The 143,374-nt window shown below is 49.4% G+C and overlaps 2 protein-coding genes across 2 annotated transcripts; one reads left to right on the top strand and one right to left on the bottom strand.

Moving 5' to 3' along the window:
* Nucleotides 1–48,195: 48,195 nt before the first annotated feature.
* Nucleotides 48,196–104,763, top strand: PAX8 (paired box 8; the record flags this gene model as incomplete). Its single annotated transcript, XM_084234811.1, has 12 exons — nucleotides 48,196–48,292; nucleotides 48,632–48,739; nucleotides 80,067–80,232; nucleotides 82,206–82,406; nucleotides 83,954–84,042; nucleotides 84,353–84,478; nucleotides 84,755–84,930; nucleotides 89,191–89,311; nucleotides 89,846–90,052; nucleotides 96,725–96,826; nucleotides 103,212–103,298; nucleotides 104,687–104,763. 12 exons carry the CDS (start codon nucleotides 48,196–48,198, stop codon nucleotides 104,761–104,763), a joined length of 1,557 nt encoding a protein of 518 aa, XP_084090937.1.
* Nucleotides 104,764–119,626: 14,863 nt separating this feature from the next.
* PSD4 (pleckstrin and Sec7 domain containing 4) lies at nucleotides 119,627–133,124 on the bottom strand (the record flags this gene model as incomplete). The annotated part of the gene is made up of 15 exons (XM_084235121.1): nucleotides 119,627–119,884; nucleotides 121,519–121,662; nucleotides 121,980–122,124; nucleotides 122,610–122,773; nucleotides 122,893–122,963; nucleotides 123,870–124,030; nucleotides 124,394–124,437; nucleotides 125,495–125,584; nucleotides 125,799–125,857; nucleotides 126,088–126,200; nucleotides 126,347–126,427; nucleotides 126,870–127,046; nucleotides 129,501–129,964; nucleotides 130,678–130,824; nucleotides 132,213–133,124. The coding sequence occupies 15 exons, from the start codon at nucleotides 133,122–133,124 to the stop codon at nucleotides 119,627–119,629; spliced, it is 3,030 nt and encodes a 1,009-aa protein (XP_084091247.1).
* Nucleotides 133,125–143,374: the final 10,250 nt, after the last annotated feature.

Raw genomic sequence — 143,374 nt, 5'->3', positions numbered from 1 at the left:
AAAGCAAAGAAAGTTGGCATTTTATGAGCCCAAGATACTTCATTGTCGAGTTATCCAAATATTTTCCATATATTGAAAATTATTCATGGACTCCTCACCCCCTCTCCCTATTACTGCCTCAGAAAGCCACTGAGAACAAAAAAGTTTATAGCAAGTGAAATAAGATGTCCTCAAAGGCCCCAAGAAATATATTGATGGGAAGGGTCACATCTGTAAGCATCTCAGTATAACACACACATTTTCATTTGTTTACAATAAAAGTACAGGTGGCAGCACAAACTCGAGAGAAAATAATAAAATCTTTTTGGCGTTATTTTCCATCCTCAAGACCTACACACTCCAGACTGATAGACACCAGTTGGCACTCCCAACAGAAAATATGTCATATCTCATGAGTCCAGAAAGGATGGGAAATCATTGGTAAAAATGCAATGATTTGAATTAGTATACAAAATATACTAAAGTTAACACCTCTTATAACAGCAAGCCTTTAGAAATAACCAAAGTGAGCAAAACATGTGCCTTGTTTAAAAAAAATCACATACAATACGCATAAAATAAGTGTCCATTTAAAATAATCTTTTGGAAAGATGTTTAGTATCATAAAAGCTAAGCACAATTGAGTGGATAATAGTATATGGAAAAACAGGTCTAAAATATGTATATTACCCTGTTTTTTTAACTCTTATGGAGAGAAAATTAGGATAAGTTCCAAACTATAGCATAATATAGTTGATTTTTTATTTTGTGTTTCTATTTTTCAATGCTTAACAAAAAAAGTGTATTGCTTTTAAAATAAGGGAAAAAATAGTTTGAAAAACTGTCTTCAATGCATATCCCACTGGATCTGGAAAGGGAGTTTGCAAGATTTCTTGTATTTAGGCCATCACTCCCTCCACTAATAATCCTCAGGGCCTGTGGTGAGACAGCCCTCAGAAACTGCAGGGAAACCAAGAGACCCACCACCTGCCCTCAGGGAGTTTATAGTCTGCTTACTCAGACAAACTTATACTCCAGGAGATAAACCCCTGTCCTACAGATGAGGCCTGAGGCCTTTCCTCTGTCAAGGACTTCCACTGGCTCCTGAATGATGCCAATGGGGCCAGGTATGGCTGCAGCAAAGCAGCCTGAACTCAGAAGATTGGGGCTGCTCCCCCAAGTGCACCCAAAAAGGCTGCCCTCAGAGGCTCTCTAGTCTCCTCCTCTTCCCCTTCACCCCTTGAGGCCCCTTCCTGGCCATCTCCAGAGCATCCTGGTGCAGCTCCACCCCAAATCTGTTGCTCCAGCCTGGCTAGAAATCTTCCAGGCCTTTTCGGTGCCACATCCAGGGAGGGGGAAAACGCACCCCGGGGCTACAAGTTCTTCTCCGGGGGAAGGGAGTTCCCTGGAGTCTGCAGCAGATGGGGGAGGCCCCAGTGGGGCGCACGTGGATGAATCTCTGGGAGGAAACCATGTACCATCCGCTCTCGCTTACTGCCATCCAGTGTTTTCTTCCCCCAGTGAGTCTCTTAATTTTGCTCATTTATCTTAAAGAGCTCCGTAAGCGCCGTGGGCTCTGGTGGGGGGGCCGCACGGGGGCTCCGACACCCGACCCCCACGCCTGCCTCCCAGAGGAGCCATCCAGCGCGGACCAAATCTCATTTTCCTACAAATAGTTTGTCAGAAGCAGCAGGGCAAGTAATAAATCACGGAGAGCGAGAGCCGAGAGGGAAGGAGGGGAGCGGGGAGCGGGTAGGGCGGGGCGCAGGGCGGAGGGAGGCTGGAGGCGCAGATGGAGGGAGCCGGGCAGGGAGCGCGCGGGAGGGAGGGGTGCAGAGGGCAGCGGGAAGAAAAACAAATAGAAAAGGAGGGAAGAAGATGAAGAGACAAAGAGGAAAACTGGAGGTTAAGGAGAAAGCACCGGGAGAGGGAGGGAGGGAGGGAAGGAAAAAGGAGAAACTGAGTGAAGAGAGGAAAGGAAAATGAGGGAAAACAAAGCAAGGTTTGAATCAGGGAGCAGAGGAAAGGAATCCAAGGGAGGTAACAGAAGAAAATAGAGAGGGGGCACCAAGACCTCCTTGGCCACCTTCTGAGCCCTAGGCTATTGGGGAACCTGGTCTTGCTCCTTGTTCTCCGCAGCTGCAGGGGGCGGACTGATGGAGGATGGAGGGCGTGTGTGTGTGTGTGTGTGTGTGTGTGTGTGTGTGTGTGTGTGTGTGTGTGTTCATCTGGTCTACTGCAGGTCGTCAGCCTGGAGAGAAAGTGTGCATGGCACTGCATCTCCTGGGGAGGAGTGGGCGAGGTTGCCACCCAGCTCTCACAGTGAAGCTGTGTGACCTTAAGCAAGTCACTTCCTTCCTGTGTGCCTCAGTTTCCTAATCTAGAACATGGGAACTATGATCCTCCTTCCAAAACTAGTAGGATTTTGAAAAGGTGCCCACGGGAAACAGAAAAAAGCATCTAGCACACAGTGCAGGCTGCTGATTAGAAAAAGGAGCCTCCCTTGAGCATCTGTGCTCAGTGAACTCGGCCTGGGGCCTGGGGCAGGGGTGCTGGGCAAGCTGCTCTGTGAGCCTTCAAAATCTATGCACCACCTCGCCACCCCCGCAGCCTGTGTTCCCCAGCCAGACACTATGATCCTTCAGCTGTCAACACAAGCACACTCCAGTGCTTTCTGCTTTGCCTTTGCTCTCCCCCAGGAAGCTTTGAACACTAGTGAGATCATCATTGTCAAGTTCTCTGTGCTTCTGGTGCTGGGGCAGCCTGATAAGGAAGACCACAGAGGTGCCCAGCCTCCCCTTCATCCCCCCAGCCCCAGTTCCACCCTCCCAACAACCTCTGGCTCCTGCTTGGCTCAGGAACTATGGGCTCAGAACAAGATTGAATTTCTTCTCTCCCACCCCTCCACCCCCTCCTCCTCCAGCTGCTGGGATGGAACCCAGTCTTGGGGAAAACTCTGGCACCCTTACTGGATTGGGGAGGGAAGTGGTACTGTGGAGCCCGAGTTGCAAAGGCTGAGATTTTGTGTGTAGGGGTCACAGAGCTACCCCCAACACCTAGTACGGCCCTGCATATAGTGGGCTGGAAAAATGAATGAAATTCATTTAATAGCATGAATATGTATTTACTTCTTCAAACTTTATGGCTAAAAGGAAACTTGTTATTCCATGATAGGGAAAGGGCCACTGAAACACAAACTCCCCAAGCCAAGAAGAGATGAGGCTAGGTGTGCACCAAGAGCACTCTGTCTCTAAAGCACAAGTTCTCACCACTGCAGCCCAGGATGGGACACTGCCCATCAGCGTTACTCTCCCCGTCTGTGCTTATCCAGAGTCCCCTGAGTCCCTGGCCACAGAGGTGATAGAGAGACCCAAACCTGCAGTGTCCATCCCGCCTTCTCCTTACCTCCAGATTCTGGAGAAGGGACCCCATGGGTGTTTATATATGGGGTAACTAATTCATTTCTGGGGTCCATGCCATTTCCCTTGTCCTCTAGTTCTCAGTATCAAGATATGCTGCTCTCAGACCCTTAGACCCAGGCCACTGCCCTGTTGGGGCTTTGAGGATGATTTCACACAGCTCACTACCTCTCTCACCTGGGCTCTTAGGATCCAGGGCATACCTGTAAGGTGGGCATCCTCTGGGACCCCATGTGCAACAGCGACAAGGAACTAATCCCAAGGAAAAGAGAACCAGGCTCTGTTCTCCTGCTGTCTGCTGGCTGGATGACCCTGGGTAATTCTTTTCACCCCTCTAGGCCTCAGATTCCTCAACTGGAAAATGGGAATATTAAAAAATCTATTTCTAACCCCCAGGCTGTTATGAGAATCAATTAAGGCAAAAGCTGTGAAAGCATTTTACAAATGAGAAGGCCCCTTATTCTCCAGCTCCTTCTCATGGCAGGTCCCCAGTCTCCTTGCTGAGGTACCTGCTCTGCCAGTCTACTGTGCACAAGATTTTTTTTTTTAAAGATTTATTTATTTATACAAGCACTGGGTATGGTCAGAAGTGGGGGAAGGTGAGAGAATTCACCAGAGCCAGAGGGAGGAACAGAACAGGCAGACTGATGAAATACACTGCTGAGGGGAGCAGCGGGTGTCAAGAGAGGTCTGTGCGCCATGTGGGACCCTCGCCAGGCATCTGGGGATTAAACCAGCGCTGTGGAGGCTGCGGGCAGCTTCGCAACCCAGCGTTCAACCGCTGTGCCACCAGGGAGGCCCCTGTGCACATGATTTTTTGATTTTTTTTTTTTTTTGCTTATAATTTGTTTTATTTATTTATTTTTTTAAATAAATTTTATTTTTATATTCTCCATACAATTGCAACCCCCTTATTTTGAACCCAATCCCTCCCCTCCCCTCCTCCCACCTCCCATAGAGTGTCTCTGGTTCATAGTTTTTTGTTGATTTTGATTTTCACTTTCTTATAGTTATTCATTTTCCTGGTCCCTTATTTAAGTTTTCTAGATTCCTGCTATGAGTGAGACCATCCGGTATTTTTCTTTTTCTTTCTGGCTTATTTCGCTGAGCATGATCCCTTCCAGCACCATCCATGTTGCTGCAAATTGCATGTGTTTATCCTTTTTGAATGCTGAGTAATATCCCATGGTGTATATGTACCACATCTTCTTGATCCAGTCATCTATTTTTGGGCATTTGGGTTGTTTCCAAAGCTTAGCTCTGTGCACATGATTTTGACTGCAAGTTTGGACCCTGAGAATTGCCGATGCCTCCTGGCCTGTCCTTGCGCAGAGCCATGGCACAACACCATTTAAAAACCCAGATTAGGGGGCCTCCCCGGTGGCGCAGCAGTTGAGCACTGGGTTGCGAAGCTGCCCGCAGCCTCTGCAGTGCTGGTTCGATTCCCGGCTGCTCCCTGGCCACCGGAGGAGGGTCCCACATGGCGCACTTCTGACTGTACCCAGTGCTTGTATAAATAAATAAAAATAAATCTTAAAAAAAAAAAAACCCAGATTAGGGCCTCCATGGTGTTACAAGGGGTTAAGACACAAACTATGAAACTGTCTGTAGCCACTGCGGCACGAGTTTGATCCCCAGCAAGGGAGCAACCCACATGGCTCAGCAGACCTCTCCTGACTCCCTGCTGCTCCCCTCAGCAGTGTATTTCAGTCAATCTGCCTGTTCTGTTCCCCACTCTGTCTCTGGTGAATCCTCTCACCCCCCACACCTCTGACCTGTACCCCAGTTCTTGTATGCATAAATAAATAAATGTTTAAAAAAAAATAAACAAACAGGGCTTCCCCGGTGGCGCCGCGGGTTGAACACGGCACTGTGAAGCTGTCTGCAGCCTCTGCAGCACGGGTTTGATTCCCGGCCGTCCAGGGAGATTCCCACATGGCGTGGCAGACCTCTCCTGCCTTGCCCACTGTTCCCCTCAGCAGTATATTTTGGTCCGTCTACCTTTTCTGCTCTCTGCTCTGTCTCTGGTGACTCCTCTCACCCTCCTGTGCCTCCACCTCTGGCCTGTACCCTAGCTCTTGTATAAAAATAAATAAACCTTAAAAAAAAAAAAAAACCCAGATTAAGCCTCATGAGGGAATCATCTAAAGGGAAGAAGGAAAAACAGTGACTAAGAGTTCTGGCAGGAGTGAAAAACCCAGTTTTCAAATTCCAGTTCTCCACATACTAACAGTGTTTACCTTGCAAACCTCAACTCCTCTGTCTATAAAATGGGGTAATAATAATGCCCATCTTAGAAGGTGGGTATGAGTATGTAGCAATAGGCTATATTAACCATTCAATAAATGGCTATTATTGTTATTTCCCTTATTTTTGTCTAGACACCTAAATAAATCAACAGCTAAACTTTATGTGCTTCTCACTTCTTTTTCATTTGTCCCAGTACCAGTCCTTAGGCTCACATCTTTGTCCTCTCCTCCCTGAGCTATGGCTACAGACTCTCCTCCCAACCACCAAACCATCAGTTTAACTCTGGCCTGGCCTCATGACCAAAGGGAAAAGCCAGCTTGGGTTTCTTTTATGGAGAGTGAGGTGAAGAGCAGCAAGGTGGCCTGCTCAAGGTCACAGGGATGCGACTGCAGAGTCACTTGGAGTCCTGGGCCCGTGGGGCTGATCAGGGGCCCTGGTGGGATGCTAAATTCCTCATAGCCAGAACTGGCTTCCCGATGTGCAGCACCCCACACCTCAAAACCTTTAGCAAGGTGCTCCAGGGACCCCCTCGCTGGTTCCAACCCATGTTGACCTCTTTCAGTAACCCTCGCCTTCCTCTGCCTTCTCACCCAGCCTTTTGGCTTTCTGCCACGCAGCTTGTTCATGGCTCATTCATGCATTGCCGGCCTCAGACTGGCTGCCCAGGACTCAAGAGTATCTCCCTCGCAGTCTCCGTCTTGAAGGAGCCCCTGTGTCATGGGCCTACTGGCCAGTCATCCTCCCATACCAGCCTTCCAGTCCAGGTTACCTCCTTCAGGTCCTGAAGCCCACCTTCCTCCACAAACCTCCCCCAGGTTGGCTGACTGCTGAACACTGCTTCCTTCCTAACCAACCCCCTCCGCTCCCCCACCCCCCGCCCCCATACATCGTCCCTCTCTGGAAACTGTTTGTGTGAGGTATTTTTATCTCTTTTTAAAAATTGGCCTTCTCTCTGTGTTGGTATAATATATATATATATAGTTAACATTTTTAAAACATATACTATTTTGACTGCTTCCTGAGTATTGAAGTCCACGTTGCTGTCCGATTGCCTTTTAAACCCCTGGAGGCAGGGACTCCAGTTCCCTGTGACTCTCGGGAAATCAATTCCCAGAGGCCACCCATGGAAAGGAGGCAGCCAGGCCTGTCTTGAGGAGGAGAGAAAAAGCACCCACAGAGCCAAGTCCTGAGTTTTACAGATGCCAGCAGAGAGAGCAGATAAGCACTGGGGATGCCAGGGAAGGCAAAGACCATTTCTGGATATGGAGAACCCAGGAGAAATCTGCTCACCCTCAACACCCCATCCTCTGAGTGTCAATTTAAATGCCTGTACAATGGCTTCTCTCATTCCCAACTGCATTCAAGCTCCTTCTTCTAAGGAAGTATCACGTTCTGCATGAAGCCTGCCTGATGACCGTGCATTTGATGTGGGAGTTTGGGACCCTGTGCACTACTTTGCTTTCTCTCTGCAGTTCAGTTGTGCAAATTCTAACCCCCAAAAGGCCAGAGTCTATCAGCTTCTGTATTCCCTCCCTTCACAACATCTCCTGACGTGGGGCCTGAGATTTATTTTTTTTTTAAAGATTTACTTATTTATGCAAGAAGTGGGGTACAGGCCAGATGTGCAGGAGGGTGAGAGGATTCACCAGAGACAGAGCAGGGAACAGAACAGGCAGATTGACGAAATACACTGCTGAGGGGAGCAGCGGGCGAGGCAGGAGAGGTCTGCCTGGCCATGTGGGTTTGTCCCTGGCCGGCCAGGATCAAACCCACGCTGCAGAGGCTGTGGACAGCTTCACAGTGCAGCACTCAACCGCCTGCGCCACCAGGGAGGCCCGGGGCCTGACACTTAGTAGGTGTTCAATAAATGTCTGTCACAGAGAAGACAGGAAGAAGGGAAAGAGGGGAGGGAGAGAGGAATGGAAGAGAAAGAAGGGATGAAGGAGGCAAGCACAGGAGGGAGAGGGAAGAAAGGAGGGACTGCCAGGAATGCTATCAGCTGGCACCGACTCTATAACCACGCAAGCAAGCGGGCAGGCAGCTTCCTCAGCGCTGCTCCAGGATGCCCCCCACCCATCCCAGCCTGGCAAGGGAGCCTGGGGAGCAGATTTAATTTTCTATTGTCGCCCTGGGCATGGAGCCCCTGTATCCTCAGCGCCCTGTGTGGAAATCAGCACTTTATGGATAACACTGAATATGTGCTTCTGATGAGCAGGAACAGCTGCAAACTCATTTGGATGATTAAGATTGCTCAGATCAACAACCTTGAGCAGGATCCAGTAAGAGATAAGAAATCCATCAGCACTGCCACTCCCTTCAGGAACAGGAGGTTGAGGAACAGAGGGGGAGTGCGGGCAGCCAGGGTCTTCTGGCTGAGAAGCAAGTGGGGCTCCCAGGTGAGAACCCAGCCGCCAGATGGCAGACACGTGATGGTGTCTGGGAGGTCGGTCTGGGCTGTGATCCTTGCACATCAATAGTTAACATGGAATCCACTGACATTTGCGCCAAATAGAAATGTATCCACACATTGCTCTTCCTTTTTCTGAGAAGTGAGGGGCCTTAGGTTTCCATGCTCATCTCTTTCTAGTAGAGTAGGAATTTACACAGATGCAGAGGTGAGTCAGGGCCAGGACAGGGCACCAGGTTAGTCTAGAGCTTGAATTCTTGCAGAGAAGCTTTGAACTGGTAGCTCCTTGGAGCATTAGTTTGTCCAGCCTTGTCCTCATTTGCAAAACCTTCAATTCCACTCACTTTAAATGCCCCCTCCTTGGAAGGTGAGCTTACATGCCCACAAAATAGCTAGCCTTTCCAATCCCTAATCTTCCCAGTTAAGGTGGCCTGTGTCACATCTTCCCTCTTTGTAGGTGTCTCTTCTTGAACAAGGAATCTTCAATGGGATTCAGACTTTTTTTTCCAGAAAAATCTTCAGTTGCAGTTTTCCTTATTTCAGTTCAGAACAAATCCCTCTCCCATTCCATAAGCTTCTGAAGTATGGTCAACCAGGTGAGTTTACTCTGCTCTAAAATTCACTTAAGACCCTGGTTACTTTTTCTCACATACTTTCAAAGCATCTTCACTCATTCATTCCTTAATTATTTTATTCATATAGTAAATGTCTTATTGAGAACATACCGTTAGCAAGACTATAAGAGAAAGAAAAAAAGAATAAAACAACCCTATCCTTAAGAAACTTTATTACAGGAGCTGCACTGCTGGTGGGAGTGCAAACTGGTCCAACCACTATGGAGAGCTGTGTGGAGATTTCTGGACCTACTAACCATAGAGCTTCCATAGGATCCAGCAATTCCACTCCTAGGTCTTTACCCAAAGGACACAGAAACATCAATTCCAAAGAGCACCTGCACCCCTATGTTTATAGCAGCACTGTTTACAATAGCTAAGCTTTGGAAACAGCCCAAATGCCCAAAAATAGATGACTGGATCAAGAAGATGTGGTCCATATACACCATGGAATATTACTCAGCATTCAAAAAAGATAAACACATGCAATTTGCAGCAACATGGATGGTGCTGGAAGGGATCATGCTCAGAGAAATAAGCCAGAAAGAAAAGGAAAAATACCGGATGATCTCACTCATAGCAGGAATCTAGAGAACTTAATAAGGGACCAGGAAAATGAATAACTATAAGAAAGTGAAAATCAAAATCAACAAAAAACTATGAACCAGAGACACTTTTTGGGGAGTGGGGGACGGGAGGGGAGGGATTGGGGTCAAAATGGGGGGGTTGCAATTGTAAGTGGAATATAAAAATAAAATTTATTATTCAAAAAAAAAGAAACTATTACAGGAGAAATAATTTCAGCAAATAAGTAAATTATTACATGTATACTTTTGTGCATGCCATACAAAATAATGCTAGAGTTGATCAAGATCGTAAAGGTCATCTAGCCTTTAAAATATCCAGTTCCTCACATACTGGCCTTAGAATCCTGATCACAGTACCATTTTTGGATCTGGCATTTGGTAGGACTAAGTTTCATGGTTATAAGAAAGAGAACAGAGTTCATGGACTCCTCTAAAACCTGCCCTTCTTGGGGCTTCCACACTTCTCTCCAGCCCACTGACCTTTTTAATCCAGAGTTTAACTTCTCCAGGCCTCTGTCCATGCCTCTGTAAAATGAGAGGGTTGGACTACAGGACTTCTGAGACCCTTCCAGCTCTAACATTTTATGATCTACGATTAAGACTGAGATGACATTGCTCAACCCACTGTCTAGAGGGTGACCCGCCAACTTTCATAAAAACAATCATCATTAACCTATGTTAATTGGTCAATAAAACCATCACTGTTTTATAGCATGAAACTTGGGACCTGCCGAGACCAACGTTACTGATGAGCCCCAGTGGAAGTTCAGCCTTAGAAATGACAAGAGCTAACTGGTAATCGCCAGTCATTATTAGTCAAAGTGACATAGACTCAAACTTTGACTGAAATAAGAATAGATTGAAGGAGAAATGAAGTGACATAAAAAAACCATCTCAGTGTTGGAAGAAAGGGCAAAATAGATTGGGGGTAGTGGGCTTTCTGGGCTAGAGATTGATGGGTACTTCAAAAGGAATCTAGAAGTTTTGCTTAATCACAGATGCATGTCCCTGTCTCCCTACTCCTGGGTGTTTAAAAGACCACCGCCACCAGGACCAGGCCATATGGGATCAGTGATAGAGGAGCTGGCGTTTGCCTTCCAGCCTCCCCTGACAACTGCCTCCCACCCTTCATCGAGCGGCTGACCCCACTCCGCATCTGCCCACTTCTCACATTCAGGATGATCTCCCATTCCTGACGCTTCACTCACACCTTGGACTTGACATAATTCAGATCTCTTAGGCTCTCCCTCAAGCTTTTTCTTTTGTGCCCCTCCCTGTTTATGAGTTACCAAGTATGAACACCTACTGCGCCTGATGACTAACGTAGTCTCTCTCACTAACTCCTCACTACAATTCCGGGACTGGATTTTTCTCACCATTTTATAGTGAAGGAAAATGCAGTTTGGAGAGTCTGAGGTCATGTATCGGTAACCAGTAGACGCAGACTTGCTTGCTTCCAAAGTTCTTTCTCTATCATCAGAACCCCATCCTACCAAGCACCCTGACCAGGTCTCCCTGGGCCACCCTCCAGGAAGAATGAGATTACATTGCAAATGACCCATGGCTCTACCTTGTCCAAGGGGAGAGGAAATGGCAACAAGAAGCACCATGACATGAAAGTGCGAGATTCCTTTGAGTACTGAGCCACGGCCCAGATAAAGCCGGAAAGGGGACTGTGTGGGGTTTGTAGTTTCCAGATGTGAGAAGCCAGAGGCAGTGCAGGTGAGGACAGGCAGCTCAGGAAACCAAGTGGAGGACCTCTGGGCCTGCGGGGAGGGGTGGCTTTAGCACAGGGCATCCACCAGGGAGAGGGAAGCTCATTACAGATGCTTCATATGGCTGAACAGGAGACCTTGAAGGTCAGCCGGCCAGCTTTCATCATCTTGTGTCATCGCTCCAAGAAATCTTCCAGAGTCATTTATATACAACATCAGATAAAGACCCTATGTGGTAACTACCAGGTTGGAAAAAACACAATGGGTTCACATAGGCCTTCACTCTATACACTTACCATCTTATCACATGAAGACATAAAAGTGTCCTTACAACACTCAAAAGCCATCCCTCAAACATGAATTTAAAATGATCATATATGACTGGTGGGCCCAGCTTTAGGAAAACTGGTTTTACAAATGCATAAAGGTATCAAACTGGGTTCTGGGAGAAAGGATTCTTTAGATTATTTTCAGGTTTTGAATTACCAAACGTTACCTTATGAGTTTTCCAGAAGCCTAGGTTATCTATTGTGTAAAGTGATAATGACTCACAAATATATAACCCGACAAAGCCTTGCAGACAGCCACACTGTGACAACCCACCTATGGCCCTGGAGATATGCTTTTTGATTTGACAAAGCTCCCCTGATTCCTGCTATAGTGTTGTCACTAACCAGAAAGATTCTAGAAACCTTTCTTTAGAAGTTAAAGATGTGACTGGTTATTATAAACACGTTTTATTAATGCTCACGTTACTATGAGACACAGTAACATGGTATTATATGTGCATTCTAAATGCTTGAGCAGTATAGTTAATGTTGAGTGAGAGTTAATAAGATGCTATTTCCCAAGGACTCACAATGAACAAAGTACCTAATACGTGAAAAACATTCATGGGCCCCAGGATCCCCAGGCCATGAGGACTGACCCCAGGTCTGGCCCTTTTGAGTTAAGGGATATTTTTCATACTTCCCTTCTCCAAGCCTCAGTTTCCTCATTGGTAGCTCCTCCACCAGGTTCACCTCCAGGTTCCCACCCCATGTTCCCCCTCCTGCCTCACTCTAACAGTGTTCTCTTCGGGAGCCCTGTCCCCACCTCCTCACCCACCACGTGGCCCCTGTCCCTGCTGCCCAGTCTGTCCTCTGCTTTCTCTCACTTCACAGCCTCTTTGGTTCTTGTCATCCGTGAGATCTCAGTTCAAGCATCATTTCCTTAGAAAAACCTAGTTGTAGAAACAACCGAGTCAGATTCTTCCCTAACATACTACATTCTGCTGCATTTACCACCAAGGCAGATTAACGTGCATTTGTGCCCTTTTTTTCTTTTTTTTTTTGACTTTTTATTTTTTTTAATTTTTTTTATAATTCCTTTCTATAACATTCTTTTTTTTAATTAATAAATTTTATTTTTATATTCCCCATACAATTGCAATCCCCCCATTCTGACCCCAATCCCTCCCCTCCCGCCCCCCACCCCCCAAAAAGTGTCTCTGGTTCATAGTTTTTGTTGATTTTGATTTTCACCTTCTTATAGTTATTCATTTTCCTGGTCCCTTATTTAAGTTTTCTAGATTCCTGCTATGAGTGAGACCATCCGGTATTTTTCTTTTTCTTTTTGGCTTATTTCACTGAGCATGATCCCTTCCAGCGCCATCCATGTTGCTGCAAATTTGTGCCCTTTTTTTCTATTCATGTTTGTCTCCACCCCTGGACAAGAAGCTCCAAAGACAAGAGACTGTGCTTAAACCCATCACTGAGCCCCAGTGAGAGCATAGAGCATAGTGAGAGCTTAATTACTAGGTATTGGTGAAGAATTAAAATTAATCAATAAATTGAAATAAAATTGCCAGCACATGCCCTGTACCTAGGGAAAATATCTCAAATTATAAGCATCTGACCTTATACATACTTCATTCCTTCTGCCAGTTGCCTACCACCCCCCTACAACCCGCCACTGATCTAGCCAGCCAGGGAGTCTGGAGTAAACATATAGCACCCTAATGTCAAGTACAGATGGCTGTCTACCTCCACGTGTTTTCTCACTGCTTTTTTTTTTTCTGGGTGCACATGTGTCCTCCCTCCCAATTTGCCCCTCTCTTTTAGGCCTCAGTCCAGAAGACGCAAACCACGATGTTTATCCAAATCACCTATTGTTTGGAGTCTTCAAAGAAATTTGTGTTTCCCCCCTCCCTTCTCATGTCTGCCTCTCAGCCAATCTTTCTCCCATTCTTTTCCCTCCAGTCATTCTATTCATGAGCCAAAAATTGACCTTAATCATGACTGATAAATGCAAGAGCAGTGCTCAGGCGATCCATCTGAAGCAGTGAGAGTGGAATTAGATGTCATAAAGAAACAGTGCCACCAACCTCGAAAGTCCTTGAACATTCCCACATCTTCTCCAGAGTCCCCTATAGAGTCCATTTCTGCAAGGCGTCAGCACTCAGGGAAAATGTATACAGTCTTCAGCCTTCAGATGTACAGTTTCACCACTAGCATGGCAACAATCCCGGCTGATGATTTGTTTTTACTGCACATGTGCCACGTCTTAGCAACACTGTGAGTAGATGTTGTGGGAAATTCTGTGAATTTATAATATTTTTATAACAAAAGGTCCAGACTCTTGAACGCTTTTGTAACTTTCATCCTTCCTTCTGAAAAGTTGGAAGCAATCTGATAGATATTCATGGAGATGTTCTCTGGAGACCACCCATGAGGCCAGGTCTTTGGTCTGCATCTCCGTGGAACTTGGAGCAAGCTCCTCACCTGTAGCACAGGCCCTGAGGTCCATTAAGATGAAGCTCATGCAGTAGTCTTAGCAGTGAGACCTCCAGGAGTCTATCTCAACCCCACGAGGGCATCCTCCATGCCTGTGTCCTCCATCTACCTGTTTGTCCTTGGTAAAGCTGGCTTCCCCTCTCTCAGCACCTCTCCTTAGCATCCAGCTCTCAAGGAAACCTGCAGTCATAGGAAAATAAAAGTCACCAGGCAATGCAAGAAGGCAGCCATTTTCCATGATAGAGCTTCTATCTCCAAAGTGTATACCCTTTGCAAATGACCCATCAGGTAGAAGTGACTCCCCACTTTATAGATGAGGAGATGCAAGTTAAATGACAGAGGCTGGGTGGAGGAGCTGAGGCCCAAATGCAGCTGACAGCCCTGTTCCCTTGAAGTCCCTGCACCTCCCATCCAGAGTCCACGCATGGAAGTTCTCCATCCAAGGGGGTTAATTTTCCAGGGATCAAAGTGGACAATGCCCAAAGGGCAACACAGATGCATATAGAAGGGAACCCAAGGTGAGCCTGAGAGAAAAACTATCAAGGATCCAGTTGGAAGGATACCAGGCTACTGCCAGGTAGCAGAGAATGAATCTGGATACAGAAGTCAGGGAAAAATGAATAGGCATCTCCAGATAAAACAATTTGGGTGGGGGCTGAGAAGCTAGGAGCTGCACAGCAGGGGTGCATACCTATGCAGTCATGTCACTCATTTCATGACAACTGGGACACAAAGGAGCCAGGCCACACAACCCCTGGCAGAAAAGGATTAGCCACTTCCTGTGTGCATAGGTACATATACCTTTATACAGGTGGGTTTCTGGGATGCTCTGTAAATGACCCAGATTGTAAATTTTAATGCACCAGGGAGATTCACTTGTTAAAGGTCCCTAGAGGAATGCAGGAATTGAAGATGACTAGGTAACCAGCCATCCCCGGCCACCCTGGTTTGAAAGTCTGTGTTCTGGCAAAGCAGGCCTTCCAGAAGTGGGACAGCTGGGCTGACCCTGGCCCATATTTATTCAGCCCACCCTGGTTTCTGATGAGCAGCGAACCACTGATTATTACCACTGCTGGCTGCTGTGGCCTATTTGTAGTGGTCTCCAGGGAAGAAGAACCACAACCTCCTTCACAAACTCATTTCAGTTCCTAAACTTCTTCCAGTCTGAGATTTCTCCTCTGCCCCCAATCCCACAACCCCCTTTAGGAGGGGGTGACTATCCCCCTTAGTCCTTTTGCAAACTGGCAAGCCATTTTAACTTTCCATAATCCTTTTTCTTTTCTCATACGTTGCCTGACTACATCTCCCCCACTCCACCCCTATGCCTCCCACTCAGCTACCAAAACAAGGAATTTCTGGCTAAAAGGCAAAGCATTGGAGCCTGGTGATGGCCTGAGACAGCCTCCTGAGTGGGAGTCACAGCTCTGCCTCCTCTGAGCTGGGTCAGCTTGGTCTTGTGAGCCCCAGGTTCTAGTCTGTATGAGGCAGAAATAATACCCAGCTCATGGAGTTCTCAGGATTAAAGAAAATCAAGTATATGATTCCTGACATAAGAGGGCTGTGAGGACTCCTATGTCAGCCTCAGTCCCCTGTCACACTCACTATGTCTTCCAATTGTCTGAGGACTTCAGGAATCCATTCGTGGGGACTCCATTCAGCTCCCCAGTGTGCATGGCGCTAATGTATGGTGGGTCTCATTGAGGTCTCATGGTGATTATGTGTGGCTTGTTATTATCCCCCTCATTCTACCATTTTTATTTTTTTAAATATGCATGCTGTATAGCATGTTTGAAGCAAATAAATAAGTAAATTTAGATTGTGTAACAAATATCCCACTACACTAACTAAACAAACTATTTGGAAATGAGAATGAAATAATAGACATGGTGTTATCTTGGGGAACTTACAGGTGATTTGGCAGAAATATCTGGACACACACACAGAGGTATGTGCGCACACACATACACATACACAAGCACCCATGCACTTACATGTTCCCTGCAGCAAGCTGGTCAGGCTAGTTTGTTGAATGCAAGCAGGTACTCTAAGGAAATTCCTGCCCTCTGGTCCCCTGAGCTCTCTGTGAGGTTTGTGGGTGCTGCCCCCTTATAGACCTACCTGAAAGACTGGCAGAGTTTCTGTCACCAAGAGCGAGAGAGGAAGGAGGAGGAAGAGGAGAGAGGACTTGATGTCAACTGGACATGTTCTCTGTTCTAGTACCTGTACTATGTGCCCATTGCAATCATTAACTTAATTCCAGAGCAACAGTGCAAAGTATCATAGCAGATGGTGTCCGGCATCACCCCCGTCCCCCTTCAACATTGAAGGACTCATTTCCCTGTTCTCAGACCTCTCTGAACCTGAGCCTGGTAAAAGAGAACCATCTCAGCCAAGGTCAAACCTACATCCAATGAGTAGTCGATAATAGGACTTTAAAGGTTTAGTGCCTTCATCCCAAAACTACAGACTCTCTCAACTTCAGAAGTCTGCATGTAATACACCTTCTCCCTGTGGCCAATCCTGCTTCTTTCCTTTCCTCCACAGGTGTACTCCCAGAAGCACTCCACAATAAACTTCCTGCATGTTAAACTCAGTATAAAGAAATAGAATGTCAGAGAGGTGAAGTAACTTTCCCTAGGTCACACAGCTTTAAAGTGAGAGGACTGGCCTCAAGCTCAAGTTAGTTTTGCTATAAGACTGTTATTCTCAGTCAGGCCTTGAAATCTAAAACTCCCTGAAAGAAGCAAGATGTGTGCTTCAGGTCATGAAAAGTCCAAATGCAATCAGCACTGAAGGTTTAAAATAGATTCTAGTCCTTGGTTCCTGTCCTCTTTTGAAAAGCTGTTCCTGATCATCAATACAAGAAGTCTTGTGTAACTGACAAGTTCAAAAAGACCAAGCCAGATGTCCTGCAGAAGTGTGAGGACCCAAAATGCTGGTACTGATCCACTTACTATTTGTGTGACTTTCAACAAGATACATGCCATCATTGAGCTTCAGTTTTCTCATCTAGAAAAGGAAAATAAAAGTTCTGTTCTAAAATTGTTTTTAGGATTAAATGGCATGATAAATCTCTTCAAACTATTTTTGGAATGCGAAACATTTTAGTTCAATATGAAACCAGTGCCTAGAAAAGATGAGAATAAAAGGGTGTTTACCCAAAAGGCAAGGTAGATTCCATCAACTTCCATGCGGCTAGCCCACACTGAGACTCCAGGGCTTTTTAAGAGACTGTTGATGCTTTCGGGAGAACCTCAAACTAAAGCTCACTGTCACCCCAGAGCAGATGGGGGTCCTGGGACAAGCAGGGTATAGGGTGCAGGAGACCAGGACTACAGTCCTAAATTTCTCAAAAATGAATTCTGTTAATTCCCACACCATTGCCCCTTTCTGGCTCTGTTTTTTTTTTTTTTTTCCTTTTTGAAATGAAGGTGTTGGCCTAGATGCACCTTAGCACCTCTTCCATCTCAAGCATATAGAATTCTTTAACTAGTGCCAGCTAGAGGAAGTGTTCTTCCTCTTCCACCCCACCCATCGTGTCTATCAATATGCTACCCCCACACCTCCACCCTGGGGCATAATGTCCTTGCAACTCAGGTCAGAGCCATGAAGGATTGGAAAGGAGAGAAGCAGCCTGCCAGCAAGTCCAGGTACCCTTGAGTCCCTGGTACCCTTGAGCAATAACGAGTCATTGCTGGTGGCTCTCTGCAAGGGTGTGTATGAATGCCATTACCTAAATGCCAAACCCTCACCAAGCAGGTCTGAGTGTGCTCCAGTGTAGGTGGCTGGTGTGTGCTGACTGGTGGTTCATTTATAGCAAGCCTCAAAACACACCCAATTGTTCCACTCTGCAGAGCATCTCAGGAGCTGCACCCAGATCTTAGAATGAGCCAAAGAAAATACAGTTGGGAAAGAAAATGTACTGGGGAAAAGTTGAGTGAATGCACACCAATGCTAAATAGCCCACGGTTGTTCAGAAAGTCAGTTTACAAAGTTAATGACCAACGCGTTCTTCCCAGAATCAGATTCTCATCTCTGTGCACTTTGGCACGTAAGGCAACAGGCAGGGGGAGCAGCTGCCTCTCTCATCTTGTGGGGGTTCAGTGGGCCTTTTTTACAAGCCTCTCTCTGAAATATATGCTTCCCAGGATAAAAAAAAGGGGGTGTGTGACGTGGTTTGCAGGGATCAAAACTATTTCCATGGCAAAAATATTTCCACCACCCCCAACAAGTTGCAGTTTTAGAGAGATAGTTTCAGAAAGAAATAGGGTGAAAAACTGGGAGAGCTCTAATTTCATTCTCTCTTCATTCATTCACTCACTGAAAAGTACTTGAGAAGTACCTGCTACATGCAATTTACTTGACTATCAACCCAGATTGTATGAATCCCCATGTGATTTCAAATTGCCCTTTTAGAAAATTAAGTAGAAAAGCGATAATGAGTAACTTTTGTAATCAATTTCTATAGAACCATTGGTGGATTTACTTTTGTGCACGATTCTGACAATGGAGCCATGTGATATTTGTGTTATCCATGCTGCTCTGTCCATAAGCAGAGGTGGTATTTATAGGTAACATTTACCTATAAATGTGTGCAGGTGGAAGAGGAATCATGTCCTATAGAATAAACCTAAAGGCACTTGCTATTGTTGGGCTTAACCTTCTAGTCCAGAGATGGTCTAGAACTTGTTGTCTGGGGCCAGTGTGGATCAGCAGGAAAAGGTGCCTTGGGACCCATACCCCTTGGGGGTTTGGAGGGCTGGGCAGGAGGGGAGGCATTTGGCCTTCTGGCATTTCTACTTGAAGGCTATAGCCCAGCACCCTTCAGTTCTACTGACCAGAATGTTAGAGTTCTTCAGCTTTCCTTGTCTCTGAATATTATGTTCATGCTGATGCCTGGGCTCTTTTACCAGGATGAAGATCTCAGCTAGATAGATGAACTGAATGGCCAGAACAAAGTACCAGACTGTCTGCTGCTTCCCTCCTTGTTCAACAGAGCCAGCCAAGGGGCAAGCTCCCACTCCTGGTAAAGGCCGAGTGTCAGGCATGGCGTAGGTGCCCTGTGGAGTCACTTGCCTGGGCTCAAAAGCCAGTTCCCCCCTCTTGGCTAGGAGCCTACTGCAGAAGTTGCAGTTCCTTATGAGTTTGCTCCAAAGACAGCTGCGCTCTTCACCTCATGTCTGCGTAATTAACCAGCAGTTGTTCCCGCTTTGTGGAACACAGACTAGGCAACCCCTGTGAGTCCTATGGGGATGTTCCAAGTCTGATTGGCAGACGCTTGGCAGGCAGGCAAAGTTTCTGCAATGCTTGACTGAAGAGATTGAGGACAATCCAATTTTTTCTTCTCCATCTCAAAGCCTCCATATCCACCTCTCCCATATCCCTCAGGACCCTCTGGTGTAACCGCAGCTGTCCTGCTGGACACGGACTAATCCCCTCCCCCCCACTTCCCTGAGGTGGTCCAGATCAAGCTTGATTTCCACTGTTGGGTGGGAATTTAGGTTGAATCCCTAAATCCATTGAATTCTACTGTTCAGTCAGAAAGAAATCTAAACTATCACGGGGTCAATTTCACCATTTTGCAGAAGAGCAAAATTGCCCTTGATATACCCAATGACAAACAGCTGGCCAGGGCAGGCCTGAACCCACTCCCAGAGCAGGTCATGGCCAAACTCCACTCATTTGATCCTTCCCAAAACCTTGTGAGACTTTCAGTCCATTATAATCCGGAACCTCAGGATTTTCCATGCTAAGCCTCACTGTATTCTGCTTTTAAGCCTCTAGTGCTAATCTCTTAGCTCAATTCCAAGTCTACCTTAAGATCCCTTGGTCACAACTTCGTAGAACCCTGTTACCTTCCTCATTCTTTAATGTAGACTGTCACCTGTGTTCCTGCTTGTGGATGTTGCATTCTAGGTATGGTTCTGTCCTGGGAGGCAAACAGGTGCCTCCTCCTCTGGGAAGAAAGAAACATGCCCCTTAGCCAGGTAGCCGCAGGGCCATTGCAACGGGACTCGTACCTCAGGCAGGAAGATCAGCACGAGTCTTCTGGATGACTGGTTTCCCCAGTGGACTCTCAGGAAGTGGTCAGGGAAATAGCAGCTGGCCTCTCTGACCTCTTCCAACATCAGCTGCATATTTAGGGACTGAAAATCCCTCTTCCTCTGGTGGCTCAATCTGTCTCGGGGGAGGAGTTGTTAGAACCTAGTTCTGCCCAAAAGGAAAGTGGAGCCCCCTCTCCATAAATTCCACAGTGAGAGCCTTTCTAGTGTGTAGGGTAGACCCAGGTCCTCCTAAACAAACATCTCTTCTTCTCTAGTCCAAACATCTCCAGCATTACGGAACCTAGTCCCCAGAGTGCCCCCAACATGCTCTTGGTTATGCCCCCAGAGGTCCAAGTCCACGAACAGTGCTAGGAAGGGGCCTGTGTGGAGAAGAACCAAACCTCCCTCCCCAGCAGTGATGTCTGAGGTTATGACAACTGTCTGAGCAGTGTGCTCCCCAGGACCTCATCTCAGTCCTCCAAGACTCAGGACCCAGTTTTCATCAGCATTGTCTCCTTCTTACATTTGGTCAGGATGCCCTTCCTTATATTTTCAAGGCCTCTCCTATGCTTTTTGTTCAAAGTCATTCTCAAATCCCTCTTTTTCTGCCTGGCCTACTCGGTATACTCTTAGGTGCTGGGATTGGGGGTGGATAGCTTCTACTAAACATTAAAGTAAGGGGGTGAGCTTGGCTCATCACTAAGGTTATTGCTTATATTATGTTATTCGATTGCCTTCTTCCTTAATTTAATCACAGCTTCTGGCTTATCTCCCTCCTCAAGGACACGATCAGGCTGGCCCAGCCCTATTGCTTAATAAACACTTGCTCATTCAATTGGATTGATGCATATGGAAGAATAGAATGGACCAGGGAAGAGAAGTGTTGGTAAGCAATGGGCAAAACATTCAGAAATGCAGAGGGGGAGGCCCATTCCCAGGAAAGTGACTCAGCTGGGGACAGGACAGCTGGGAGTGGGCTGGAAAGAATGCATGCAACTCAGGGAAACAGGAGGGAGATGGCAGCATGAGTGTGCCTCTTGTGTGGGATTAAGGGTTTGAGTACAGACCTAAGAGAGAAAAACTGGAGGACAAATAGGTGTGATTGGCACTAGATCTGGAGCATCAAAATCAGGGTGCGCAAGTCACCCGCTTCATGCTCTGAGCCTCACCAGCAAAATGAGACTTGGAGCAAAGCCTCCGTATGTGGTCTGGGGTAGTTGGGACTACAATCTCAGGTCCGTTCCAGGACTTACTCACCTTTAAAGAGATCCCCCAGGCGATTCCATGCACCTGAAGCCTGGGGCACACTGTCCTGGACAATCTCTGCGATTCCAAAGCAGAGATTTTCAAAACATGAGCTTCAGACCTCCTTAGTACGCCAACGCTCCTACACAGCAAAATCACCAGGGAAGCTTTTAAAATCTCAAGTCCACAAGGGACCTCTTTGGGAAGACAGCTTATTTGTGTCTTGATTGGGGCAGTGGTTATATAGACGTACGTATTTGTCAAAATCCATGAACTGTATCTTTTCAATGGGTGCATTTTAGTGTATTTAAATTAAATCTTAGTAAAGGTGATTTCAAAGAAAACTATCCCTAAACCTAAATCATTTACTTGAGTACAGTTGTAATAAAGAGCATTGTATTCAAGTAGAGCAAGAAGGACTTAAAATCCAGTTCATCTCTCCCCCTAGAGAGGACAGTGCTCAAGCGTGAATGTGAGGTGGCAGCTTTTCTAAGGATACAAGTCAGTGTTACCTCACCTGTATGTTAAAATATTACCATCTGTCACACACACACACACACACACACACACACACACACACACACAGTCCCAATGCCACAACTCATACCAGTTAGGTCAAAATGCCGGGATATTTTTAAACTTGTCCATGTGATTCAGGTAGGCAGCAGGGCTGACAACCACTTGAGAACCTCTCGCCAGACAAACTAAGTAGATTCCCCTGAGTCACACAGCTAGTACAGGAGAGTGGAGGCCTTGAACTCACACCTGCTGGCTCCAGGGTATATACTGTTTCCTGAGTGCCACATGCTTCCCAGGAGACAGGCTGAGCTCTCCCCTCCTTTACTGATTCACCAAAACCTATGAATTGCTAAACTGTGTGGTGCTCCAACTTGAGACATGCGAGTAGAAAAACGAGCCAGAGCAGAGGTGTGTACCTGTGTTTGTGTGTGTGCGCGTGCAAGCGCATGTGCACGCATGCGTGGTGCGGAGCCTCTGGGTGACATCCACCTAGCAAGCAATTATGGGGAAATGGTGCCTGATTGGAAGGTACAGGTGCCTGGTTCCTCTTTCCTCCTCAGAAAGAAGAGCCACCATGTGCGAGGAGAATAATTCAACTCCAGGAGGCGAGAGCATGGCGAGCCCCACCGCCCCTCCTCCTTTGCCAGGGCAACGTAGGATGGCAGACAACACTGTGGCTGCCTCATTATTGGGCTGCTCGGCCATTGTCCCCAGCACAATGGTTTCCGGCCCTGGCTTTGTGTGAGGCTGCCAGCCGAAGTTATTAACCACAGGATCTGCCTTTGAGGGACATCCAAGGGAGGGGTGAAAGGTCACCAGGAGTAGTGAGGGGAGCGGAAGTGGGAGGGAGAGGCAGCACAAAAGAGAGGGATGAGCCCCTGTCCCCCTGCTCCTCCTCCCCAAGGAACCCCAAACAGAGCTGGGCCCAGAGGGAGGTTTGGGGGGGGGCGGTGTCAAGAGGAAGTTCCTGCTGCTGCTGCAGAACAGAGAAGGCCTGGAATGGCTAGCCATTCTGATGGGCCTCAGGAGTGTGAGCACAGATGGGGAGATGGACTGCAGGTGGAGAGGACAGTATTTGATGGGACAGAGGCTAGGCATGAGGTGTCTCCACTTGCTCTTAAAATAGGTATCTGTTAACCAAAATGTGTTATATCCTGTCCTCTGACCCTCGAGAATGGACCAGAATGCACTGGCCTGGTAGGAAGGACTGACCCCTCCCCAGCATTGCCAATGTTCATCCATAGGTCTGGATAATAGAGATGAGAACATCATAATTTTCGACTGTCAGTGGCTACAGACAGGTCTTACTGGTCGTCTGGTGACAACCTGCCTTTAATTGCACCGGACAGCTAGTGCTCGGAGAGGACAAGGATCCTGTGGAGGGCACAGACCCAGGACAAGCCGCACTGGACATCGTGTATGTCTACTCCCTGCCCTTGCAGGAAGTGGGCTTCTAGCATTCATCTGCAGCTTTATTCTCACCCCAGACTTTCCCATCCCCTGGGTGGGAGAGGGAAGAAAAGTCGCAAGCTCTTTATGATGCCAGGCCCCAGGGAAGACAGCCCAGTCCTGCCTCTTGGAGGGCAAAAGACAGAAGCTGCCACCCCATCAGGCTCCCCTCTGGCTCTGCCAGGCAAGCAGATATCCAGACCAGGATCTGCCACCCAAAGTAGGACAAGAGACCCAAATATGTGGTCAAGAGCAAAAGAGGTTCATGGCTTATCCAAGGGGAGAGGGGTCAGGGCCAGAACAGATCCTTCATCACATCAGCTCTAGCCAACACCAGGCAGGGGGATCAGCTGGGAAAAGAAGTGAGTATAGTTATCTCATGTTGAATATGGAGACTTGTCGGGAAAGTATAAATTACTCCACTTAAATTTACCTTTAAAGTTATATATTTTTAAAACTAAAAAGAATGTTTTAGTTCCATGACATGGTTGCTTAGAGGTGAGAACATCAGAAAACAGAGTGTGAAGTTTCCATGTAGAACCAAGAGAAAGAGCAGATGGTTGGGGCTGTAGGGAAGAAGGCCCTGGGGAACGTGGCCCCTATCCTTCATGCCCTTTCTCATCCCAGAGAATGTCCCTTCCCCTGCTCACACTTATATCCTATTCTCCCCCCCACACTGTATACCCACCCCCTAGCCCCACCTAGTCCTGCCCTACTGGGCAGCAACTCTGTCTCCCTCCTCCCCAGCTCTAGCTCCCCACGTGGCACAGTCTATTCCAGATGTCTCTGTGACGCCCTCCCTCCATGGGACCAACTCCCAGCCCACCAGGCCATCATTCCCACGCCTTCCCCCGGGAAGTCCAGCTCAGATCATCCGAGCCCCCCTCATCTTCACCTCTCTGCCAAGATGCATCTCCAGAAGCCCTCCTGAACTATGCTGACCTCATCGCTATCTCTCCCTGCCCTGTTCTTGGGGCTTCCTCTGGCCAGGTGATGGCTGCCCTATATAGCCTGTAAAACTACCCTTTCAGCACCCAGCATGATGGGTAAACAGCCAGCAGAGGGGCTTCCTTTTAACAAATTCATAGGAAGCAGCTCGAACTAAGTAAAACCAGCTCCATCTCTCTCTCTCTTTTACTCACACAGCCTCTTATAGATATACATTCACACACTAATAAGTACACATGTTCACACACACTCACACAGAGCTGTACAACAATCACGTGACCACAGATTTCCACAGTGTCCAAAGCCAAGGACACTATTGCCCTGTCCTATAGTCCCCAAATACTGTAAGTGTGACCCAAAGCATTCAGCGCCCTCAAACTGCAGCAGAGAATATAAGAACTCAAGCCCCCTCAATGTGCTGCATCCTCTTGGCACCACAACTCCTTGGGCACCGAAGCTATTGTAGGGACATCAGAGCAAGGCTCAGCTTGGAGGGTTTGGTTCAAGTACTACCCCAGGTCCTCTGGGGCACTCTCCTCACCGAAGCCCAAACTTTCCAGGGTTTGGCAACAGATTAACATCCAAGCCAAAAAACAACAGGAGGAGATGGGGGGGAATGGAAAGCAAATGGAATGTTAAAAAAAAAATTAAGCAATACTTGCATTCTCATTAGTAGGAACATGTGAGATGAAGCACGTTATGTTATTAGGCATTCTCTCGATTCAGTAAACACAAGCTGAATAAATTTATAAATATCAGCATTAAGTGAGATTTAACGGGGAGCTGTTTATCTTCTGCCTGTCAGGCAGAAGGCGACGCTCTCCATGTATCACCCGCCAGCCGTGCAGTCTCTCCGCCTGCCCAGGTGAGCTGGGGCAGAACCCACTGCACGAGCTACCCAGGCGCGGGCACAGAGGGGCTCCACCATGCGGCAGCTGAGGTGGCCTGTGCAGCGCTGGGGCTACCCCTCTGGGTGCCACACCCCAGCTCCTCCAGCTGCACAGTTAGTATCTAGTGACTGGGGGACACTCTTTAACAACTCTGAATTAAAGCTACTTAACTGCAGCATTAAGAAATCAGGGCCTGGGCCTCCCTGATGGCACAGGTGGTTGAGCACTGTGCTTTGAAACTGTCCGCAGCCTCTGCAGTGCCAGTTCGATCCCTGCAGGCCATCGAGAATCCCACATGGCACGGCACACCTCTCCTGTCTCGCCCGCTGCTCCCCTCAGCAGTATATTTCAGTCAGTCTGCCTGTTCTGTTCCCCGCTCTGTCTCTGGTGAATCCTCTACCCTCCTGTGCATCCGGCTTATACCCTGGCTCTTGTATAAGTAAATAAACTTTAAAATAAAAAAAAAGAAAGAAATCAAAGCCTAGCTCATAAGGCTTGTAAGAGGATCAGCGAGTTACTGTTCAGCAAGGGCTGGCGAGAACTACAGCTTCAGTGCTTACTTCATCTCCAGCACAGAGGAAATGGAGAATCCATGCAGTCACTGGGCACTGCCAACTTAGACAGGTTGCAGACAGGGAGCAGGCGAGGGTGGCCAGGCAGCCACAAGGAAGGACGTGGACTTGGGAGGTCTGGGTTATTATCCTGGACTTTGTGTAGGTGACTCCATTTTTCTCAACTTCCATTTCCTCTGTGTTATTCTTAAAACTCTCAGAATCTGTGTAACAATTGCCCACTGAGGCCATATGCCATGAGCTTCAAGTCACTGAGAACCAAGACTTTGTATAACAGGGGAGACTTGAATATTGGGGACCTGTATGCACTGTGATCTGTGATGCCTACAGCCTGCCTCCCCCTAGCCTGGACCTGATCCACAGTCTCCACCCCAGTTTGTGGGCTCCATGAACCAGCAGCCCAGATTCCAAAGCCCAGACCAAGTGGCATCTCCTGGAGCTGGCAGCTCCCTGGTCATGTCTGGGTTGCCGTTACGCTCTAAGCACACACACACACACACACACACACACACACTTATGAATAAAATTAATTAAATAAAAGATTAAATAAAGCCTGCTCTCTGGATTTGTCTTGCTGTGTACAAACTCCTAAGTCAAAATAAGGCAGAGTACAGGCCTCCAATAAAGGGCATAAAGAAGTGACTGACACCAGTTTTCAGTTACCCATTAAGGCTTCTTTGTTGAAAGGTGTCATGAGCCCCAGCAGAGCCCTTGAGAAGGGAACACATGCAACAGGCCTTGGGTGACAGATGAACATAAGAGATCCCCAAAGGTTTATGTCCCTAACATGTGCCACCCCTAACCACTCTATCTCTTCCCTCCATCCTCTGCTGAGCTCTCCGGACCCCAAGGATCCACCCCAGGACAATATCCCTAAAGGTGTCATGAGATGTTTTGCTGCAGGCAGCATTTCCATGGTGTTATGGGAGATGTCACAGGATGAAAGTGTGCAAGGGAATGGCACTCCCCTAATATACTCAGGCAGGTGAGCTCATAGACGCCCCCCTCTGCTGGTCCTGGGAACGGCCATCTGAGTCCCAGGTGGTTATCCTTTCAAAAGAGGAAATAAATAAAAGCAAATAACACATAGGGGACCCCAGGGGCCAGGGGACGGCCCTCAGTGTCTCAGCATGTTTGCCTCCACGCCAGTGGAATGAGGGGATTGAAGCAGGTCATCTCCGCAGGTCACTCCAACCCTGAATCCTAAACATCACCATTAAGATGCTATCTGTCTGCAATGGGGGGGGAGGCAGGATATGGTGTTGCAGAGAAGCAGCTGCTTATCACCAATCCTTGAGTGCAAGTGCATTGGGGTTTGGGGCTGAGATAAGCACCCAGGCAAATCCCATTATTCAACCATATTTACAGGAAGCTAGCTTGGCGTGAGCTCTTTGCCACGGGTTCTGAAGGAAAGCTGGAGTGTGTGTGAAACAGCAAGCGGCATGTAAGAGAGAGGGTACCCTGGAGTCTCTCTGGGTCTGCACCCAGGCCTAGAGTTAGCTCCTATCCCCAAGTCACCTGCTACATATGCTTTTGCTAGAGTTTCTGGGAGAGTCGCAGTCCACAGCACGGGGTGTAGTCAGAATTCCTCAGGACCCCAGCGCCCAAGTCTATCGCTGGAGTCATAATAATGGCAGTCGGCACAGCCCAGTAGGTTGGTCGCACTCACTCTTATGAAAGTCTGACAAGTTCAAAGTGCCACAAGTTTTCCTGGGAATCCCAGAGCAATTTCACAATTGTTCACATGGGTGCATGAAAAGAAAAAACGGGAAGACAGTGGTGTTATCACTAGTAGTAGGGACACCAAGTAAAGAAACTAGTTTTCTTTGTTTGGGTGATGTATATTTGTATGTATGTATGTGTATGTGTGTGTGTGTGTGTAAATATGTGTCTGATTAGTGTGTCTCTGTGTGTGTGATAAGAGGATGTGTTGTTCCTGAGATATATAACCTTTGAGCCTCTTCAGCGATTTCCAAGTGGCAATGCTTTCCTTGAGCTGGGAGACAGTCGGGCCAAAGAGATATATTTGTTATTTGCTTAGAAGAGAGCACTGAAGCATGAAGGTTGGGAGTAGGCCAGAGGAGAGAGTGTGTTGAAAGAAGAGAATATGGCCAAGGCCCCAACATTAAAATGCACCTTGAATTCGAGATAGGGGGAGAAGGGAAAGTCTGAGAGGAGGCATGTGTGGGACAACATTGAAGGTAGAAAGAGCCACAGGTGTGCACAGTGACTACGATATCAAGTGAGCAGAGTCTTCAGGAAGGAGGTAAAAAGGAATCATGACAAAAGTACTCAGGGCAATCACAAGGATAGGGACTGAAAAACAGCCCTGAACTGGCACTAGTGTCCTTCAGCAAAACCATGAAAGTAGCAAGTTATGGAAGAAAATGGGGTTACAAGAAGCAAAGAAATGAGTTGAGAGTAAGAACATTTAGACAGTGTTGTGGGTTAAATTGTGTTCCCCAAATGAGATATGTTTAAGTCTTAATCCTTGGCATCCGGCAGTGTGTCCTTATTTGGAAACAGGATATTTGCAAATGTAATCAAGTGAAGATGGGGTTATCGAGATGGGCCTTTAATCCAATATTCAGTCTTTGCCCCTCCAAACACCAAAATTCATGGTATGATCAGGTCTGGAAGTGGGGGATGACTCTTGTTTGGAAAGGGCACCAAACAAGAGAGAGTAATGAGGCTATAAAAGGAATCCAAGAAAGTAACATGGGAAAAAAGAGAATGGATGGGTGGAGAAATAGAGACATATTTTAAATAGAAGTTCAGGAGATCAACGTTGAATGGTTATTGATGCTAACAGAGATGGAATTCAACAAGTGATGGGAAAGAAAGGGTTGAAGAATATAGCTGATACCCCAAAATCTTAAGGACTTAGGAGAAATAAAAGATAAGTAAACTCAACCTGTTTTAAATGCTATAATATAGATTCCTATAATTTCAGAACTGGACATTAGAAATCATTATGCTCCACAGTTTCACTTTAAAAACAAAACAACAGCCTAGAAAGAATTCGTGAAAAGTAATTTGTGGGGATTTTTTGGTGTGTTTTCTAGGAACAATTTTAAACATGAAGGTTAAACCCTACCCTCTGTCACCCACATCCATGAGCAAGCCTGTCATGAGTTGGAATTGGATACTTCTCCACCTGGTGGCCCCTACCTGAATTACAGGCAGGGCTCAGCCAATGGAAAGAAGCAGCACTTTGTCTGGGGGTCCCAGAGGAACATTTCAAGCATTCAGATCTCCTTCAAAGACCCAAACCAACTTCTCATGGACTTGTTCTCCCTTTGCCTTAGTCCTCAGGAACTCTAGCCACCTCCCACCCCCATGGGTAAGTAACTCCCTTTCCTGCAAAAAAGAAATAGAATAGGATCTAGGAGGAAATGTAGAAGCACATGTGAAGTCTGACCAGTCCTGGAGCAGGCCTTGAATGTTTTGAAGACTTCCAAGATGTGAATGGAAAGAACACCACACAGAGACATGAAATACAGGGCTGTGACTCTATATCTTATGTGTCTTCCCTTTTTCTCTTTGACTCTTATAGGTGAATCGCACCAACCTCAATTGCTGCCCCTGCACCCCCAGGATGACCCCTTGTCTCAGTCGGGATGTCAAAGCAAAACAAGGCATCTACTGAGCTCAGAAAGTGTCCCTGCTGTCTCTGGCATCACTGCTGAGAAAATCCTCTCTGGGAATGTGATGGCAGTAATATCCATAATGCTAAGAATAGAGTGATGTGTGCATTCACCAAATCTCATATCAGTGGTAGAGGCAGGTTTAAAGCTCCAAGAAACTCTACTTTTTCTTTAGCAGTGAAAATGTTCTCTGAGCATCTGCTGACGGCATACTCTCATGGCCAAAAGTCAAATTTCTCAGAGCAGACAGGAAGATGAGAGTATAGTATTAGTTATCTGGTGCTGTGTAACAAAATACCACAAACTTGGCAGCTAAGAACAACAGACATTTACTTCTCATCCATTTGCTGAGGTCAAAAATCCAGGAGCTCCATAGTTGGGTGATTCTGGCTCAGGAGTTTTTCATGAAGTTATAGTCAAGTCAGCCAGGCCTGGAGTTATCTGAAGGCCTGACTTAGGCTGGAGGACCTATAGCCAAGATGTCTCCTTCACATAGTTGTTGACTAGAGACCTCAGTTTTCCACTGACAGGAGGTATCAGCCTCATGAGCTTATCTATCAGGATGTCTGAGTGTCCTCAGTAATCCAAGAGAGAACAAGATAGAAATCTTTTCTTATAATCTAGATTTGGAAATGTCATATCTCTTCTTCTATACTCCTGTGATCATTTAAACCAACCCTGATATAATGTGGGAGAGAACTACATGCCTGTGAATGTCAGGAGGCAGGGATCACTTGGGGACCATCTTTAAGACAACTTATAACATCTTCTATGGTAAACCATTGCAATGGAGCTCATCATTCCAACAGAGAGACCATAGAGACTAAAACGAAATCTAAAATTACTAACACTGTTGGCCAGTGGTTCTCAGATTTGAGAGGGCATCAGAATTCTCTGGAAGGCTTATAAAACACAGTTTGCTAAAACCTACCTCCAAAGTTTCTCATGTAGTAGGTTTTGAGTGGAGCCCAAGAATTTGTATTTCAAACAAGTTTCCAGATGATAGTGATACAGTTGGTCTAGGGATCACACTTGGTATAAATAATTCATCAAAATTCAGATTTTTAAGTTACTTTTAAATTCTCCTATTCATTGGTTCTTGAATACAACTGATCATCAGAATAATCTGAGGAAGAGTCTAGAAACTGTGGCAGTTTCCTCCCTCAAACTTTGGATTCTGCTTCAGCAGATCTTACATAGAATCTGTGATTTTTTTTTTAATTCTTCCAGGTGATCAATCATGTTTGGGAACCCCTAATACTAAATGTGTCCTCTGGCCAGCATACCCAGTGGCCAGATTCTCCTTGAAGAGACTCTGAGATGTAGGAACTTAACTTTCAGGCCCCTTCCTTACTAAACTAACCAACTATTTCAAAATTGTCACTTAGATTTATTCAAAATTGACTTGTCCACAATATCAACATATTGCTTGTCAAGCTCATGGATTCTCTCTCCCCATGGACACATTTTTTATTTAAAGATTTATTTATTTATTTTGTACAAGCACTGGGTACAGTCAGAAGCACGGGAGGGTGAGAGAATCCACCAGAGCCAGAGCGGGGAGCTGAACAGGCAGACTGACAAAATACACTGCTGAGGGGAGCAGCGGGCACGGCAGGAGAGGTCTGTGCACCCTGTGGGACCCTCGCCCGGCCGACCAGGGATCAAACGGGCACTGCAGAAGCTGCAGACAGCTTCGCAGCCCAGCGCTCAGCCGCTGTGCTACAGCTATGCTACCAGGGAGGCCCCCCATGGACACATTTTAATTACTAAAGACAACTTCACTTTCACCTAGGTCTTCTCTTCTCAGGCAAAATATCCACTTCTGTTCTTTCAACTTATCTTCAGTGGGAAAGGATTAGAGTGCTTTTTTGGTTCTCTGGTTACCACTGTTTTTGTTTCTCTGTCTCAGTCTCTATAATCCAAGTGTGGAGTGACTCAAAAGGAATATGGGGGGAATATCACCTCCTTTATCTTAGATTGCTATTACTATTAATACCACCTAAAAATTTGTAACCACCTTTCTTTGAATCCTGCATCTCCTTAAAATGTTATCCGCTGAGGATCATGCTCCCTGATTTTTGGATGACAGCAAACTGATCAAATGATCATTTGCTAGTAAGTCAGATGGGACTTCGGACAGATAGTTCACCCCCCTCCAGGGTGCATGGCTGAGAAAAAGCTAATGAAGGACTTTCATCTTCCATGTGCTTCCCCATCTGACATAGAAGGGAAATGAGTACCAGAAATCCTCTGAACTCACTAGAATAGTGAGTTCTACTGGTGCAGTCCCACTGCACCTAGAATAGAGTTAACTGTCTACCTGTCTGTCTGTTTGGGCTGACTCCAAAGGATAAAGGAACCCTCAGGCTCCCAGTTGCATAGGCCTCACATAATAGTGAATGAGGATGTTATCTGTCTATATTCCTCTGGAGTATTGCAGGAGGATCTGAGGGCCTGCTGCCCTAGTGTCTACAGTCAGGAAGACTACAGGATTATGGGGACATAGGCCAGTTAACAAGGGCTTCTGAACCCCTTCTATATTTAGGGCCACATCTCTTTCTTCCTCATATTTAGCATAGAAGACTGATCTAATTCTGCATCCATTCATTCATTCATCATCATTCATTATTGGTTGTCTGGTCTGTATCAAATGCTCTGTATGAAGAAAATCATAGTAACTCCCAGTACCCAAAATGAAGAACTAAACTAGTTCATAAAATCAAGGAGGGTGGATCAATTGGGGAATCAATCTAGAAAGGGTTATCAAAAATGTAAGCAGAGATAAAGCACTCACTGCCTCTCATCTTCTTAACTGCAACAATTGGGTCTGCCATTTAGGAGGATGAACTCTGCTCTTGTCCATGAACTTGAGACACTGGAGCAGCTTGAGGGGGTGGATATTGGTCAGATGATGGAGGGGACTCTAGTAGGTGAGGCACTAGTAGACTCGAGGAGTGTGGTGGGAGTGGGGCAGCGTGCTGGTTATAGAAAAAACTTAAGGTCTACTAAGGAAGCCGGACTTTGCCTTGAATTTGGGGTCAGAAGCAGGAGTTTCCTGGGTCTATGTCTTATGGTCTCTGTAGAGCAAAAGCCTGGAAGGAAAGGAAACGGTGTCCCCAAGTTAGACACTTCCTGTCCTTTGGTCTGGGAAAAGGTGAGCCTGGGAGACCAGCCACTCTGGGCTTAAACCACCTATATGACCTTCATGAAGTCATCCAATTTTTCTAAGCACCACATTCTTCTTTAAAATGCTAATAAGGGTCGGACATTGACAATTCATGTCCTGCTTTCCCCTGAGGCTTCCTACAGTGTTTTTAACTTTCTACCTAACATTACAGTTCTTTATGTTATCTCCACACAAATTTGTCAAGATCAATTCTTTGTTCCTTTCGAGCAGGAGTTGTGACTTTGCCTGAAATGCCACAGGAACTCAGTCCAATGCCTGGCAAATGCAAGTGACTGGAAAACACCTGCCTTCCTGGTGGATGCAGATGTGTGCAGAGGACCAGGCCTGAAGGCTACAGATGTGCTGAGGGCCCACCCTGGTTTTGAGGACCACAGGAAATTTAGTCGTAAACAACCTTCAGAGTGGGGCCTGGGGGCCTTGCTCAGTGCAGTTCCTGGAAGTTACCGTGCCTGTGCCCCCTGCCCGGATTGCCCAGCCAGGCAGGGAGATGGAGGCACTGTAAACCTGGCAGCTTCCACCCACTAAGCCCAAGCAGAGGTGGGGGTGGGGAAAACCCACAGGGAACTGGGGCAAGCTAGGCATGCAGCTGGGCTGTCCAGGGACACAACGAGAAAATGCTCTGTTAGCCTCCTGGCTCCCTCCAATACTGAGACTGTGGGGAAGGATCCCATGCAAATGAAGGCCAGTGTAGCGGAAGGCGAAATACTTTTAATTAAAGGAAGACACCTGGAGATGAAGCCGGTGAGAGGAGGGAACTAGAGCAAGTCAGTGAGCCCCTGGGCAAGGAGGGGAATTGAGGGGGAGGAAAGGGGTGAGGCAGTCAGCTTGCCTTTTCCTAGTCACCCCTTCTCCATAACCAGCTATCTCCTCCCCAGGCAGAGGAGAGGGTGAGGTCCAGGGCCTGGGTGCTCTGTCCTTTGGAATAGCTTTTGCGTGGCTGACCTGGCATGGAGGGGATTGCATTTGGTTCCAAGTGACAGGCAAGGGAGAGCAAGTCAGGCTCCCAAGACTGCCAGTCAGCGCCTTTTGCTTGGGATGGAAATTCCCAGTAGCAGCGAGGCCACGGATAAACCATAAGGAGGTTTTTAGAGCCGAGGGTATGTCATCATCCCTAATATTTGCAGAGCTTTCACACGTGCTGTGAGAAGTGCTTTACTTATCTCCTCTCAGTTGATCTTCACACGAAAATGGAAAGGCAGGCCTTCTGATTGCCCCATCTCACAGGTGAGACTACTGAGGCTCAGGGCCTTTGAAAGTGCAGAGCAGCACCGCTAAGACTATCCAAGTCCCAAGGTCAAGGTCTCAGGGGCCTTTTCATTACGGGTGAGGGCACAGGCTGGTGGGAATGGCATTCACACAGCACTTTGGACTGCACCTCAGACATAGGAGGTGCTCACAAAGGAAGTGCTCAGGAACTGCAGAGCTCCTCCTGCTTGCCCAGATGGCAGCAGTGTGGTTGTTGCCCTGGAGGATGAGTCTAGAGAGTCAAAGGTGGGACAGACATCACCTGAGGTTCCCAAGAATAGGGTGAGGGGCAAGGCCATCTTGTGCCTGTGTCCCCACCTCTAGACCCACATGGTTCCTGCAAGGTCAGATGGAGACAGGTGGGTGCTGTTACTACCTCGCCCTTTTTTTTTTAAAAAAAAATATTTATTTATTTATTTATTTATTTATTTATACAAGCACTGGGTACAGTCAGAAGTGCAGGGGGGTGAGAGAATTCACCAGAGCCAGAGCAGGGAGCAGAGCAGGCAGGACTGAAGTACACTGCTGAGGGGAGCAGCGGGTGGCAGGAGAGGTCTGCACTCCATGTGAGACCCTCCTTCGGTGGCCAGGGAGCAGCCGGGGATCGAACCGGCGCTGCAGAGGCCTCAGGCAGCTTCACAACCCAGTGCTCAACCACTGCGCCACCGGGGAGGCCCTACCTCGTCCTTTCTTTTGGGGGAAAGGTGAGCTGAGGATTGAGGCAAAGCAGGACGGGGATGTCTCTACCCGGGACCCAAGATGGTCCTGGTTGACCTCAAGCTCCTTGATTCAGATTCATCTCTTTTCACTCACTACATACCAGGCACTCAAGAGTCTTGCAGTATACCAAAGGAATGCTCTCTATTCACCATTCACCTGCCTGGTAAAATCTATGGCCACCAAACTGAATGCTCTCTTATCGTGCCATCTCCCTTGCAGTCACCTATAATGAAAATAATAAACAACCCAGGAAAGGCTTATACTCAGTGGCCTGTGAAGCGAAACCTAATAGTGAGCTTTACTTGAGTGTGTACAGCGTGCAAACCCCTACAAACCTCCTCACTCCTAAAAGGACAAAACACATTCTTGTTGTACAAGCCAGTACTCCACAGACCTCGCTGCATTTAAGATCATGTATAACAATGGGTGATCAGTGTCGTCATCATCATCCCCATCTTATAGGTGAGGAAACTAACGCTCAGAGAGGCTCAGAGTGGCTTGCTCAAGGTCACGCTGCTTTAAAGTGGTAAAACTCACATCTATTCCCTCACAGCTCACTGAGTTTGGCAGGGCTCACCCCAAATCCCCTGTCTAGTGGTTCTGTGAAAAAGTTCTCCCTCCAAGGATGGACTCCATGGAAATTTCTGGACCCCATGATGATAGGAGCAAAACCTTTGGGTTCCTAAGAAAATCAAGGTTAGTGATCAACAGGCTTCACCACCCAAAGCAAGTGTTAGAAGACAATAGTTAGTGCCCAATGACACCAAAAAGTCAAATAGTAATGGTCTTGTGAGTGCCTGCCCCTCCTCTTGGTGAGGCAAGCCAATATATTGCTTCCTTCCCCCACATAGCTCTCCCTGGATCTCAGAGCAGGCCAGAGTAAGTGTGTTTCACATAAGAGACTCCTCTTTCCCTAGGGCCAACATTCTCCCCAGTTTAGGGCCCCTGTAATTTAGGGCCCCAAAAAGACCTGGCAGTGATGGAATGGGGTGTGGCTTAGCCAGGGGACCTGTCTATTTAGCACAATGACCTGATTCTGTGGTTTGTTCCAACTCAGCAGCATTCAAATAGTCACATGGCCCCTGGGCAGCAGGTGCTGTGATCTTTGCCCAGTGATTTGGAGCCCTCTGTGGGGCAGGACTGAGTGCCAACAAAGAGGAAGGTGTTTGGCTGTGTCCCACTACCCCTGAGATGGGGGGAGGCCACTCCCTGTACACCTCTCAGTGACCCTGTCCAGGACCTGAGCACACCATCCAGATTCTACCCAGAGGTGCGTCAGCTGTCCGAACACAGAGAGAGGCAGGCAACCCAGGTAAAGGTTAAGGGCTTCTGCGTTTCTGCTCTCACCACCACTGCCAAGAAGCAAAGAGGTTGGTGCATGCCTGAGACTTATGAAGTATTTGTTACGTTAACTGTTGTGTGCCCAATGCCTAGGGCCATGCTGTCACGATGAGCTCATTATGTGATCCTTGCTGCCTACATTCATTCCATCAAACAGTCATGCAAGCACAGATGTTTAGAGTTCTTCCTGTGCACTAGGCACTGTTTTAGGCTCAAGGGACACAGCAGTGAGCAGAACTGAATAGAACCCCCTGCCCTCATGCCACTCACCTGCTCCTAGGGGAGATAGGCGTAATATAATGTGTCAGATAGTGACAAGAAATAAAGCAATTTTAGGGACATGCCTCCTCCTTATCCCAATAATCTGTTCATTGTATTCTGGGTCCTGGGCCAACATCTCCTTTCTCTCTTGCTCAACCTGACTGCCACTAGACAGGACCTTCTCCTGGACCATTAGGAATTTTCTAGGTGAGAAGAGCCAGATCTGCCTACAGTGGCTATGAACTTCAGGGAACCCAAGCTCTGAGCTCTCTAGATGCTATAGGAAGATAGGCCAGGGCTAGCATTTCCATCCAGTCTGGTCTTCATAGCACTACAGCCTATCACCAGGCCAAGGATGAAACTGAGTCAACGACTAACTAAGACAATATTTCTACCACCACCCACTGCTTCCCAGTCTTCACTTTTCTCCACCCCCAATGCTCCCATTATCTCTCAAGGAATTATGATGATACAGTTTCCGCCAGATACAGTTGATCAAGAAGCATTGTTTACAGACCTTGGGGGTGGTGTCATTATCACCAGACTGGGATGGCAGAGACTTGAGACTCAAGAGGTTCACAGGTGGCAGTGAGGTGAGGGGACTAAGGACAACCTGACCTCCTCCAATTCATTCTCCATACTGTAGCCAGGAAGAATTTTCCAAAACATAAGTCTGGCCATTCCTTTTCCCTTTAGAAATCCCCCTTTGCTCTTTAGGGTAACGTATAAATTCCTTCACACCTAGGACTCTTGTGATCTAAGCCTGCACTCTTCCTAGTCTCCACTCTCACCCTTCACCTTTCTCTCATTGCACATCATTTCCCAGCGCAACAATGAATTCAGTTCCCAAATTTTGCCCTGCACCCCATGGCCTCTGAATTTTCACATTTGGTATTTTTTTTCTAACCATACCAGACTAGTCTATCTTCACTTCCTCCCTTTGCTCTATTTCCCCGGTTGGTTCCATTCCTTCCTTCCCATCACAGTTTAGAGGCCCCTTCTATCCCCTGCTCCACTCAACCCATCACAGCACCAGCATACCTCCCTGCAAGAACCTAGCCACGTGCTTCACGAGAACAGGATTCTTGTTCCTGAGTCCTAACAGAGTAGGGTCAGCCCTTAGCAGATGCTCAACAAATATTTGCACAACTAAATACACAGGGAAAAAAGGGTGGGGGAGAGAGGGAGGGAGTAAGAGAAGAAAGAAGAAAGTGAGCAAAAGAAAGAGGAAGGGCTCTCTTGATGAAGTAACTCTGACATTATATTCATCTTCATAATTGCGTCAAATTCATCATCCCTCACATTTCTCCATCTCTTCACAGTTTATAAATCACTTTCACACCAGAATCCTGATAGGATGTGAATATTATATGCATTTTTTATGAAGTATGAGGAACTTAAAAATCAGAGTGGGTGAGTGACTTTCCCAAGGTTACACAGTACGGGGCATCACAGGCCCAAGCAAGACTCTCTGTCTTTGAAGTCATAACTCTTCAGACTCTGGAATGGAGAGGTCAAGTCTCAAGCATGAGGGTCCAACTGTCTCTTTTTTTTTTTTTTTTATAAATTTTATTGTTATATTCCCCATACAATTGCAGCCCCCCCATTCTGACCCCAATCCCTCCCCTCCCGCCCCCGCCCCCCTAAAAGTGTCTCTGGTTCATAGTTTTTTGTTGATTTTGATTTTCACTTTCTTATAGTTATTCATTTTCCTGGTCCCTTATTTAAGTTTTCTAGATTCCTGCTATGAGTGAGACCATCCGGTATTTTTCTTTTTCTTTTTGGCTTATTTCGCTGAGCATGATCCCTTCCAGCGCCATCCATGTTGCAGCAAATTGCATGTGTTTATCTTTTTTGAATGCTGAGTAATATTCCATGGTATATATGTACCACATCTTCTTGATCCAGTCATCTATTTTTGGGCATTTGGGTTGTTTCCAAAGCTTAGCTATTGTAAACAGTGCTGCTATAAACATAGGGGTGCAGGTGTTCTTTGGAATTGATGTTTCTGTGTCCTTTGGGTAAATACCTAGGAGTGGAATTGCTGGATCCTATGGAAGCTCTATGTTTAGTAGGTCCAGAAATCTCCACACAGCTCTCCACAGTGGTTGGACCAGTTTGCACTCCCACCAACAGTGCAGGAGAGTTCCTTTTTCTCCACACCCTCGCCAACATTTGTTGTTGCTAGTTTTTTTAATATGTGCCATTCTCACTGGTGTAAGATGGTATCTCATGGTAGTTTTGATTTGCATTTCCCTGATGACAAGTGATGTTGAACATTTTTTCATATGTCTGTTGGCCATTTGCATTTCCTCTTCAGAGAAGTTTCTTTTAAGCTCTTCTGCCCATTTTTTGACTGGATTATTTTCTTTGTTGTTGTTGAGTCTCATCAGCTCTTTGCAGATTTTTGTGATCAGTCCTTTATCATTAGTGTTGGGTGCAAAAATGTTCTCCCAGTTGGTGGGGTTTCTCTTTGTTTTTGTTATTGTCTCTTTTGCTGTGCAAAAGCTCTTTAATTTGATGTAGTCCCAGCTGTTTATCTTTGCCTTCACTATCACTGCTTTGGGTGATGTGTCTGTAAAGATGTCTTTGATGTGCAAATCACGTAGTGTTTCGCCTATATTTCCTTCTATATATTTTATGGTTTCAGGTCTTATGTCTAGTTCTTTAATCCATTTTGAGTTGATTTTTGTGTATGGTGTGAGGTGGTGGTCAAGCTTCATTCTTTTGCATGTAGCGACCCAGTTTTCCCAGCACCATTTATTGAACAAACTTTCTTTGCTCCAATGCATATTCTTTGCTCCTTTGTCAAAGATTAGTTGACCATAAATCTGTGGGTTTATTTCTGGATTTTCTATTTGATTCCATTGGTCTGTATGTCTGTTCTTGTTCCAATACCATGCAGTTTTGATGATTATGGCTTTGTAGTATAGTTTGAAGTCTGCGAGTCTGATGCCTCCATTCCCTTCTTTTTTTTTCAGGAGAGCTTTGGCTATTCGGGGTTTTTTGTGATTCCATATGAATTTCATCAATAATTGTTCTATTTCTTTGAAGAATGACATTGAAATTTTGATTGGAATAGCATTGAATCTGTATATTGCTTTTGGAAGGATGGCCATTTTAATAATGTTTATTCTTCCAATCCATGAGCAGGGGATGTCTCTCCATTTCTTTGTGTCTTCTTCTATTTCTTTTAACAGTGTTTTATAGTTTTCTTTGTATAGGTCCTTTACCTCTTTTGTTAGATTTATTCCCAAATATTTGATTTTTTTTGTTTCAATAACAAAAGGGATGGTCTTTTTGATTTCTTCTTCTTCAGATTTATTGTTTGTGTATAGGAAGGCTACTGACTTTTGCGTCCAACTGTCTCTTAAATAGCAAAAGAAGGCAGCACTGAATTCAGTCACCTAATTTGAACTGTAAAGATAGCCTTGTATCTCAGGAACAGAGGTGTGCACGCTCTTTATTCCCTGGTGGTTCTAGGCAGTCAAGAGAGCTCTAGGGATGAAGGGAATTTCCCTTGGACAGAATTTCCCTTGATCACTGCCTGTATGGTGGCAAAGACTCTGGACTGGGAAACCTCACAGGCACCACCTTCTGACTCTGCCCAAACTACTTGCCTTCGCTCTTTAAGAGATATTTGAGAGCAACCAAAAGAGAGCAGACTAGGCTGTGGAAAACCAGTGAGTCCCTGCCTCTCTTAAAGCTGCCCAGCTTGTACTTACACAATTCCATTTCTCATTTTTAATTTCTGCAGGAAAATATTCACATGTAACAATATTTCATTGCAGAACAATGAGATACCATCTTACACCAGTGAGAATGGCACATATTAAAAAAACTAGCAACAACAAATGTTGGCGAGGGTGTGGAGAAAAAGGAACTCTCCTGCACTGTTGGTGGGAGTGCAAACTGGTCCAACCACTATGGAGAGCTGTGTGGAGATTTCTGGACCTACTAAACATAGAGCTTCCATAGGATCCAGCAATTCCACTCCTAGGTATTTACCCAAAGGACACAGAAACATCAATTCCAAAGAACACCTGCACCCCTATGTTTATAGCAGCACTGTTTACAATAGCTAAGCTTTGGAAACAACCCAAATGCCCAAAAATAGATGACTGGATCAAGAAGATGTGGTACATATATACCATGGAATATTACTCAGCATTCAAAAAAGATAAACACATGCAATTTGCAGCAACATGGATGGCGCTGGAAGGGATCATGCTCAGCGAAATAAGCCAAAAAGAAAAAGAAAAATACCGGATGGTCTCGCTCATAGCAGGAATCTAGAAAACTTAAATAAGGGACCAGGAAAATGAATAACTATAAGAAAGTGAAAATCAAAATCAACAAAAAACTATGAACCAGAGACACTTTTAGGGGGGCAGGGGCGGGAGGGGAGGGATTGGGGTCAGAATGGGGGGGCTGCAATTGTATGGGGAATATAAAAATAAAATTTATTATTTAAAAAAAAAGCACAAAAAAAAAAAAAGATGAGCTATGCATAACCATCTAAAGGGTAATAGTTACTTAGACGACACTACATCCACATCTGGGGCTAGGGTGAAGGTAGTGCTCTAAGTTTCAAAAGGAAAAGATATTCAAGACATTGGTAAGTGAATAAAAGCCACCTGCAGAGCAAGCCTTACGCTGAGCAAGCAAGTGCTACTGTGCTCGGGAAGGCACACTCCTAAATACAAAGGCAAGAGTTCCCACTCACTGACAGAGGTATGGCTAGAAAAGATCTGAAAGGATGAATATCAAATAGCACAGTGCTACCTCGGGCTAAGAACCAGAGGAAGAGAGTCATTTATCTTGACTGTTTGAATTATTTATAATCTATTATATGTATAAGCTAGAAATTAATTAATTGAAAGGAAAACTAAAGACTCTGGCTTCTCTATGAATCAGAAAGTGATTGTTAGTCAGACATAGCCCGCTGTACAGCTGGGGCTGGAGCATCATGGACCTGGAGCCAAATGCCTTTCCAGGAACAGTGGTTTTCTATAGCCTGGACTTCATCCTCTGGAGCCCCGCGAAGTCTCTGAGAGGAGTTCTCAGATCAGAGAACCCACAGCCCCTTCAAGTGGCAGAGCAGGTTCATCCATGAGGGGGTGCCCTAGAGGAGTGAGTGCCCATCCAGAGATGGCTTGTAGGGGAGCAAGCAGATTACACTTGCCTGGGTACCTCCGGCTCCCTGGCTCTCAGGAACCATAAGTTCAGCCCTTCTGGTCCTCAGTCCCCTCAACCCACTGCCATCTTTGAACTTCTCAAGTCTCCACCAACCCAGTCAACTGATACTGACAACACCCCCAAGTCCTATTGTAACAGGGTGGTCCCCAAGAAAGGGGGAAGTGTCAGGTTCCCTACCCCACCCAAAGGAGGGTGGCACTAAAGAGAAGAGAAGAAGCTGGAGAGGAGACTAAGAAGGAAAGAAACAGGATGGAGAGCCAGAAGGAGCCCTGGAGGAGGCACATGGAGCAGAGAGACACGTGAAGAAACTACACTTGCCTTTTGGTCGTGGACTGGGTGACACAGATGTGGGTGAGAAATCCGTGGGGAGGTGACAATGGTGGTTTTTGTCTTGATTTTGATTTTTCTCTTTTCCCTCTAGACTTCTGTGGTTGTTTCTGATCCTTTTCTGTGGGTCCCCACTGGAAGATGCTTTAGACTTGTTCAGGCTTTTGGGCCTTGCTCTGGGCCAATCCTGCTTGGGTGGATTTTGTCCCACGAGGGACGGGTAACTTTGGGTACCTGATTTAGAAACTAGATTCTTTGCCTTTCTTGTATTGTTTCCTAATTGTATTAAAGTTCCTTTTCATTAAAGTCTCATATGTTTTGTGTTGATGTGGCGGATGGCAGAACCTATTTAGAGGAGGCAGGTTTGCAGGGTGTGGGGTGCCCCTTTCCCCACCCTGTAACACTATGAGTAATGCTTCTTGATGATCTGTATTGCTGGTTTTACTGACATTCACTGAGCGCCCACTGTGCCACAAGCACTTTGACTTAATCATCACATGTAATACATGAGCAGTGCCACTACTTGCCTGACTTCTAGGGCTCAGAAACTTTGTCTCAGAGAAGCTGGGTGATTGGCACAAGATCACACAGCCAGTCCAGGAGCATGCCAGATTCCCAGGCCCACAGCTCGCAACTCCTTCCACATGTCTGCATGACAGATGGGCAGGAGCCAGCATACAAGTGGGAAAAGATTCTTCTCTGGGTCTCTGGACTCTCTCCACCAGAGTGAATCTGAGAGAGGTGATTCTGCTTGGAAAAGTGAAGTCACAGAGCAAACAGGACCCCAGTCTGAAAAGTGATAGCGAAGTGAATGAAGCAAACAGAAATCAGCAGGGGCCCAGCACACTTCATGAGGTTTGAAGGGGAAGCATTTAGGACAAATAAAAGGAAATGCTCCCTGACACAAAGTTGATAGGCCTAAAAACAGAACTTTGAAACCAAGTTTGGAGAAAATATAAAGGCTGAAAGCCTGAGGAGCTAATGTAAAATGTGGTAACTATAGCTGATAGCACTACTTTATGTAACTGAAAAATGTTGACTAACTAGAGGGAATCCTTGCACAATATATCAAGTCACCATGGTGTATACCTTAAATATCTTAACAATTTTGTTTATCACTTACATCTCAATAAGCTGAGAAGACAAAGAAAAATATATAGATGGATGATTCACTGATTCTTGTCACAAATGGGTGCTTTGCCAAGCACTCAGGGAATTCAGTTAGGGGGAGGTGGGCCTTGTTGTGACCCCCAACCTTTGACTTTCTTTTCATTTACCTGAACTTGCCCAGGGTCTAGGAAACATAAGTCTCATTACTCAGGGTCAAGCTTACTCCCAATAGGCCACTGGAGGCCCCTGAAACTGATAGTGAGTGTTTTTCTACTTTACTTTCCAATTTATTCCAATAGTTTTCTCACAGCTATTAGCACTGCCTCTGCTCTGATAACATACTGGAGGGATGGAGAGAATGCTGGCTCAGCTCAGGTAGCAGAGAGCCTGAGTTCAGATCCTGGCTCCACTGCTAAGCACCATGGCAATCCCAGAGACACCTCCAGGCCTCACTGCCCCCAAACCCCACTTCACTGGGTGTAGTGTTGCATACCTGGGGTTGTAGGTGAGAGTCTCAACAGCTCCTGGCATTTATAGTACTGGTAGCTCTGATTGAAAGGAAATGTCATACTTGGCACACCTCATGGCATGTCTATCCTCATAGAGGGTTATGGGACAACAAAGATGGCCACATTGCTGGGGTATTAGAAAATGGGGAGCCAAATGGGAATAAGGCCCTAATCCCTCAGGGTTGCCCTGCTGAGTGCAGGGAAGTAGAGTGGGACATGAAGATCTTGAGGTGTCTTGAGGGTCTTGAAGCAAATGAGACCCACACTTTTGTTGCAAAGCACCCAGGATCACTTGACCCAGAAGGCCAGAAGCTTTCCAGTGGACAGGCAGAGTAGATTGGGGCAAAAGGCAAGTAAGCTGCCTTGACTCTTTATCCCTCTGTCTCTCCCCCTCCCCACAGCCAGCAATGTCTCTGGTCCTTTCAGCAGAGTGCCGGGCACTGACAGGCTTAGAGGGGAGCCTGTTCTGTTCCAAGGTTTATGAGAGCAGAAGGAACCTCTGGTGTTCTGAAGCCACAGAGAACAAAGCCAGCCCTGAGTCTGACCCTGGGCCTGGGTTTTTTCCTTGGCGCCTCCCCAAGAACAGCTGTCAGGAAGATAGCCCTCTCCAGTGCCCTGGAGTTGGCCTGAGAGGATTCTTGCCCTGACTCCTGACACAGGGGCTTGGCTGAGGGAAGGGCATTCCTTCTGCGTGAGCTGCTCTCCTCTCTGGTAGCAGGAAAGTTTCCTGGCCTTGGAGGCCTGACCTCACCCTGGCCACTCCCTGGGTTCCAGAACTTTCCCTGCTGACAGTAGGAGGTTGGTGCTGGGGAGTGGGAGGAACTGGGCTGGGTTGAGTAGAATTTTCAACACTTAAGGCAAGACCTGGGTCACTAGTGTTTATTTGGACATTGAGTCAGCCACCTACCAGCTGAGAAAGTTAGGACATGTTACCTTCCCAGAGGCTTGGTGTTCTCACCTACAAAATGGGTTGCGAAAGGGCCTGCCTTATTACTGTAACTTTTTAGAAACTATTAAAACTGAGGGGGAAATTACCTGTTATTTTCTAGATATCGCTCCTTTCCTCTCCTATCCCCTTCCTTTCTGCTTTCCCAGTGAGGCCCTCCCCTACTCAGCCCTAAACATACTAGGTCTCTTCTCAACAGCCCAGGAAGCAGCCGCTAAGGGGCTGGGAGGCGGGCAAAGAGTTCAAGAGATATGTGCCTAGGGCACATCTCCAACCCAAAACCAACTGGAAAAATGCCACCAGTGGCTTTTTCCAAACTACTTTTCACAATCTGTGTCTCTTTTCCTTTCACCTGCCAGGACCTGTATTTCTATTCCTGTGTTTTGAAAGCCTGGGGGTAGAGGTGGAGCTGGGATAATTAATGATTGATTCCCTGGCACAGCCTCCAGGAGGCCTCAGGGTAAGCTGTTGGCCATTTCCTGAGGTGTGGACACAGGGTAGCATTCCCACCCACCCTCCCTTGTTGGCTGTGTCCTTATTGGGCAAGTATGTTAGGGGGGAAAGTAGAGCAAAAAACCACCAGTCCCTTCAGGAACAGGTGAAATCTGGCAGGCTGGAAGCTCTGCCCTGGTACTAGTCCACCCCTTCTGTCATTGGTTCCGCTCCCCTCTTTCTGGGTGAAGCACAATTAATTTCTCCCCTCATAGACTCCCCTGCCCCCACAGCAACCCCCACACCTACCCTATAGCCATAGCATGTGCTCCCTGGCCTTTTTCTGTCCAACAGCTCACCTGTCCGTCATCCAAGGCTCAGATGGCTGTTTGAAAAACTCACAGGGCTTTTGGGAAAGGATTAAAGGAACCGACTTCTACAGCAAAATTTTAGAGGAGTTTTAACTCTGCCCTCTTGGAAGTATTTCTCCTGCCTTTGTTGTCTAATAATAATTAACTTTTGTACTGAGCTGTAGTTTTCAAAGGGCTTTCACATTCATAATTCCATTCATCCTCTCAACAAAGCAAGGAGGTAGGTCTTACCCTCCCCCTCCCCACCTGCACCCACCTCCCACAGAAGAGGAAACTGAGGCTCAGAGAAATGAAATGTCTCCTTTTCACATCACCAGCCTGAAACACTCACCTTCTAACTTAAAGTAGAGAGCTGCTGTTTTCTTCCCAAAGGGCACATTTTAGTCCTAGGAATTGTTTACCATGTAGGGGAGTTGGCATGGCAAGTAAGCAGAGAGGATTTGGGAATGGTGGGGGGTGGGGAGGGGCAGGGATTTTCCCCCAAGGCTGGCTTCTGGGTAATTTTCACAGAAAACCTTCTGAGGCTTCATGTCAAAGTGGAGGAAGTGATCCCAGATTTCCTCTCCTGGGGTCCCAGGGGTGAGAGGGAGAGGTCCTTGGACCATGCTGGAGTTTAGGGGGTCAATTAGCCTTAACTTAAGGTGATAGTATCCCACCTACACAGTGAAACACCCGCCCCAGTGGTCAGTTTACAAAAGACCACAAACCTTCCTTTCTGACTATCAGCAAAGATGACGAACTCACCCTGGTTTGCCCAGGACAGTTTAGTTTTAGCTCTGAAAATCCCATGTCTAACAAATGCTCTAGGTCTCATCCCTGACACACTCAGCTCAGCCCACTGGATTTCAGCTAAGTCCTGGAAAGACCGGCCATCTTTTGAAGGCTCAGCAGATCAACTTATAATTAAAACATCACAGAATACTCACAAGAGCTGGCAACTACCTGAAATGTATATTAAATTCCTTCCATGTTAAACCTGAAAAAAATACTGATTTCCACAAAGAAACACTCCAATCTATGGCCAGATTGCTCACATTTTTAAGGACAAACCAGAGTTATGTGCCTAGTCTATTTTCATTATGACATCTAATTAAGTTTTCTAAGAGAAATGCTGAGTTTTTTTTTTTTTTTTTAATGTAATGGGTTTAAGCCCCAGGTTACTAGTTGACCATCTCAGCATTACATCTGAGAAGAACTGGCAAAGGAACTGTCATTTAGGGAAGTGTATACTAAATTTCTCTTTGATCTGGGTCTTTTTGCTGTGATGTTAAATTTATTTTGAAATGGTAAGTAACATCCAAGGGAGACTTGAGATTTTCATGCTTAACAGATGGATATATTTTTTCTTAGTTTAGTGTAAGAAAAGGTTGTGATAAAAGACATTATTTCAACCTCTTCATTTTGCAGAGGGGAAGACTGAATAGAAAAAGAACGAGTTGGGGTATCGGTTAGTAACTAATTAGAAAGTGGCAAGGAACCTAGGCCTGATTTCTGGTGTGACTAGACAGCAGGGCCAGACCTGAAGGCCTATGTTTATCTCTGAATGGGGTTAACTGCCTTCTCACTGTGCATTGCCTCTAGAACTTCTGCTCCTGGTCACTGGATTATGTCTCGTATAGTCTGGGGAAGAGGTGAAATCAAGATATGAGAGTGTGGTTTTGCACATTCAGTTTTCATATTAAGATGAATTTCTTGAATGACCTCACAAATAGAATGGGCATGTTTTGACAACTTGCTGGGTTTTTTTGTTTTGTTTTTCATTGTTTTTTGTTTTGTTTTGTTTTGCCCTATGAGCACTTTTGTCAAAAAAGAAGAGGGAGAAGGTTTTTTTTTTTTTTTTTTTTTCCTGAGCTGAGCGGGAGAAATGGGCAAGAATGGGTGCAGTGAGTTTCCATGGTTACTGCTACTTATCAGCACCTCAGCTTGGGTAAACCCTCTAAGGTGTTCAGAACTGCTTGGACCACGGTTCACCAGGCTAACTCAGGGCAGAGTGGGGTGGACAGAGTCTCTGCCATGCCCTTCTCACTCCAGGGCTGCCCAACAGCAGCAGGGCTTGAACTGCTCAGGATTGGTGGGGGATATTCCAGGTTGAATTTCTTCCACCACCTGTTCTTCTTCTCCTTCCAGGGGGTTTGACAAGAGAAGTGAAATATCTGGATATTTGAAAACCACAGAGCAATCTTAAATAAAAATTTTGGAGAAACTTTGAAAGCCATAAAGCACCTATTGTTTTAGTTTCGAGACATTTATAAATGTGGAGGATCCACTTAGGGATACGCATGTTCTCTTTCTTTTCACAAAATGATTAATTTCTGCTATTGAGAAATGAGAAAGTCTGGATGGGAGGAGTAAGTGAATTTACATGAAAGAGTAAACTTTTTTAATTAAGAAAAATTGTGTTTTCACACACAGATGTGCACACATGTGTGCTCACACACCCTCCTGCATAGCCCGTTTCCTCTGCCCCTTTGCCTGCCTCTCACCCAGCACCGTACTTGCTCAGGAACAACCCCTACAGCTGGCACAGCCCCTCAGGGTCAGGGGCATGGCTGTCCTCTCAGGCATGATCCTGAATCTAGACAGATTGGGGGAGCATCCAGGCCACGGCCGAAGGACCTGCAGGTGCTTCAGGACATTGGTTCCATTTCCTCTTTGCCAACAGAAAAGCTGCCCAGTGAGGAAGGACAGCTTTTACTACCACTAAGGTCTTCTCAGTCCCCTTCCTATCCATAACCAAGGCTCAACCCTGTCTCTTTCTAAGGCCCTCCCTCACTGAGGTGAAATCTAGGCCCTGGCTGCCAGTCCTCTGAACTCATCTCCCAAGTTCAGAACCTTCAAGGAGCAGGAAAGAAGTCTGATGGCCATGTGTGTTTGTGTGTGTGTGTGTAAATGGGAGGAGAGAGGGGTCCTCTTGGTTATGTGATCATTTACATTAACTTACAGGTATGAGGGTGTGGATCCTGTCTGGGCTGTAAGGAGAAAATGGTTTAAACAGATTGTTCAGACCAGTGCTGAGAGATTAGGACCACCTTGCCTCTAGTCCTGGGAGCAGGCTTCTACCATCCTGCATGAGGAATATAAAAACAAGTTCTCGTCTATGAGAGAAAAAGCGGCTACCCTAACCCCAGAGCAGTGCAAAGGTTAGAGAAGGAAGGGTGTCACAGAGCCACCCTATCTCTCACTTCTGGAGGTCAGTGATCCCAGGAGAACCCAGACACCCTCATCCTCAGGCCTTGAGGCCTCTATCCCCCACTCCTCCAATATTTCCAGGCCTGCTGAGTTAGGGCTCAGCTGCCTTCCTCGCTGCTCTCCGCTGGAAACAGAAGCTCTAGCGAATGTTTCTAACTCCTGAGTCCACTCAGCCATGTCCCCCTCGCAAAATCCTCCCCTTCCCGCACCCCCCTGCACCCAGCCAGCCAATCCGCGGCCTGCGAGCCTCTCCAGACCCATCTCTCAGGGCCCTGGCGGGATAAAACCAGTCGGCGATGCCGGGTGGATGGGAACAAACTTCAGAACCAGGAGAGACACTGTGCCCAGGGCACCCTCTCAGGCGGACCCAGGCAGTGAGGGCCAACCGGCCAGGTATGCTGCCCAGGGGTTGACTGAAAGCTGACATGGGGAGTGGGGTGATTCCGAAAAGGCAGAAGGTCCCAGGCAGCCTGGCAGCTTTTTCCCTCCCAAGTGAAACTGGATAGGGCTGAAAGAGGGTCTAGGGCTGGAGTTTGGGGCTTCCTCAGTGGCCCCCCATTCCCGGATCCCCCAGACAGTCATATTTTAGTTAGTCCAGGCTGAGGTTAGGTACATTTCTCCTAAAAATCTTCCTACTCTTGCCAGTCTATGAGAACCCATAGGCTAGGGCCCGGGGAAGAGGTCTAAGGCAGCAGACTGGAATCTCATGCCCCTTCCCCTGGGTCCGTGCAGGGCAGTGGCTTGGCGAAGGGCGCGGCGGGGACCTGCGTGAGGAAGCCCTGAGTCCTCAGCGGGCTGCGTGCGACTCCCTGGCGATGCCTCACAACTCCATCAGATCCGGTAAGGACGCGGCGTGGCCAAGACCCCCGAGCCCCCGCGTCGCCGTGCGTCCGTGCGCGCGCTCGGGCCGGTGGGGCTGGGGAGCCTCCGCTCCGGGCTCGCGGGACCCACCTGCGTGGGGAAGAAGCTGGGGGCGCCTCGGGCCTGGCACTCGGCTGCGGCCGGCCGCCTAGCTGCTCTCGGGCACTGAGGTCCCACGGTCCGGAGGAGCCGCCCTCCCCAGACCTCGATTTCTACGGACTACACAGGGCGGTGAGGAGCTTTCCGTGGGGGTCAGAAGGGTGTCCCTCGCTCTCCACCCGCGTCCTGCATGGCCTAGCGGAGTGGGCACCCTGCGCGCTCGCAGGCCGTAGGCCGCTCGGGTGCTGGACTTGTGGTTCCCCGGCCGCCACCTCTTAACCCTGGTTCCTGGGGGCGCGCAGTCAGTCCTAGCCAGCGGGCTGCGTGCTGAGCCCCGAGCACTCTCAAGTCAAAGGGAAGAGAGCCCGTGGCCTGGGGCCTGGGAGCCTTGGGTGCACTCGGGAGCTCTCGGACCCTCCTCGCTGAGCACGGGACAGATGGGAGCTTCGCGCGGGACGCCTGGCCAGGGAGGAAGGTGCTGCCCCCGAGGCCAAATCCCTCTCCCCACCCGGGCCCGGGCCCCAGGGCCTTCAAAGCGCTTGGGGTCTTTCGCGGCGGCACCGGATTTCCTCAAGCTAAGGAGGTCTGTGCGGGGAAGGAGTCGCCGGGTCGGGGCCGAGCGGCGTGAATGGCACGGCCGCCCTGGCGCGCAGCAAGTGTGGACAGCGGGTTAGGCGCGGCCCGACCCGCAGTGATGGATGGAGGCGGGCCGGCTGCGGGGAAGGCGATTTATGGGGCTAGGGCGCAGCACTATCGATTGGGCCTGCGAAGTGAGAGGAAATCAATATTTCAGATGAATTCTCCGCGAATATGAAGTCCCGCTCGGCAAACGGGACATTTGTTATAATAAAGAGGGTCGGATGGCGCGCGGCGCGAGGCTGAGATCTCTATTTAGCTGCGAGTGCTCGAGTCTGAGCTTAGCTGCGTCTCTGGTCCTGTGGCGATCGCTCCGAAGGGTGCGGGAACCCCCTGGGGCGCCGGAAGATTTCTCATTCCGGTTTGCTCAGGAGCTGCATATCCAGTCCCCAATAAGCTCCCTCCCCACCCCGTTCCCCAGCTCCCCCGTGGGAGTGGGACCACAGCCGTCCCGCTGCCCTTGGCTGGCGCTGCAAGGGACTCGGAGTAGAGACTTGGCGGCCCTTCCAGGGAACCGCGGGGTTGGAGAGCCTGGGGACAGAGAGGAGCTGCCTGACACCCCTTTCGTAGCAGCTCCCGGGTGCCACCCTTGCTCCTTGGTCACATTCTGAGGCTAGAGCCAGATTTTAGCGCCTTAGTCGTTAGCCAGATCGGAGTTCAACATTAGACTTCGCCCGGCCTCCAAATCAGGACCGGCTCGCAGGCTGAGAGCGCACAACCCGATCCCACACCGCGCTGGCTCCGGCCGCTTCTGCTCTGTTCTGGGTTTTGATGTCTCCCCAGCTCTCGACCTCCCCCTGACCTTTCTGTTGGTGGTATGAGTGGGTGCTCTTGTACCTCGAATTTACCGTGGTGGACTAGACACTTTCCCTCTGTCGCTGCTCCAGAGATAATATGATGGTACGGTCCCGGGGTTGGTTTGATTCTGTTTTGGCTACGAATTTTCAATCTAGAAGCACTCATTAGGATTAATGGGAATAAAAGAGGAAAAGATGCAATTTACTATTTACTTTATTTTTAATCAAGAACAAGCTGCTTACCCCATTACCTTAGGCGCAAATCGCCCTTGGGTTTGGGGAGGGAGTCCTTTACCACCACGCAGCCTGGTCAGGGGCAGAGGTATTTTATTTTATTTTATTTTATTTTTTCTGTTTAGGGAAAGCAAAGGATCTTCTTCTACGCCTCCCCTAAAATAAAGAAATAATGCTAGAAGGAAGGGAGAATGAGACTTGCTCTTTTAGTTTAATGTTGAAAACAGAAAAAAAAAAAATTGCCCAAAACACAGCTCAGAAGGCTAAAGACTGTCCCGGTTTCTTTTTCCAATCTTCTGTCCGCAAAACCTGAGCAAGAGACCTTCTATCTTTCTGATCCATTTACCTGACATTGCTATGTATGTTTAGAGTTGAATTCATAAACTGATCCTGTTTTTTATAAGCACTTTCCTCTCTTAGGGTTTGGCAGCTTCCCTTTTCTCCCCAGACACATCCACTCCTGGGTTCTGCTTTGCCTGGGGAGTTTCCCCCTTTAAGTTTTCTCTGAAGCAGAACCCCGGGGCTCAGCCTGCCACTGGTTTTTTGTGAGAGCGAGGCTAGCACACCATTTCCAATAATCAGAGATGCTAGACAAAAGTTTAGTGTGCAGCCTCTGAGTCTCACCCTTAGCTCATTCTGGGCTAATCTTGCTTTGCAGAGAGATCTTAATATTTTTGTCTTACAACTTTATTATTAGGAAGGGACCTTGAGAGCAAATATTGAATTATTCAGATATGCACTGGTCAGCCACAGACTGAACTCTCTGTGAAAACCACCAGGAATTTTGTAGTATCAGGGAACAAAGATTGTCTAAAGCAAAAACATTTTTTTTAACTATTCAAAGATGCACGAGAAAGGAACACGGAGTAAATATAAAAATGCAAAGGCTACTGTATCAATGAGGAAGAGAGTTTAGTAAAAGCAAGCAGGTTGTCATTAAAACTCCTGTACAATAACTTCCTGCTCGCTCCTGAAAATAGGTTATTCCAAGTGGTAGAATGAGATCACAGATCACAGAGGAAGGAACTTACTTCTTACTTTCCAGATCTGTCTGAGATGTAAAACCCTCCCCCTTCTCTTGGTCTTAGAAAGAGCAAAGGGTGGCAGATGCATTTGGGAGGATCTATTTTGGCCCCTGGTTTCTTGCCTAGGTTGAAAACAAGGTCTTCTGGGAATGGGAAACAGTCTTGAAGAACATAAAGAGGTATTGGGGTCCCTCAATTCATCTTTGTTTCAGGATGGTTCATCCTCCCACCCTCCTCAATGCAAGTTAATTAGGAGATAATTTAGCTACCTTGTGAATTAGTTTTAAGATAAGTATCTTTTCAAGCTTTGTCACTTTAATTGCCCCACTGATTGATAAGAAGTAATTATTTCTAATTGACACTTTTTTGATGTCTATTGGAAGCATTTATTTGGGACTTTTTGGGGTGGAAGGAAAGTTAATTAATTTTATCAGACTATACCCCAAAGGACTCTGCCTAATTTTTCTGAGGAGGACAAAGGAATTGAGGGAAAATCACATGAAAATCAATCTCATGGAGTTTTACTTATCAAGAGAGATTTTCGTTCAAAGGAAAATGTCTACTAATGCAAAAATATGTCAGAATTTTCTTCTTAAGGGGGCAAATCTCTAATTTTAATGAACTACATGTTTTATGGACATATATTTTCCCAAGGATATACTCACAATCCTTTTATATGCGGAGTTCAATTGGAGTAGGTTGCTCTACTTCGTAATTAATTGTTTGTAAAGAGTGAAATCAATAGAATTCAGTATGTTCAGAAAAAAATGGCACCTTTTTGTAAGAGCTAATTGTAAGAAAGATTTACAAATCGTCATTTTGTTCTGTAATTATTGATAGAGTTGGGTATAAAGGTGAAACTTTACTTACAGTGACATGCCTTTTCATACCTAAACCTAGGAGTCAACAGTTTAATCATTCACATCCTCCAGAATAATTTACTGTGAAAGAGAAAGAGGGAAAGAATAGAGAGGGGAAAAGGAAGACACTGGAAGCAGGCAATGGGGGAGGGGTGGGGTGGGGGAAGAAGGTGGTTAGAGAGAATAAAAATGAAAGAACTTTTCTCAGAAGGAAGGTAACCAGGTGCGGGGAATGTTTGCCTTTCGAGTATAAGAAAATCATAATTCTACTTCCAAACACATCCTTTCAGACACAATCCTTACCACAGCTACTAAACAGTCCCTAAACACTACTGGAAAACACGTATTTTTCTGTTCATAAAAAGAGGCTGGATCTTCAGAACCAGCTGGTTTGGATTGTGAGTAAGTGTTAAAGTCTTGATCTGGTGTCCATGAAAAGGAAGGAAGGACTATGCTTTGTGTGTGTGTGTGTGTGGAGGGGGAATGTCCCTAAAGAGATTTGATGTTTATTTTTATTACTAAAACCCCTGTGATCTGTACCCATGGTTGTGTACTCACGACGTGTTCATAGATAGACTTGTGACTCGCTGACATTGGAAAACATTCCCACATTAACCTAAAGCGGGGAAACACTGGCTCACATGCCTGCACGCCTGAAATGAGAGTAACCCAATCAAAGAAGACGCGCTCCTGTCAGATTAATTTCAGCCAATGCTTTTTTCAATCATTTATGTATAAAATTGTGTCTGCTTTTAATGATGTTTCTTCCAGATTACGTGGAGCTGCAAGAATGAGGAAACATTTTAAATGAAAAAGGAATTTAAGACATACAAACAGCAGATAATATCGCATACCAACCTCACTATTAGTAAAACTGAAAAAAATATATAAATAATGCAAAAAAAATCAGCAAGGGAGAGTTTAGTAATGGAAAATTCCCCTGCAATTAAATGAAACAGTAATTTAGTGGAGATATGCCTGAATTAATTAGCATTTATTAATTGGTTCACATAAAAACAATTTGTGTGTGTGTCTCTTTCTGTGTATGTGTGTGTGTGTGTGTTTGGAAAACAGTATTTAAAAGATATATTTTCCTAGGAAAAGTTTCTCAAATGATCAAATCAAATGATATAGTTATTAATTCTGTCCTGTTAAAAATTCCAGTTCTCTCACTGGTGAATTTCACCTACACGCAAAGAGGGTGGGGGTAAGGGAGAGGCAAAAGAATGATGTGGTTCCCCGTTTTCTTGGGACATTTCTAAGCTTGAAACCAATTGGAGACAAGCAGGCAGAGTCCGCTGTGCGTAGGAACGTTCAAACGTGATCCAGAGTGGACTCTCAGATGACCCCCCTCCTCTGGGACACAACTTAGGGTGGCAGAGGACGCTGCTCTGTGGCTCTGCTCCACCCCCCTTCACCTGCTCCACCCCCCTTCACCTGCTCCCCCCAGAACCTGCTGGAGCATTTTCGCCAGCTCAGGCAGGAACTCAGTTTGTAATCTCAGCGAGGAGCTTGCTAGGGTTGACTGGTGCATGGATGTGTTTACTTTCTCTCGCCACAGTTGGTCTGTCTTCAGTTCTAAGCATTTTAAAGTTGCTCTATTTATCAGCCCAAGAGGTGCTGGGTTCTCAGTTGTACTGAGAAAGCTCTGAGTTCTGTGGGTCTGAGTACACAAGAAACCAAAAGATAAACGAAACAATTTTGTTTAAAATAATTTTCAAAGAAGGAGCCAGGGGAATGCACCCTCATTTAGGGTTGCAGTTTGCTTTTGTTTGAGTGGAGACTTGGGGAAAGATTGAGTCACAGTCCCCACTGGCCCCCCAGTCCCTTCTAATATAGAACTCACAGGTACAAAACACATTTGAAAAAAGAGAATGCCCCCACATTGGGGATTCTGCTATGCTTAGGAACATCCTCAGTATAGTTCCCTGGGAAAGTGATTCTTTCTGGTTTTAGATTGAGCCACCTTAGCCAAAGTTCTTTAGAGAGGGAAGTAAAATATATATGAGCAATGATGGCTTCCAGCAGAAGTGTCAGATTTTTCTCTTGGAGGAAAGAATACTGAAAACAACAATCCAGGTGATTCCTGGCTCTTGAAAACTCTACTCTCCCGGCCAACCCCAGTTCATCCAGCCCTGATCAGTCACCTGGGAGGGGGCCTCTGGATGAGGGTAGGTTGGTCAGAGGCATCCAGTATTCCTTATTTATCTATAGTCATGGCACTTTTAACTAGATCTTTAAGGGTCTGTAATCATTTCTCCAGTGTTAGAACTGACAAGTCCTTGGGTCCCTGAAGAAACTTCCAGATACCTCTCTTGCCCAGGCGGGGACATGATGAACTAATATCTCATAAGATTCATAGGCCAGAAAAATCTCCAGGGGAAGGTTTCTATTTCAAACTTTCATCCATGTCACTGAAACTGGGCTTTATGTGGACTGGTTTCTCAGTTCAGGAGCCCCCTGGGATATCTGGGTCCTGCTTCTGTGTTTATTCCTGAGGACCCTCCCATAGTCCTGGATGCCAGATAAGGTAACAAGTATCACCAAAGCTCAGCTCAGCCAGCCCACAGCCTCTCCGGCTCTAACACTTTTATATCCACAAAAAGAGAACTAATATCTATGGACTGAGCATGCCCTGGCATTCAGTGAGCCCCCAGGACATGGAAGCTGTAATCGTTGCCTCTGAGAACAGTCATACGAATGGTTTTCTGCTGCCCATGTCTCACTTAACTCTAGGACTCTAAAGGGAGATCTTGTTATTAACATTTTTTTACAGATGAGAAAGAAACGGATGCTCAGAAGCTAATCTGTCTCCAGCTCCCCTTTCCACTACCCCACCCTGATGTCCAGCTCATCAAGACTCCTATAGCACTAGAAGGCTCATACCTGCAACTCCTTTGGGAACCTGGTCCAGAACCTTCCATAGAAGGGTCTGTATCAATGGTGACAGGATGAGCCTTCAGTCTTCATAACCTTGTTTTTCTCAAAAGTGGCCCTAACACTCCAGCTCCATTAAAATAGTTCAGGTTTCACCTTCTCATCTGTGAAATTAGAGAAGTTGTCCATATCTGGAGGCCCCTCCTCAGGATCACTGTGAGGAGGAAAGTGGCACGGCAAAGGCAAAAAGAGGGGGCTCTCTTTAACACTTTCCCCAAACCTGACACACCTCTACTTACAGTCACCCAAAGCAACTATTTGTGCACGTCAACAAATCATAGGCCAATGGGAAACTTACTTCCTTGGTACCCCCAAACCACATGTGGCCTCCCTGCCTGGGTCTATTCCAGTGACTGAGTCAGTGTGTATGTGATAGAAACAGTTAGGGTTACTGGGAAGACCCACCTACAAAGTCAGGGGCCCCACGTCCCTAGGCACTTGATGTGCTAGATGTCATTCCCCCAAGTTTAGGTTCTTTCTTGGGGTCCCCCACTGACATTTGAAGCCAAGTGGTCTGCTCCTCCAGAACCTCTGCCCAGGTTTGGTTTTTAACAGTAGCAGGAAAGGGGCTTAATTATTTTCAGTTTTTGCTATGGGGATTAGCCAGAGATGGTTGCGTTTTTCTGATGAAAACCAGTTTTTGGTTCAAGGTTGAGTGGCTCCCTTCTTTCAACTTTTTTTCTCCCTTCCCCTATCTTTAGCCACAATGTTCATCAGTTTTGTCGTTTGCATTTGTTCTCGTAAGTGGCCTTGGAGTGACCTGGGTGGTTAGTGCTAATTAGCCCACCGGGACATATTGTCGCTGTCAGACCCACACACAGAGAGGTCCAGGGAGCTAGTTGGGTGACACATCTAAGAGAGAAACAGCTTAATCTGCTGCTATCATGTGAGTTTGCACACACTGTCTGCATATTGCATTTTTGATTCTTCAGATTTTCTAGGAAGATGACAGAATTATTATCTCTCCAGTAAACGCAGGGAAAGGGAGTCCCTCAAAGGGTGAGGGACTCTTGAAGGGACAAGGAAGCCAGGGCTACGTGACAAGCTTCCCATCGCCACAGGCAGCAAGAGGGGGCTCATGGTGGAGGCTTCACCCTTGACCCAGACCTTGGTGCTCTCTCCTTGTGTGACCGCCGGCAAGTGAATTGTCTCCCTGGGCTTGAATTTCCTCATCTGTATAAAGTGAAGATGTCGCAGGGCTTTTAGAAAGTACTGAAGGCAAAACCAGTACCCTCACCTGGCTCATAACAGATACTCCAGAAATTTTTTTTGTGCTACTTATAGTGGTCAGCTAGGAGAGTCTCCAAAAATTCTCCAGAGCAGATTCCAGACAATTATACTGTCTTAATATTGCCTGTAAAACTCTCCATAACTCACTTGAAACCCAGCATTGAAACTTTGTTCCAGTTAAAATTGAAGACAGATCTTTTAATATTCTGTGTAGACAAAATAAAAGTCTACTGCCTGAGGATGTTGTGTTAATTGAAAGACTTGTGGGTAGTGTGGCTCAGACCCCTGTGGTCACAATCAGCATTACCCCAGCCCACTCTAGAAAAGGATACTTTATTTAATTTTACCAAAAAACCCAAGCCTAGGGGAAGCATTTGGCTCATGATAGAACAAGTTGTCCATGGACTTTATCCTGGAATCCAGAACATTCTAAGGTTTTAGTAGAATTGGTACTAGGGGAAAGATGACTAAAGCAAGTGTGTAGCTAAGACAGGAAGATTTGTCTTGGGTACTTGTTCTTAATTAACACAGAAACATACGTATATTAAAAGATAATAAAAGCCACCAACCTTCTGTCTTTTTCACACTTCTCTCTCCTTCTACCCACACCCCATCCTATACGTTCTTACTTTATGCAGCAATATTCCAGTTTGGGCATGCTAACAAACTGTGGTTGACATTAAAAATCTGTGATTAGCTAAATCAAATCACCAACTCCAGTTCTGTTTTGCTCTTTCACTTTGACAAGGAAATCCTTGGTTACTAATGAAATGGAAGCGGCAAGAATGGGGTGACCTCTTGACAAGTCCTGGGGCATCAGGCTATGACCTCAGGAAGGGAACAAGGAGGAGGGGTGAATTTGGTGGTGAGTGTCAGGCCAGTAGAGATACTGCCATCAAGCTGAGAGCTGCTGCAAACAAGGGTTCGCTGTTGAATTCAATTTCATCAGCCCTGGGGGAAAGCCATCCTCCACTTGCGGGCACTGCCCATAGGGGCATTCGCTGCCAGAGGAGTCAAGGAAATGACAAAGGTGCACTTTCTCAGGACAGGAAGCTGGAACCTTATAATTTCTTTACAAGGGTGAATCTCTTGAACCAAGAGGGGAAACAATCAGATAAAACAATTTGGTGGCAGGACAAGAATTAACCGGCCCAGCTGATGGGAGCATCAAAGATCATTTATCTCCCAAATCCACCCCAGCACAACCACATTGTCACCTACTGCACATAAGCCTCAGCTGGCATTCTTGAGTCTGGTCTATCACTGGAGTACTCATTGTTCCAGAAAGGCAGCATGTGAGCCTGTGTGGGATCAGCCAGCCTGTGTTGTGCTGGGACTCCCAGTCAGCGCAGGGCACAGTTGCAGAGCTGTGGTGCAAACACCATGCAGACAGGCCCACTTCTGCCAAATCAGCATGTCTATTGAATACTTCCGATGCTTAACCCCCACGCCTTGCAGGTGTGCAGATGTTGTGAGGCAACCCCCTTTATGTGTCTCATCTCCGACAGTCTGACAAGGCTTGGGTCTTCTGATCTCAGTATTGTGTGATGATATGACAGTGTCCCAAGCCAAGAACACCCTTATGTCCAAGTCCCCCTCTCCTACTGGCCACAAAGCTGTCAACACAGGAGTCCCTAAGCTGGACGGGCCTGCTCCAGACCTCGGGGCTCAGGCTCCTACGGTAGGACTTGCCCTGGAGGCTTCTGCCGCAGTGACACAGTGACTTTCCTGATTGCTTTCTCAGAGCTGCTTTCCTTGGGGCCTGATGGGGTCCTGTTAGCTGGTACGTGTCCATCTCCCCGAGAGATCTGAGGTCAGGCATGCATCGTGCCCCGCCCTGCCCACACTGCTCTGTCCAAGCTCCCTGGAAGTCACTCTCTGTACTCCAGTATAGACACAATTGTGCACAGTCTTCTATTGTTTGCAGGCCATTTTGTGTGTGTTCTTCAGTCTGCCCCGTGCAGATGGTGCCTGTTGAGAGGTCAGGGAGCCTGTGTTTTCCCCAGATAGAAGGCAAAAGGGGTTGCTAAAGAAGCTGGGCCTTAAGGGTCAGACATAACTGGTTTTGAATCCTCATTCAACCACTTAACACCTGCATGACTTCAGGAGCCCTTTCCATGGTCAGTAAAATGGCCCATGGTTCCTGCCTTTGCAGGTCTTGTGAGGACTAACTGCCCCCATGTTTGTGAAGTACATCCCAGCCCAGCTCAAACACCACCTCCTCCTGAAGACTTCCAAGACTCCATTCTCCTCCCCAACCCCGCCAAGGGTCCCAGCACATTATTTTTACAGCACATTTTGTATAGAAGGCTTATCTCTGTGACTTTCATCTTCTAGATTTGAGCTACTTGAGTGCCTGGGGAGATGAGCACCACGCATCCCACGAACTCCTAGGTCTTTGTTACACCACAAAGTCTACCTGGTCCCTTGTTTGAGGCTGTCACCACATTTTACCAGTGAGGAAACAGAGACCCTGTTTTCCAAGAGTTGTGCCTTGCCCTTGACTCTTGGGGCTTGGTGGCAGGCCAGGGGCTGGTGCTTAAAGCCAGGGACACCCTGCTGTCTTTCAGAGCATCAGGTAGGAGAGTGAGAGCCCAGCTGAGGCAGCACTGGATATGGCTTGTCCTGAGTCAGAACTCTCCCAGGGGAATGAGAAGAAGGCGTCTCCCACACCTTCTGGTGACACCCAGAGAGAGCTGCCAAGACACAAACACGCAATTGCACACACATGCATGTGTACACACACACTCACACATCTACACAACACACATTTGCAGACAAACATGTGTACAGAGGCACGCCCATACAACCAGGGCCAAGACTAGGATAAGGAACAAAAGACTCCACAATGCAAATTTTAAGGAGGTTCTCACTCTCAGACACATGCAAATGCAGGGTAGGCCTTGAAATTAAAGCAAAGTGAGCGCCTCCTTAAATTTTGTGTCAGATGCCTGGCTATCCTCTCCCTGTTCCCTGTACACAATACACACATCTACACATTCATTTCCACCCACACTCATACACGTTGGTGACATCTTCATGCACATAGACATAAACCTACAGTACTTCACCCTCTTGCACGTATAAATGCGTTAAGAAGCCTTGTGTGGAGAACCCCTTCCTAGGTCTGTGGGTGATAGAAAAGGCCAGAGAAGGCCCTGCTCTCAGAAAACCTGAGCCCCCCAATAGTGAAATTAATTACAGATGTAACTGGCCAGTCCCATTGAGTCCAAGGCTGCTGAGAAGGCGTTGCTGATGAATATGATGGGATATATGGGGAATCCACTCTGTGTTGTGGATAACTCCGGTCAGTTTAGGCATGAGGACACGGGCCTGTGACCTCCCTGTTTTTGCATTTTGAGGTCTGAGCAGATGAACTCTAGGATCCAGCCATGTTCCCCTCTGCAGCCCTCCACTTAAGTTATGGGACTTGGGTGGGTGGTGCAGGCCCTGCAGAGCGCTTGTTTTCAGATGAGAGCCTAGGTTGGCTTGCATGGGTTGTTCATCTGGCCAGTGTCAGACTGGACTTCTGGGGTTCATTCATGTGGCTCTTCCCAGATGGGGGTAGAGTGACCAAGTGGGCATGTGCAGCAGCAGGACTTGCCATTCTAGAATCTGGTCTCTTGGACCCCACTGAAGGCAGGTGGCTGGGGCTGTCACAGGGGGGCACCTGTGCTCAGACCACGAGAATATCCACTCTAACTTCCCCTTGCTCGGGGTGCAGGAGCAGAGCTCTAGGGAGCTCTCTGTCCTTTCCCTGCAGCCATCTGAACTCCGTGTTTGTGTTCATCCAAGCAAACTGATTATTACAAACAATGTGGTGTCAGCAGGAATATTTCGTATATTCGATCAACAAATATTTGTGTAACTTTCATATATCAGTGATTCTCAAATAATGTTTCCCTGTAAAGTAGGCAGAGGTGCTTGTTAATATAAGGAAATTGAATAATAGTGACAGGAAAAAATATATCTGTGGATAAAATAACTTAGAATTTCAGGTATAATTTTTTTCTATTAAAGGGTCACTGTCTCCTGTTTTCATTAGTATGTCGGGTCTGACTTAGCAGCACATTGTAATTCTCTCTGTGCCAGGCTTATTGTTTTGTGATGTTGCTGTGTGTCATCTTCCAGGTACAGGGCTTCTGGCAAGTGTCAGAGCAGCTGGGCTGATGAAGCTGGAGATTGTCAGATGTCCACCTAGCAGCCCTAGTGCCCGGTTTCTGTGATGTGATGACCCATATGCCTCAGAAGGTGTCCAAGCGTTTCTATTACAGAGGATTTACCTTGTCATCATCCAAAGGAAGGAACTTTGTCCCTGATGCCCTCCTGCCCTGCTGTCCCCCACCCCTGCCCCCACCGCCACCACCGACACCCACACACAGCTACTGCCTTTACTTTTCCTGATAAGACCCCTCTTTTCCAGGCACATGGCAAGCATATGTGTGCCTGTCATTGAAGGATCCCAGTCAATCTGTGGCAGAGAAAGAACTTATGCAGAAAAGCTGAATCAGCCTCCCTGAACATACACCCACCCACCTATCACCCCTGGAACACATCGCTTCTCCGATTCAGCTTCTCTGGACACACCTAGAACTATGCCACCTCTTTTTGACATTTCTCTGAAGATCTTGTCACTCCAAATTGTCCATCCTAGTCAGGATGACCATTATAACAGAATTCCAAAGACTGTGTGACGTAAATAACAGACACGCATTGCTTCCAGTTCTGGAGTCCAGAAGTCTGAAAGCAGAGGGCCAGCATGACTGGCTCTGATGAGGGCTCTCTTCCCAACTTGCAGATGCCACCTTCCCACTCATCCTCACGCACCTTCCTCAGAGCTTGTGCATGGGAAGAGAAAGAGAGATCTGTTGTCTTCCTCTTCTTATAAGAGCACTAAGTCCCACCAAGACAGCCCACTCCCCCACCATGAGCTCCTCCAACCCTAATTATCTCCCAAAGGCCCCATGTCCACATACAGGGCTGATGCTTCAGCATATGGGTGTTCAGTCCATAACACACACCCCCAATGTGATTTCTTTTTCTCCTACTCAGTGCATAGACTGTTTGGTCCTCTATCCAGAGATGCTCCTATTCCCAACTCTCTGCTGTCCTCTCATGAATCTGTCTACTCCCTCTTGGTCTATTTCTCTTCTAAATCTGCCCATTCTGAACCCTGTGCTTTCCTTTCTTCAGGTGACTCCATCTCCTGAAGAAGCACTGGCATCTCATTGCTCTCTGACCCTGATCCCCAGCACACATGCAAGTTTCCCTGCACTGCCCCCCTCCCAGTGCCTGTTACCCCAGGCCTTATGAGGTGTTCTCACCCAGTCATGCATCCCCTGGTCACTGTATTCAGTTTTCCCTCCAAATTGTTCCAAAGAGCATTATCACTCTAGTAGTTGGTGCAATACGTAAACCCACTGTCCTTCTGTATGGCAAAACAGAGTTAGGCTTTGGCGTTCCAGAGCTCCAGAGCCTGTGCCTCTGCCTTCACGCTGATGTTCTAGAGAGAGGAAAGCAAACTGAACTTTTAGCTATGACAACAGTCTTTAGTCCAGATAGACACAAAATGATGCATTGGTAGAAATAGGTTCACTGAGCTGGGAGTCTCTGATTGGGGTGGGAGCATGTGACTCCCAGGAAAGACCAGCAGCAGAAGAGAAGTCAGCTGCAGGTGAAGGGGATAGCAATGGAAAGACAGCTGGAGTTCAGATAAACTGTGGGGGTTTTGGCAAGAGAAGCCAGGCTAAGGTTTTCATTCTAATCCTGCTAACAGGAAACCTGGGTCAAGTTCACTCAATGCACATGTTTGGGGGGAATTTTACTCACTGTACATGAAACTTCCATCCTCACCTGGCTGGACGTCACACTTCTATTGCTGGTTTTCACCTTCTTTTTAGCTCTCTTGCCAGGGTCACATACCTATACACTCAGTTTGGACTTTGTGGTATTTTTATTAAGCAGAACAGCCCTGACAATAATCAGTGCTAACTAGATTATTCCATTATCAAAATGTTCTGCTTTCTCTCTTTTCCAGCCCTGCTCCAGAGAATCTTAGCCGGTGATTTTCCAAAATTATCTTAGTGCCCTGCTTGCACTTCCTTTTAATCCAATCATTAACTGGCATTTGTGGGCAAATCACCTGTGTACAATCCGAGAAGATTCCATCCCACCCTCCCTGGCCCTATGTCTCACTATTTCTGTATGCAGACCCATGTTCCAGCCAACTAGTCTTTGTTTCCAAAACATACCATGTACATTCCCACCTCCTAGCAGCTGCAGGGAACACCCTCCCCATTCCCACCTCCTGGACAAAGTTCTGCACAAGTTTCACCTCCTGAACCAGACTCCCTCTGTACCCTCACCTTCAGTGACCCTCTGTGTCTGATTCCTGCTGCGTCTGCTCTGTTCCCCTCACTTGGTTCTTGGTATCACTTACCAGCAAATGCCACGGTCTTACACTGAAGTCCTGCCTTTGAGCTAAGCAAGAGCAGGAGCTCTTTTAGTTGTCTCCCCAGCACTTAACAAAACCCCTATATGCCACGAGGGCTCCACAAATGCGAGCCACAGTAGCTTTACATAATTCTCCAAGAGCATGCTTTATTGTCGTGCAACTTGACCTGATTTGTACATTTGAGTTTTGTAAATGAAGTTTTCCTGACATGAAGTATACTTGATCCTTTCATATGTTATTGCTGTAAATACTCTTCTATTTTCTTTATAGTAAGTGGCCATTATGGGAATGAGGCAGCAAAGATTGTGGCCTTTGGGGGACTTGGTGCAGTCTGAGCCTCCCTCTGGGATATATCCTGTCCCCGGGGGCATCTTGTTGGCCTGGCCTCAGATACTACGAGTAAGGTTTGGCAGCAGTGACCACTATAAATAGCACAGGCCTCAGCAAAATACCCAAAAGGGCACCTTCCTATACACACTGGTGTCAGCTCAGCATGGTGGTTATAAGATGTAGCATCTGGGGGACCAGCAGTTATAAGATGCTGTAGGCTAGGATTAAAACTCCCTAAGTAACATCTGGCACATAGTAGATGTATAGTAAGTTCTTAATAACTATTTGTTAAATGAAAGAACCTTTTTAACAATTTGCTTTAGTCTAACATCACAAGTTCCTGGCCTCTGTTAGAAAATGTGGGGTCCCCAACTCTGTATCCATCACAAGTACCCAGTGATTCTGCTGTAGATCCACATTTAAGAAACACAGATCTAAAAATCAAACTGAAAGGGGCCTCCCTGGTGGCGCAAAGGGTTAAGTCGCAGCATTTTGAAGCTATCAGAAGCCACTGCAGCATGGGTTGGATCCCCCACCAGGGAGGTGACCCACATGGTGCAGCAGACCTCTCCTGACTCACCCGAGGCTCCCCTCAGCAGTGTATTTCAGTCAGTCTGCCTGTTCTGTTACCCGGTCTGTCTCCGGTGAATCCTCTTACCCCTGCCCCCATCCCTGCGCCTCTGGTCTGTACTCCAGTTCTCGTATGCATAAATAAATAAATCTTTAAAAAACAAACTCATGGATACAGAGAACAGATTAGTTGTTGCCAGAGGGGTAGGGAGATGGAGGGAGGGTAAAATGGGTGAAGAGAGTCAAGAAGCACAGACTTCTATTAAGAAAATATATAAGTCATGGGCCTCCCCAGTGGGGCAGTGGTTGAGCGCTGGGTTGCGAAGCTGCCCGCAGCGTCTGCAGCGCCGGTTCCATCCCCAGCTGCTCCCCGGCCAACGGAGGAGGGTCCCACATGGCGCGCAGACCTCTCCTGCCGCCCACTGCTCCCCTCAGCAGTGTACTTTGGTCCTTCTGCCTGCTCTGCTCCCTGCTCTGGCTCTGGTGAATTCTCTCACCCTCCCACGCTTCTGACTGTACCCAGTGCTTGTATAAATAAATAAATAAACAAGTAAATAAACAAGTAAATAAATAAATAAAAAGAAAATATATAAGTCACCATATGTAATGAATAGCATGGGGACTATAGTCAATAATATTATGATTTTGAAAATTGCTAAGGAAATATAGTACATATACATATCATGATCATCTCGCACTGTATACAAATTTCAAATCACTGTGCTGTAGGTCTGAAACAAATATGTTACATATTGTCATGAAACCTCAATTTTATAAATACATAAATAAAAATAAAAGTGACCACACATCTGGAGTCAGTCTACTTCAAGGCCCAACCAGTGGTCTTTCGGGTGTAGAGTCTCCTGACATCCAGGTTCCCTAGACAGCAACTCCTCCTCCCAGAGATTTCCTGAATTAGGGCAGAAGTGAATGAGACTGGTGTGCAGCCCCAGGCCTGCTCCTCACTGGCTGTGCACACACTGCTTAACCCTCCAACATGGCGTCTTCATCTGTAAAATGGACTTAAATCACCAGCCTTAAATCACAGGGTTTTTGACAAAGCCCATCCCTGATGCAACAGAAGCCTAATTGATATTTAATTAAATTAAGTTTAAGAATCACTTGCCTGACAGCACGTTGAAAGGGCCCTGCTAATGTTAGGTGAGTTCTCAACCGAATTTAAACTGGATTCAGAAAGTCCTTGAAAGGAGAAGCCTGGAAGTGCTGGCAGACTGGGAGGAGCCCAGCCTGGCTGGGCAACTGTGACTATATGGGCAACAAGGCTTTGCTGTGCTGCTGTGTTCTCACTCTTACCTTAAGGAGAATTGGTCACATGGGGGAAGGATCTGGATGGACCGACCAGGATGGTGGTCCTGTAGGAAAGACAGTGACGTCAAGAGAAGCAGATGCATGGAGAGAGGGGTCATGCGTTAGAAAACTTTTGCTCTCTGCCTACCTGACTGAGTCTGCTGTTTCATGAAAAGTCACTGGAAGGAGACCCCAGAGCTGTAGCCCAATATCCCAGAAGGATAGCCCAAGGGGAAATAGCTCTATTTCCCCAAACCTGCTGTGTCCAATTCAGAAGAACAACCCTGTCATCTGTGTACTAGTTTGCTTGGGTGACAGAAACTGAAATTTATTGTCTTGCAGTTGAGATCTGGTGTGGGTAGGGTTGGTTTCTTTTGAGGGCTGTCAGGGAAGACTGTTCCAGGCTGCTCTCCTGGCTTCTGATGGTTTCCTGGCCTCTTTGGTGTTTCTTGGCTTCTAGCACTGTAACTCCAGTTTTCCCACAGCGTTCTTCTTATGTGTCTCTCTGTCCAAATCCTCCCGCCCGTCTTAAAAAGATTTATTTATTTATGCATACAAGGACTGGGGTATAAGCCAGAGGTGCAGGGGGCGGGGTGAGAGAATTCACCAGAGACAGAGTGGGGAACAGAAGAGGCAGATTGACTGAAATACACTGCTGAGGGGAGCAGCGGGTGATACAGGAGAGGTCTGCTGCACCGTGTGGCTAGCTCCCTGGGCAGGGATCCAACTCAGGTTGCAGTGGCTGCAGATAGCTTCATAGATTGCGTCTTAACCCCTTGCACCACCAAGGAGGCTCCCAAATTTTCCCCCTTATATACGGACAGTCACATGGGATTTGGGTCCATGCCAATCACCTTAATTTAATCATCTACAAAGACCCTATTTCCAAATAAGGTTCATTCTGAGATATTGGGGGTTAAGATTTCAACATGTGAGATTTGGGGGTGACAAAAGTCAGTCCCTAACAATCTGAATGCTCGATTTTCTTAGTCTAGCGGGGCCTCTGACCATCAGCTGCTTTGAGTCCAACTGACACCAACTGTGGAAGTCCTGGCTTGGGACTGACAGGGGCGAGAAGAGACTGACTCACCTTCTCTACAGCCTTTCCTGTGGCGGCCAACCAGTGCTTCCACCAAGAGCAGACTCTGCTGCCCATACTCAGAACCCAAAACACAGCACCTCAAGTCTGAGTTTACCATGTAGGAAAGTAAAGATGACAAGCAAACAAGCTGATACAAGGGCCAAAAATCATCTCACACTGTATATAAATTTCAAATCACTGTGCTGTAGGTCTGAAAAAAATATGTTACATATTGTCAGCCAAAAATCCTTCAGGGCATGTCGTCATTCAGAACTCACTCTACCCAACCCGCTACCGCCTTCCTCCCCTGTCTGCTAAGATGGTGCAGCCAATATGGCCCTAATGTCCCAAAGGGCCTGAGGGTCTTGGCATGAGGAACAAACAAGGACTTGCCCACAAAATGTGACTTTTGTCCTGGCTCTGCCATGAAGTGAGTCTGTGACTTTACACAGGTAGCTCCCCTCCTGGCCAGGTATATTGTTGCTGGCAGCTCTGCTCTCTGCAGGATACGATGCAAGTCCACCTCAATGGTCTGTTAGAGTGACTCACTGGACCATCATGCAAGTCATGTGGCAGCCCATGGAGTGGCCACCTTCCTTCCTTTCTCATGGTGCCCTCAAGACCATGCCAAGGGGCTTCTTACATGGGAAAGTTCCAGAGCTATCCCCACACAGCCTTCTGCATTCCCCTCTGGGAGTTCTAGCCTTTGTTTCCTTGCCTGAGTAGTCCCAGAGCTGCAGATATCAGGGACTGGGAGAAGAGTAAATATCCTTTCCTTCAAGCCAGAGGAGGGAAACTGAGGCACTGACAGGCAAGGCCACAGAGCGGGACTTCCAGGTCTTCTAGGACTCTGCACCCTGTGTTTCCTCCCTTGAAACCCCAACCTGCTGCAGGCTGCATCTGTCACTCTCTGTCCTCCATCCCGTTTCCTTGCGCAGTCATGAGTGTGGCTTTCACAGTGTTTAATCACTTTGCAATGGTGCCAGGTTCCGGGAAACCAGTCGACAGGTGTGGAAACCACAGATACGCAGTTTTGTCACAGACTCTGCTCAAGTGTTCAGCTTAAAAAAGTGGTTCTTCTTCATTTGTTCTACTTATTTCACTCCTCAGGCTGGTTAGGTCCCTCAGTGCCTCCCCAACACATACACTCACATACACACACAAGCACAACATATAGATGCATATTCACACATAGAGACACACAGGTACATACATGCACTTGTGCACCTCACACACACGCACATATACCATCTTTCTGTTTCTCAGATATAGGCCAAAGCCCACCCTTTCCAGCTACCTCCTTGCTGAGCTAATAAATCACCTCTTATTTCAGTCAAGACCTCAGAAATAAGGAGCCCCGGAATTAGAATGTTAATGGTCATGTATTTCAGTACTACGGCTGATGTGGGAGCCCCCTCTTCTCTCAGTCATGTGATTTCACTTGTATTGAAGATGCCCTCATTCCTCTGGTTTCCTAGCACTGCTGTGACCCCACCTCACTGCTGTTTCTTACCCCCTTCCTCTCTCTTTTCCAATCATGAGTCCCCCTCTCTACATGGATCCTTCTACCTACCTCTATTTCTTCCCCTACACAGCTCTTGATGACTTATAAGTCAGTGTCCAAAACCCCGACATTTATGGAAGTGTATCTTTGAGCTAAAGAACTCAGCAGTCTAACATGTCATCGGGATGTGGATTATTTATGAGCCACCCTCATTCCCACCATGCACACGCACACACGCACACACGCACACACGCACACATGCACACAGAGATGTGCGCAGACAGAAATTCACATGGCCACAGACACATACACACACATATGCACACACACAGCTATAGGTATTCCACAGGGTGGTAGAAAGTATGGAAGGAGATGGGGCATGTGCATGGATTTAGAAACTTTATGATTCTATAACATATCAGGGGTTATTAACCAGTAACTTTCTCAAGGGCAAGGACTGTATCTTCTCAGAAACCATCTCCCCACATACACACAGCCTGGAATATTATTAGACATGGAGTGGGTGTTCATTAAATTGAAATCTAATGAACTGAAAATTGCTTTAATATAGGCTCATTTTTTAAAACACAGCATTAATATCCACAGGCCTCTGACCCCAGGGAGAGTGGAAGGAGCAGCACGGTGATCTGTGTGGGCTCTGGGCTCCTAGTCCGTGTTCAGCAGTGCAGGCCTTCCTGCTCCAGTCTCCCAAATGCAGAGGTCCTGCCCTTTCTAATGCAGCCTCGGCTGGGGGGGTCCGGGTCTGGAGGGAGCTAGGAAGCAAAGGAGAAACAGTGGAGAAGAATGACCTTCCCAGGCAGGGGTTCTTTTTTTTTTTTTTAATCTTATTTATGCACACAAGAACTGGGGTGCAGGCCAGAGATGTGGGGGTGAGAGATCCACCAGAGACAGAGTGGGGAGCAGAACAGGCAGATGTGCTGAAATACACTGCTGAGGGGAGCAGTGGGCAAGACAGGAGAGGTCTGCTGTGCCATGTGGGTCCCCACCCTGGCCAGGGATTGAACTCGTGCTGCAGTGACTATGGATAGTTTCATAGTGCTGTCTTAACCCCTTGCACCACCAGGGTGGACCCACCAGGGGTCCTTAGGGGAAGTTCGTGTTTAATCTATTAGTGAATTCAATCAATAAATATTTATTGAGCACCTTCCAAGTGGATTTAAACTCTAGGCAAGCATTAGAGGAGTTTCAAAAAATACAGATTTGGGGCACCATGCCAAAAGACTCTGGTTGAATGGACCTTAAGATGAAAGCTGCTGACTGCCCCAGGGGGCTAGGGTGCAGCCAGGGCAAAGCACAGCTCTCCTCCCAACCCCTGCTGGCCAGTTTCTCTTATCAGCAGGGACATGGCACCTGCCCTTAGAGAGCTAGGCGTCTGGGGGAAAGCTGCACTCTTGTCCAAGAAGGCTTTATGACTGGGGATCGGAGGGAACAGTTAGCCACCCCAAAAACCACATCCACAGGAGCAAAGCTGCTCATCTTCAGGAAGGGCAGGGCATGTGCCTCCAGATAGGGGGTGGCAGAGAAACAGTGTCCAATATTAGCCACAGGGAGAAAGTGGCCAATCCACTGCTGGCCCACTGACACAACTTACAGGATCTGCGAAAGCTTGCAGAGACCTCCAAAAAGCTTGGAGACAACCTCAAAGGGAGATCTAGCCAGGGGAACTGTCAGGCTTGGCAGCCCTTCAGGATTCAATGCAGCCCACGTATGCCCACTGGCTCCCAGCTCTTAGCTCCAGTCCCCATGCCCCTTCTTATGCATTCAAACTGGCTTTAGGACCAAGAAGGGTCTCCCTTCAAACAGGAATTTTTTTTTTTTTTTAGGGAAGCTTCTAGGTCTGTTGACATTTGCAGCAGCTCCATTCCTGGAAATCCACACACTGGGGCCCTTCCTGGGAGGGAGGTGACAGGGTTAATCTAAGGGCTGGGGGAGGCGGAGAAAGGCCTTGAAACCACACAGTGAAGCCAACCAGATTAATAGAGGAAGAGAGGGGGGTAGACCATTAGGAAGACAAAGAGAAAATCATGCTGGAGCAATAGAAAGGGAAATCTAATATCAACTAGGGAAAAATAAATGGAGATTAGGGCAAACAAATTAGCTTTAATGGGTTCAATGCTAATACAAGAATAACAGCCGAGCTGCGAATGCCTTTGAGGGGAAGATGGGATAAAGAACCTGAGCAGTCATGCAGGCAATAAAGACGATGCAGGAGGGGGTGGCCAAAGGCACAGAGGGAGGAGAAAGCAGAAAACTCCGGGTGAGCAGTGAGGAGAGGTGGCACTGGAGGGTTCTCCCACCTTTGACAGGGACAGACCAGACCAAGCAAGGGTCTGAGAGGAAACGGGAGAGCAGGGGCAATCAGCACAATACGGAGATAAAAGCAAGCAAGACAGTGGGAAGACACTGAGGACACAGGAACACAGAGGAGTGTAGGCGAGACTGGGCAGAAAGGGCACAGGGATGGACAAAAACAGAGTGGAGGAAAATGAACCAACATAGAGGAATGGGGGGGGGTAATGAGAAAGGAATTAGGATTGTTCTTTGACTACAGAAAAGTACAAAAAAAGAAATAATGAAACCTGGAGATTTTGAAGTTTTTTTTTTTTTAAAGATTTATTTATTTATGCATACAAGAACTGGGGTACAGGCCAGAGGTGTGGGGATGAGAGGATTCACCAGAGACAGAGTGGGGAACAGAACAGGCAGATCGGCTAAAATACACTGCTGAGGAGAGCTGCGGGCGAGACAGGAGAGGTCTGCTGTGCCATGTGGGTAGCTCCCTGGACGGGGATCAAACTCGTGCTGCAGTGGCTGCGGACAGCTTCATGGGTTGCATCTTAACCCCCTGCACCACCAGGGAGGCCCCTGAAGAGGGTTTTGGAAAGTACCCCCATTTGATAGGGGAAGCACAGATACATTTGCTCTTAGGGAAAGTTGTGACTGGCCTGGGACAGGGGCTGTGTAGGCTGCTGGTAGGGCTGAGCAGCGCAGTTTAATACTGCACCTTTGCATTGATGCAGCCTTGGTCAAGTTCTACGTGGCCTCTGTGCCCTCATCTCATCACCTGTAAAACGGGGATAATGTGCTACTTACCTCAAAGAACTGTTCTGATGACTTAATGAAAAGATGCATTCAGAGTGCTTACTCTTACTCAAAAAGTGCATCTGCCTTGCTGGTTCAAAGACTTCTTTCCCAGCATAGACTAATGGGGGCAGGGGGCTAGATACTGAAAACAGCCCTTGTTCCCCTCCCCTTTCCCAGCTTTCCTCTTCTTTTGAGCTCAACATTGGAAAAATACCAACCAAGTTTGGTTCTTTCCCAGCTAATGACTGATGCCGAAGGACCCTTTTTATCCACCCTTTGTCTCCAACCCTCCACCCTCACCAGCCTTCTCTCCCTGTTGGAGATGAAAGAATAATGCTGAGCTTTCCTACCCTCTGTGCTGATCTCAGGCAAGAGCATCCAAAGAAGCCACGCGACTTAGCCTATTGTTGCAAGGGCCTCTGGGAAGCCCTTCCATTTGCTGAAACTTCAGATTGAAGGATGCAGGGAGCTGCAGTTGGTCCTCATGTCTTCATCTGGGGCTACTTGGGCTGCAGTAAATGGCATGGAGACCCCACCAGAGGGGTCAGACCCAACAAAGCAGGAGAAGGCCTGACAAGGACAAGCTCAGGAATCAATAGCCACCTGGACAGGGGCTCCTAGAGGTGAACGACAGAGCAGGGATTATTTTCTGCCCCCCACCCCCATCCCCAGCGCATTCCAGAACCTTGTCCTTTTCTCATCACTAGGATTTTGGAAGAGCAAGAGCAGTTAAATGATCCAGGCGAGAAGGTCAGATGGGATGAGAGAGTTCTGTCATTTACTGAGTAATAAGTTAATTAAATTGAAACCATTCCCATAAAACTATAACCTCCAAGAGGACAGAGATCCAACTGTCTTCATCCCATATATCCTCGGAGCCTGGAGCAGTGCCTGGTATGGAAACAGAGAATGTTTGTGGAGGCCCATGCATTGCCCATCGGTGTTATTGAGAACATAAGACACACCTAGGAGGAGAGATGGGGAAAGGTGCAGTTCACACTGAGGTTGTAAGTTAAGAGATGGAGCAAAGGTTTGAAGACAGGCAGTTGTCTCCAGAGCCTACTTTCCTAACCTCTACCCTGTACAGCTTCGGTGGATGAAAATAAAATATTAAATGAACCTCCCTTATGCATCATCCTAAGAGGACAAATAGCAGCAACAGCAGCAGTTGTCCAGATTCCAGCTCCCCGGGAACCAGACTCAGGTGCTCCTCAGATGTAGAGGCAGGCAGGAGGTGCTGTCACTTGGGTGGCCTCAGTCCCAGCTCCCTGGTTCATCCTCCAAAGCCTCAAGGTTCTGGTAATTCCAGCTTCTTCTTCCCTTTGCTTCTCCCAGCCTGTGAGCAGCGATCTCTTCCTGTAAACTACCATCTCAGGGTTATCGTAGTGCTTCCTTTGTGCTCACACCGCCTCCAGCACCCAGATAATCCCCTCTGTTAAACCCCTCCACTGAAACAGCTAGGAGCAGGTCTCTCTATTCTGCCTGACCCTAGCTGATCTGCTACTTGATGCCAGAGAAGATCTGAGAGAACAGGCTCACAGGTCAGTCTGCTCAAGTCCTTGGGCTTTATCACACAACATAGCCTGGGCTCCTTGGCAATAAGAACTGGAGGACCAGTTTCTTTTTTACTGTACAGACCTTTGCAGACATAAAGGGGCAGCACTACCCAGGCAGCCCTGAGTCAGAACCTTCTTCTCCAGTGAGTCTCTGCATCCGGAATGGCCAAGGTTCCAGTAAGTTTTTTTTTTAAAGATTTATTTATTTATACAAGCACTGGGTACAGTCAGAAGCGCGGGAGGGAGAGAGAATTCACCAGAGCCGGAACAGGGAGCAGAGCAGGCAGACTGACAAAGTACACTGCTGAGGGGAGTAGAGGGCGGCAGGAGAGGTCTGCACGCCATGTGGGGCCCTCACCTGGTGGCCGGGGATCAAACCGTCATTGCAGAGGCTGCAGGCAGCTTCGCAACCCAGCGCTCAACCGCTGCGCCACTGGGGAGGCCAGGTTCCAGTAAGTTTTGCTGCTAAACCTCTTGGCTTGATCTGTCTTGGGGTTCTTTCCTTCAATGCATGTTGATGTCTCCCCACCAGAGCTGTGAATGAACCCCAAGAGAGTCAAGACTCTAGATCACATCTCATCGTGCTCCATAGAGCCTCTACTGCCAGTTCTTAACTCAGACTCCCAAGGCCCACATTGGTAACAATCTCCTCATCCCTGGAAACTGGCGACAACATTGCCCAGTTCACAGAGTGCTCCTGTAAACCCGGCTAAGGCTGCTAAGAAAGGTGTGAGCCTGACAAGTGCGCACACTTGACATTGATATTGAAGGTTTGATGTAAAAGCCAACAGGAAGGCCCTGCATGCATCTGTTGGCTCCTGCAGGAGGGAAAACTGCTCCTCCTAGTGTGTGTGTGTGTATATGTGTGTGTGTGTATGTGCGCATCATATATATGTATCTTCTGTCATATATAAATATATATATATAGCATATTATGTATGTAGTGTGTGTGTTTCCAACAGTTCTGCTTGGGAAAAGAATATTCAGGCTTCACTGAGCTTGTTGTGAACATGGCATCTTTCTTTTCTCCCTCCCTTCTTTCCTACTTCTTCCCTTCCCTCCTTCTATAGTTAAAGCAATAGCACTTATTTGGTACCCATTGTGCACCAAGTCATATACCAGATATTAACATTTCACAGATGAAGAGGCCACACATCACCCCTCAAGTCTATGCAAGTGGACAGAGGCAGTATAAAAATAGACATTTATATTCTATGAAGTGCAGCAGCAGAGATTATGCCCTGAAGTGTTTAAAAGAAAGGACCAGAGGGAGCAGGCAGGAAAGTCAAGGAAGACTTTCTGTAAGAGGTATCTTCCTGAACTGAAGCAAGGCATGAGTATGAATCAATGAGACCCAGTAAGGAAAGGGTGCTCCAAGCAGAGAGGAGTGAGAGCAAGAACAAGGACACTGGGAGGATTACATACTGTGAAAGAAGAGCAGCCAGCAGTTCTGATGCCAAGACATAAGATTCCAGCTCAGCCAGATAGGAAATGAGGCTGGCGAGGTAAACCGGGGCCAGCTCATGGTGGGCACTGCCTGCAGATTGAGTAGCTTCGGCTGCCCCATGCAGGAGATGGTGCATGCCCTGGAAGCCTTCAGCAACTTGGCAGCATCAAGGTCAAATTGGGTTATAGATGTATTGCTCCCCAGCCAAGGGTCACCTGTGTAAGGTGAACCCCTACTCGCCTTTGTCTCAGATGATGCCACTTTGGTCATCTGGAATTAATTGTCTCTCACTCTCCCCCCATTATTCAGGAAGACCACCTCGTGTTGTGTCCTTCTTAGCACCATCAAGGCAATTATTATACATTTATTTGTAGGTACATTTTGCAGTTTATCGATGCAATGTATTCCTGGACTGGAAGCGCTGAGCGAGCAGGGATCAGCTCTGTGTAAAGTTCTGGAAAAGTGTTTCACAAGTGATAGGAGCTCAATAAATTTCCACTAAATGGATAAATGAATGCATGGATGTATGCACTCCAGGGATGATTAGGAAGATACTTTTTAAGTAAATGTTTAGGAGGTAAAAATGTATGGTTTGGGGAATACTCCATACGGGGAGAATGAAAGAAGTTAATGGCTGTGAGTTCATTCATGTAGGATATATTTTTTGAACCCTTAATATCATTTAATAATGAACAGAATAGACATAGTCCTGCCTTGTGTAGTTTTCAGTCTCGTGTGAGAAGACCTCATTTCTCATACCTATCATTGTGGCTGTAAAATTAAAATTGAATGGATGTCAAGGTAGAATGGTGAAGGCTGCTATGACAGCATCTAAACAGAGGTTCCAACCTCTAGGACAAAGCAAAGTGCCAGAGGAGGTGACTTTGTATGGGCTAAATCTTACAGATTGGGTAAGTGTTAATTAGATAAGAGGAGAGGACAGGAGTTAGCTGGAGGGAAGAGCATGTACGAGAAGGCCACAATGTGTGGTGGAAGGTAGCATGAAATGAAGCTGCAGAGGCAAGCTGTACACTTGTGTGGCACCTGCTGTCGTTACCAAGACAAAGCTCAAAGAGGAATCTCTATACCACCTAAGAGGGGTAAAGATCTCTGCTGCAGACACCTGGGATGCCCACAATGCCTTCAGTACACCAGTCGTAGACGCACCATGGTTGGGGAGGGGGTGACCAAGGATGACCCAGTACAGTGAGCAGAGCACTAGGAATTGAAAAAATCTGGAAGAAAATAAATACAATGGAACAAATGATGGAGGAGAACCTCAGTAAAGAGAAAAAGCATGCCTGAAGGTATAAGGTGTAAGAAGATAGTGCTGCCATAGAAAAATCCACTGGAGAGGGAGATTATGGCACCTCCACCCTCTATCAGTTAATAAGCGCTCCCACGTGGTAAGCCTGAGGCATGTCTCAAGGTGATCTGCATAGCAGGGGAGGAAATGAAGGCAAGGGGAACAGCATGCACATCTACTTTCTGAAAAACAACTTGGATGAAAATGATAGGAAAAGATTTCATAGTCAAGGAGACTTTTGTGGGGGGGATGGCGATTAGGGATGGATGAGTTTAATTGCATTTACAGATCCAGGGGAAGAAGCTAGTAGAAAGAGAAAGGTAAATAATTTAAAAGAAATGGGAAGAGATTCCAGAACAATGGAAGATGAGGGATCATGGAGAAGTAACAGCAGCAGCTTTATCTTGCTACTTTCTCTCTACTCCAGTTACCCTTTGGAGGAGGTAGTGCAAGGCACAGAGATACCAAGGGTCATGCAGAAGTTTGGGGAAACCTGATGCAGAATGCTGCATCTCAGCATTTAGCCCTTTTTATCCTAGTCCAAGGATCTAAAGTGCCCAGATAACCCATAACCTCATGGATGCTGGAGCAACCTGTGCGGACTTGGGGTGAAAGGTAGAACAAGAGGTTTCCAGGGGCCTAGAACATGTTTTTTGAGTCAGAGGTTCTGGTGTTTATTCCATAAGGCATCAAGCCATGGGGAGCTGCTGGGAGGTTACAGTGGGAGATCACAGGCCTGCAAGTGAGACACCACCAGGCTGAGAATGTCAGACACTGGCCAGCACTGGCAAGACCATGCCACTATGCAAGGGCAGTGGACAAGCATAATTCAAAGGACATCCCAGAGCAGTCACTGCTTCCCACTACGGACAGCGCTTCCAAGTCTCCAACCCCACTGTCCTTGGCACTAAAGCAAAAATTCCCAGAGGTGTGAGGTGTCAGACAGAAGGTAAAAGAAGAAAATAACAGTGTATAGCACTTAGGGGTCCTGTGGGAGATTCCTCTCAACATCCAGTAGAGCTCTTCGCATTTGTAAAGAGTTTTTCTGTCACATGTATATCCTGAAGCATTAATTAAACCTTTGTGACAGGTAGACTGCGCCTCTGCCCTGGAGAATAACGCATAAAGGAATCCAAACAAGAAGTTCAATTTAGACAGGACCACGGGAGTAAAATACCCCAACACCTTAAGGGTGTGAGTACTGGGCATGTAATGAGTGTCAGGCTGTGAACCTCTTTATTCCTTCAACCATCCCTACTTTTCAGAGTCTTATAAGGGGTGAAGAGATTACCAAAGAAAGCCCTAAGATTTCCCCAAATAGTATCTTTTCTTATGTTTATAGTCCCTAAATTTACAGGACTTCATTGCAGAAGTCCTCTCCAGCCCCTGGAAAGTTAGCTTTCTCTTGCCTCAGAACCTGCTATATCAGCCAGACAGTTCCACCTTCTCCACACCCATCACTCCGCATCCATGATCCTCTAGCAAAGGGCCTTTGTTGAGGAAACTCCAAACTCAAACCTCCAAACTTCAAACCTCTTTCTGGTTCAGATCTTCCCCAGGGGCCCCACAAGGGTACCCACTCATTTCTGGCTTCCGGCCTCAGAGTGCACCCATCCACCACCACATGGAAAGGTGGTCAGCACAGTGGGTGGGCCTGGCCCACCGCAGTTCAGGAAGGAAGGCCCCACCGCAGTTCAGGAAGGAAGGCTGCACCCACCTCTGGGCACTGGGTGGTGACTCACCCAGAGGACTCCACTCCCCCACACCGGACACAGGAAGGACAAAAGTCCTTCCATTACAGGGACTCTGCTCAAAACCTCAAGCCAGAAGAGTGGCCTCCATCTACAGCCAGCAGGTCTTTCCAAGCTCATCTTCCTGCCCAGCCTACAGATACATAGATGCTTTTCAACTTCTTAAACTTGTGCATGAATTTTTTGTCTTTGGAAACTTCTTCATCTGGTTACGTCCTCCCTGAAACTTCCCTGTGACTGGCTACAGGCTTCCCTAGCACCTGGAATTACCTCTCAGAAAAAATTTCCTCCTTAATATAGCGATTTCTAACTTATTTTCATTGCATCCCCCCAAAGATCTTAAGCTCCTTGAGGGACACGTTTCTTATCTTGCTCAAGATGGTATCATCAAAACCTGATCATGGGGGCCTCCCCGGTGGCGCAGTGGTTGAGCGCTGGGTTGCGAAGCTGCCCGCGGCCTCTGCAGTGCCGGTTCGATCCCTGGCTGCTCCCCGGCCACTGGAGGAGGGTCCCACATGGCGCGCAGACCTCTCCTGCTGCCCGCTGCTCCCCTCAGCAGTGTGCTTCAGTCCTTCTGCCTGCTCTGCTCCCTGCTCTGGCTCTGGTGAATTCTCTCACCCTCCCGCGCTTCTGACTGTACCCAGTGCATGTATAAACAAACAAATAAAATAATAAATAAATAAAACATGCCTCTATTAAAAAAAAAAAAAAAAAACCTGATCATGGGAGACACTGTGAATGTGTGTTGTGATGAAAGGTGAAATATCCCGGTGTGGAGATGGGTGGGGGAAGGGTGGTGTGAGTAGTAGTTACCTTAAATTTTCTTTATCAGTTGCTGCTCAGCCTAAAACAATGGTCCTCAGAGTGTGACTTCAGGCTGTGTCAGCACCAGCTGGAATCTCCTTAGAAATACAAATTCTTGGTTCCATCCCAGGCCTCAGGGTATCGGGCTCAGCCTTCTATTTCCACAAGTACCCTAAGTGATTCTGAGGCCCACTCAAGTTTGAGAGCCACTGCCCTTGGCTAGGGCAATTTGCACCATGGCATCAATCATGTGGATACCAAAAATTAGAAAAGCTTTGCATTTATAGAAGACTTCCAGCTACCCAAACATGCCTCCATCCTCACTCTCTATCTTCTCCCAGCAGTGGTTAAAGGTCAGCAGCAGACACAAGAGTAACAGTTAGCTCCAGTCAATGGATGAAAACATCCTAGTTAAGTTGGGGAAATCCAACTTTCCACATGAAAAATTAAAACAGGGCAGAGTCAAGGTAGGAATCTGGTTCAAGGCTCTTTGCACAATAACTCAGAGTCACTCAGCTGCCGTAAAATAAAAGCATCGCCCTTCATAGTATGAATGCATTTTTCCCTTCTGCCGATGGGAACTTTTCTGGAGGGTTTGGGTTTCCAAGGATCCACCTCTTCAAGGAGATTTTGGACAAAAGTCTACAGTTAGAAAGAAACAGTAAAAGAATTTAAATGCACAATACCTAATTTATGTCACTCAAAAATAGCGTGGGTTTTTTTTTTTTCTCAACCTACTCTTTAGGGCTGAGACCACCACCACCTGTAGGAAACTTTGCTTCCAAATGTTAAGATCCTAGCACAAACACCTAAGCCTGGGGCGGGGAGGGGGGGGTCACTGTCGGGGGGTGGGGGGGAGAGGTGGCAGCCTAAGTTCTGGAAAATGGGGACAAAGTCAGGGAACTCGAGAGCGTCTCTGTTTGGGTGGCTTCTGGCGCCCCCTCGTGTTCAGTGGACCCAAAAGAATCGAAAGGCAGCAAGGATGGAGTGAGGGGTCAAATGGCTGGAGACATCCTCCAAGTCATTCTCCTCAGAGCACCTTGGCCACTGAGAAGCCTGTCTCTACCCCTGAGCCCACTCTGGGAGCCCATTCTGGGGCTTTCAGGCATCACTGAAAGCCCCACTAGATGTCTTCCCAGCTCTGGTGGAGATGTTCCGGGGGACAGCTGCCTGGAGCAGGACAGATGAAGGTGTGCCCAAGCTCACCCAGCTGACTCTTCCAGGAAGATGGATCATCCTGTCCCTCCTGCTAGGCATCTGGCCAGCAGGCTTCTCCTGACTTACCGCCCTGGCCAGAGGCTTTTAACCTTCTTTTAAGGCAAATTGACTGTTGTGCTGAAGACAGCTTCGGCCCCTGAGGAACCAATTGCAAAGCAGTTCTGAATGTGCTAAGTCAGTGGGCTGTAATAGGTACTGTGTGCCCAGCAGAGGCACTTCCAGCCCTGGGCCATAAATAGCCCTTAATGGGCACCCACAGAAGACTTGGCATTGGTTCTTCCTTTCACCTGCCTGTACCCCTGGATTTCCACCCCCAGGGTCTCTACCATCACAGCCAGATCACCAAATCATGCCCCTAGTGTGAAAACATGACCTTCCTGCCTGGACCGTGCCACCTTCGGCTGGGATTGCGGGTCAGTGCCAGCTTCCAGGTCCAGTCCGACCCACAGAATGGGGCTCACCCGAGGAAGCAGTACTGATGGGAGCCTTAAACCTCGGGTCGCATAAGTCATACACATCAGGCCACTAAACTCTCCCAGCCCCAGTCTTCTCATGGGCAAAATGGAGATCTCAACCTTGAAATTCCTGTGGCCTGCGTCTAGAGATTTTAGACCTGAGATGTTGATAACTCTAACAGCAAAGACCTTCTTGCCTCTAAAGCTTCACACATGCTATTCCAACTGTCTGGAACAATTTTCTCCCTTCTCTTCTTCACTCAGCTAACAAGTCTTTATCCTCAGTCTCAACTTCGCCTTCTTCAGAAACAATTCTGTGGTCCCGAGTGGTCTCCTCCAGTGATCCCCACCCCCGCCCCCTGCAGGGTCTCCAGCACAGCAGTGGTCACGTGGTATGCTAATTGGCTATTGCTGAAATGGGGCCTCATTCTAATAAACCTGATAGGGCAAGGGCAGGAATCACATCTGCCTTATTCACCTCAGCATCCCCAGTGCCTGGAACAGCATCTGACACATGATGAGCGGTCAGTAAACATGTGAATAGGTGAATGGGCTGTCCTGCCTGGCACTGATTAACTGTCCCTGAACTATTTTCTTAGGCCATGGAGGGCTGAACCAGCTGGGAGGGGCTTTCGTGAATGGCAGACCCCTGCCTGAAGTGGTGCGCCAACGCATCGTGGACCTGGCCCACCAGGGCGTGAGGCCCTGCGACATCTCCCGCCAACTCCGTGTCAGCCATGGCTGCGTCAGCAAGATCCTTGGCAGGTAAGCACGAAATTCACCACGTGCCACCTTCCCTGCAGGGCTTGCCTTCTGCAGCCCACCTTGCAGCCACCTTCCCTCACTGGACTTGGAGTCCATTCCCAATAGCCAGCATAGGTCCCCGGACCTGAACAGGGTGTGCAGATGCCCCAGGGCCCCTCCCATCTGCTGACTTCTGTGTCCATTTCTCCATCCTTTCCCTTCTCCCTCTCCCTCTTTCTCCTCTGCCCCTATGTCTCATTTTCTATAGGTGTCTTTGCTCCCCAAACAGGAAAACCTTCCCCCAAAGTCCTCCCTACCCTCACCCTCATCCCACCCCCCCTCACCCCACTGAGACGAAGGGAAATGGAGTCATGAGGAAAGCACCCCGGCTCCAGGGGTGTCTGAGTTTGCACTTCAAACTGTAACCCCCAGAGCACTTGCCACATAAGCACAGGCTGCTTGATGAAATGCGGAGCCTGAGGCACAGTGTCTGCTTGTGTGGGAGCCGGGGCTGGACACAGATTACAGATGTCCAGGTGGCACTAAGACCCTCCATAAGGCTGCTGAGCAATGGCTCACCACCCTGCTGGCTGCCTGTTAGTCACCCAGGAACCTTAATTAAAACAAAGTCTGTGCTCAAGTCCCAGCCCACACCAAGTAAAGCAGGATTTCAGGGGAATGGGCCCAGTATAGTGGTAAGACCCCCTCAAGTAACTCTAATTTACTTCAGCCAGAGTTGAGAATTATGGACCCAAGTTTAGCAGGACCAGCGGCAGCAGAGCCCGGCTTCTGGGCTGAGAGAGTCACATGAGCTAGTCTGGGGAATGACTTCTGTCAGAAATACCCCTGCCACTGCGGATTCTAGGATTTCCATCAGCACAGAGTCCCTATCTCCCTCCCCTACCCCATAGGTGGATTCAGAGGTGTTCTGGCTCCAAGGGGCGAGGGGCCTAACCTGTAGCTGAAAGTGAAAGGCCCTGGTATCCTGGCTGAAGAGTCAGGGAAAGGTGTGCTTGGTGGCTGGGGTCCAGAGTGATTCCCCAGCTGGGCTACAGCATCCCAGGGAGGAGATGAGCCCTGCACGGTAGAGACAGACAGGGAGTTTTAAAGAGCTGGAAGAGATGGGCCTCCCCTGGTGGCGCAGCGGTTGAGCGCTGGGTTGCGGCGCAGCCTTTGCAGCGCCAGTTCAATCCCCGTCCACCGGCGAGGGTCCCCCCCCCCCAACCTCCGCCCCACACACACACACAAAGAGCTGGAAGAGTCATTTCATTGAAGAGACCCAAGAGTTTCCACCACAAAAGGGAAGGTTTCCTGATCTAGGTCATTCTGCCAAAGCAGCTAGTTGGGGGTAGAAGTAGAGAAGGAGACCCTGGGAGAGCAGGCTTGGCTTCAGGCACGGGACGTGGCCGGGGATCCAGAGTCCACGAGGAGAGGCTTCAGCCTGAACCGAGTAACCTGGTAGAAAACCAGTGATTGGGGGAGGCTCAGACAGGGTGGGGAGCAAAGGTGAGCCAGCGAGACAGGGTAGAAGCCCCAATGACCCCAGCTGGCTGCCTGGGGAGGGCTTGAACCAGAATGGCCAAGGAGAACAGTGAGTCACGCTGCCCAGAGAAAACCCTACGGTGAACCTGTAATCCACACCAAGTCCAGAAGTCAGCATTTCCTTTCCTTTCTTAGAAGGAACATCTTTTGTGCCCCCTGACAGTGGACGCTGCAGGTGTTCAGACACTATACTGGCCGGGGAGAAAGGAAGAAGGAAAGCCAGGCGTCCCAGGGAAGGTCTCTAGTAGCAGTTCTGGCCTGGCAGCAGCATAAACCTACCAAGCAAGCCCAGACAGAGCTGGGAATATCAAGTGTTAGAGGTGGCCTGGGGACATATTTTACCTCCACACCCCACCCCAGAAGCCCCAGTGGGGAGCAAGTATCTCTGCCTAAGTCCCTGCCCAAAGACCCCACCTGCTTATTGGGTAATTCTTTGGGATTCTCAATTGGAGTAGGTACTACGAGACTGGCAGCATCCGTCCTGGAGTGATAGGGGGCTCCAAGCCCAAGGTGGCCACCCCGAAGGTGGTGGAGAAGATTGGCGACTACAAGCGACAGAATCCTACCATGTTTGCTTGGGAGATCCGAGACCGGCTCCTGGCTGAGGGTGTCTGTGATGGTGACACTGTGCCCAGTGTTAGCTCCATCAACAGGTAAGAGAGAGAAAGCAGTGAGGGGCTGGGGTTCCTGGGCTTTGGGTGAATCAGATGAGAGATACTGTAAGAAGGACCTGGGGAGGAGTCCCATGCTAAAGAATCAAGCAGGAAGCACTCGTGGTCCAGGGCAGGTAACACACCTCCTTGCTGCTGTGGGGTGCCTGCAGTTTCCATCCTCACATAGCATATCCTCTTTCTAATAAAATAATCTTCTTGAGTTGACCCTTTCCTGAGTCACAAGACTCCTAACCCGATTATTATTGTAGCATTCACTCATTTGTTTAATCATCCATGGGCCTCCCTGGTGGCGCAGCAGGTTGAACGCAGTGCTGTGGAGCTGTCTGTGGCCTCTGCAGCACTGGTTCAATTCCCGGCCAGCCAGGGAGAAACCCACATGGCAGGACAGACCTCTCCTGTCTGCTGCTCCCCTCAGCAGTGAACTTCGGTCCGTCTGCCTGTTCTGTTCCCCACTCTGTCTCTGGTGAGTCCTCTCACCCTCCCGCGCCTCTGGTCTGTACCCCATATATATATATATATATATATATATATATATATATATATATATATATATATATATAAAAATCCAATTATTCATTCCCTACCTCAATATAATTATTTATCCAGCCATTCATTTACATACACATATGCAATTTGCTCATTATGAGGTAGATGCTGGAGACACAATCCCTGTTCCTTCAGATCTTACAGTGTAGTGGTAAGACAGACCCTAATCAAGCACCCACACAAACAATTGTAAAATGCAGCTCAATGTCCTGCTAAAGACAGGATCATGAGGGTATGTGATCTAGCAAAGGCCACTGGGTTTAGAAAGATAATAAAACACTGCCCCTGAGTAAGAAAAAATAAGAGCTAACTAGGTGAAAAGAGGAGCAAAAAGAGCTGAGATAGAGAAGAAAGAGTTGGGACAGCACATGCAAAGGCCCTGGGACTATAGGATCTTATACAAGAAGTGGAAAGAAAACTAGTGGGTAGAGGGGAGCATGAAGTAGGCCAAGATGGAGATGTCAGCAAAGCTTGCCCTTTAGGGTTTGATGACTGGGTTACATGTTCTTGCCTATGACCTATGAGCAATGGGAAGCCACTGGCAGATTTTAAGCAGGAGGCTGACTTCCATTTCAAGAAGTCTTACTCTGTGTGCAACAGAATGGATGAGAAAGAGTCAAGAGTGGACAGGGATGGCAGCAAATGACCCCAGAAGGAGAGAGTCAGTGGTGGCATACACCGAGGTGTGGGCAACGACGGGCAGAGAGGGACTGATGTAGGGAGATCTTACAAGGTCAAATGCACAGAACCTGGTGACTGGTTTGAAAGCAGAAGGAGAGGGATGTTTAACTGCCCTTCCCACCACCGTGTTTCTGCCTTGAGTGAATGATGGTCCCAGTTATGAAATGAGAAGGACCAGGTGTGAGAGGTCATGGGTTTGAAACTGAAGTGCCTCTAAAATACTCAAGTGGATCTCCAGAAGGCAAGTGCACCCAGTTCTGTTGCCTCCTCTCTGATGGGCCTTTCTTGTCTCCTTGTAGAATCATCCGGACCAAAGTGCAGCAGCCATTTAACCTCCCCATGGACAGCTGCGTGGCCACCAAGGCCCTGAGCCCAGGACACTCGCTGAGTGAGTGTGGAGGGGTCGGCAGGCACACTCAGCCCCTTGCACACGCCCCCATCTGCGTGCATACACAACCACACACAAACACGTCCACAGACACATCCATCTGTGGGGGCTGAGCCATTCCACTGGGACAAAGCTTTGCTGGGTTCCCGGGGAAAAGTCACAGAAATATTTACAGGTAGAAACACTTCAGTAGGTCAGTGCTGACTCGAAGAACCCCTCCCACAGTGGCCCCTCCCTCCTCATGGTGGCAGAGAGGGTGATGAGGCGTGTTGGCCCATATCCTGACTCTTTCCCTCTTATCCCACTGCAGTCCCCAGCTCAGCTGTAACACCCCCAGAGTCACCCCAGTCGGATTCTCTGGGCTCCACCTACTCCATCAACGGGCTCCTAGGGATTGCTCAGCCTGGCAATGACAGCAAGAGGAAAATGGATGACAGTGAGTGTTGGGGGACCAGAGGGCACGTTGTGGGGGGTGTAGGAAGGCAGTTTTCTCGGGCTGGCTGTGATGGGGACAGAGCCCCCGATGGCCCAGAATGTTGTAGGTGCTCTAGAACGCCCCTCCTGCAGCACCTGGCCTGTCCCTGAGTCAGCCACGGCCCCAAGGCCCAAGCATGGTGCTGTCCCTCCTCCCCTGCTGGAGTCAGCACTTCTCTGGCTTGGAGGATAAGTAGAGAGGCCCTCTGAAAGCTCTCTCCCTGCCTGGGGACACCAGGTGACCAGGACAGCTGCCGGCTGAGCATTGACTCCCAGAGCAGCAGCAGCGGGCCCCGCAAGCACCTTCGGACGGATGCCTTCAGCCAGCACCCTCTTGAGCAGCTCGAGTGCCCATTCGAGCGGCAGCACTACCCGGAGGCCTACGCCTCCCCCAGTCACACCAAAGGCGAGCAGGTGAGCACTGGGCGTGGGAGGTGAGCGGGGGTGGGCAACGCATGGTCTCTGAAAGCTCCCTAATGAGGCTGCAGGGCTGTCACCAAAGCAACTGGAAGCTGCTTCCATGGGCCGAGGGCCCTGCTCCAAGCCGCTGCAAGCCCAACACATGCTTTGTTCCACCAGATGCTGCCATCTTCCTCTTCTTCCTCCCAGGTTTCTTGCCTTCTCTCACCTCTGTGCCTAGTCCTTTCAGGGAGGGCAACTCAACCAGGCCATGCCATCCCCTCGCCTTCGATGGCTGTGATGGACTGCAGGGTCAGGACCCACAACTCTATAAAGCTGCAGTGCTCCAGGCCTTCGTGCCATGACCACAGGCCACCTCCAGCCATTCACATCAGCACCCCCATGAGTTCGCGTTACTCACGCCACCCGCATTCACACCTCTCTGCCCTGGCACAACATGTGCCCTCCTGCAGAATGCCTTTCCTCCCACTTCTCTGCCTGGAAAAATGCCCCCTGGCCATTATGACTCAGCTCAAACCTCACCTTGTCCATGAATCTTTCCTTGCTCTCAGACACGCTCCATTTCTCCCTTGTCTGTGCTTCTGAGTATCCAACATACCACTTCTGATCACTTCCCAAGGAGTAGCCTAAGAATATAGTGGACAAAAGTAGAAAGAGAGTGAATTTCCTAAGGACAGGCAACATTTGGAAACATAATTTTTATCTTCAGCCCCTACCATCCAGTCCCTCTGACTCTAGATACTCAATAAGGTATACTGAATGAATGCACAAGAAAGTTGAGAAATCCAGCACAATCAATCACAAGAAATCTAGGGAAACTTTTCTTTTCCATGATGAGGACAAGTGACATGGTTTGTAACAGTTAGGCTTCTGTGAAAAGCTGGCAGGGTCTTCCCCCCGCTCACCCCACCAAGTCTACCAGCTGAAGAGCTTCTCTAGGCTGCATCTGTTCGTCCTGCCCTAGGCTCACACTGTATCTGATCCAGAGTGAAGCAAGCCCATTTGCCTTTAAGATCTAGTAGGACAATGGCAACGATGCCAATAATCAGCTGAACCTCTGCCAGTGACCGTCTGGGCTGCTGGGCCCGCGCCAGCACCCGCAGCTGGGCAGGCAATCTGCGTCAGCGATTTTATCAGCCTGGGCTGTGGCAGCAACGAGGGGAGCAGAGAAAGCTGGCTGTCAGCAGACTTGGCGAGAGGGCTGGGGTGCTCATTGCCCGTCAGCACATGGCTCCCAGAGGGAAACACGGGCCGCAGGGGTGGGCCTGAGGGAAGCCCACTCCAGGAGAAAGGAGCCTGCATAACCCAGTGGGCAAACACCAGTGGTCCAGTAAAGAAACCTGACAGCTGAGACCCTGGGCACCCGCTAGCCACGGAAGCATTTCTGGCTCCATTCCTGAGCCCCTCAAGGGAACCTGCCTGATTACAAAGAGACCCCGACTATATCCCATTGGCATTTGTACAGGGAGAGCCTTAGAGCTGGAAAAACCAAGTCAAATTTTTCCATTTGTGTGGAGGTCGCTCAGGCCAGGGAGGGTAGGGACAGCTCAGGGAAGCAAAGCATCATGTTGCTCAGGCCTTCCAACCCTGCTTTCACTGAGCCTAACCTACTGCTACCTGTTTAGACATGGCACCTCTGTGTAAGTTGTTAATTGAAGCCTGACAAAAAAAGTTTGAGAACCATGGAATTACTCCAACCCTCATCTCACAACGCGGAGGCTAAGGCCAGCATGGCGTTCATCAGTGACTCACTCCCGCCCTCAGTCACTCAGTCAGTCATCCCCCTGACTTGGTGGTGAGGGGCAGGGAGAGCCCAGACTGTGCAAGGGCACCTCACGTCCCAGCTTTTGCCTCTTCCACCTTTGGCGACTCTGACAGGGCCACCCAAGGAGTACCCCTTGTCCTCTCACCTGGGCAGGGAAGGGACACTGGCCTGAGGAGTGCACAGCCTCACCTCACTTCAGGATGGGGACAGTCATTGTCATCTTTTCTCTAAAGTCAACAAGGGGGAAAGCAATCAACAGAAATGTCATGGCGTCTTATTTCTATTTGCTGTTTCACTCTTAGGCATAGTTAGTCTCTGCAGCTCTTGTTTTATGTAACAAGTGTACCCGGAAGCAGATCAACAGAATGTGACGATCATGATGATAAAGACCAAGAACTTGGCAGCTCTGACTTCATAATTCTGAAATAATACTACTTAGTGTATGTTTCTAAGTTTCTGTTTTAAAACACATATAGGCCAGATATATGTATTCTCTTGACAGACCAGCACAGGTATTAGTTATTTAATAATGCAATTAGTTATTTAATTATTTATTTAATACTTGCTAGATGGTTTAAAAATCTGTTCTATAAGGTTTGCCAAGAGAAAAGATCTATTTGAATCAAAAAGTCAGAACACGGAGAATGAATTAAAAAATGTTGGGACTGGTATTACAGAAGATAGTAAGAAAATATGAGAAATAAACATAATTGTGAACTCTTCTCAAATTTAATTAATTGTTTCATCTTCATTTTCTTTGATATTAACTCACTTTGAAATTAAATTATCTCTTTCATCAAAAAAAAAAACCCTAATGTAAGTCTTGATGAGCGTGTGCAGTTACAAATGACGAGCGTGTGCAGGTAACAAATGTCTCTAAAAATCTCATTTGGCCTTGTGAACAGATTCTACTGTCCCCTATAATACATGAAAAAAATCTAGCAAGCCCAGGGAGATTGATCTTTGCAGAATCAGGGCTTACCTCGCTCAAGTTCTAGAGTCGCTGTGCCTCTGTGTCTCCCAATTTAAGTTCAATCCTAGCAAAAAATCCCATCATCAATAGGATGTTTAAGCTAAACACCAACATTTGACTATATAGTTAGGATTTGTTTTTTAAATAAATTGTCTAGATTTGGGGACAGTATGGGATTCTAAGTAGATATTTTGGTATGAAATCAACATAAAGCGTTTTAAAGTTTTCTTGTACTCTTTAGAAATTAGGTATTTTGTTCAATTTCATTAAACCAGCTCTAAGCAACTCCACCCTGCCTCGAAGCAGGCTCCCTGGAAAGACATGGGACCAGAGCGCCATTTAGTCAGTAATTGCAGCTTCATGGTAATGGTGCCCTAGTGGCCTCCAGAATTGACTGCAGCTTCTAGAAGTGCCCACCATACAACCGGAAAGCACTGTGGGTCCTTGGAGAACCCGGCTCCATGGAGATCATTGCAAGTGATTGCCTTCAGTGGAGCTGTTACATAACCACAAAGCATTTCTTGATTTCAGTTTTGCACACAAATTTCACACAATGGAGTTTGTGACATGGGTGACCAACACAGAGGGAACAGTGTATCCTTCCCCTGACAGGAGGGGTCAGGGAAAGGGGTGGAGCCTGCTGGCCTTTAACTGAACACATTCTTCTGGAAAGAAACACCTTAATATATAGCTCTGTTCATGTCAGGGGAGTCTGGGAGAGTGTGAAATGAGGTCTTAATGAGGAAAACCCCCAGGTACTTGAAGAGCTTTTCAAACAAAATTAACCCCAAGTACCATCTTCAGGCTGAACCTGAATGTTTATAATTTTGCTTGGATATGGAGAGAAGAAATTCACCTATTCAACCACTGGGTCACTAAAAGAAGGAGCATCCTGGTCAGGAGAGAGCAGACATCCTGGGTTGAGTCCCTGTTCTCATTATCCAGACCAGATACACTTAACCCTCTGGCTTTCCCTCCACAGACAAAACAGACATAACATTGCTCACCCCCATTCCAAGGCTATTAGAGGCAACTGATCAGGCTCACATAGGGAAAGGATTAATGACCATGTCATGCAGTTGAGGGCAGCAGCAGAGGGCACAGACGCCTGCCATCTTTCCTATCTGGAGAGGAACAAATTAATGAATAATGTTAAGCACTCAGAACAGTCCTGGGCGGGTGGCTGCCCCAGACCTGCATCCTGTTCCCTGTGGGCCAAGCAGTGTAAGGAGACAAAGAAGGGAACCAACAATCCAGTCAGAGCAGTGTCCTTGGAAGAAGCTCCATCCTGTGCCAAGCTCGCATGCTACCAGCTGACATTGTACTCAGGGATGTGCAAGGGGAAGCCATGGGCGTGGGATTGGGAGAACAGTGAGGCAGTGAGTGGGAGTCAAGAATGAGCAGGAAGGAGATAATGAGGAAGGTGCTTTTCCTGCAAGTCCACAGATGGGCTGTGGGTCTCTAGGAAGTTCACTGCAGGGGTGTCCCTGTGCACTGACTTCTCTTTGTTCCCTAGGGCCTCTACCCACTGCCCTTGCTCAACAGTGCCCTGGATGACGGGAAGGCCACCCTGACCCCGTCCAACACACCCTTGGGGCGCAACCACTCTACTCACCAGACCTATCCTGTGGTGGCAGGTAGGATGCCCAGAATCTCCGGGCCACAGGGAACCAGCTGTGAGGATGGGCTGGAGGGCAGGCCAAGGCAGAGCTGGTTGGCTGTGAGGAGGAAGGGATTAGGGCTCTGGGCCTGGCAAGGAGCGGTGGATGGTGCTGGCTGAGCCTCAAATCAGGTCAAAAGGGTGTTGCTCTACCCTGGCTCCTCCTCCTCCTCCTCTCCCGCGGCTGACGGGGGGAGAGGGCTCCTCGCAGCCCTCCACCCACACTAGTAGAGGCACACGGGGAGGCAGAGCTCCTCCCGGCTTCTCACTCAACTGAGGAACACCCCCGCAGCTCCCATGTCACCCCTGGATCAGAGGAGCCTGACCCTGCCTACCCTTCTCCCCACCCCCCTCCTAGCCCCCCACCCTTCCCCCCAGACTCAGAGGCACCCCAGCCTGCCTGCCTCTGCACCCCACCCCCCACCCCACCCCACATCTCATGGTGGTTTTTGCATGTTCCCACCCTTCATCTCACATCCCTCTCTCCTTGTTGTCTCCCTCCCTCCGGCAGATCCTCACTCACCCTTCGCCATAAAGCAGGAAACCCCCGAGGTGTCCAGTTCTAGCTCCACCCCTTCCTCTTTATCTAGCTCCGCCTTTTTGGATCTGCAGCAAGTCGGCTCCGGGGTCCCAGCCGGTGCCTCGGTCCCGCCCTTCAATGCCTTTCCCCATGCTGCCTCCGTGTACGGGCAGTTCACGGGCCAGGCCCTTCTCTCAGGTACGACAGGGAGGTCCCGCCCTGGGCCCTGAGGTGTCGCGGGGGCGCGGGAGGGGGGTCGTCAGTGCCAGCTGCCAGGCCTCGGGTTTGCTTTCAGCTGCCTCGCAGACCCCCGGCCCAGTCCACAGTGCCCCTCTCCCCTCATTGCTCCAGCAGCTTTTGAAGATGCCAATATGAGGTTGTCCATGTTGGCAGTCAGGGGTGGGGGGCAGGCGTGCAGAGGATGCCAGGAAGTAGGGTGCCTGGCTGGGCTCCAGAACCTCCTGCCAAATCCCCGTGGAAGAGCAGGGATCTTGAGGCCAGGAAGGAGGCGAGGCAACGTGTGAGCACTTGGTCTGAGTAAAAAAATGAAAAAATGACAGGAAGCTTTGAAGGAGAAAGGCTTTTGGAGCCAATTTCTGGAGCCAATTTCTGAAAATAGAGAACATCCAGTTGGGTCTCCATTCTGTAGCTCTTACTGTACCCAGCTCAGCAGTGTCACCACCCTTGGAGGACACTCAAGCTGGGTGACCCACCATTGAGACATGGGGGAGCAGGAGGACCCACCCATCAGAAATCTCATTGACCTCAAAACATTTAAGGCTAGAAGCACCTTAAGGGGTATGTAAAACAAATCTCTGATTATACTGATGGGATATGGGTCCAGGGAGACGGCCTGAACAGGATTGTGGTGTCCAGCAGGGTAAGAGCTCGGCCTGTGTGCACCCTATCATCAGGCGTGGGCAGAGGTGGGTCTTTCTGGAAAATGACTCACACCTGTCCAGCCATGGCTTAAGCAGTGGCCAAGACCAAGAGAATCGAGGTGTTCAGCTAGGGCAGGAGAAGCCTGAGATGGAGTTGAGTGTCAAGGGACAGAGACCCATAATAGTCTTCAGCTATTTACTGGACTTCCACAGACATGAGACTTTTTTAGATCTGGCCCAAGGCATTGACCCTGTACCCACAGAGGAAGCCAAAAGTGGCCTACTCTTCTGAACCAGTTGGTTTTCAAACTTGTTGGGCCTGACAACAACCTTTTGAAGGGAAGGCTTTTAAGGAAGCCAGATATTCAAACCAGACAAAATGAAGTAGGAGCCCTGCCCCTGAAAGACCTGGAACTTGAAAACCACTGCCCCAGAAGAAAAAGACCTCTATCAAGCCAGAGGAAACACAGGGTCATCTTATTCAGGTTTCATCAACCCTTTCTTATAACTGACTCAACATTTTCTGTCTGTCTGGCACCTGGGAGTGTTTTCCCTCTGTGCACCCCTTATCTAATGAGGGCGGTTCTCTTGGAAAAGGTGGACACACAAAAGTAAAGGTTTAATAAATAAAGCCCAGTGTGTAGGCAGAGAGGGAGTGTTGTAGGGTCTGAGGCAAGGAAGAAAAGGTTGAGTCGCAATTCAAAATTTCAAAACAGGATACATTCAAAGAGATGGGTCATTTGTTTTGACCAAAGTGATTAAAGGAGAAAAGTCTCTGAGCTGAGTGGAGTGTTGTCAGCCAGAGAATGTGGGATGGGGAGGGGGCGTGAAGAAGTGTCCACTGCTGGGGATGGGCCAGTGCCCTCACGCACCAGCCTGCTTGCCCCAGTGAATGAGGGCCGGGGCCAGGAGGGCTGTGATGAAGCTGGGAAGGCATGAGGGTGTGAAGGAAGCTTGTGATGGTGGGGAGCAGTCCTTCAGTTACTGTTGGAGCAATGGAAAGGCTGGGCAGGAACAGCTCAGCGGAAATGGAAGGACAAATGGCAGGGAGAACTGGTACATCAGACAGTCTAGGCGGTGGTAAAGCATAGCTGGAACAGCCCAGGGAAAGCTCCCAGTTTCAAAGCCCCTACTTGTCCCTGTACCTGTCACCCCTGTAGGGCTTAAAGCACCCACTGCCAATATCCAATCAAATCAGGAGGAGGGGTTCCTCCAACTTCTGTCAGTTCTTGGTGGGCATGCCTGCTCTGCAGGTGAGCTGCAGGACTGGGAGGGCATGTACCCCATGCCCTCCCAGGGGCAAAGCAGCTGGCAGCAGTCACCAGGGTGCAGGCAGGCAGCAGGGAGCAAATCTGCAGCATTACATATGCTGGCCCCAGTGCCATACCTGGCCAATGTTGACATGCAGGATATGATCCCATGAAGCTTGTGGCAGCCACAGGGCCTAGTTCATAGGCTGAAGACACAGGACAGAAGCAGGGACTATGAAAAGAGCAAGCAGTGCCAGGCTTGAGGGAACTGAGTCCAGGCAGGATGCCAAGAGGAGAGCGTAAGGCAGGGCTGCAGTTGACAAAGTTGCTAGCCCTGTAGCCACAGCACAAGGCCCCGCTGGCAGGTGTCTGTGGGGAGCTTGGGTTGCTGGCCTGGAGCTCCTTTACACTGTCCACCTCTAGCCTTAGGTCAGATGGCACCTAAATACCTACCATGTGGCTGAGCCATGGTGAGAGAGCTGCAGGACAGGGCAGGGAGGAAGAGGGTCACAGTTTGTGACCCTCCACAGTTTGGGGGTTTAGAAACCTGTTCAAGGAGAAATAAGTGAATATTTAAAAAGGGAAAGAAAGCCAAGACCAGATTATTCCCCGGTGATGCCGCAGAGAGGGGAGAAGCTGATGGCTCTCCTGCCTGTGTGGCTCCCTGCCGTCATCTCCTGCCTTACCTCTGCCTTCCCTGGGGGCACGTCCTCTCCTGCCTAGTGAGTGATTCTGATCCTGTGATTTCCACAGTGACTGTCTTGGGGTCTCAGCTTCTCCCTCATCAGCCAGGAAAGAATATCAGGGCTTGGGGAGCAGTGGGATTACACCCAACACTCCCACCGGCTCCCCTCATGTGCTGCAGTCTAAGGTCCCGTCCTAGTCCTGGCTCTTCCAGGCTGACCCCAGCTCTACTGATCAGAAAGCTCTGAGTCTGTTCTGTCATCAAAGAGCCCATTACCCGCCTCCAGCCTTTGTGAAAAATTGTATTTAGTCCTACCAAAAAGATTTCTGGATTGTCATAAATTCTCCTTGCTATCAGAACAAGATAAGGAATTGAAATGGGGTTCCTTGGAGGGCAGACATCAAAGGGGGCCCATCAAATTGTCTGAAATCACCTCTGCCCTCTGAATTCCTCCCAAGTAACGGTTTTCTGATGCTGGTCTCTAGTACTATTTGGAAAACTTAACAGTATTTTGGGGGTGCTAGTGTTTTCTTATAGAACCCCCACTTCACAACCAGCCAACATGAGCCTGAATCTCCTATGTCTGCTTTTTAAAATAGGACCAGGCTAGAAGTATATTTGAGTGCAGAGAAAACGATAAACTTCTGGTGACAATAAACTTATGATGAAGAAGCTTAAAAATAAATAGATTAAAGGACATGGTCAAGCCATGACGGAGGCCCACCATCTCATGGTCTCTGTACTTTTATTTCTAAGAATCTTGCAAGGTTCTTGACATGGAGGAAGAAACCATGTTATTTAAGGAATCAAAGCAAAGAGATTCTGGACTGCTAGCGTATTTGGTCCCGTGATAGGTGAAGGTCCTCCCTGAGGAAGGCAGGCCGAGTTTGATGGGAGGAAGCCTGCAGGAGTCTGCTCTTGAGTTTGAGTCAGAAACCTTTGCCCCACTGGGAGAAAATTAGGCGATTGAGGAGAGATGAAGATTTAAATCACAGAATACAGGGGAGTGAAGATGATGAATTTCTGAGAGTAACGGGGCCTAGTTCTCATGGAATAGGGCCCCATGGAGGCAACTGTGACTAAATTAAATTGTGACTTAAGGCGACGGTGCACGGTGCTCTGCCCACCACGCTGCAGCACTCAAGGAACTGCAGGTTAGGCGATAGAAAAGGACAGGGTGAGAGCAGGAGAAAGGGGAGCACGTGACCACAGGGCTCCAGGGTCAGAGGAGCCCAGACTACCTAGACCAGCACTACAGATAGGTGACCTGAGAGCCAAACTACCTCTCCACCCCAGACCCAGTCATGGTCGATGCAGATGCAGCCTCAGAATCCTTCTCAGCACAGGAAGCCCCTACCAATCAATCAGGTAATAAATTAGCTAATCCAGTCTCTAGAATAGTTCCACATGAGATAGGAGGAGAAATGTGATTCAGAAGAACAAATAATTTGTTCCTCAGCCACAATCTGGCCTGGACCTTGAGTTCTCTTCCATGAGCAAGGAGGATGAAAGAGAGAGGAGAAAAGGGCCTAAATTTGCCGCCACCCTCTTAAGGGTCACTTTCTATGACACCACCTGTCCAGCCCCTGCACCCACACCTTCAGACTTCATATCACCCCTTCCTTCTCATAAGCTCCGGCTCCTAACCAGGTGCTTCATGCAGGAGCCGAGGGACCGAGTCTGAGAGCTGGTCGTCTTATATTCTTCTTCAAAGAAAGATCACATTTTATCTTGTTGTGTTTTCTGCATATTTGTCAAGCTTCTTACATATACTAAATTTCCTTTTACCTCACCTGTGTCTACAACCCCTATTTGTTTGCCCTGTGTCAAGCGAACTGAATGACCTGTTGCATTCTAGTGGGCTCTACCTTCTTTGGTCCAGCCCCAGCCATAGCTGGATGTTGTACTAAAGGTAAAACAAATTAGTGGGTGGTGTTCATTTTTACCAAAACATTCATATGATTTTAGATAATGAACACTGATGGCTCATTTCAAATAGAATTTAATGTATAAGGGCTCCCTTGATATGTTACAGTTTGTAGAGGGTACCCATTGCACTACTCAAAGTCCACTTGAAACCCTGGCTGTGAATTACATTGACAACATCATAGTAATAATAAGGTGCACACAGCTACTCTTTTCTCTCCATTTTTCATATAAAGAAACCGAGGTTTGGTGGTATGTAGATGGCTGGTCTAATCCATGTAGAAAATTAGTGATAAAAAAGTTGGATAAGGACTTGCATCCTCTAATTCGTAGGCCCATCACTACAGAAGGGCAGAAGCCCAGTTTATATTCCCTGTTTATATTCCCTTAGGCTTGGCTCTGGATGCTTCTCTCAGCCTATGTCCATCTTGACTTAGGGTCTGGCCTGGCTAATTTAGCACTCTTGCTTACTACCCTATCCCCAAGTACTCAGAAAAGGAGATAGAGTACATCATATTCAATAAGCTTTTGTAGAATGAACAAGTTGCCTTCAAAAAATCATCAGAAAGAGAGGTAAGGAGTAGTTACTCTAGTATTGACAACATAAAAGTTCCAGGTGCTATACCTTCCCTTCCATCATTATCAGACCCCCTAAGGTGCTGAAATATTAAGGACCTCCAGGGGATTTGATGGGAGGGAAGTTGGACAAACATTGCCAAAGAGGTGATGCACCAGTAAATGGATAGGGGCCATGGGGAACCCATGTAAGTCTTAGGAGAAAAAGCAGCCCCCAGTGTGGGAGATACAGGAGGCATTTGGGTAAAATGGTCATAATTTAATATAGTAGTTCTCAACCAGCGGCAGTTTTGCCCCCTGGGAATATATGGCAAAATCTAGAGATATTTTTGATTGTCATACTAGGTGGAAGCTGCAACTGGCATCCAACAGGCAGAGACCAGGGATGTTGCTAAACATCCTACAAAGCACAGGACAGTCCCCATGACTAGGAATTATCCAGCCCCGAATGCAAATAGAGCTGAAGTTGACCCTGTAAACATCACCAAAGAACTAGGATAACCAAATAATTCATCATTCAAAATAGGCATTTTGACAATGAAATGGGCATTGTTTAAATAAACACACCTATGGGGAGAGTGGCCATACAGTGGCAGACCAGGATGCACTGGCACTTTGCAAAGAATCCCTGGGTGAGGAAGAGTCTGATCAGGGCCTTTGGAACTTGGGCACAGGGACAGGGGAAGAAGCGGGATGGGATCTCCAAAATGGGAAAGTTTGACAACCTCATGTAGGGGAGGTAGAGTCAGGGAAATCAGGACTTTCCAGAACTGCCTCAGTGTCACCAAACCTAGGATATGATCCACAAATAAAGAGAGAAATGGTTATCTATTTTGCTGAAAGTGGTTCTTTTCAGTAATGGAATTGACAGATGTGTGGTTTATGGACTTGATGCTAAGTACCTCTCAATCCACATCTCATTTGCAGTTCAGAGACAGCCAGTAGATTTCTTGTCCCTCACAACTGACAGGTTGTATCCCCTGAGAAGGCCAGGTTAAGCAGTGGGAACCTCTCTGGCTCAGTGGGAAAGACTGCGGTGATTGATTAGCAGTGTCTGCCTCAGCTTCAAAGAAGGATAGCAGTGGGCCTGGAGGCCACACCTGTGCCAACACTTCTTGGTTGAGGCCTTATTCTTGGTTCTCCTCAGAGCTGGGGCTGAAAGGAATGTGAGCTCTGAGTCAGGTGCCATGTGCTCTACTCATTCAGTCCAGCTGTACCAATATTATGCTGGATGTTGTGGGGGATAAAGAAAAACCTAGAAGACATAGCCCTCAAGCTCCCTCTAATACCATGACATTTTCATGGATAAATAAATTCTCATAAATAAAATCACTGGAGAACAAAGAACTGTAATAGTAAGTGTTCCCTGCATGGTGGAACCTGTGTCTTCTAGAAGATCAGTGCAAGGAAAGAGGAACTTGGGCTCAGAGGAGGAAGGAGGAAGTGGGTTTGGAAAATGGTCTTGGAGAGAGTGGGAAGGCTTGTGGAGCCTCAGGGGAGCAAGATGAAGCCACTATGGCCCAACTGATGATTCCTTGCTGTATTTTTCCAGGGCGAGAGATGGTGGGGCCCACGCTGCCTGGATACCCACCCCACATCCCCACCAGTGGACAGGGCAGCTATGCCTCTTCTGCCATCGCAGGCATGGTGGCAGGTAAGGGGAGGGGCTGGGCAAGAGGGGAAGTGCTGGAGATGGTGGGGCAGGAGGGGACAAGAAGTAGGTATGTCCCATGCATTGAAGGATGAGCTGAAGGGTGTATCTTCTCATAAATGCTTGAAGAAAGTGTTTCAGGGCAGTTCTGGCTCCTTAACTCTCCCTAGCTTGGCCTCCTCCTTTCCAGATGCTCCCACACTACCCATCCTGATGAAAAGAGAAGGGTAGGACAGATAGTACTCAAATCCAAGCTCTACCACTTCTTCTCTTAATGCAATGGTGGAGCATGCGCTAGAGGCCAGCCAAATACTCTGCACTTAATAGAGCCTGGTCCTTAAGCAACCCACAGGCCCCTGGTTATTGAATTAGGATGAAACTCAGCTTACCTTTCTGAAAAGCCTGAATATTAATAGCATTGGTGATGATGATGAAGACGGTTGGAATATATTCTCCTTCATATCTGCATTCACTCAAGAACGCATGGGTAAGATTCAGGTTCTAGGTTCTCCAAAGGTATGACAGAGCATGAGAGGAACTGGGAGTATTTCTCCACGATCATTTGGACTGTCTTGCCTGCTGGTCATTGGTCATTTGGGTTTCTTTGTCTACCAGCATGATCGTCACCCAACAGTGACCCAGGGTGGGGGATGAAGACAAATCTCACTCTTTTAGGAACCAAGTAGGAAGGACCCAAGGAGGGGTAGGGTGGAATAAACTATTTCCACTGCCCAGAGAGACCTGAGGGCCTGGAACTTCTACAAGGAGTTCGGAACTCATGCTATCTTGACCATCATGCTGGCCCTGGCCAGCCTCCCTGGCTCTGACCCCAGAGACTTAGCACATTCCACTTTCTCCGGCAGGCAGGCATTACTACTTGCCAGCCACCCACTCTGGGTGCCCTGTGCTGAGGCAGGTGTGCTGTGCTCTCCTGGGCGGAGGGATGGGAGAAGTGAGGGAGGGAAGGAGGCTCTGTGCTCCCTGGGAACCTGCTGAGCTGGCACTTGTTGCTGCCTGGTTACCGTGGCGATGTGCTTAATGCAGCGTTGAAAATACAGAATACTGACTCCTCTCTCCCTCCTGGCCCAGACTCCCTTCCTCCCTCCCTTCTTCTTCTGGAGCGTGAAATGAGATTGGTCAAGATAAAAAAGGAAAAGATTCGGTTATTTTTTTAAGAGTGTGGATAATGGGGCCTCTCAATCAAAATCCCAGGCTCCAGCCGACTCCCCCCATCCCCCTTCCAACCTCTCCACCTTCCCCTGCTGCCTGCTTAGAGGAGGAGGAAGAAACATAAAGCACAGGGCTTTCCTCTTAATTATGAATCATTCTCCCAGGGCAGGCCCAGGGCAAAGGGTTCCTGGGGTTCAGGATCTGACCTGTGAGGTAGCTACAAGGCTTGGCCTCCCACAAACGCCCCCAGGTTGTTTCCAGAAAGACTTACTCCTGCATGGGTGTTTGGAAAAAAACAACACAACTATGGCATCTACTGCAAATGAATTGCAAAAGGGAAGAGCCTTGCCTAGCAAGGTGGATAAGCACCTGGTAAGTTACGTGCAAATCGGTTTTCAGAAAATGCAGTGCTATTTAAATCCATCACCTGGCTCCTAAGAACTCTGTGGTGCAGATGAATTCTTAGGGAAATTTTTTTTTTTTGTAGAAAAATTGTCCATCTCTTAGTGGTGGAAGCAATCTGCTGGTTGACAAAGTGGGGATGCCTTCCATTAAAATCAATAAATCTTCTTGGAACACCTACTATGTGTTAGGTACATAATAAATGTGTAAAGCAAGGCATGGCATGACACTCTTTTTTTTTTTTTAATTTATTTATTTATGCATACAAGAGCCAGGGTACAGGCCAGAGGTGTGAGGGGTGAGAGGATTCACAGAGACAGAGTGGGGAGCAGAACAGGCAGATCTACTGAAATACACTGCTGAGGGGAGCAGCGGGTGAGTCAGGAGAGGTCTGCTCTGCCATGTGGGTTGCCTCCTGGCTGCCGGGGATCAAACTCATGCTGAAGTGGCTGTAGCTAGCTTCATAGGTTGCGTCTTAACCCCTTGCACCACAAGGGAGGCCCGGCAATGACACTCTTAACCAACCGTGGAAGGAAGGAAGAGATCATGTATTATGCACTTCTCTGTGCCTGGCCATTCATAGCTAGAACTTAATTTCTCCTTTAATACTCACCATGGGTGGCTGGTATTAACCTAGTTTTATAAAGATAAGGAAACAAGCTTAGAAAAGAAAAGTAGTGCCCTCCTGATCATCGCTGTACTAAGTGACTGAGCTGTTCAAGCACAGGTCATGAATTTCAAATCCAGGGCTCTTTCTCCTACTCCATGTCACCTCCTATCACGCAAGTCATAGGAGAATGAAGTAGGAATAGGACCAAGACACAAATTTCTCTTGTCCATTCATCTTCAGTTTTGCCCTCTAATTGTTGTTGTTGTTATTGTTGTTGTCCCTGCTCCATTAACACAGTTAATGACCCTCACATCAGCTCTGGAACTGAATTGAGAACTCCAGATACATGGATCCATCCATTAATCTTTCCATCTATTTATACGTACATGTTTCCATACATCTCCTCATTCATTCTTCTGTCCCTCTATTATCTCACCTTCTATTCATTCATCCATCCATCCATCCACCCCCCCACCCATCCACCCACCCATCCATCCACCCATCCTTTCGTCTACTCATCTTTCCATTATCCATCTGTCCATCTTGCACCCTTCCATCTGTCTTTGCATCCTGCCATGTATTCACCTCCTTTTCATTTAACAAAAATTTTGTTGAGAATCTACTTTCTGGTTGCTGTGGATACAACAGTGAATAAGACATAGAATTTGCAACCTAGTCATAGAGAAAAAGTACAGTAAATAAATCAAAGAATGAATAAATTAGATCATTTCAGATAGTGATAAGTACTGTGAAGACAATAAAGTAGGATGATATATTAAGAGCCACAGGGAGAAGAGATAACTACTTTAGATTGGGTGATCAGGGGAGGCTTCTCTGAGAAGGTGTTCAAAGTGGTCAGCCAAGTGATAAACTGGGGCAGACCATCCCCTGACCAGAAGAACAGCAAGTGCAAAGGCCCCTAGGCAGGAACCAGTTTAGCATAATCACACACAGAAAGAGGGTAAGTATATCCAAGAACAGAGAGTGAGGGAGAAGAGCACTACAAAAATGAGATGTTGGTGGTGGCTAGGTCAGATTTTAAGACTGCTCAGGCTGCTGGGGACATGGTTATAGATGGTCAAGAGAAGCACAAAGACCCATTGAGGGGCAGTAATTGCAGTAGTTCATGTAAGAGTTCACAGTGACTTGGACTAGGTGTAGCAGTGAAGGAGGAGAAAAGAGACACTGAAGATATATTTTGATGGTAGAGCCAACAAAACTTGCTGGTCAGTTGGGTTGATTAGTAGAGATTGGTAGAAGTTCAAAATCAGAGAAAACAAGGATGGCTCGTCAGTCTGGGGCTTAGGAAACTGCATGGATGGTGGTGGTAACAAGGATATATGTGAGAGATTAGCAATGAAGAGTCAAGTGTGTGAAGGTGGAAATCAAGAGCTGTAGTTGGCCATATTAGGATTGAGGTGCCTCCTGGATACCCAGTTTAATAGGTCAGTAGGCATAGGATGTATGTCTGAAGTCAGGAGATAATTCTGACTAGGGCGTAATTTTCAGCCATTGTACATAGCTGTTATTTCATGCCACAGGAGTAGACATGATCACTGGAGAGAGACTGGGAATGCAAAAGCACAGAAGGCTCACAGACTAAGCCTTGGGATTCTGCAACATTCAGACTTCCAGCAGAGAAGGAACCAGAACGGAGAGCGAGAGGGAAGCACAATGGGTTGGGAAGCAAACCATAAGATTGAATGTCACAAAATCTCAGAGGGAGTAATAGTGAAGAGGAGGTGGTGGCACAGAAGTGACCACTGGGATGAGCAGGGTCGTGGTTGCAGGAATTTGTGGAGATTTACCTTGGCCTGATCAGAGAGGGAAGGCAGAGACCTTGTAGCAGAGAAAGGGACTGGAAACTGGAGTGGGAGGTGGGGTCTGATGAGGATTTTTAAGAAAAGATAGAACAGCAAGTTCGCAGGCTGAAGGGAATGATGAATTAGAAAGGGAGAGATTGATGAAGCAGCAAAAAGAAGGGATAAATTGTAGGGGCCAAGTACTTGGGAAGGTGAGTGGGACTGGATGAAGAGACAGTGGTTGGCCTTTGTTGGGTGCTGGGACATTTCATCCACTGCTGGCAGATGACAGAGCTGGTGGTGGGAAGGTGCCGCATCCATGAGTGTGCCACCTTCATGTGACTGAAACAGATAGGTGCTCCGTAAATTAGAGGAGTGAGTAAGTGACAAAATGACATGGTGAACACCTTGTATTTTCTATCCCTCTTGCTTGTCCTTTAGGGATGGCAATGTTTCGGGGGGGTGGGTTGGGGGAGGTAATGTTAAAGCACAGAGGTCCTTGTTGTGGAGCCAGTGTAGAATCACTGAAGCCAGGGAAATCCCATCTGGGGTACACCAGCAGTAAACGGGGCACTCCGCCTTGTGGGATGCATGAAAGAACCCTGGAGTGGGGCCTAAGGATTCTACTGCAATTGCCAGTTGAACCTGCAACTTTGATGGGGGGACATCTTCCCCCTGTGAGTTGAGTTTCTTCATTTATGAAATCAGTTAGTGAATTAGATCATCTCTTAGTTCTTTTTTTCTCCTTTGTACTCTTTCCTCCTTTCTTCTATCCCTGTCCCCTCCCTCCTTCCTTCCCTTTCACACATAGATTTTCTGTTCCTGATGTGAGTTGGACCTGTCCCTGCGCCTGAGGAGCTTCCTGTTAATGCCTATCACTTACTCCCTAGACAGGGAAGGGATGCAGGCGCCTGCCTCTGCTTCAAGGGGTCCCCCCTTTTCCTCTGGCAAGGAAGTGACTCCCCTGACCCCAACCCAAACTTTGAAACTAATTTGAGCCTCCCTTGGGCTTTATTTTAGCGTCCGCTTAATGGGAAAGTAATAAAAGCTGACATTTCTTGAGTGCTTCATAGTACTCAGAATCTAATGTGTATTAGCTAATTTAATCCTCACTGAAACCCAAAGGTAGGGACAAGAATTTGCCCTGTTTACAGATGAGAAAACCAAGACTCAGAAAGGTCAAGTGATTTGTCCAAACAGCCAGGAAGTGGGGAGTTGGGATTTGTCTCCAACAAGTCAGCTGCAAAGCCAAGCAGTTTCAAGCTGCCCTTCCTGAGCCTGCAAAGGAGTGGAAGAGCCATACAAGGTGCTTGCTCAAAACAGGAGTTGAGAGTCTGAATGGTGGTGTGAACATTCATCAATTTCTGGGTTGCAGGGACCTGACTTTGTATAAGGAGTCTCAGCTCATAAATGCATGAAGGATTATCTGGAATTCGAAGTTAAGAGCCCTAAGATGCGCTCTGCCATTTACCAGCAGTGTGATTTGAGTGACTCCAGTGTCCTCTCTGTAACTTGGCCATGTTGATGGGTGCTCCCTGGGATGGCCGTGAGAGTGAGGGACTCAGCTTGTGGGCAAGTGCTTGCCCACTTCATGCTTCATACTAAGTACCATTGTGGTGCCTTGCTCGACTTTGTTGTTGTTTCAGGAAATTCTTAAGTAATTTCTTTGATAAATTTAATTCCTCTAGTACAGTCAAGAATCCACTCACAGAAAGAAGTGATTGCATCTATTTTGTATAAATTCATGCACTGAGTTTACTCCAAGTGGCAGACTTGGCATGAGACAACCAACACCTGGGAGCAAGTGTCAGAACATGGGTCCCCAAGACGTGCCCCCAAGGGCCACTCTCCTCCCACCCTTGGTCCTCAGCATCCCTTCCATACACACATCCATACCCCTTCTTCCTAGAAAATTCACACTAAGGCAATCTGAAAAGCTTAGACTTACTGCTTCCTTGACAGAGGTTCGCTTCCTCTCACCCCTGTCAGCTGCTCTTGGAAAGATCCTTCTGCAGAAGCTTCAGGCTGCCCTGGGCACAGCCTCTAAACTCCACCAGACCCTGCAGCTTTGGAAGCTTCTGCAATCCTCAGCGTCTGCTGTGCCATCTGGAAAATGGGCATGATGACAAAATCTACCTCTTGGGGCTCCTGTGAGGGTTGAGCGTGTCAGAGTGGTGACTCCAATACCTGGCAAAAAGGGTACGATCCAAAATGATGCAGACTGAGAGGCCCCCAAAGGGTTGATGGAGGGCCTTCTGAGCTCCCACTGTCTCTGCCTGGTTCTACCAGTCCCCCAGGGATTGCCCAATGCCAGCCCTGCAGATCCTTCCCCTTACCCCCACATTGGTGCGTCTGCCTCACAGGCCTCTGCCTCACAGGCCTCTCCCTTTTGTACCTCCAACAGGAAGTGAATACTCTGGCAACACCTACGGCCACACCCCCTACTCCTCCTATGGCGAGGCCTGGCGCTTCCCCAACTCCAGCTTGCTGAGTAAGTCACCTCTGGGGCTGCCCAGGCCTTCTGCTTTACAGGACAGGGTGGGGGTGCAAGACTGGTTCAAAGTTGTCTGAAAACTGGAAGGCCCAGGTTAGAGGGAGGGCTGGGAAGACAGGTGTTATTGGTAATCCACAAAGGTAGAGGGAAGGGCAGTATACCTCCTTGTTCCAAGGAAGAGGGCAGAAGCAGGAGACATCCCTTTATCACTCTTCCACCTGCTACCCAAGGCCATGTCTGTTCAACCTTTGTTTAAGATTCAGGGTTCGGGTCTTTCCAGGGAGGGCAGTGGTAGGTTCAAGAAAAGTCTAAAGGTAGGCTTTCTGCCTTCAGGGCTTACGTCAGACACTGCCCCAGGAGCTCCCCTTAGGGGTGACAGCTGCCCTCCTTCCTGGGAGCATGCTGATTACAAAGAATGCCTTCCTACCACCGACATGAATTATCTCAGGGGCTTACAATACTCATGACTCAGCTCCAGAACACTTACATGGAAATCATTTGTTCCACCATGGTCCTAATATTTGGACAACATTCAAGATCAAGGTCCAAAGAATGAAGTCTGAGGCCTCCTTTCATTCCTCTAACATTGGTACTCTAATCCCATACATGGGAACCTGGAGGAATCCCTCTGGAATCGCCCTGAGTGATGACCTTGAGTTTACAGAGCAAACCAGGCCAGAGGGAAGTAGTGGTGCAAGTCCGGCTGTCCCCACAGACATATCACAGGCCTGGCAGAACCACCATCCCCCAGGAACACCCTCTCCTTTCATTACCTCCTGGTGTTCCAGAAAAGACTGGAAAGGTGGCTCACCTGGGCTGTGATTGCCAGAGAAGTTCAACTCCAAGCTGCTTTTCTGTTCAGTTTAGCCAGAAAGATTGAGATGCATCAGGGTTCAGGGCTTTCCCTCCTGCCCTCCCGTACTGACCTTGCAAGTGGAGCAGAGCCCCCTGTGGAGTCCCTCAAATCCAATCCCCCTTGAGCAGCCAGGATTCTAGTCCCCCTGGGCCCTACACAGAAGATTCTCTGACCTCACACTGTTTGGGTAAGGCTAGGGAAGGCCCCAGTGAGCCCCCAGTGTGCTTGGTTCTTGGGGTTCCAGATGTAACTGTTCCCAGTTGTCCTTACCCTGAAACAGGGTGTTGAAGGTCAAAGCAATCGTGGGGGGGAGGAATAAGAAGCAACTATTCTCATTCTGGCCAGAAATTCAAAGGTGAGGCCAGAGGAGGAAACAGGCCTAGAGAGGAGTTAATCTTTGATGATCTGATAGGCCAGAAGGATAAATGATTAACTTGTGCTGTCTTAAAGGTTAGCAGATGCCAGGGAAGGCTATGGTGCAATTTCCCCTTCTGACCAGCAGTGTTGTTATTTTTTTTAATGTGTCCAGGTTCCCCATATTATTACAGTTCCACATCAAGGCCAAGCGCGCCACCCACCACCGCTACGGCCTTTGACCATCTGTAGTTGCCATGGGGACAGTGGGAGCCACCGAGCAACAGGAGGACTCGGCCTGGGACAGGCCCCAGAGAGTCACACAAAGGAATCTTTATTTATTACATGAAAAATAACCACAAGTCCAGCGGCTCACTCCTTGTGTGGTTGACTTAATGAACCATGAAAGACAGGATGACTTTGCAGAAGGCCAAACTGTCCTCCAAGACTCCTTCATGAGGGTGGGAGTCCTAGGCAGTGAGAACTGTCCCATTCCCAGAGAGACAAAGTTGGAGGAGAAATGTGGAGAGAAGAGGCAACAGCTGAGGCACTGGAAGGGGTGGCCAGTGGGGCCTGCAGTGGGCTTAGAGGTACATGAGGCCACCTCTGTGGCTCCATCATCAACACACTGTAGCAGTCGTGAGTGATAAGCGCTTTCAACCAACCCACAAGTCAGAGCCCATGACAAGGCTCTCCCTCAGCCACTCTGCAAGTCACCCCGCCTACCCCTGAGCCGAGCCTCTGGATCTCCACCTCTGCTCTGCCAGCTTGGTCTTCCTGCTCCTCTTTCGTGGCCACAGGCTGTGGGCTGGGTCCAGTCAACCGGAAGCTTGATCCAGTGGCCAGCACACCTACTTTTTGCCTGTTGCTGTGAACGTACAAGTGCACCCCAGATTTTCTCCCGCCAGTCATCCACAGTTTGAGACGGACTTTCCAAAGGGCCTCTGGCTCCTGGGGGGTAAGGTGCAACCTCCCAGGCAGAGCAAGGTGGAGTTGCTGGGGTCTGCTTCCCTCTCCCAACAGCCCCCGCCAAGCCAGCATTAAGCGTGCTGCCTGCAGCCCAAGCCCACAGCAACAGAAGAGCCCAGGAGGCAACCCTGGAAGCCAGCAGTGGAGGTTCCCGCTCTGCCCCCACACAGAGCTCTTGCCCCCAAGGCCTGACTGTAAATACTGTAAATGAAGCTGTTTGGGTCAAGCTTCCCTCCTTCCTACCCAGACTTTGGCCTCTCAGTGAATTGTCTCCCTGCGTGTTGGGCTTCTCTCCTTGATGCTTCTTTCTTTTCGAAAGATAACCCACCATTGCCACATGACTCAATAAACCATTGCTCTTCCTCTAAGGCTTTTTCTGCAGCGAACCCCTGGGCCCAGGGGCGAGGGAGCCCACTGTGGGGCTGAGGTTGAAAGGCCTATCTCTGCCCAAGGACTCTCGCTTAGCACCTCCCAATGCCCTTAGTAGATGTTCAACACCCAACAAACCACTCACTCCCAGCAAGCTTTGATTTCTCCAGCTCTGAGTAAATGTGAAGATAAAATGAGCACGTATATGGTGCCAGGCTAACCACACACTCCACACCAGTAGTTGCTACTACAAACAGGAGGCTAGAGCGGCAGCAGGGTTGGTGGGGCCAGAGGGGCGCTGGCAAAAAGATCCAGGAGTAGCTCAGTGCTGGAGCCCACATAAACATCTCTGCGACCCTGTGGTGGGAGGGAGGGAAGGGAGAAGATCTTTACCAGGCTCCATTATATGTCAGGTACAGTGAGGAGGGCCCACATAAATTAAGTTGATAATAGCCCCATTTTACATATAGGGAAACTAAGGCCGAGGGAAAAAAACAAAATAACTTTCTCACCATGGGAAATGGGGCACTCAATCAAGTCTTCTATCCTTAATTCCAGCACTTGAACCAAGGGATGCTAGAGAGGTCTAGACCCAGTGTAGGTTCTGGGGCTGCCACTCCAGGTCTAGTTTCTTGTGGTTTGGTCCTAAAGACTTGACAGAGAACTGGGTGGTAAGGCCAGGAAGCAGTGAGGGAGACACAGAGACTTAGGATAACTCCTTTGCAAGAAATTTTGATGAACAAGGGGGGAAATACAATAAGGGTGACTACAAGGGTTCTGCCCAGTGGGGTGCTAGGCCCACAGGGCTGTCTAGTGTCTGTGTGGACCATCCAGGTGGCACCCAAGCGGGATGAGCAGAGCCTTGGCTGGATGCCCAGGTTAGTATTGACAGTTTGAGAAAAAACAACTGGGATTGAGTCAGATGGAAGAGGGGACTCCTCACCTTTCATCAGAACTCTCCTCACCCCACATAGAGATTCCAAAGATGAGCATCCGGGCCTGAGAGATGGAGCTCTTATCTCCCTGGTCATCCCAAAGGAAAACGTGCTCACCTAGGATGGCATAAGAAGAGTGGAGCCATAGTGGGGTACTCTCCCACAAACAAAACCAGTCCCCTTCTCTTCTGAGGGGAGCTGATATGGGGCTCATTCTTCAATAGGACTTCCTGGCCACAAGCACAGTGGCAAGTCTGAATCCCATTATATCTGAGGCTGCTCATGATCATGGCCTTTGGGGCTCCTGAGTGCTTGGTTCTGGGGCTACAATGAACCCCACCCACCCAGGAATCACGTTGACATGCCAAGTGTCCTAAGAAGCCTGCAGAGCAATCCTTTGCATTGACCACCAGAATCCCCTCTGGGCACACTCTGTGCCCCGGGGGAAGACCTCTCCAACCCCCAAGTCACAGAGGGGCAGACATGTACTGTACTTTTGCTGTGGGTGACCATGTTTAGAGCTCCCTTTCTCTGAGGTGAGGTGAGCACCCCAGGTCACTGGCCAGAGCAGGTGTTGGGGAACATGGTGTGTGACCCCAGTGCAGTAAGTCCTGGCCAGGACCTATCAATGGTCCTTGGATTCCCCTTTGGGGCTCAGAAAATATAGTTATCAATAATATTGAGGAAGAGAGATGATTTGGGGTGCACCAGAATTAGGGGTGGTGTTGGGTGAAGTTAGAAAGGCACACTGGGAGGCACAGTAGAGGAAAATGAAGAGAGGAACCTGGAGCATGACAGGCGTGTGGGCAGGAGTGTGGGCTGCTGCAAGTGAAGGGGCGTGTAGCAGAGTCAGGACCTGGTTCCTTTGAAGGTGTATGGGAGTGGAGTAGTATGTTGGCAGAACTGGAGATGAGGTATGGGGCTCAGGCCTCCCCAAGGCATGGAGGGTCCCCAAGCCCCCAGGGCACACAGGGACAGTCCCCTGCTCTGCTTGTGTGAAAGGGCTCTTTAGCTTTCCAAGCTACTCTCCCTGGTCCAACATCCTCACCACCTCCTCTACTCCTCCCACCCTCCTTATACCCAGAGGCCAGTCTACGGTGCCTGGACCTCCTAGGTACCCCTGTCCAACTTTGCCCGGCCCACCAGGTTGGACAGCACCCAGAACCTATCTTTCCAAGGTGGCACTTGGAGCATCTGACCACTTCCCACAGTGAGCATGATGGGGCCTGGGGCAGCTAGGAGTTCTGCTTCCAAGGCTGGCCCCAGGCTGGTTCCAACCCTTCCCCTCACATCTTCAATATTCTTGCCATGAGCCATTACTAAAAATGTAATGTCTGCCCCTCATGTGCCAGATGCACACTCAACTCTTACCATAGCCTCAAGGAGGAGGAGTTAGTGACCACAGTCTAGAGGTCAGGAAATAGACCAGAGAAGCTGAGGAGCCTGCTGGGGTTTCCCATTGCCCCCTCTGCTGCCTTCACCCTCCTGCTTCCCTCCCCCAAACACACACACACACACACAAACACACACCCCTACACCCCTACCTGCCTGTTGATCAAAGATAAGACAATGGGGATTCCCTTGTCCTTTAGGGGTGGGTACAGGAAGAGGGATCTGGGTGCCTCGTTGCCCCTAGTCAGTGGGTCTGAGAGTGAGCTTCAAGGCAGAGGGCTTGGGGTGTCCTTCCTGCCCTCCTCACCCTGACTGACCTCTCTCCCTTCCCAGTCTTCAGAAAGTATAATAACTCTTCACAGAGACCCAGTTTCTTTCTGTTAACAAAATTCATTCACTTTCATCTTTCTCTCTGATCTTGAACATGGGCCTAGCTTTGCGTTTGGGGAAACTGAGAGGAGAGGTGACTTTTGCAAGGTCATTCAGAGTAACTGGACCCACAGTCTGCTCCCTAATCTAAGGCCTTAAATCTGGATGTGACCAGGCTTCTGCAGAGACCTCAAGCACCTGCCTTTGCTTTGAGGAGAGGGACAGAGTAAATTGCCACTCGGGGCACCGCCTCCTACTCCCAGGTTGGTCACTGGGCCTGAATGAAAGCTCAGAACTCAGCATGTAGACAAGTGAGAAAGGAGCTGGGTGGAGCTCCAGAGTACTGGGGTCCTCCCATGCACTCCATCCTTGGTCCTAAGTCTCCATATCCTCTTTTTTTTTTAAAAGAGTTATTTATTTATGCATACAAGAACTGGGGTGTAAGCCAGAGGTGCGGGGGGTGAGAGGATTCACCAGACAGAGCAGGGAGCAGAAGATGCAGATTGTCTGAAATGCACTGCTGAGGGGAGCAGCAGGCAAGACAGGAGAGGTCTGCTGTGCATGTGGGTTACTCCCTGGCTGGCTGGGAATCGAACTGATGCTACAGTAGCTGGTGATAGCTTGATAGTGCTGTCTTTAACCTCTGCACCACCAGGGAGACCCTAAGTCTCCATATTCTTTATGGTCATCGAGCATTTCCATCTGTATTTGTCCTCTGCCTCAGATTGTATATGTTAGGGCACAGAAAAAATCATCTTATACCCCTCTGGGTTCTTCCAGGCTGGCAAATAGAGAAAACCATCTAGAAGTCTAGTAATGCCCTGTATACATCCTGTGTATGCAAGAGGCCACCATGACTGAGTGACGCGCCCACATGGCTTTAGGCGTCATCTTCAATAGTTTTGCTAAGATGAGGAAGGCTGGGGTAAGAGAGGAGAAATTCAGTCAGGGCTTTACTGGAACAGAGGTGTTTATGCCTTCTCCATGGAAAAGAAAGAAACATGAAAAATAGTTTCTACTCAGCCCCCAAAGAAACCCTCCCCAAATCAAGCTTTAGCCAAAAAAAGACAAATTTGAAGTGGCCCATGTGTGCTCCCCTAGGCCTGTCACCTTCTGCACACTCCCCAAAGGTTCAGAGCTCCTGCGCTGTGCTCAAGAAGTGCCCGGAGCACTTCTTCCTTCACCCATCTCGTTACCTCAGGGCATCTTGTCCTCTCACTGCCTTCCTCCCCTCCTCTGGCTCTTTGGGGGACTCTGGGACACTGCCATGGAGGTACTTATCTCCCAGTGGCAGGAGCCAGCCCCCTCACCCTGCTCACATGCACACACACCACCATCTCCCCTCCTCGGCATCTCTAAGCCCCTCAACCTGAGCCAGATGCCTGACTTCCTAAAGGCAGCTAGAAGAGGATGCGAGGACAGTCCCCTTGTGGTCAGCAGCCTCCCCTGGACCCTGGACCACACTCTTCTCCCACTACTGCATAGCCACGAAGGCTAAGCCCCAGAGGCAGAGAGGCAGATCTGGGCTGGGGGCTCGGGGCTGTGGGAGGTGGGAAGCAGGGCTCTGGGTGGGGAGAAGGGAGGTTGGGCTGGCTCCTCCACATCTGTGCCCGGTGGCAGGCAGCCAGGCTGTGGAGTGAAGCGCTGCCTGCGGCTCTCCCAGGGAAATGTGATTTCCCCTTGAGTGAAGCGGACTGTGCAGTGTGGAAATTGGCTCTTTTCTGAGCAAGCGGCGGCTGTTCTGGAGTTGGGGCGGGCTGGGGCCCGCGGGAGGCCGAGCTGGCCCCTGGAGTGAGCCGGGAGCAGCCATGTGCTGAGAACTCATTAGGGATAAATCAAACTAGTACCAGCATGAAGCCAACACCCTCCCCCCCACCGAGCCTCCGTCCCCACCCTCTCAGAGACCCCCACTTCCCCTCTGCCTCCTTCCCTGCCAAGGCACCCTCCCGGTGGAACATGGGGAGGGAGCCCAGGCCCACATGCGTGTCACAATCACACACATACTCACCCGCCTGCTGCCTGAACTCCAGGAGCAGGCCTCAAAAGGGAGCCATGTTCATTACAAATAAATCTTTTCTTGTTTGCTTTACGTCTGCTCATTTTGGGGGGAATGATGAGGGGCATGGGTAGCAAGGGTAACTGGCAGCCTCAGGCCTTGCCAGGAGTATGGACTGGAACTCTCATCCCCTCACCTTCCCACCACCAGCAAACCACCTTCTCAACCCTGCCCCAACCTTCTGGGGGACTTGAGTGCAGAGGCCCCCAGCTGTGGCCGACATTGGATCCCCCAGGTATGTATGAGGACACCCAGAGAGTGTCACCAAAAGATTCTTCAGGCCAATCAGCCCACCCGTTCCCCAGGGAATTTCATTGTAGCCAGAAGGGAAAGAAATCGTCCACAAACAGATGAGCTTGTTCTGACTGGAAACTCATTTCTGAACCAAAGAGGAAAAGGAAAAGAGAAAAGGGTAAGAAAAGGAAGTGGGACCAGACCCGGTGACACCAGATCAAAGAGATAGCGAGGTGCTCTGCCTGCCACGTCAGGAGCTAAATTTATGGGTGTCACTGGAGCCACATATTGTCACAACAACCAGGCCCTAGTCATCATCATGGTTTCTACCCTGGAAGTGAGTGACTAGTGGTATTCTTGAAGAGCCTCGGTCTAGAGTATGGGGCTGTGGGACACCATCCTGTCAGCTCCCTAGTGGTGACCCCAGAGGATTCCTCAGTTTCCTCAGCTGTAAAAATCGTGTCTTGGACATGGGCGATCTCCACCTTTACTGCTCTGATTCCACAGATACCTGTGCAGTGAAAGGCAGTAAGGCCTCATCTGACTGGTTCAGGTATGAAACCCTCTTTCTTCCAGATTCCCCAGGTAACTTTCCGTCAGACGAACACCATATTTGGAATCTGGTCTCTGGGGCAAGAATGGGGTGCTTTTGGTTCCCAACCACGTAGGCGCTAAACTAAAATCACACTTCCCCAGGATTCCAGGCTGGGGCAGAAACCAGAGGGAAGCTATTTAGCCACAGTTAAAATAGGTTGAGGCAGGAGAAGTCAGCATAGCCTTTACATTATCTGATTCATTCATTCAGAAATCTTTTAAGAGTCACCTGCTGTGTGCCAGGCCCTGTGATAGGCACCTGGAAGAAAAGAAATGCATCCATTTGGGCTACTCCCATTCCCCCATCTATCCCCTTTAAAAAAAAAAAAAAGAGCCTCCAAACTTAGAAATGAAACTTTTACAAAAGTCACTGTAGAGCAAGGTGGGAAAATGATGTTCATGAGAGAGGTGATAGAAAGTACTGTCAGGACTCCGGTTATATTTTCAAAATCCCTCATGCCCCTCCCAGGCCTGTCTCAAGTATCCCTATCTTCTGCAAGAAGCAGCCACTAGGAACACAAACCCTACACCTCTGGTCTGAAAGACCACTCTCTTATTCCCTATTCTCCTGCGCTTCTGTGTTCCGAGAGAGACACGGGTGCTAAGCAAAGAAGATTCAAAATGTGAGCATCTTTTCCCAAACCCCTTCTCATCCCACCACAGCCACCAGCTGCCAGCCTTGCACCAGCCCCAGCGAACAAGACACGAGCCTGGGACCTAGGCCACCCCGAAATGTCTTTGTTCCTACAGGGGTGAAGAAGGCCTGGATGCTCAGGGCCTCAAAACAGACTAAAAGTGCTCCTCCTCACACAGTTGTGGCGAGTCTTCCCATCTCACTACCACCCTGGCCAGGCGGGGGCCAGCAGCCCTGCTCCCTGCCCACAGCCCGAGAGACTGGCGTGAATGGGTGACAAGCAGAGGAGTGAGGCTCCGCTGAGGGGCTGGAGTGGAGCGTGCGTGGAGGTGGGGACACAGCTGGCTGGGAGTTCTAGGAATTTGGGTTCTCCCCTATCTCTTCCAGCTTAGGGTGGTGACAGTGATAGAGCTTGGGGACAGGCCTCACGCTGGGATCCCATTCCCCATGCACATTTCCTCCCAGCTCTACTGGGAGTGTAGCGGGAGAGAGATAGATGACTGAAACACAAGGATGCTGTGGGAGAGAGGGAGTCGCTGGAGGGGGAGCAGGTGCCTTCTGCCAGCAGGCAGCCCTGGGTGGGGGTTGGGTAGGGGTGGGCCAAGACCCAGGCCAAGGCTCAGGGCCCATCTGAGCATGTCGCCTGCTAAGGAGGAGAGGAGGCGGGGGAGGGGAGGGCGGGGAGGTGAATAAATAATAGGAAATAAAACTTCATGAAGCAGAAAATAAAAGGCAGATTATACAGATGTGGCAATTTGAAGGATCATTGCCTCTGTCCTCTTTTTAACTGCTGCATCTGGAGTTTTGAAGCAGCTTATACCCTCCCTCCCTCAGCCACCAGGTCCCCGCCTGGCTGGAGGCCCCCAAGAGGCCAAGGCACGCATGGGGACGGTACCTCCGGTGGCTGAGACGATGGCATTTCCCAGAACCACATGCTGCTGCCCAGCCCTGGACAGGCCCTCTGAGGTGGGGCCATGGGTGAAAGGGTGGGCTAGGGCTTTTGGGGTGCAGCCCTGAGAGAGGTGCCACTGTGGCTGGTTTGTGTGAGGCAGGGGAGTATGAGCCTCAGGGCAGAGTATGCGTGAGGATGCACCTGGTTGAGAGGACCAGGGTAGGATGACAGGAAGGTATGTGATGGTCAGGAGTCGGATGAGGGCTGGAATGGGCCAGGAGAATGTTTTCCCCTTGCAAAAGGGGTTTGGATGAGGGTTAGCTGGAGGGTGAGGTCTAAATCTCTTGGTATAGGCAGCTTCTTTCTCTCTCTTCATCAAAATTCATTTGTTAAGCCTCAATTTGACACTGTGCCAGGTGCTATATAAACAGACATGGTCCCTGCCCTTAAGGAATTTCCAGCCTAAGACACACACACTGACATTTTGTTTATTTTATTTTAAATATTAATGTATTCCCCACCTTGTTCCAGAGAGGATTTGAGACAGCTCATAGGAAATGTATGCAATAAATTAGTAAAATATAAAAAGAAATAAAGCAGCAGGACCACAGAAAATAAACAAACAGTGGTATAGTAGGACCAAAGCTAGAAATTTGCTGTGAGTCTCTTGATAGCAGGAGAAAAGGCCGTCACAGGCACTTACCTGGTCCTGTTCACCAGGAGACAACATACAAATTCTCAGGACAGGTAGACCTTTTCCTAGCTCTTGGTTGTAAGGGACACTAGTCACCTAGGTGCTGGTTTAGAGGACAGAGCGGGGAATGCCCTCAGAAACACCCAGCCAGTTTGGCACATGCCCCCAGTGCTGCATATCAGCAGGCAGAGGCAAGCGGGTACTCCTAGTGCCAGCCTGGGTGGGGAGTGTTGGAACCCAGGCCATCTTGTGCAAAGAAGCCCTCTGTATGCGCTACCTGTGTCCTTCAATCTCCCTTCAACTCCTGGACTTTCTTCAAGTGGGTTTTGGACCACAGATTAGCACGTGACCTTGACTGGAGTCTTAGGAAATACTCATAGCTGGAGTCAAGCTTCAGAGGCCCGGGCTTAGGGGAACAGGCAGGGGGAGGGGGCAGGGAGGGACAAGGGGAGACAAGAAAAGACTGCTGAGCAGGCCCCAAATGAGGGAATCATCTCTTCTCTAAGAATCTGCTCTCAACCCTGTCTGTGTCACACAAGATGAGGACAAAGAGATCATAAAACCAGAAGCTTCTACCTGTCACCAAAGTCCACCTGCCTCATCTCCTTATATTCCTGCTGTGTTGCCTTTTAAAACAAACAGGAACGTCAGGAGGGACAGGCTTAAGGCAGACCCTGAGTTCAATCTTACGTGTCATGAGGAGCATCTCTACAGAAATGTACCATTTCCAGGACCAGTTCCTGCAGCTCCAATCCAGGTCTGAAATACAGAACAGAGGTCAGGGCTGAGATTTAGCTTCAGAGCCTTTTCAAGAAGCTCTCCTGAAGGCCCACAGTCAGCCAGGGTAGCACCCCCAGGCTCACCTTGTAGAAAGGCTGAGTTCAGGAGGAGCAAGTAGAGGAGGGACAGAAAAGGAGCGTGCCAGAAAGTAGAGGAACTGGGAGAAAGAAGGGCACTGGAAGCCCAGGGAGGATAAAGTTTTGAGATTTACATTTTTCAACTCTAGGTGTCAGGGCCTAGATAAGAGCCTGGAGGTGCAATGGAAACCAATTTGCCCTGGTCCTCCCTTGTGAAACTTATGCTTTCCTGAGAAAGAAGAGGAAGCCAGAGCAGGCCAGGCAGGGCAGGGCAGGGCAGGGCAGGGCAGGGCAGGGCAGAGCAAAGCAAGGGAAGGAGGGGTGTAAAAATTACAAACTTCCCCGTGACAGAGTGAATGAGGAAGGAGGACGAAGGAAGTCTTTATGGAGAGACGGCATCTGGGTAGCAGTTGCTTGCTTTTCTCCCCTTACTGGTCCAAGTAGAGCTCAGAATTTCCCTGCAACATTCTGCAGGGGGGAGGGGAGGAGGAGGAAGTAATATCAAAACAGAGCAGGGAAGAGCACAAGGGGCTGTGGCGATGGATCACAGGTGCCATGGTGGGAGAGCTATGGGGACTATACCTGAGGGGAGAAATCAAATATTGTCCAAAAATTAACAAAGACGTAACAAAATATTAATTGGAAAAAACCTTCCATTTCTGGACTTGAATTTGAAATTTTCAAGGAACAGCTATTTTGTGTGCTAGAGTTCCCTCAGGAAGAGTGACTCTCAGGGGCCTCCCTGGTGGCGCAGGGGGTTGAGCGCAGCACTGTGAGGCTGTCTGAGGCCTTTGCAGTGCGAGTTAGATTCCCGGCCGGCCAGGGAGCAACCCACATGGTGCAGCAGACCTCTCCTGCCTCACCCACTGCTCCCCTCAGCAGTGTTATTTCTGTAGATCTGCATGTTCTGCTCCCTGCTCTCTCTAGTGAATCTTCTCACCCCCCGTGACTCTGGCCTGTACCCCACTTCTTTAAAAAAAAATAAAATTAAAAAAGCATGAGTCTTGGGAAGTTCTGGCGCCATCTTGGTACCATGAGGGTTGTTCTGCCTCCTTGGCCTGGAAGGTGGAGACCAGAAGAACAGGAGAGAAATGGGGGCCTTGCTCAGTGTGGAGCCCAAGATTAAATCTCATCTGACCTACACACAGATTATCCAATTATCCAAGTCAATCAGTGCCCTTTCCTGCTAAAACCTATTTGAGTTCATATTAATGACTTGCATCATTCCTGCAAAGGGAGAGCTGAAGGTGGAGGCCCAGCCTTCAAGCAGAACCTGAGCCAGAATCCAGGGTGGGGGTGTGTATGAGGTAAGGCCATCGAGGTCGGATACTAATAGCTAACCTATGAAGTTTTCCTTTGTGCCAGGCATTGTTCTGGGATGTTTACGTACATAATTTCACATAATCTTCACAAAACCCCTGTGAGGTAAATAGGGTTATTATTCCATTTTATAGAGAAGAAACAGAAGCATAAGAGGCCAAGTAACTGGCCCCGGTCAGACAGTTGGGTAAGGAATCGCTGGGACCCTAGCTAGGCCACCCAAGTCTGGGACCAGGCTGCTGAGGTCACACACCCGGGGACCAGCAGGTAAAGACCGATGACACTTGATGACCAAGAGTCTGGTGTGAAGGAACCAGGTGAAGAGGGAGGCAGCTGGCAGAGACCCCACATCCTGTGGGTCTCAGCTACAGGATGCAGAGTCCAATGCAGGCTTTTCTATGTTTCTTGTCCTCATGATGGTGATATTTGAAGTTGTTGGCAAGGGAAGACAGCAAAGTGGGTAGACAGTAGGCCCGAAGACCCAGACGGGAACCCTGCAGGAGAGAGGTGCCTGTCAGGTGGGGAAGAGGGGCTGGCGGGGAGGGTTCAGCCTCTGGAACCCAGAAAGCCCCTCTTCCTCAGAAAAGGGAAGAGAAGGGGAACAGGTAGAGGTGTGAACTGGTTAGTTGGTGAGAAGGCACAGACATCCAAAAAAATGGGAGGCAAAGGGGTAGCAGAGAACGCAGCCGGGGTAGGGGGTAGAGGGTTGGGGGTAGGAAAGCCTCGAGCAGCAGCAGGCAGGTAAGCCAGGGTGGGGTGGGAAGAGGAAACACCAGTTGTGGGATCACCAGGTTAGTTGTTCCAAGGTTCCAGGTCATTGTTTCCCTGGCTTCAACCTCTTTTCTTATTTTAGACTTACAGAGAAGTTGCACAAATAGATTAGGGCGTCTTCCTACCAATTGGCCTTTTCATTTCTGAAAGCAAGGCTCCCTAGCTGCCCGCCGAGCTGTGAGATTGTCCCTCTTCGGCTTAAAAAAACCACACTCCTCAGTCACATGCATGGTGCCTACAACCTGGCCTCAGCTCACCCACTGTTGTTTTCCTCATCCCGCCTCCCTCCAGCCCCCAAACACCCGAACACTGTCTCTATCTGATTCTGAGCCACCAAAGGAAAGGACCAGGCCCCTAGTCTCAAACAACAATTTGTTGCTCTTCAAACAACAAATGAATGTCGCCAGCAGAAAGCCAGGAGCAGATATGGGAGATGGGGAGGTGGTGGCATCAAGCAGGTCCAAGGGGACTGAGCCCCCCTGGATGGCAAGGAAGGAACTGAAGACAAACGCAATCACGTTTATGAGCCTATGCCCTTCTGACTCCTCAGGTGGTTAAGGGAGGGAGTGGTGGCTACAAGATCAGACACAGGCCCACAGGATCACATTTCTCCCCTAACCCAGGATCCTTAAGCTTCCAGAAATGTCTTTATGCCGCTCCATCTACAGGAAGATGTCACAATCCTGCCCTTTGAGTGGTAGGCTTCTCCGGGTGGTGGGGGGCCAGCTGCGGCCGCTGTGGGATTAGAGAAGCGGAAGGCCATATTTCTGACTGCTGGACACCCAGCTGGCCTCCCAGGGGCAGGGCTCTGCTGCTGGACACCTGGGTGGTGAAAGCTAGGAAGAGGAAGCCCGCCCCCCAGTGGTCACCCGTCACAACCACAGTCCAGCAGCCCAGTGTCCACTTCCCTGCCTCCAGGCCAAGCAGTGCCACCGTCCTCATCCGGCTCTGAAGGCCTCATGTGAGACTAGAGAGCAAAGTGGCATCAAAGTGTCCCACACGTGCACCCATGTAGATGAACCTCTACCCTTTATTCTGGTTTTAGAAATAAGGGCACATGCTTAGTGAGGTGAAATAACCCCCTGAGGTCATTTACCTTGTGAACATCAGCCCTGGGCCAAGTCACCCAACGCTCAGTGTTCAATGAAATGGGGCAACTGGACTCTGCCATGGCTGTCAACTGCCCCTGCACATCAGTTTCCCAAGAAAAGTACATATCTAGGTCCCTGACCCAGCTGGGACCCAAATCACTGGGTCTAGGCTGGGAATGTGTCTTCATCATGCCTCCCCAACAGAATAAAATGTGCCACTATACTGACATCTGGGGATCAAAGGGTGGAACGGCCATCCCTTGGAGGTCAGAGACATGTTTCATTCCTTTTGAATATCCTAGTACTGGACCATAAAAAGTGGTCAATATTATTTGTGGAATCAGTGAACAAATGAGTCAATTGATGAATAAATGATTCTGAGGTCCCCTCCAGCTTTAATAGGCTTATAAATGGGTGACCCCTGCACAAAGTGTTGTACACACATGCAGACATGCACACACACACACACCAGACGCATATATACAGACACACATAGGCATTCAGAGAAAAGTCACCCAGAGGCAGCCCCAGCTACCCAGAACTGCCTGACCCTCCCCTCTGCACACACTCCTGCACACCTTCTTTGGCTTGTTTTTATTGCGCACCCATTGGGTGCATGGTCCAGCTCTGGGCCCTGGTTCAGGACTCCTCATGTCTCCAAAGGTCAGCCCCACGTGGTGACGTTCCAGGCCCCAGGGCTGCTTACAAGCATGGAAGGGAGGAGGGCGCCGGCAGGAAGGGAGAGGCAGTGCGTCAGCCAGCAGGCGGCGGGCAGGCAGCCTGCTCGCACACTTGGCTGAACAGAGACAATGGTGGCTGCTCCTCCAGCCCAGCCTCCTTCCCACAGGCAGAGCCTCAGGACCCTCAGCCTCCGGAACCTCCCCCGAGAACAGGCCCAGCTGGGAGGCAGCCAGAGGGTGCACAAGGAGACTTCCGGGGAGGCCAGCAAAGCCCCTGTGCTGGCCGGGGGAGGGCAAAAAGGGGTCCTGGAGCCTTCAGGAATGGAGTTGTAAGGAGTGGGGGTCTGAGAAGGGAGCCTGGGCTCTTGTCCAGAGAACCCCCAAGGGTAATGTGCCACCATCTCTTACTCTCAGCTTCCTGGGGTCTGTACCCGAAGAATCTCCTTCCGTGGCCTGGGAAACAAAGGCCCCTTGTTCCCAGCCGCTACAGTGCTCTGGAGACCACACCCCTTCTGGCTCTCACTGACCTCCATCAGTGTGGTCTGTTGATCAGCAATTGGGTGGGTGAGATGGGGCCTCCTGTCAGCCCTAGTGCATGGATGACTATAGGGAAAGGAACCAGAAGGAGAAAAAGGCACAGGCCCCAGTCAACCTCACCTGGTTGCCCCCCACCAGTAGGCCACCTGAAGCCCTGCCCTGCTCAGAAGGCTGTCCCCCCCCCATGCAGGGCTGAGTGGCCCTGCTCCCTGTCACAGGAGGCTGGCCGGCATCTCCAGGCTCTCTAGCAGCAGGTCGCCTGCTGCCCAGAGCAAGACCACCCCTAGGCTGGGGCTCCCCTCGCTGACTGCCCAAAGACCTCTGCTGCCTCATTCTCTCCAGCAGCCCAGGACAGGGCGAACTGATTCTCAAAAAAATGCTGACTGTCCCCAGGCCCAGGAAACGAGGTCACTCTGGATTCCAGAGGGGTGGAGGGTGACATGGGACACACTCTGGGAATGGAGCCAAATTCTCAATCTCCTGCCTCCCTTGGAGTGCCCAGGGACTGCCTGAGGGGCAGGCACAGCAGTGCTGGGAAGCTCCAGTGAGCGAGGGAGAGATGAGGACTACGGGGAAATGGGCTATTCACTGGGAAAGAGAAGCCGGGAGGAAAGGGCCCGCTCCCCCATCAAGGATGCACGGAGACAAGGCTGCTCTGCAGGGTTTCATCTCTGGTCCACCCCAGAGCAGGGGCCAGTGTCTGTGAGTGGCAGTGCTGGCTTCACAGCTGGTTGCGGTTCCGCTTGGGGATGATCTTCCGGTAGGTTCTACGCTCTGAGATGTTGCGCTTCACCTTGGCCGTGGTAGGGGCCTCGTCCTGGTGCAGAGACGGGCTGGAGTGGGACTTTTTCAGGCTGGGCTTGGCCTCCTGCAGGTCTCCAGCCTCCCTCCCCAGCTGTTCTTCCCACAGGTCCAGGTCATCCGAGGAGCAGTGCAAACGGGTCACCAGCAGCTGCACGTACGTCTCATAGCGGGTTATCTACAACACACAAGCCCCAGCCCTAAGCACCACCCTGGCTCCAGGTCAGGGGGAGGCTGGAATTCAGGGGACAGGCAGCTCACCCATGTGAGAAGCTATGGCAATAAAGACTTGTTCAGAGAGAAGCTAAGCCAACACCTAGTGTGTGCTAACTGCATTGTACTTGAGCAACCAGCCCTTGCATAACACAGCAGTAAAGTATTAGAACCCTGCAGTTATCTGGATGGTATTATAATAATACCTATCAGCCCAGCCCTGTTCTAATAGCCAACTTTGTAGTGCAGTAACTAACATCTCTAGAACGTGTTACATCTCAGAGACATTCAAAGATCTGTAACCCACCAGGCCTGAGATCTGGGCAGGCCTGCACACAAACAGCTCACATCTGTACTGAACCATAATTGAGTCTGAATAGCATTTTAACAATTGGCATCTGGAGAGCATGATAACCCTCATCTGTTTCACACTCCTAAGGTCTCTGTAACTAGCATCCTTTGGATACAGTTCCCAGTTTACTAAGCATTCCCCACCTCCATCCCACGGGACCCTCATGCTGGCTGCTAGGAGGCTGGCAGGGCAGGAATCATTCTCCGCTTTATAAAGAGGGAAATGAGGCCTAGGAATGGCCAGGGGCTTGTTAAAAGTCCCAGCTGGTGGATGGGGGTGGGGTGGGGAGGTAGGGGAGGCTGGGATTCTGCAGTCAGAATGGGGTTCAGCCACACCCACGGCCTTTGGGCCCTGCTGCAACCAGCAACCACAAGACAGGCAGGGCCAGGAGAAAGAGCACAGCCTGAGGACCAGCAGGTGTGGCCAGGAGGCCACCTTGACCTTCAGCTTCCTTTTCTGGGTCTCATAACCCTTCTGTTCTCACATTGCCTCTCTCCTACCCCTCCTGCTTAGGGTCCCAGAATATGCACGGACAGGAGGCCAAATTTAAGGGAATATAGTGGGATTAGGCAAAAAAACATTTCAGCATGGATCACAGAGCTAATAAAGGCAATTCCTTAAATAAAACCACAAATGAGGCCGACGCATTTGTGGACTGGACAGGGACTGAAGTAGCACACGCATTTATCAGGTTTAGACAAGTTGTTTCATCTTTCTCTGCTTCAGTTTCCCCCTCTGTAAAATGAAGGTAATAGCCCCCCCACACACACACACACACCAAGTTGTTGTGTAACAAAATAAGATAACCCACGCAAGCAATTCAAGCTCTAAAAGCACTGCCTACTTAGATATTAGGGGGTATAAATCAGCTAAAATACAGTTCTTACTTTGGAGAACCAAATACATTCTTAGTGGAGAACAAAAATATTTAATACCATGCCCTAAGATTTGGTTTCCAGGCAAGCAGCTGCTATGAGCCTTCAAGACAAGAAGCAACGGGACCTGCTGCACACGAGCACACACTCTATGCATGCCCCTGCACGTGCATCTGCCTGCAAATGTACAGGCAGCGCCACAGAGCCGGATGTGGTCACACAAATGCTGCCCGTTGCCCCCAGCAATGAACAGAGCCCAGGATGCAGGGACAGATGTGGCCACAAGGGAGCAGCAGAGGGTCCAGCTGAGGAGGCAAAAGGGGCCCCAAAGGCCGGAGTGGCCTGGCTGGCTGTGAGACTCAGGTGCCTCACCTCATGCTCCAGATACTCCTTCCGCAAGCGGTAATCCTCCAGCTCTCGGCTGCGGCCCCTCCGCTCTGGTAAGTGCCTTTGCAGATCCAGCAGGTCATCTGAGGCAGCATCCAAGCAGTTTTCATGGGATCGATGCTGCTCTTCCTGGGATGGGAGGCGGTGGGAGAAGCTGTCCCGAGTTCTCTCCCCTTACCTGCACCCCCCACCCCTGTTTCAGGATCCAGGTGTGCAACTCTATCCCCCTCTTCACTCCAGAGCCCAGCAGTGCAGCCCCCTCCTCTGTCCCCCGACTACAGATGTGCAGCAGCACCTCTCCTCCCGGCCCCCCTCCCAGGCCAGGTGCCCAGGCTTCTCCACTCCAGAGCCCAGGGTACAGCCCTGCCCCTTCTCTCTCCCCCACTAGTCCTCTGGCTCAGTTCAGATGCAGCCCCTCTCCTAGCTGCACTTCCCGGAAGCCATACCAGAGAGCTCTGGGCAGGGCCCATGGGTAGGATGGGCCGGACAAATCTGCGCTGGGAGCCCACGGCTGCAGGGAAGGGTGGCGCCGAGTGTGTGGCAGCGGCCAGGTTGATGCGAGTGATCCAAGAACTCATCTCCTTGGCAGTGCTGTGGGCAGAGCAGGCTGTCTGTGCCCAGGGTCGGAACTAGTCTGATCATCTGCCCCTCCTCCCCCAATCTTCTATGTCCAGCAGCTCAAGACTCAGCCTCAGAAAGCCAGGAACCCTGCCCCTAGCAGAGTGGTGGACTCTTCCTAGAGGACTTCTCACAGGTCAAAAAGGAAAATCTAGGATGGCAATAGATCTTATAATGATAGGTCCATTGCTAGTGACTTCCTGGAATCCTCTGTTCAGAATTGGGAGGCCTAGTCCAGGCTTACAAGAAAGAGGCTGATGTACTGGCAAAGTGGGTCAGGGCAGGAAGACCTCATGCTTCCTACGGACAGCCTAGGAGCCCTCCAGCTACAGTGGTCGCTGTTTCCTGGTCAAGACATAGCTCCCGCCATGGCTGCCCAGCAGCCAGCAGAGGGCGAGCAGAGGGCAGGGGTAGGCGAACTGGGGCCTTGCTACTTGTCTTCCACCCCAGGGACTTACGGTGCCTGGAAGAGGTAGAGGCGCCAATCTGCAGTCCGCAGCTGGAAGACGTGCGGCTTCTTGGTGTAATGGGTGGCGGGGGTGGCCAGCGAGTGGTGCACCCCAACGGGCTCATCCACCATCTGCCCCACCAAAATCTCCCCCTCAGGGCTGTGGTCCTCTCCCTGCCACAGGACAAGGGGTTTCAGAAAGGAGGGTTGTTGTCACTTGCTGCCCCTCCCAAACATCCGAGGTCCTTCCCTATTCCCCACCCTGCCCTTGGGGGTGTGGACAGCCTTCCTACCTTCAGGAAGTAGAGGACCATCCCTCGCAGCAAGGTGTGGAACATCTTCCAGCCGCGCTTGCCCCATGGCGCTGCCCCAGGTACAGAACAGGAAGGTGGGCCGTGGCACCCCCATCCAGATGCAAAGTCCTCCTCTCCCTCCCCCTTGCCAGTATCTCCCCAGGGTGCACACAAACAAGCAGAGGCAGAGGCACGCTGACACAAAAGACACACCCGACCGCGAACGAACCAGTAACGTGCCACATATGACTGAAAGCCAAACCAGCCACTTACGTGCAAATCCAAACATTCACACAGAACACGCCCTTTCAAACGCCACCACCAGCACATTGCACCCAGACAGCTTCCTGCTCCCCTCTCAGAGGCCCAGGGCTCAGGCGGAATGTGGTCACCTCTTTACTCAGGCCCCGGGGCTTCTCACAGTCACACGCTAGCTCTCAGGCTGGGATTTTCTACTGCTCTGGCCCTGGCCCTGCCTGTTCTCAAGCTTGCAGCCGTCTGGGACCGAGGCCCAAACACATCTCCACCGCTCTCACCTGTCCCTGTTCAGAACAAATCCACCTTGCCTTTGCTCAATTTCAAACATCCAGACCCTCTCTTCCTCCAGAGTTCAGCTCAGAGAGCATCATTTCCCAGAGCCTTCACTATCTTGTCCCCCACACTCCCCCCTCCAAAACAAAAAGTAAAACCTTTTCCCCTCTACATCCCCATACTTGATCTGGCCACCCCTACACCTCTCAGCAATTTCTACCTTTTATCCTAGGCCCTGCTGTGCTTGGCTGATTTATGCCTCACCAAAGGGGTCCGGGGACAGGGAATGCTCAGTCCCTGGTCATCGGTGAGGAAGGAATAGAACTGCCTGTCCTTGACCTGTGCACATGTGAGCACCTGTCCCTGAGCAAAGCAGCTCCACACACATCACGCTGTTCCCAGACAGACAGACAATCCCACGCAGCAGCCAGGCAGCAGACACTCACTCTTCTTGCCATCTGCATCGTGATGCATCTTCCGAGCCAGGATGCCCTGCTTATAGGTGGGCGCGGTGGGGTCCTGGGCCAGCTGGAGGAAGGGGCTGCCCATCTTGCCAGCCAGGGGAGATGACTGGGCCTTCTCAGGCCTGCTTGCATCTTCTTCATCCCTGAACAAGAGAGAATCAGGCTGAAGGCCCAGAGGAGGGAAACACTGCTTCCCAAGGCATCAGCACCCCTTCTTCTACTGGGGAGCCAGACTCCAGGATCCCCCAAAAGGTGTCCACCCCACTGATCCTGGAACCACTGCCAACCCCCACACACACTGCTTCTGGCTCCTCCAAGTATTACCTGGGACTCTCTCCCTCTCTGAGGGACTCTCTCCCACTCTGAGACTGGCACAGGGCCCTGCCTCAGGCTCCACCCCACTCAAAGGCAGGGCCCCGAACTTCTCCAGCTCTCAGGTGGGCAGGTGGAGGGAGGACATGCCCAGAGACACGGGAGAGAGGCAGGGCGAGGGGACTCTTACTTACACTGCCCACTCCAGCTTCTCACTTCGGATTGACCAGTAGAGGGCCTGGAACAGAAACACACAGGTGGGCAGGGAAGGCTCAGACTCTAGGGTGCAAACTCTCTGGCACAGCTGGGAGAGGAGCATGCTGCAGCCCACCTGTTCACCCCAACAGAGCTGCCCTTCTTCCTTGAGCAGGGAAGCGGTTCATCCACACATGCATACAGACAACTACTGTGGAGCATTTGCGGCATGCCTGTGCCAGGTGCTGGAGACATAAGGATGAGCAACGCAAGCCCAGTCCCTACCTGGCCTGAACTAGTTCTCTTGAAGAAGAAATGAGTCACCCACATGCCATCCTGTCCAGAGGCATCTGACAGAGAAGGAATAGCTGACTGACAGGGGTAATAAATGTACAATGAGTGGCTCACTGGATGCATGGATGGATGGATGGATGGATGGATGGATGGATGGATGGATGGATGGATGGATGGATGGATAGAGTGCTTTGAACTAATATACCTGGAAATATTAGATGATCTGCAGTCCTAGCATTGCCCAGCAAGGTGCCTGGCACATAGGAACTGCTCAATAAATGTTTTACTAGACAAAAGAGCACAAGCTGCATTTGCTTATGAAAGGCGTGCTGTGTGCCAGGCACTGTGCTGAGCACTTGGCAAGCTTTATTTCACTGTAATATCAACATTACAAAGTGCTTATGACCCCCAGGAGGATCCCGAGTTGGTCAAGACTAGAATTCAAACCTCACAATACCTGGCTCCCAAGTCCCAGCTCCAGACTTCTAGCACTTAAAGCTTTTTCCTTATGTTCACTCAGAGAACCCCAAAACCAGTGTTTCTCAGACTTCAGGGGACTATGAATCATCTGGGAGCTCAATATAACATTTTAGGGGCCCCAGGCCCAGAAATTCTGAGACAGTAGATCCGTGGGGGCGCAGGAGTCAAATATGCACCAGTTAACAGATGCCAAGGTGATGCCAACACTGCTGGCCAGGGGCACAGGTCTAGCAGCTCTTCAGTAAGCAAGCCCTGTCCTCCCAGGGGTTCTTGGGCAGGGCTAGGCCTGGGCTCAGCATTCTCCCCGGGGATCCCCATTATGGTACCTTCAGCAGCTCCTTGGGGAAGTTGCCACCATCCCGCAGGCCATTCAGGTTGGTGATGAATTCCTGGCAGCTCATGCTTTTCCCGATGTTCTATGGCCACAAACAGAAGTGGATAGCAGGTGCACACTTCCCCCAGCAGGATAACCCCGTGGCTAGTCATTCCAGAACCTCCTCCAGTTCCCCCTGCCACATTCCACAGGACTTTATGCTGACCCCATCCCAGGCTTTGGTCCCAACTTCCCTCTTCCAGTCCCCCCACCCATTGCCTGCCTTGGATCCCACGGACACTGTCCCCACCTCTCACCTGTCCGTGCAGGTCTGTGTTAAGGAGCATGATGGCACAGGTCAAGGTGTGGACGGAATCTGCCCATAAGAGGTAAATGGAGAGAAAGTGCAATTGAACACCTGTGCTTCCTCTGCCCACACTGGCTGGGTGACCCCCAATGCTCCGGTTCTACCCACCCCCCTAAACACTCTCTTACCAGCAGCCACCCAGTGACCTCCTTCCTTAGCAGTCATGGGGACACATCCATGCCATCCTCCTGGGTGCCCCAAAGTCCCCCTGCCCTGGCTTGGGGCCAGCCCCTCCCTACCTACTGAGGAGAAGACCCCGGGATTGCAGTAATGGAAGCGTCTGGAGAACTGGTAGAGGATTCGCTCCCGTTCCTGAGTCTCCCCACTCAGCACCAGGGCCTGGAGGAAGCCCCTAGAAGGAGGGCCAGAATCAGGGATGGAGCTCAGGCCAGGGTGGCCAGCAGGCCTCAGAGGAAGGACCAGATTCCAGCCTCAGCCATGCCACCACCCTGCAACCATCCCTCCTCTATGTCCTCCCAGAAAGGCCCAAAGGCCTACCGGAGGGCACGGTCCAGGCTCTGGCCGCCAAACTGGAAGAAGGACAAATACTCCTCAGCCACAGCCCTGCTGAAGTCATTGCTGTGGAGGGAAATGGTGATGAAGTCAAAAGGGGGTCTTGGGACGGGAGCCCCAGGGCCTGCACACAGCCTGGGCCTGACAGGCCAGGACCAAGAAAGCGCCAGGTCCCAAGAGGGCAAAGCGCCAGCCTGCCACTAGCCCCTCCCTCCAGTGTAGAGCTGAAGGGAAACATGGAGTTGGAGAGGGAAGAGGCAAGGTGGTGCAGTGTCCTGCAGTGTCCAGGGTGTGAAGAAGGGGTGATGCAGTGTGACTGAGGGGAAGGAGCAGGCCTGGCAAGAGGGAGAGAAAGGGGGCGAGGGGAAGATGCACAAGGATAGGAATGCTGGGATGCCAGTGGGGCTGGAGGGACATGGTGGGAGGGGCAGCCATGAAGGGAACCTTTTGGCAGCTCCTGTCCATCCCACCTCAGCCCTGAGACTTACTCAGGCTCAAAGCCACTTACTTCTTCCTCAGGTGAGCAGCCACTTCAGACTTCCGGAAGCCCTCCAGGTGATAGAGGCGAGAGGCCAAGTTCCAGGCCACTTTCTCACTGCTGACACCATTAGCCAGCTTGTCTCCAGCCCGTGGCTTCTGGCCTTCCACTGGGAAGTGGGCTTGGGGCACGGGGTCCTCGGGAAGCCTGCAGGAGTCCATTGGTGCCATCAGACATCCCACTTGGGATGGACATGGAGGGGTTCTGGGTCAAGTCTTGGAGAGGGTACTCAGAGTCCAGCCCAGAGCTCAGGGGAGCTGGAGCTCAGGACCAAAGAGGTACAGAAACTGGACCAGGCCCTCACCCAGGGGACAGACAGGGTCACGGCTGGCCAATCCGGCCTGCCAGGCACTTGAGGAACCCAGACAGGGCAGTGTCCTGCAAAGCCAGCAAAGGTGGAAACCAAGCCTGGGACTTGCCACATGCTCAGGTGAACCACAGGGAGGATCTGAGCCCAGTGTACCTCAAGTGGCAAGTGCAGCCCTTTGAAGACCCCAAAGGTGTTTAGTCCATTCTAAGGAGGGTGGGCCTGTCAGGCTTCACCTGTCCTGCCATCGTCATAAGGCCTCCTCCCCTACCCCCAGCCTACTCCAGCCCTCCCCTCCCCCCCACCCCACTCCAAGATCTGGAGCCAGGAAGGGGCAAAGGTGAGAGCAGGAATCTAGGCTCTAGCAGCAGGAATGGTGAAGCCATGGGAGGCCAGGTGATCCAACCTCCCTCCTTGTATTGGCAGCACCCTGGTAAAGAAAGACCTTGGATGGGGACCATCTTCTCAGGCCTGCCTGGCAACCCAGACAGACCAGAGAGCATGCAGACTGAGACATTGAGAACCTCACAAGTCCCAAGTCTAAGCTCTACCTGACTTCAGTTCCCCTGCCACATTACAGACAGGGGTGAGGTATCCCTGTGATGCAGTGCCCAGTTAGAGTGGCAGCGATAGCAAAGGTCCCCAGGACAGGCAACTCTTCACTGATATACCGACCACTTATAAAACACTCAGCAGCCCTCTGCATTAACATGGCTGTCCATCTCTGTCCATCTCTGCCCCGACTGGATCAGTGCCTTTGCTGCAATCCTCTCACTGCCTGCCGGGGCTCCCATACACCCAGCCATGCACATAACTAAGGGAAACCAACCGAAAAGTAGGATTACAAATCTTGCAAAAGAGCCTAAGATTTCATGAAGTCCCTGAAAGTGATGCTGGAAGGTTCCAGGAATCACAGGGAAAGTCCCTGTGCAGGGAAGAACTGGAGGTTAGTCTAGCAAACAAGCGAAAAGGAGAAAATAAAAATACTGACTGTCACATCCAAAGAGAATTAGTGGATAGTCAGGTGACAAAGCCCTAGGGTATTTTACAGAAATGACCTCATCACTTAGCATTGCTAACAAAACAACATCTAGATGGGGAAGCACTTGGGAGAAAAAATATTATATGGTTATAAACACTCATGAATACAAGTAAATGAATACAAGTGATTTTTATCTCAAGAAAGCTGTTACTAACAAAATAGATATAATAATTTAATAATATTATTATTAATAAATAATAAAGAACATCTAATGGTGAAATAATTGAGATGAAATGAAAATGACCTTTCCGTGACAGTGAACTTGTGCTGAAAGTTAAACCTCATAGGTGCTAAATATAAGATGAAATAAACTAAGTTCTGTAATCGTGTCACCAAGAAAGCCCCAATTAAACCCTTTTTCATTATTTACTATGAAAGCATGTTTCTCCTTTTAGGTGGATTGATTTACTCTTGTTTTGAATTGAACTTACTTTAGTTTTTGGTAAAACAAACCAGCACCTTTTTAGAAACCGAGAGACTCCTCTGATCACCTCTGAAGCCTCTGAACACCCCCAAGGACAGCATGGTCTTCCACATGCTTCTCTGGATTCTGGTTGCCACGACGCAATGACAATGAGACTGGCATGGGGTCAACCCTCCAACCAGTGCAGTATTACATCAGACCTGAACAACTGCTGCTTCTTCCTGGTCTCTGCAACACGACCCTTCTAGCCAAACAGAGAGTAAAACCCCTTTCCTGACGCCTGGGACAGTCTCCATGCAGCCTCCTGAGGCAGGAAACCACCTATACTCCTTTCCCAGTCGGTCCCTCCCCACCACTGTCATAGTTCTGCGGTTATCTGTTCCTGCTCTGGGCCCCAGTTCCATCCCCTCGGTCCCAATCAAACCTCTCCTAGGCACTCACATCCAGGGAGATCAGAGCAGCACCCTCGGTCCAGGCTGCTGGAAGAATTTCCCCATCACCTCCTCAAAGCAGCATATAAGCCCCATATCACAGCCCCAACCTTCACTCCCAGACCTGCCTATGCAGCTCCCACTTCTCAAGCACGTACGCGGGCTCCCTGGACATGCTCCTCCCCTCCACTGCTCTGTCCAGCCTTGCTCGGCGCACTCAATTGTCTGCTCTTCAGTTTCTCGTGCTTTCAAACCTCTGTCTTCACTCTACTGGGGCCTTGTTATGTAGTCCAGGCTTTAGTATGTAAAATCCCAATGTGCGTTTCTCGTGCTCCCCCAGACCAGGGTGTTCCTAAGCGCATGCACGCAGGAGCCCAGAGCCACCAGGATCACTCACCCTCCCGTGGGAGTCAAGGGGGCGTCAGGCTGCATGACTCCAGCTGCTGGCCCCGCTGGGCCCTCGCTGCTCACTTCCTTCTCTGGGTCTGGGGTCTCTCCTTCCTCCTCTTTCTCCAGGGAACTTGGCTCTGCCCCATCTGTCTCCAAGAGTGAAGGGCACGAAGCATCTAGTGTCTGCTCGGGAAGAGCAGTGCCCGTGGGGCAGCTCTGGTGTTGTGGGCTGCCTTGCTGGGACGTCACTGGGCTGGGTCTGGAGCTGGGGCCCCTGCTCTCAGACTCAGGGCTGCGAGGCTCCGGCGAAGTGGTTGGGCTCCCCCAGGGGCCGGGGGCCAGAGCGTAGGAAGCTGACTCCTGGGGACACTCAGCATCCCTGTCACCTGGGGAAGAGCATGGAGTGAGGTGGGCATGGGATGTGAGAGGCAGGCTGAGGGCCAAGGGGCCGGCAGAGGCAGAAGAGCCTGGCTGCCACCTTACCAGCTCCCTCCCAGGGCTCCTCCCCTGAGGCTGGGCAGCATGTCCTGTCCCTCCTTGGGGCAGTGACCTCCCACACGCAAAGGCTGTGGGCCGTGAACTCCCAGCACTTGAGCCCCAAGACAACTGGGGTTCAGGACTTGCTGATCCACTAAGACCAGGCATTGAAAATGCTGGGTATTTGTATATTTCATTTGCTCTATGAAATGAGTATTTTAAAACCCGCTGTACTGATGAAGTCCCAGAGCAGGCTTTAACCTCAAGTCCTTCTGGTTCCAACCCAATACATTGCAACTACTTAATGACACCCGGGATTCCAAAGGCTCCCATCACCTAATTTCCCAGCCTCCCATGTTGGGTCTCACCTATGCCCTCGGGGAGAAGAGGACCCTCTTCTGTCTGCCAGTCCTCAGAGCTGGGCTGGGCCTGTGGAGAGAGGCACCCGTGTCTTCATGAGTCCTGGTGGCACTGAGAAGTGAAGGCAGTGGCCAGGCAGTGAGAGGGGAAAGGAGAGGAAGGGAGAGTAATGGGGAGTATACACAGTCCTCCCTCCTTGCTGCTGTCCCCCGACCCAGAATACGTGGCCCAGTCCAGGCCCTCAGTTTAGAAAAGGAATCCTGGGTGGAAGAAGACCCACACCCTGGGAGTGCTGGGCCTGAAAATCATTGAGTTCGCACTCATCCTTGTCAGATGGAGGTGAGGACCAGAGAAGGAAAGTGACTTGCCCAAGGTTGCACAGCATGTGTGGCAGAGCTAGGTTCAGATCCAGCGTGTTCCATTTCCCAGGGCGATGCTTTGTCTGCACAGGGTGTTGCAGAGGGCGCAGGGTTAAGACTATCTCCCAGACCAGTCTTAGAGAGAGGGAGAGAGGAAAGGAAGAGAGAGGTTTGAGAAAGGGAACCTGTTCCCAGGGCCTTTCTCACACTCCACAAGACCCTCTGGGCTTCCTGTCCATGTCCACTGTCTTCTAGTCTTCTCTGCTCCATGCGCCAACGTCATGCCTCCTGGAGCACCGTGCAAGGAGGCGCTGAGGGCCAGGGTGACAGCCCCAGGCACTGAGCGTAGCGCTGCTATCCAAGAGGGGGCAAGCTGCCAGCTCTAAGGACGGGGCTCCCAGGCGTCCCTAGGAGGCCCCATGTGCCTGAGAACAAGAAGGTCCTGAGATAACACACTTCTGCAGGACAAGCCATGACCGCCCTCACTGGGACCCCTGGCCTATGGGTGGAGGGAACTCCCACAGTACTCGGGAGTCCTCTGATCCCCGGGTGGGGAGACACAGCTGCAGGACTAGCAACTCTTCTCCACTGTTCTCTGGGATTAGAGAGATTAGAAAGTTACAGCCCTCTCTGTCATCTTGAGTAGTCTTATCTCTTAAGCAGAGGCCTCCCTGGGAAAACCGTGCTCTGTTGTCTCACATAACTTGTCCCAGTAGATGTCAAGGACTGCCTTTGTTATAGGAGCCTCATCTGTTGACACTGGAGGGGGAGGGGGCAGAAGGGAAGATGGTGAGCTAAAGTAACAAAATGCTCAAATCTCCTAAGTGAAGATGGATCTCTTAAAATAGACATCCCATCCTTGCAGGCTCACCCTTGTCGTGTTGCAGTTAGTAATGTCTCAGAGGTGGGAGGACAGAGTGTGAGAACGGTCTGGAATATGCTGCAATAGGCATCCAGATACCACAGCCCCTTGGAGCTGGCCAGATGAGACATGTGTGCCTTAAGTCCCTTTACATCCAGCTGACATTGTGGTATTGCTAAAACTTCCTACAATTCTGAAGGCCACACTAGGCCTGTTTTTCTGCTCTGACTCCAGGATTCCAAAAGGCCCTAGTGTCTAAGAAGTATATTCAGGCCCCCTTCCCGGTGGCGCAGCGGTTGAGCGCTGGGTTGCGAAGCTGCCCGCGGCCTCTGTGGCGCCGATTCGATCCCCGGCTGCTCCCCGGCCACCAGAGGAGGGTCCCACATGGCGCGCAGACCTCTCCTGCAGCCCGCTGCTCCCCTCAGCAGTGTATGTCGGTCCTTCTGCCTGTTCTGCTCCCCGCTCTGGCTCTGGTGAATTCTCTCACCCTCCCACGCTTCTGACTGTACCCAGTGCATGTATAAACAAACAAACAAACAAACAAATAAATAAATAAAACATGCCTCTATTAATAAATAAATAAATAAAAACAAGTATATTCAGGCTTGAAAAGCAGAGGAGAAAGAAAGCCCTTCTTTCTGTGTCTCAGGGCACGACTTACCTCACTCTCCTCCTCGCCAGGAGGTAATACAGGAGCCGCCTCGGTGATGTCTGGTGTGGCCCAGGAAAGGGAGTGTGTTCTGTAGATGGGCACAGGGAATGGAGGGGTGGTGTGCCCACTGGAATTAGCGGTGCCATCCCCACAATCAGGCTCGTTCCCCGGCTCCAACGGCTCTCTGGCTTCTGTGAGTGGAGGCTCCTGCGTCTGTGGGCTCTCAGTTCTAGTCCTGACATCCTCAAGGGACGTTGAGAAGCCCCAGGAAAAGCGTGCTTCAGAAGCACTCGTGTCCGAACAAGGGCTTTCCAGGAAAAGGGGGTTGTCGAAGAACAAGCTCTCCTCTTCAGGACCCCACTCCGGGGAAGAGCCTGGCGTTCCCTCCCTGGAGCACACAGGGATCTGAGTCTCCCCCTCAGGCCCACTGCTGTCTTCCCCAGAGGCTTCTTCCACAGATGGGCTGGGGTGGAGGCCTGAGTCCCAGGGGCCTGGGGGGCTAGCAGAGGAAGTTGGGAGGTCTGCAGGAGTAGTGGGGAGGCCGCAGCTCAGCTCGGCCCTGAGCTCCTCTGTCTTCTCCAGTTCCCCCTCCAAATCCAAAACGCACATCTGGGCCTGCAGGATGCCTGCCCAGAACACCACCTGGGTGGAGCTGCTCTGGCCCTGCTGTAGGCTACCCTGGGAAGAGTTGTCCCCCAGCTGTGTGGGCTCAGCACAGGATTCTGCGGGAGGAGCATTTTGCCTGATGGGATCAGGAGGGTCAAAGGCCGGGGTCTGTTCCCCACAAGGTTCTGGAGGATCAGGGGGGCTGCACGTTTCCCTCAGTTGCACTTCTGGGTGGGGCTGCAGGCTGTCTCCCAAACAGACGTTAAGAAATTCCACGGGTTTGGGGTGTTCAGAGCGACCGTCGTCACCCATCATCCACAGAGTGCAAGCTGCAAAGGAGCTCCCAGAAGCGTCTTCCTTTACAATCCCATTGTGTGATTACAGGGAGCGCTGGCCAGGGGGGAGCAGGAATCCACACCTACCTTGCCAACACAAAGAGAACACAGGTGAGCAAAGGGCTGTGGGCGCCTGGAGGCACACGCCAGTGTGTGACACATCCACGCCGACTAAGGGACACCGCCCTCCTCTGTGCAGGTGCAGCTGACGAGTGCACCACACATGCCCGAACCCCATAACCTCACCTGCTTGCACCAGGGCAACACCATGTCTTGGTTGAAGGTGGCCAGAGGGGCTTAGCTCAAAAAGATGAACTGACAGCTTGTCAGACCCTTCTCTTGGGAATTTGGATTGGACAATGGAGGGATTGAGATGGCTGGCTCAAGAGGAAAAGGTGGAAATGCCTCAAAACAGTGTGAAAGCAGCAGGGAGTTGAGAAAATGACACAGACCAAAATATGTGGGCGCCAGAGACCAGCCTAGGAGCAAGGAGATGAAACAACTTGCAGGAGAAGCAGGCACCCTGGAAAGAAAAGCCACAGCTGCCTTATTTCTCCCTCCCCAGGCCTGCGTGGTTCACAAGGCTCATGGCTCCTTTAGAGCGATGCCACATGGGCAGGTAGAAGCAGGTAGCAGCACCCCGCAGAGCCCAGCCAGGGTCTCCCCACCCCCAGAAGATCACAGCTGCATGGTGAGGAGATGGTGACCTTCCGGGAGGGGAGGCTCGTACACAGCCATGTCCACCTGGGCAGGTCAGAGCACCCTGTGCAGCGGCCACACAGCGCTCTGGGGGGGACCTCAGTGGATGCAGCGAGAACTCTCTCACAGTACTTTCTAGAAGCATTCATCTTTGTTCCTTGTGTGTAATATCGCAGGTTAAGTGTCTCTAGGCAGGCCTTGCTCCCTTAGAATAACTGGCTTGTTTTGACCTCGTGGACACATGACGGTCTTAACTCCCTCCGTCTCCCTGCTGGTATCGACTTTCTGGAAGCACAGGGGTAAGTGCACCGGCCCCTGTGGGCACCTCTGGCCTCCTTGCATCTTTTCTCACTTATGTTAGCCTCACTTTCCTTGATCACACATTTTTGCCTTGTAACAAAGGGGACAAAGGTGTAAATACACATTTGTATGCTCTCACTGGTCAGGTTGAGGTTCCCAAGAACTGCAGCCCCTTCACTCACCCAGCAACTTCCATCTCACACCTGGAGAGGGGGCAGGCATGCTGTCCCCATTCCAGAGATGAAGCCAAGCTGAAGATTCACCTGGTGACCCACAGCTGGTAAGGGAGGCCAGCTCTGCCCACCCTGACCCTGATATCAGCATCTCTCCCCACAATGGAGGCAGCAGCTGCTGGGCAGCCTTCCCTGCACCAGACTCCTCACCGCCAGGCTTGTGGGGTTCTATACCACATAATAACCAACCCACAGGGGTCATTCCTCTGTGCCCAGCAGTAAAGAGAATGGGGCGCAATGAATCATAGGCGCGTGGCTCAAACCCTTGTCCTGCCAACTAGCAGCTGAATAAGAAAACCCAGGATGTTTCCAGAGCCCCTGGGACCCTCCTCACACCCCTAGGAGAGCTGTGAGCTAACTGAGGTGATTCTGGGTTTTTACCTTGACTCCATCCTGCCCCTGATAGTCTTCACTTTCAGCAGAGCAAGAATCTATAATTGCTGAACTATGGCCCAGGGTTCTGAAGTTTTTGTTTCCAGGAAAGGCCTGTGTGCGGCCATCGGTCAGGCTGCCTGTCCCTGGGTCAGACACTGTGACTACCCCCAAAAGCTATGCCCATCTCTTACTTGGAATCTCGTATTTGAGGCTCTGGATCAAATTTACTGGAGCTAGTCTTGCTTTTCACTCTTGCCCTCTGGTCTCCAACTCTTTTAGCTCAGACTTTACTCTGGGTTCCATAAATCACTCCAGATTCGATTTCTCCTCCCTGCAAGTCCCCACCCACTAAGTTAAGGTGGAAGGTTCTTCTGATTTGACCTCCTCCATCTTTGGAGGGCCAGAGGTTATCACACTCCCCTCCAAAAGGTCCATTTCCTGCTCAGTCCTCTCTGGGTAAGAGACCTGCTGCAGTTCTGTTTCCAAGGGGGAAGGGATGAGTGAGCCTCAGGACCCACTGTCATACTCAGGCATGCACACCTCCCACCCCCGCCGGCCTTGTGGGGAGCCACGGTGGAAGGGGTTCAGCCTTCCTCCTGCTGCAGCTTGTCAAGCAAACAGCCCACAGGGTGCAGCGCATAATGGGTAAGAGGCCGCTGAGGAGCTGGGGGGCAGAGGAAAGACGCACAGGTCTCTGGTTTTCAGAGACCTGAACATGGGGTAAGCCCCCCAGTCTCCTTCCCAGAACTCAAGGCTGGCCTCCCTGTGCCCCCTTCCTCCCTGCTAAGTCCTGGTCTCTTTGTGCCCAAGGCTCCCCTCCCAAGACCCTTGCTCCTTACCCTTCAAACTTCCCCCCCACCCCCGACACACACACACACACATCCCTGAGGGTGCACCAGTCTTAGGAGCATATCCCTGTGGGCAGCAGAGCACTTGATCTGGCTAACAACCCACCTACTGGTGGACTCGCTGACAGGAAGAGTTCAAATGCCAATAATGGGAGTGAGAACGGTGGGCAGGAGCGCATGGAAAGTGAAATCGTGTCCTGACTTTTGATGAGTCCCTCATGTCCACCTTTGCAAATATGCACTCATAAATAGGTACGTGTGCCTAAAGCTGTCCGCAGGCCCATGTGACCGGCAAGGCTAGACATAAATAGTATCAGATTTGCCTTCTCAGAAGAAGCCGAGTGTTCAATGAATTCAAAGGGGGGAAAAAAAAAATCAAAGAAGCTGTGGCAGCATCTTGCTGATCTGGGGGAGTGGGGGCGGAGGAGTCTGAGGGTCAGAAGAAAGGTGTGCACTGGGGAATGAATGGGAGCCCAAGGCAACAGAGGAGCTGGGAAGGACAGACAAGACAGCAGACGGCAGGACAATCAGCTCCCTTGGCCAGCCCAGTGTGTGTTTGAGTGGCCAAGTCTGAGCAGAGGAAGCTACGCCTGGCACCTCCATGCCTCTCTCCTCATCCCAAAGCCCGCACCCGAGTGTGATTTCAGTGGGCTCATTCACCTGGTTCTCGCTGCCTTCCCCTCCCCGGATGGAAGCACCAAGAAGGCAGGTTGGTTGTGCTGCTGGCACACTGCTCTCTCACCGTGGACATGTGAAATGGCTGAGTTCCTTTAGAGACCCACGTGAAACTCACCCCCAGCTACAGAGTCCTGGGGTCCTGATGTTCTGCTTCAGTGCAAGTGGATTACAAAGTAAAAGATTAGTGCTGAGCGGTTCAAGATCCCATGTGACACCTGGGGCTACTGAGCCTGCGAGGTGGTCCTGGATCCCCAGGCACGGAGGGCTCCATTCCTAGGGTTGCCATATTTAACATATAAGATATAGGATGCCCAACATTTGGGACACATTTACACTAAAAATTTACTCATTGTTTATGAGTAAATTGAAGTGGCAATTCCCTTTTTCATCTTGCAACCCGACCCCCTGGGGGAGGTATGGAGAAAGAATGAACCCCAGCAATATGCCTGTTATCGGGCTCAGTGCTTTGGGGCCAGAGACTCACCTGCCTTGCCAGCCTCTCCGTGATGAAACAAGTGGAAACATCTCCTTCCTGCTAATAAGGAAGCTAAGGTTTAGGGACTTTCAGGAATTTGCCCAGGTAGCTCAGAGAAGGATGAGGGGAGCAGGGGTACGAACCCAGGACAGAGCTGTTTTAAGGCTCACTCCCTCTTCTGAGCATAAATCAGCTCCCCCAGACAGTCATGAATTCCCTTGTGAGGCAAAGTCACTCCAGTTCATCTGTTTTCTCATTGTTCAGCACAGTATCTGCTTGGCCCAGTAGTGGCACTACAGACAAGTTTGTGAAAAGAAGAAAGATGGAGAGGGAGGGAGGGAGAAAGAGAAAAACGATGGTAGGGAAGGAGGGACGGAGGGAAGGGAGATCTTTCATGGAGAACACTGCAGGGGCTGAGCATGTGTCCAGTAGACAGAGGGTAAAGGATATGGGACTGACCACTGGGAGAGCAGAATGGCATCAGTCCCTCCCCCAAGGAGCCAAGGATGGAGTTCGCCCATCTGGAGTATAGGACAGAAGCCCCAACCTGTGCTCTGTGAGAGACATGAATAGTGGAGGCCCCACATCCTGCCCACAAGGAAGGAGGTTTCATGCAAATGCTCATGGGAGGGTGGGCAGTGGCCCCGAGAACCTGGGGCCCAGCGCAGCTGAGACCCAGTCAGGGAGGCCCAGAGGGAGGATGGATGAGAGGGAAGGACGAAGACTTCCAAGGGGCTCACCCTTCTTGCATCTATCTTCCTCCCTCCACAAAGAACTCAACAGCCCTGGGTGCTGATCCCTGTGCCAGTGGCTGCAGTTAGTGACGTGCAGGAAGAAGGTCCCTGCAGTGCTCTAATGTCCCAGGAGGCTGGGGAGACCGGTCACTGGAATCTATTTCTTCAAATCTGGCTCAGGCCCAACAGTCCTGATGGTTTATTATCAGCTGATGATAGGTCACCCTTCCCAACCTTTTGGCAGAGCGGGGACTCCAACTGGAGGATCTTAGGCAGAGTAAGGGGGCAGCGGCTGGGCCTTCCCTCCATGAGCTCTCTTTACCATGAGGACAGCCACTTATCCACATAGGGACACTTCTGAGACTGAAATGACTCATGCCGTGCATTATCAACAGGCAAAGCCAAGCTGCTTTACAAAACCACAAGCTGGGTCCCCAAATTCTCAAGGAGCCTCCCAGGGGGGCCAAAAAGGAACTGGGAGCCCCCTAATTGCTGAATCTGAGTTCCCACAGGGACTGTACCCAAAGCTGTCCAGGCCTTGGCTCCAGTACTGGCCTGTCTGGTCCCCTCCTCTCCAGAGTCTAGGGGTCAAAACTCTGGTAACAAAACCCCTTCTGGTCCTGTGTCCAGTCACCAGGGACACAGCAGGCCCACAAAAAGCAAGTGGGAACTATGGCCCTTCAGCCTTTACTACCTCCAGGGGGGTTGGAGTAAGTGGGGGCCAGAGCAGGAATCAGAGAAAGGGCCAGATTGGGAGGAAGTTTGAGGGAGGAGCGGATGACGGGAAGAAAAGGGAAGGGTGGAGGATGCAGTCTCCCACCTATGGGGTCTGCGCCTAGTAGTGCACATACAGTAGGCCCACCGAGCCCTGGCCTCCTTCCTGCCCACCTGCCCCTAATGCTACCATAAGGACCCATAGGTAATTCTCCACATCCCCTGTTCCCTCCAGGCCCCTCCAAGCACCCACCCCAAGCAGGCCTACCTTGCTCACCGTCGGAGAACTCAAGAAGGGATGAGTGGGCCTAGGCCCCTAGGAGCAGTTTCTGTCATACAGTCGGTCAGACTGCCCCGTGAAGTATGGCGGTTGAGGCTTCTGACTTCCGCTCCTCTCACCACCCCACAGGCCCGCCGCTCTTACCCCTCCCGCTCTACAGCTCCCCAGGGCTCCCCAGCAGCAGCACTGCACCTCACATTTCCTGTCCACAATGCAAGAGCCTCCACTCCTAGGCCCAGTGCTACTGCCCCTTCCCCAAGCCCCTGCTCCCCAGGGGCTCCACTCCGCTCCAACCCAGGCTCAGAGAATTTGCCAGGGAAGTCCTCCTTCCCAGTCCAGGCTGGTGGAGAAAGGGGAAGGTACAAGTCAGGAGCAGGCCCCACCCCCATCCTCCCTGCGGGTGGGTCTGTCACTCGGTTCTCATCTCTACCCTGGCTCTCTCTCAGTTCCTGGCAGGGCACCAGAGCGACACAGGAGCCACTCCCCTCGGCCCCCATCAGGCAACTTTCCCTTTTTGTTTTTCACAAGAGACGTTTCCATTTCTGTGTGGCTATACCTATGAGTTACAACAGCTCCTGATACAAATATCTTGTAGTTCTAAAGCGTCCTCCCAATAAATACCAGGCCAGCCCCTGCTCTCACCTCCCTTATGAAGCGCTACTGTACTCATGACACATTGCTATACTCAGAGAGGTTCAGCCACTGGTGAGTGTTACACAGCTGAGAAGTCACAAAGCTGGGGCCAGAGCGCAAATCTCAGAACACAGGAACCGCTATCCACCACCCCACGCTGAACCCCCGCGTATGTCCTAGGACATGAGTGAGATACTGAGCGTGGCAGGGAGTCACCCTCACCGCACAGTTCTCACTTCACGCTCCACAGTCTGTTCTCCAGCCTCAGCTACCACCAACTTCTCTACTGAGGTTCAAAGACCCTGATGTCACCTGAGCTCTCATCCTCACTGACCCAACTCCAGCAGACCAACCCCTGTGCACATCCCTAACAGTAGTGCCCTCAGACCCAGGCCACTGGGCCCCAGTGTAGAGCATGGGCGTGGTACAGCCCCAGAGAGGAAGAGAAAGGGAAAGAGGGATTCAAAGGCCAGCGGTGGGCCCTGCTTCAGGGGCCACATTCAGAGGAGGCTGAGAATCCTAATTCCTAATTGAGATGGGAAGCAGGAGAACAGGACACATAATGGCGGCTGGATGGCCAAGTTTCGGGTGTTCATATTCAGATGTACTACACCTCGGCTTCCACTGTCTGGGGCTGGCAAATGCTAGAAGCAGATTTACCAGCACTACAACCCCAACACATCCCTGGCTCCTTACCTCCCACACCCCAAGCTACTCCTCTATAGCTGGGATTTTATAACGCTGCCCAGCAGTGTAAGCCAGACACCAGAAGTCACTTAGACCTAAATGCAAAGCCATCCCTCAGGCCTCTGCCTCATGGGTATCTCTGGAATGTGACCACCAGCACACACTCTGATGTGAGAGGCTGTTGATGCATCAGGAATAAAATATAGGATCCCTGTCCTCAGGGAGTTTCCTATCTAGTGGCAGAGAGAGGAATAAACAAAAAGACTAATGAATTGCATCTAACTATAAATTGTGATGAATGCCAAGGAAAGGAGAAGGGAATAGGAAAAAAGGAGAGAGCAGCAGGGGTGAGCTCCCTGGGGGGGGGGGAGGGGGAGAAGTAGGGGAGCACTTGGCAAGAGGTGTGGATCCCTGTGCAGAGCAGCCAGCCCATGAAGGGCATGGCAGCACTTCAGGCAGAGGGAATTGCATGTCTGATTCCTTATCTGGGGCCAGAAAGGGCTCCATGATGAGCTCAAGGAACAAAAAGCAAGTGAGAGTGTGGGGGAAAATGGGTCAGATCCTGTGGGGTCCCCAGTAGTAAGTCAGGGTACATGCTAAACACCCAAAGCCAGGTCAGGGAGGATGCATATTTCTTTTTAAGACCATCTGCTGCTGTGTGAACAGACAGTCAAGAGCAGTAACTGAGCTCAGGGAGGCCTATGGGGGCACAATGGCAGGCCAGGTGATGGGGAAAGTGGCTTGGAGGGGGGCAGGGAGGCAGAGAAGAGGAGACAGAAGGTGTGGGGCACATAACGGGGATGACTGGTCAGCTCTGCCACTTAAGGAGATGCAAGGCATGATAACAGAGAAGTTGGGTAATTTCTAGATTTCTGGCTTGAGCAACTGGATGGGTGGTCATGACAGTTGCTGAAATGGGCATGGACTGGGAAGATGCACTTGGGGGAGAAAAGCAAGAGTTTGACTTTGTAAATATCAGGGTTGAAGTAGCTGAGATTTTCTAGGAGGCAAGTGAAAAACGTGCCTGGACCAGGATGGGAGGGCTGGAGGGATGTGTGTGTGTGTGTGTGTGTGTGTGTGTGTGTGTGTGTGTGTGTGTGTGTGTAAAGGTGGTCCATGCCACGGGTGGGTGGAACCCATCAAGCAGTTTGAAAGGAAAGTGACAGGAAACTGTCGAGAAGGTGAGGGAAATGTGAAGAATTGTGTTGTGACAGAACACGAGAAGCTATCAGGAAGAAGTGGTCAATCATGTCAACTACTACTAGAAAAATCTAGGAAGATAAAGGCGTGCAAGTGACTGTCGAATGTGGCGCCTGGAGGTTACTGAGAAGTGGGAGGTGGAGACAGAAAACAGAAGACAAGTGCCCACGAGGTGAGGACTACGAGGAGGTGAGGGTGGGGGTCAGCAGCCCTCCTCAACTCTTGGATTCCATGTGCCCTGGTGTGTCCAGACCCCGCTCCGCCCACCAGTCCTTTGCACAGGCAAGCTCGGCTCCCTGCAGCTGGAAAGGTGCTAGTCAACTGAGGTCCCGTGATCTGCGTCCTCCATGTGTTTGAGTCTACAGCCTCTCCCTGACCATGAACTTCTCCAGGGCAAGAACTGGTCCATTCACATTTACAGTCACCACAATTGGGCAGCAATGCCAGGCTCATGACCACTCCACAAGTATTTGGGGCCTAGTGAGGAAGAGCTGCTCATTCTGTTTCCTGATCACTGCCAGACAACACTGGGGAGCAGCCTCTGCCTCTCCCTTTACTCCCAAGGAGCAGGTTTGCATACGTATGGAGTATGTATTGGGGGCTCTGGGGGGTGGTTCCTGATTATACCATACTTCAAGAAAAGCCTCTCAGACTCCTGGAGTCACCAGCTCTGTTCTAACTCCTTCCCAGCTGCAAGAAGCAAAATTCTAGATGGGAGATCCCTAGACAGGGAGGCTCTCCAGTTCAGAAGGGTGCATGGCTCAGATGAAGGCAAGGGAAGGGAAGCTGGTTCCCGCCTTCAGAGCCCCTACCAGCAGTGAGCTTCTATCTGCTGCATCCCCCATGCTACTCCTGGGGTTCACTACCCAGCCCACTGTCTCCCTGCCCAGGGAGGTAGACACGCGGCTTCCTGACTTGACCACAGCCAGCGGGCATGCAGCGCTGCCAGGCAGCCCCTTCCTGCCTCCCGTGAGGTGAACGTCTTCCTGTTTGCCCGCAGAGGAAGCTGCTCAGCACAGGTGGGGAGGTGGCTTCGCAAGAGCCAACCTTGAGTGGAGAGTGGAGGGGGGAAGTGGAGCCCACCTTCCAGGAGAAGAGCCCTGGGGGTTTCAGCACATGATCTGCCCAACTGAGAGGTGGAGGTATGAAAAGAGGGAGGCAGCAGACAAGGGACTGGCCACAAACTATGACCATCCTTTATAGACACCAAGATCGCCTAAGTGCTTGAGGCCACCAAGTCCGTGACAAGCAGGATCTCCCCTCCTTACCAGTCTGGGGTGGGAGTGAGTGTTACTGTTTCCATGCTACAGAATGGATGAGGGGCCCAAGGGTCAGAGCGGTGGCTTGGGCAAACACAGGCAGTAAATGGAAAAGCTAGATTTGAACCCAGGACTGCCGAAAGCCTGCAGACAGGCTAGCCCCCCGACCATCTCACACTGCAGGCCTTCTTCCTGGGGGCAATGCCAAAGAATGAAGCCTGGACTCATGTTCCCAACTCAAAGCTTTCAAAAATCCTGAGCAGATGAAGCTCACTTCCAGGGATACCAGTTACTGGATGGGATGAAGGCGAAGGTCAGGGGCACCTCAGCAGGCTCTCATGCCCCTGAATTTGTCTCTGTAAAAGTCCTGTCCTTTAAGGAAGACTGGGAGTAAGGCAGTCATGTGTCCTTCCTCCAGCTCTTGGCCTACACAATCTGGGTCCTCTGGGAGGACAGACAGGACGATACTGCCTCTCTAAATTCCTCTGACAGGTAGGTTCCTGCTGACCAACCTGACTGCTGGCCTTAGTTCCGCCAAACTTCCTGGGGACAGGAGCAGAGCCAGGAGTTAGGGTTTCCAATGACTGAGTCCATTGTAGGAGCTAGAGGCACCCCTCCCCCAATGGTCCTATAATGGGAGGGAGAAGCTTCTGAGAAGCAAGGCAATGGGGAGAGGGCACACAGTCCAGCAGGAATATCACCAACAGCCCTGGAACACATGTGAGTGTACCAGTGCCACCCCTGGCTCACCAGAGAAGGGAAGGAAGTGATTAGTAAAGTGAATGTCATGCTTCTATCTGTTGCCCAATTCCATGGTTGGCACAGTGAGCTTAAGAGGCTGTCCCTTCACAGGTGTGGACACATGCCCAGGGGAGGGACCGCCCAGGCCACAGTCCCGGGTGCTCTTCTGTCTCAGCACCAACGTCTGGCCCTAGTGTCCCTCTTCCTGAACTCCCCTTCTCAGCCCCTTAACTCCTATTAGCACTTTCCCTGAAGCTGCTGAGTGTGAGTCTGCCCTTCCCAGGGAAGCGGTGCAGAAGCTCCACAGTTATTCACCTCCATCTCTGAGTCTGCATGGCACCGAGAAGCCACTCGCAAAACATGTGCTAAGACAC

Source organism: Talpa europaea (assembly GCF_964194135.1).
Source record: "Talpa europaea genome assembly, chromosome: 6".
Classification (NCBI taxonomy): Eukaryota; Metazoa; Chordata; class Mammalia; order Eulipotyphla; family Talpidae; genus Talpa; species Talpa europaea.
Note: the sequence above shows the minus strand (reverse complement) of the source record. Positions and strands in the feature narration are given on the sequence as shown.